Source organism: Mus caroli, unplaced genomic scaffold (assembly GCF_978045245.1).
Source record: "Mus caroli unplaced genomic scaffold, Mus_caroli_1 scaffold_2, whole genome shotgun sequence".
Taxonomy (NCBI): Eukaryota; Metazoa; Chordata; class Mammalia; order Rodentia; family Muridae; genus Mus; species Mus caroli.
The window spans coordinates 147,247,590-147,390,456 of record NW_028227257.1 but is presented as its reverse complement, the minus strand read 5'-3'; the positions used below and the strand labels follow the sequence as shown (position 1 = coordinate 147,390,456).

At 51.9% G+C, this 142,867-nt stretch overlaps 1 protein-coding gene across 3 annotated transcripts; it reads right to left on the bottom strand.

Annotated features, from left to right (window-relative positions):
- Window positions 1-64,720: 64,720 nt before the first annotated feature.
- On the bottom strand, window positions 64,721-140,701 carry Lmx1b (LIM homeobox transcription factor 1 beta). Of its 3 annotated transcripts, none has more exons than XM_085830870.1 (8): window positions 140,563-140,701; window positions 139,598-139,784; window positions 69,107-69,339; window positions 67,244-67,425; window positions 66,983-67,060; window positions 66,739-66,835; window positions 65,167-65,310; window positions 64,721-64,878 (listed from the first exon to the last, which is right to left on the bottom strand). In XM_085830870.1, exons 1-8 carry the CDS (start codon window positions 140,699-140,701, stop codon window positions 64,721-64,723), a joined length of 1,218 nt encoding a protein of 405 aa, XP_085686996.1. The 3 variants fall into 3 exon arrangements, with proteins under 3 accessions (XP_085686996.1, XP_021011733.1, XP_021011734.1); XM_021156074.1 differs by having other exon boundaries at window positions 65,146-65,310; window positions 66,769-66,835; XM_021156075.2 differs by having other exon boundaries at window positions 66,769-66,835.
- Window positions 140,702-142,867: the final 2,166 nt, after the last annotated feature.

The following is a 142,867-nucleotide window of genomic DNA, read 5'->3' as shown; positions in this document are numbered from 1 at the left end:
CAATGTCCTCTCTGGGCCTCCATGTAGGGATGCCCTTGCCACAGACTTGGCCTCAATGGCTTTCCTTAGTCAGGGAAGGAGATTCTACAACCCTTTTCTTATAGCTATAATGGGCATTCTGTGTCCACGCCAATTCTGAATAGAGACATAGAGACATATATATATATATATATATATATATATATATATATATATATATATAATAACTTTAGGCCTACTTTACTCTTGTTCCAAACTAGATCTTATAACTTAAATTAGCCCATATATACTAACTTACGTTCTGCTGCATGGCTTCTTCGTTACCCCTCCTTCAGTCCCGGCTCAGCTCTCCCTCCGAGTCTCCCTGGCAAATCCCCCAGAGTTTGTAACTGTTGTTGTCCCCAGTTGTGTAACTGTTTCCTAGAGTTTCTATTTCTCCCAGAAAGTTTTTCTATTCTCTCTTCCTTTGCTATAGACCATCAGATTTTTTTTATTGATCCAATCAGAAGGTGAAAGAGGGAGTGTTTAGAAAGTATGATGTAGCACATAAATAACAATGTGAATAACAGTATATAATAATAATGTACATATAATAACAAGCATATGAATAAGCATACTAAAGTCTTATCTCCACTTAACTCTCTGCCAGCACAGAAGTCAGAATTTGAATAATACAGACAATCTTTACACAGTGCCCAAAATGATCATCCCTATTTTCTTGTATCCTTGGCTCTAAATCGAGAACAGTGGGGCTGAAGCTGCCAGTTTCGCTGCTTGCTGAGGCTGGAACATGGTCCCTTGTCCAGTTACATCTTCACCAGCTTTCTGCCATTGATGGTTTCTTTCACAGCCTTAGTTTGGCTGACTTGGAACTCGCTGTGTAGAACAGGCTGGCTTTGGACTCAGGGATCCACCTGCCTTTGCCTCCTGAGTGCTGGGATTAAAGGTGTGCACCGCCACACCCAACTCTAAGACTTTCTTTAATTCCTTTCACAGGTTGGAAGCTTAGCTGGGTGACCTCTTGCCTGAGGTCACCGCCCCCTTTATATTTATTTTATGCTAAGCTCTGAAAGTTATTAAAACTTTGTGCCTCCTTGAGCACGGAGCTCCATTGCACTTCCTGACGCTCGTTTTCTCAAGCTGTACATTTTGTATTTTTCCTTGCTTCGCTTGCTCATTTTTATTATAAATCTGTATAAGAGTGGACACTAATAACCTTATGACACAGTCAATACTAGGCTGTTTTAAAATATCCTCTGCCAATGTCATTAATCCTACACTCTTCAGTTTAGCCTCAGGCAGACTTTTCAGACAAAGAAAGGCAAAACCCAGCCACACTCTTTGCCAAAATACCGTAAGAATGATCTCTAGGCTACATATGAATATTATTCTTCTCTGGAACTTCATGAGCTGGGCTGTCATAATCTACATTGCTTTCACCACCACTGTGTTCCCTGCTCCTACTAGGATGGGCCGTTCAGCTTCACCTCAAGCATTCAACTGCACCGTTCTCAACCCAAGCTCCCAAAGCCACATTCCACCAACAGGAAACATGGTCAGACTTATCACAGCAATACCAGGCTCCATGTCAGCTCTTATAAAAGAAAGAATTTTGATGGGGGTGGCTTATATTTAGAGATGTAGTCCATTGTGGTGGCAGAAAGCATGGTGATACCTAGGCAGATATGGTGCTGGAGAAACAGCTGAGAGTTATATATCTGGATCAGCAGGCAGCAGAAAGAGAGAGAGAGACTGGGCCTGGCTTGAGAACCTGAAACTCCAGAGCCCGCCCTCAGTGACACACCCACTCCAACAATGCCACATCCACTCCAACAAGGCCACACCCACTCCAACAGGTCACACCCACTCCAACAAGGCCACACCCACCCAACAAGGCCACGCCCACTCCAACAAGGCCATGCCTATGCCAACAAGGGCACACCTCTTAATAGTGCCCCTCCCTGGAGAGCAAGTATTCAAATCTGTGAGCCTATGGGGGCCGCTCTTATTCAAACCACCACGTTTAGCTTGCCTCCTTTTTTGAGGCAGGGTCTCCTGTGCTATCTATGCTGGTCTTGACCTTGCTGCTATGCACTCCACTCCCAAACTCTGTGCTTAAGATTCTTTCAAAGGTTTCCCAACAATCTGCTGTACCTTTATCATTGTACGCTGCAGACATCTTTTCTTTTTGGTTTTTGGTTTTTAGTTTGTTGGTTTTTTGTTTTTTTTTTTTTTTTTTTTTTTTTGGTTTTTCGAGACAGGGTTTCTCTGTATAGCCCTGGCTGTCCTGGAACTCACTTTGTAGACCAGGCTGGCCTCGAACTTAGAAATCCGCCTCCCAAGTGCTGGGATTAAAGGTGTGTGCCACCACGCCCGGCTTGGTTTTTAGTTTTTGAGACAGGATGTCTCTGTGTAGCCCTGGCTGTCCTGGAACTCACTCTGTAGGCCAGGCTAACCTTGAACTCACAGAGATTCACCTGCCCCGACCTCCCAGGTGCCGGGATTAAAGGCACGCACCATCGCTGCCCAACTCAGACATCATTTCAGAGTTAATCCTTGACTACCACTGGTTATCGCCAGCCACTAGATAGAGGATGTGTTTGGCTGTATGAGTAAAGAAAAACCCAGGAAAAATAGCTCAAGCAAACCGCTTACTTTTTCAAGTGAAATGACTAAGGGAAAGTGTTGCTCCACCCTACAGTACCTTTAAATACTTTCTGTGTGTCTCGTTCTTAGCTACCTTTCTCTCTATGTGGTTGTTCATTTATGGTCACAAAGTGACTTCTGTCACCACAGACAGCGTCTGTGCTCCAACCAGGAAGGAGAGGGAAATTAATGGCACTAGCTATTTCTTATCCAGATCCCACCATGAGTATCAACATTTCACCAGCGAAACTAGGTCACATGGTGTGATGGTTATAACCTTAGTTCACTGTCGGCTTGACTGAATTTAGACTCATCTGGGAGACGCATCTCTGTGTGGGTTTGGAAGGGTGAGGAGGGAAGACTGGCCATAGGTGTGAGCAATACCATCCCATGGTCTGGAGTTCTGAAGGGAATAAAGAGAGAAGAAAGAAAAAGCAAGCCCAGTGCTAGCTTTCACTTTGCTCTGCTCTTAGACTGAGGACAAAATGTGACCAGCCACCTCATTCTCCTGCTGCCACGCCTTCCCACCACGAAGGAACTGTATTCTCTCAAATCATGAGCCCAAGGAAACCAACCCTCCTTTTCTGAAGTTGCTTTTTAAGTTTTGTTTCATGAACTTAGTTACTTTGTGTGTGTGTGTGTGTCTGCATGTGCATACTCATGGGAATATGTGTGCCCACAGCACACGTGTGGAGCTCAAAGGTCAGAGGGAAACTTGTGGGAGTTGGTTCTCTCCCTTCATCATGTGAGTCCTGGCCATCAGTTTAGATCATCAGGCTTGGCGGCAGGTGTCTTTACCTACTGAGCCATCTCAGTGGCTCTTCAAGTTCCTTCTGCCACGTATTTTGTCACAGCAATGAACACGATTATCCCAGGTACAAAGGAGGCTGGGAAACAGGGCAACAACTTTTTGACCTACAGTAGAAGAGGACAAAGTAAAATGACATTGGTGATGGCCAAATGTCGTGGACTCAAGGTGACCCTAGGCTTTAATGCAGAGAATCACACTCTTGAACCCGGGATGCCTTTTTCTTGACTTGATCATCCTGCCTCTGGCTTCTCACATCAGCATGGCTTCTTTACGACAGCTTTCTTGTATTGTTCAGCTTTGTGCCACAGACCTTGGAGATTCTTCTGGGTCCTGATTGAGGCTGAATGAGACTTCTAGAAAGAATGTTTATAGTAGGCAAGCTCCCGACCTGGTACCCACCTCTACCTGAGTGTGGCTTGCTTCTAATGACTAAAATACAGCAAACGGAAGAGATGCTGCTCTGGGGACTCCGCTAGAACTAACTTACAAAGGAGTTGCGTGTCTCCTGCTAGGATTCTTTCTGCATGCCTCCCTCAGCTTTCGAACTTTGCTGAAGCTAGCTACCATGTCAGAGAGGCTTCAGTCAGTGAGGCCACAGTCCCACAAGTGTCGGAACCCTGTCTGGGACTACATGGAAGCAGATCCCTCTCTGGCTGACTCTTGTTCTGACCATCCCCGGTCTCCCAAGAGGAAGACTCACCTCATTAAGCTACACCTTAGAGGATCTAAAGCTGGGAGGAATGTGGGATGCCAGAATAAATCTTGCCGAATGACCTGCATTTTGGGATAATCTGCTACAGAGCAGTGGTAGCTCCTATCTCAGCACCACTTTTTTCCCCATTAATTAATTAATTTGTTTATTTTACATCCTGATCTCAGCCCCACATCTCCTCCCAGTTCCCCCTCACATAGGCCCTCCCCATACCCTCTCCCCTTTTCTGAGAAGGGGGAGCTCCCTGCCCTCCACCCCCAGGTATCAAGTTATTGAAGGACTAAGTACATCCTCTTCCACTGAGGCCAGGCAGGACAGCCTAGTTAGGGGAACAGGATCCACAGGCAGGCAGCAGAGTCAGGGGCAGGCCCTACTCTAGTTGTTGGGAAACACCTATGAAGACCAAGCTGTACATCTGCCACATATGTGCTGGGGGCCTAGGTCCAGTCCTTGTATCAGTACCATCTTTATACCCTCTAAACACCACCTCTTCACACGTCTAAAGGGAGAGACCCCTGTGAGTAAGAAGAGCATAAACGTCACCAGTCCTGGGTGGAACACACACACACACACACACACACTGCCTATGTCCCCCTTCCTTCCTCCTTCCTCCTTCTTCTTCACACCTGCTCTCCAGTGGTTACATCAGAGAGAAAACAACTCCCTCTCCTACAGCAAGGACTGCCATTGGCTCCTCAGGGAGGGGTGGTGCTTTGTTGACACATTCTTTTTTTCTTTTTTTTCTTTTTTTAGGTATTTTCCTCATTTACATTTCCAATGCTATCCAAAAAGTCCCCAATACACTCCCCCCCCACTCCCCTACCCACCCACCCCCACAAAGTGTGGACACTGTGACCCTTCTTAGAATTGGGAACAAAACATCCATGGAAAGAGTTACAGAGACAAAGTTTGGAGCTGTGACGAAAGGATGGACCATCTAAAGACTGCCATATCCAGGGATCCATCCCATAATCAGCTTCCAAACGCTGACACATTCTTTACTAATGATGTGATGCGGGTGGGGTGGGGGGAGTAGGAGGGGTCAACTTTGTGCAGGTCACCCATGGTTGCTGTGTGTTCATGGTTGCTGTGTGTTCATGGTTGCTGTGTGTTCATGGTTGCTGTGTGTCCATGGTTGCTGTGTGTCCATGGTTGCTGTGTGTCCATGGTTGCTGTGTGTCCATGGTTGCTGTGTGTCCATGGTTGCTGTGTGTCCATGGTTGCTGTGTGTCCATGGTTGCTGTGTGTCCATGGTTGCTGTGTGTCCATGGTTGCTGTGTGTCCATGGTTGCTGTGTGTCCATGGTTGCTGTGTGTCCATGGTTGCTGTGTGTCCATGGTTGCTGTGTGTTCATGGTTGCTGTGTGTTCATGGTTGCTGTGTGTTCATGGTTGCTGTGTGTTCATGGTTGCTGTGTGTTCATGGTTGCTGTGTGTTCATGGTTGCTGTGTGTTCATGGTTGCTGTGTGTTCATGGTTGCTGTGTGTTCATGGTTGCTGTGTGTTCATGGTTGCTGTGTGTTCATGGTTGCTGTGTGTTCATGGTTGCTGTGTGTTCATGGTTGCTGTGTGTTCATGGTTGCTGTGTGTCCATGGTTGCTGTGTGTTCATGGTTGCTGTGTGTTCATGGTTGCTGTGTGTCCATGGTTGCTGTGTGTTCATGGTTGCTGTGTGTTCATGGTTGCTGTGTGTCCATGGTTGCTGTGTGTCCATGGTTGCTGTGTGTCCATGGTTGCTGTGTGTCCATGGTTGCTGTGTGTCCATGGTTGCTGTGTGTCCATGGTTGCTGTGTGTCCATGGTTGCTGTGTGTCCATGGTTGCTGTGTGTTCATGGTTGCTGTGTGTTCATGGTTGCTGTGTGTTCATGGTTGCTGTGTGTTCATGGTTGCTGTGTGTTCATGGTTGCTGTGTGTTCATGGTTGCTGTGTGTTCATGGTTGCTGTGTGTTCATGGTTGCTGTGTGTTCATGGTTGCTGTGTGTTCATGGTTGCTGTGTGTCCATGGTTGCTGTGTGTTCATGGTTGCTGTGTGTTCATGGTTGCTGTGTGTTCATGGTTGCTGTGTGTTCATGGTTCTGACAGCAACTTTCCCTATCCCTAGTTCTTAGGTTCTCTGTTTTGTTTTTTTTTTTTTTGTTTTTCGAGACAGGGTTTCTCTGTGTAGCCCTGGCTGTCCTGGAACTCACTCTGTAGACCAGGCCGGCCTTGAACTCAGAAATCCGCCTGCCTCTGCCTTCCAAGTGCTGGGATTAAAGGCATGCGCCACCACTGCCCAGCTTTTTTTTTTTTTTTTCCTCTTAGGTTCTTTCCACCTGCTTTTCTGTGGGGTTTTCTGTAGCCCTCCCTCTTCATTTATACTTTAAAAAAGTGTGTGTGTGTGTGTGTGTGTGTGTGTGTGTGTGTGTGTGTTCATGGGGATGTACATGCACATGTGTGCACGTGGAGGCCAGAGGTCTACCTTGGGTGTCTTCCTCGATCACGCCATTTTATTCTTTGAGACAGGGTCTCTCCTGACCTTTGAGATCACTGCCTCAGTGGGACCAATGGCCAGTGGGCCCAAGGATCTCGCTCTGTCTTCTCAGTACTGGGATTACAAATCGACACCTCTACGCCCATCTTCCTGCATAGACTCCCGGGATGAAACTTGAGTCCTCCTGCTGTATAGCAAGTCACGGGCTGAGTCTCTATGGTTTCTTTTTCCATTGTCTGGTGTGCACTGGGGACTTTGTCTCAAGGGGAAAGGGGCACAAATAGGCCTTAGTTGCTACGAAGTTTGGTATGTCTATGATGAATGCCTCTCTCTGCGCTCCTGATGCTTCCTGAGTCCAGGAAACTGAAAACTTGCACAGAGCTTTAAGGGGAACTGAGCTTGCTTTCCACCCCTGATGCTCAAAGGAATGGTGCCTGATGGCTGCTCCTGCTGCAGGGGTTGGGGGGGGTCATATAGGTGTCCCCAGGAGACTCTGCCCTCAGGGAAAGGTCCTGGGTACTCAGCCTGATGGGCCACTCCAATGACTTGTGTCAAATAGATCTTGCTGTGCAGCCTATCCTAACACTTTCTCTATTTAGTATCTATAGATATATAGTTAATGTATGTATGTATTCATGTGCACATGCGTGTGTGTGCACACGCATGTGGAGGCCAGAGGTCAACATTGGCTGTCTCCCTCAACCGTTGTCCACTTTATTTTTTGAGACAGTCTCTCACTGATCCTGAACTCTGATCCAGCTAGCCCGGCTGGCCAGCTCGCCTCCACAGTCCTCACTCTGGCTTCCGGGCAGTGAACTGTTGCCTTACACTGCCTCGCCCAGCAGTTGGTAACGGCACTGGAGAGCTGAGCTCAGGTTCTCACGCCCGCACAGCAAGCACTGCAGAGTCTGAGCCATCCCTCCTGCCTCCTTCCGTGAAAGTTGGCTTGTCTCTCTGACTTCTTACTGCTGCTGAGTTTGGAGCCAAGGTTTTATTTGTTATCTCCCTCCCAAGCACCAACTCACGTTTCAAAAGGACCGAGCTTTGATTCATATTTGTGAAGATGCAAAGCAAATTTGATGGAAGTGAGAATTGGACCGGATGTGTGTTCCCCCGAGAGTGGTCTGAGGGGCTAGATGGGTGTGTAGTGCATCTGTCTCACTTCATGCCTCTGTGTTCCTCCTGGCATCCTCAGTAGTGGGCGTGCCTGCGAGCGAGTGGGTGGCCCTGCATATGGCTGCACCTACAGCCTTCTGTCCTTTCCATGAACCTAGGACCTCTAATCCTGAGTCTCCCTCCAGCTTCCTTCCTATGGGCCGGTCCCTCAGAGCCTGGGCAAGGTTTTAAGAGTCTATCAGGACCTTCCCTCAGAAGCGCAGAGAAAGACCCCGTTCCTTTCAAAGTCCTTGCTGACAGGGGCCTCACCTGGCAGTGCGCACACAGGGTGCTGAGCAGCACCCCCTAACCCCCCCGCCCCGAGCTGCTCCAACCCCTACTGCTTCCCAGCTTCCCCGATCTCTGTTCAATGCGTGATTTTTTACGATCGATCTTATATCCGGCACAATCCGATTTATGGCTCCTGCATCTTATGAAATTACACAGATGTTGCCGCTCTGCTCCTCTCCAGGACAGTAAAAGGCAATAACGTTCTTGCAGATTTCGACAGCAGGCAATTCAATAAAGGGCCATGTATATTTTATAAGTACAATAAAGACGGAGGCTGTGTGCCCGCATTGCGGCCCGCCAGGGCCCAGCGCTGCACCGGCCGGCAAGTGCCCTCCCCCTTCCTGTCTGCTTGTCGATCAGAACTCTTCCTCGTCACACAGGGGACCTGGGAGATTTATCCCTTTTCTGATCCATTATTTAAGTTCGGCTCCAGGGACCCTACAATGGGGGCTGTTTAAATTTTAAAGGTGTTTGTGGAACTTAACACTTCCCTCCTCCTGATTCACACTATAAAATTTTATCTATATTTTTGTTGCCCCATAAAATGTTTCTATCTTATCGGACGGCTTGTCCTTTTATGGGCAAAACCATAAATACCTGATGAGGTGAGGGTTGGAGGAAGGTCTCCCAGAGGGGTTCAGGGGAGATGGGAGAAGGAAGCCTCTGTTGCTCTGCAGTCCCTGGGTGGCCATGGGCCAGACTCCAATCCTCCCCTGACTCAGTTTCTTCATCTCCTAGTTGGAGAGGTCCCTGGTACTCACTGCTTGGGACGGCTTTCAGAACATAGAACCTGGCCCGGCATGTGCTAAGGTCCCAAGGTGGGGAGCACGGGGAAGCGGAGTTGGTGAAAATCCCTGCATGAGAGTTGTTTTCTCTTCAGGGTCAAGATGACATTCAGGGCCAGAATAGGCTGCAAGCAAAGCTCTGTAGAACCTGGCAGACACTCAGCTCAGTGTCCTCACTGAATGGAGATGTCATGGCTCCTATCCCATAACTGTGGTGGTATGAATTATGTGCTGGTCACATGACTGGTTTAGCACCCTGTACCATGGTATCCTCATCTTAAATGTCAGGTGTCCTTGTTACTAACTATATTGTATGTCATGATTATTAGGAAGCAGGGCTGGGGTCGGGGAGAGGGGAGCAAAGCATCTTCCACGCTGTCAGCCAGAAGAGCAGGCTGGGTGGCCACACGAGAGCTCCTCCTAATGCTGGCTATCCTGTATGCCCTGCAGCTATACCCTGGGCCTGGCTCAGCTCTCTGGGACTTTTCCAAGTTTGCCTGGTACATTGACATGCCTGGGCAGATGCAGCCTCTGGGTTTGGGCACTGGGAACAGCATCTAAATCCTAAGCTGAGCAGCACAGGAACAAGAGAGGACAGAGCCTTTGATGGTCCCAGGGTCAAACCAGCCTCATCCCTGCAGGTCACACACACTGATGCCTGCTCTGGGCCTGGCACTCACTGGGCATGGAGAACTGCACTTAATCTCTGGCACCCCATCTAGTTAGGTGGACAACACACACCGGCATGGAGAGAGTGCAGGGACTGCACTGAGAAGTACAGAGTGGGAGTGCAAAGGGGGATCAAACAGTGAACGGTATCAGGAAAGGCACCATTTAAGGGAAATCAGGAAAGACAAGTAGGGGGTCGCCAAGTGGGAAGGGTTCCTGTGGACCAGCATGCACCTGGGTACCAGTGGGCTGCTTTGCTACACCGAGACTACATGCATATCAGTCTCTACTGGAAGAGGTCAAGGGAGAGGTATGGGTTCTCTGCATGGCTAGAAGCAGTCAGTAGCTCCTGGAGACACTGGTGGGAGGGGTGTCCATTGAAATGAGAGGGTCTCCATGCAGAGTTCCAAGCCCAAAGTTATGCAGTTGGGCACCTCAGCTGTGTGCCAATGGCCCTTTCCTTCCTTCCACAAGTCAGATGGTATCACCCTAGCAAGCAGTGTGGGGTTTCTCAGACCCACCTTCAGGACAAGGAGTCTGAGGGTGTAGACATATGTCTTTATCTGGTTCTTCCTGCTCTTGTGGGCAGGAATGAGGAGTGAAGAATAGCAATCTTGTGATAACAGCATTGAGCTGAGATCATCTGAACTCTGGGGCTAAAGAGAAATGGGCCCCAGTGTAGCTTGGAGTAGAGGCAGAGACGCTAGGGCTGTTGCCTCTTCACCAGAAGAAGCAGAACCATGAGAAGCATATCCCTCTAGCCACAGGCAGTCCTGGGGGAGGAGGGAGGAGTTTTGCTGCAAGCTTTCAGTAGGGAACACTTCTGGCGGCGGAGTGAGTGGCTGCCTGTATCCTGAGAAAGGTCCTGACTCTTTACCCCAGCCTCTACTGCTGCTATGGCCTCACACCGGCTAAGGGATGGCTAGGTACACATCCCAGGACAATTCCAGACTTGCCACCTTACTCTCCGTAGGATGACTCCTTCCAAAAAGGAATAAACAGGCAAATAAACAAACTTGCCGAACGGGCCGGTATTGATGGATATTGAAGAAATTGTGGCAAGTAAGGACAACACAGGTTTTATCATCATCTACACATAAGTCATGCTTCCGTGGTATCAAGTGCGCAGGGTCACGGTGGGTGGGAATGTAAATGTTGTACTTGCCAGTCTCGCAAAAGGTTAGAAATAGTATTAGCAGATGATTTGGTAATCTTTCTTCTGGGTATACACTCCAGTGGACTAAAATAAGGACTCGAGGCAAGCTTGGTATATGTGTTTATAGTGGCATTAGCACAATAGCCAAGAGTTAGAAGCAACCCGCCTGCCTGTCACTAGATGGATGGATAAATACAAGGCGGTATGTACATACAGTAGAGTAGAGCAGGACACAGTAGCACGTGTCTGTAGTCCTGGTGCTGCTGTGAGACAGAAGACAGAAGAATCCCTGTGACAGTGAGCCCAACAGCAAGAGATCCCCTCTCAAAGGAAGTAGATGAGAATGGACACCCGAGGCTGTTCTCTGACCTCACACACATGCCTTGGCACACAAGTACCTGCATCCACACACATACATGCACCTGTGTCACACACTCATCAGAGACACTCATCATACACACAACATACATAAAAGGAAAGACATTGTGATACAAGCTGTATTGTGAATGAAACTTGAAGACACCATGTTAAGTGAAATAAGCCAAGCGTAAGCAGTCAGATGCTGTGGAGTCTGATACACAGGACCCTTAGAGAAAGAAGTCAAGTTTACAGAGAAAACAGCAAAGAGGTCCTGGCAGAGGAGGGACTAGAGAGTTAGTGTTTAACATCTGGAGAGCATGGGTGTTGTGAGGTGTCCTAGTTAGCTTTGACTGTCAACTTGACACAACCTAGACTCACCTGGGAGTCTCATTTGGGGGTCTGCTCAGATCAGCCTGGCCTGTGGGCATATTTGTGGGGAATTGTCTTGACTGTCAATTGATCTGAGAGGGCCTAGTCCACTGTGGGTAGTTCCATTCCCTGGGCAGATGGTCAGAGCTACATTAAGAAGCTAGATGAACATGAACCTGCAGGAGCCAGGGAGCCAGCAACATCCCTCTCTGATCTCGGCTTCATGTTCCTGTTTGGATTCCTGTTCAACTGTCCTCCATGATGGGCTGTGACCTAGAAGTGTAAGCCAAATAAATACTTTCCTCTCCTAGTTGTATTTCGTCAGAGTGGGTGATTAAGAGCAATAGATGAAAGTAGAACATATTGTGAAGGGTTCTCAAGAGGGATGGTGGTGGATGTATTTGCCACTTGCAATGTATTGCACAACAGTGTGAATGTCTTTAGCACAAGAACAACACACTCAGTGTTGGTTAGGATGGTATTTGTATGTGTATTTTTAATACACTCAAAGTAAAAATAATTAGAAAAAATTAAGATCTGTAAAGATGTCTGTGTCATCTCCACTGGACACAGGAGCAGCGGGTAAAGATGTCCCCAAGGTGCTCATTCATTGACAGCAAGAAAATAGGAAGGGTGCCATTGTGATAAGTAGCCAGCCGTCCATCACTGTCAGTTTCACTAGAGTTTGAATTACCATGGAAACTCAGCTGTGGGTGTGTCTATCAGGTGTTTCTGGGAAGGCTTAACTGGGGAAGTGTCACTCCAAATGTTGGTAGCATTTGCATTCAAGATACAGACAGAATGGGAGAACAAACAAAAACAAAATAAAACAAAACAAGCTGAGCACAGACATTTTCTTTCTGTTCCCTGACAGCTGACCTGTGACCCGCTGTCTCTGGCTCCTGCCCTGCCTGCTCTGCCATGACCTGCTGAACCTTCAGTTTGTTTCTTCTTTAATTTACTTCAGTCATTACAGTTACAGCAACAGAACAGTAACTAATACAGAAAATAGGTGCCAGCAAGTGGGGTTGTTGCTATGACAGGCCCGACTGTGAGGTTTTGCTGTGACTGACAGGGCCTCATCATGATTTGAAGGAGGGATGTGGGAGAGTTTGGAATTGTGGGCTACAGAAGCCCTAGACTGTTATAAATCAAGCTTAATAATATACCACCAGAGTGGGGGATCTGAAAGACCAAAATGTTAAGAGAAATACAAATGGTAGAGGCCCCACTCATGATGTTTCAGAGGGGACAAAGTCCTAGGAGGAGGACTGGGCTATAGGCTATTCATGTTCACAGAATATCTATATCTGTATGTGTATCTGCATCTGTATCTATATCATCTATTTATGTCTGTCTATCTATCTATCTATCTATCTATCTATCTATCTATCTATCTATCTATCTATCTGTCTCTCTAGTTTAAGCCTGGCTTCATGCTACTTGTGTCTTGAGAACTTGAGTAAGGCTGAATTTTAAAGCCTTTAAAGGTAGAAGAAATGTCAAGACTGGAGAGTTTTCAGGTTAGGATGTAGCTACACCTCACCAACTTCATCCAGGGCTACAGTGAGAGAGAAAAACCAGAGGAACAGATAGCTTTTTTAAAATGTGAAGGTTTAGCCTGTGGTGGTGGCGCACACCTTTAACCCCAGCACTCAGGAGGCAGAGGCAGGTGAATCTCTGAGTTTGAGGTCAGCCTGGTCTACAGAGTGAGTTCCAGGACAGCCAGGGCTACACAGAGAAACCTTGTCTCTAAACTGTGCCCCCACTCAAGAGAAAGAAAGAAAGAAAGAAAGAAAGAAAGAAAGAAAGAAAGAAAGAAAGAAAGAAAGGAAGGAAGGAAGGAAGAGAGAGAGAAAGGAAGAAAGGGAGAAAGAAAGAAAAGAGCATGAGAGTGTTTATTTAAAGCTGCAGAGGCAAGGAGGGTGCCCATGGCGATTGTGAACTGCTTGTGTCTTAATGCACCTCACGGAACACCTTGTGCTCAGCACTTAGATAATCGGGGAGAGGTGCCCTGAGGGCTGGCCCCACACACAGAAGACTCTAGCTTGTAACAACGGAAATTCAGCTGAGAGGAATGAGAACTGAGAATTCTACTCAAGGGTTTTCTGTTCCAAAACGGCTATCTTAGGAAGTGCTTCCCAAGGGGCCAGCTTCCAAAGGCACACAGAGGCCATCTCGGGTTGGGTGGAAGGTGGTGATGAGAAGTGGGTGAACTCACGGAATGGGGTTTGTCTGACTCCAAAGCTCTGTCCTCAAGCCAGGGTGGGGGGGGGCCTGTGGTGAACAGCTCTCTCCTTATGGCTGTTTCCTTCAAGTCTTCCTGGTCCCCCATGGAAAGAGAAACACATTCTCAGAGAGATGTCATCATGGCCTGAATTTCCAAATCAAATCTAGAAAAATCCCAACTTTGCTTTGGATTTACACTGAGGGTGAGGGAGCCTTAAGGGGTACAAGGGACGAGAGAAGCGGCAAGGTCAGGAGAGATGGAGACAGATGGGAAGATGAGCAGCAGAGAAGCCAAGATGGAGGAGGGCACCTTACTGTGACCAAACTCAGGGCAGAAGCACCTCACAAAAAAGAATTACTGATTTGGGCCTGTGATGGTTTGTATATTCTTGGACCAGGGAGTGGCAGCATTTGGAGGTGTGGCCTTATTGGAATAGATGTGACTTGGTTGGAATAAATGTCACTGTGGGTGTGGGCTTAAGACTCTCACCCCAGTTGCCTGGAAGTCAGTCTTCCACTAGCAGCCTTTGGATGAAGACGTAGAACACTCAGCTCTGCCTGTGCCATGACAGCCTGGATGCTGCCATGCTCCCACCTTGATGATAATGGACTGAACCTCTGAACCTGTAAGCTAGCCCAGTTAAATGTTGTTTTTTATAAGACTTGCCTTGGTCATGGTGTTTGTTCACAGCAGTAAAACCCTAACTAAGACAGGGCCCATTGTTGCAGAGACTCAATCCATCAAGGCCAGGAGTGTGTGGAGGGTCAAATGTGATGGACCAGGAAGCAAGAGGCACGCCAGTGTTCATGACTCCCCTCCCTGATACTGATGCAGTGTGAGCCCCCAGGACACTGTATCAGAGTTCTCTTCCTCAGTCAGTCCTCTCTGGAAAGTCCTCAGAACCCCCAGTGACATGTCAATATAGGTGATGTGAAATCTAGCCACGCTGGCCATGAAGACTAGTCACCACATGTGTACATGTGTGACATGTATAACACTCAACATATGAACACTCCAACACATACACAAATGTATGCACCAGACACATGCTCACACACCAGGCAGGGAGGTTGCTTAGCTAGAGACAGTGCGTGTGCTTGCCCTGGAGGAGTACACAGGCCAGTGACTACAGGGGTGAACACACCAAGCACACGGTGATGAACTTCTCCAGGAGGAATTTCTCAGATGGCATCCCATTGCTAAGCCACACATGACTGTACAAGTCTGGAGAGAGAGAGAGAGAGAGAGAGAGAGAGAGAGAGAGAGAGAGAGAGAGAGAGAGAGAGAGGGAGAGGGAGAGGGAGAGGGAGAGAGAGAGAGAGAGAGAGAGAGAGGGAGAGGGAGAGGGAGAGGGAGAGGGAGAGGGAGAGGGAGAGGGAGAGAGAGAGAGAGAGAGAGAGAGAAGCCCAGACACTCCAGAGGAGGCAGAGACCCAGAGGTAAAGGATGGAATGGCAAGGAGAAGACAGCAGCAAGGGGACAGAGATGAGGAAGGACAGTGGCCCACAGAGACACAGAGGTAGAGGTGGGGCTGGGAGGCTACAGGAGGGGCAAGGGAGACAGACAGACAGACAGACAGACAGACAGACAGAAGGACAGAAAGATAGAAAGAGGGGCTGGAGGATGGCTCAGCAGTTAAGAGCACTGACTACTCTTGCAGAGGTCCTGAGTTCAATCCCCAGCAACCACATGGTGGCTCACAACCATCTGTAATGGGATCTGATGTCCTCTTCTGGTGTGTCTGAAGATAGCCACAGTATACTCATATAAGTAAAAATAAATAAATCTTTTTAAAAAAGAAAGATAGAGAGAAACAGAGAGAGACAGTGAAAGACAGAGAGACAGATGGACACACACAGAAAGACAGACAGAGACAGACATAGATCTGACAAAGACAAGAGAGACAGAGACAAAGAGATAGAGACAGAGACAGAGAGACACACAGAAGAACAGAAAGATAGGGAGAAACAGTAGAAACAGTGAAAGACAGAGAGACAGACATGACACAGAGAAAGACAGACAGACAGACAGACAGTTATACACCAAGAGAGACAGAGATGGATAGAGAGATAGAGACAGACAGGGACACACAGAAAGAGACATACAAGAGGGCAGAGACACGGAAATAGAGACACACAGGTGACAGAGATATAGAGACAGGAAGAGACAGAGATGAAGACAGAGAGTGACAAAGCTACACAGAGAGAGGCAGAAACAGGGCTGTGCAGAGAGTGGAGTGAGGAGTGAACAGGAACAGAAGGCTAGCCTCAGAAGGAGAGGTGAGGAGGAGATGGGAGCTGAGGGCTAGGGAGGGAAGCTGGAGGGAAGGCAGCTGAGGCAGAGCTAGGGGCTCCTGACACCCCTAGGATGGCCATCTTCCTACTTAGAGGTGACCCCCCTGCTACCTCCATGGGCTAGAAGCTCATTCATCCGTCTTCACCCTGATACCCTGGCACTGGCCAGCCATCAGACATGAGGGAGGAACTGGGCCCACAGATTCCTCACTCAGAACAGAACCATTAATGTTCCCTAAAAAGCTTTTTAGCTGTGGCCTGCTCTGCATGTTATTAATTTCTTTATTACAGATCTTATTTTCAGAGGTCCCTGGGGACCCATTAACAATGGGTTTTTATGGGAAAGAAGTTGGTTAAAGGGGTGGGAATAACTGCTTCTCAGCCCTGAGTCAGTAATCCAAGTTGCACGGAGGATAATGTAGGCTGTTTTAATTTCCAAAATAGCAACAGTTCAGACACTTAATTGCAGTTTTATGCCCCCTTTTTCATGCTGCCGAGTGTAAAATATGTGGCCAGTAATATATAACAGCTAACCACTGAGCCACAGACTGGCCCAGCCATCGCATGGGGCTCCCCTGGAGCAGGGAGCAGGGAGCAGGGAGCAGGGAGCAGGGAGCAGGGAGCAGGGAGCAGGGAGCAGGGAGCAGGGAGCAGGGAGCAGGGAGCAGGGAGCAGGGAGCAGGGAGCAGGGAGCAGGGAGCAGGGAGCAGGGAGCAGGGAGCAGGGAGCAGGGAGCAGGGAGCAGGAAGCGCAGGGAGCACAGGGAGCAGGAAGCACAGGGAGCAGGGAGCATAGGGAGCAGGGAGCACAGGGAGCACAGGGAGCAGGGAGCACAGGGAGCACAGGGAGCAGGGAACAGGAAGCACAGGGAGCAGGGAGCACAGGGAGCAGGGAGCACAGGGAGCAGGGAGCTCAGGGAGCAGGGAGCACAGGGAGCAGGGAGCACAGGGAGCAGGGAGCACAGGGAGCAGGAAGCAGAGAGCACAGGGAGCAGGGAGCACAGGGAGCAGGAAGCACAGGGAGCAGGGAGCACAGGGAGCAGGGAGCACAGGGAGCAGGGAGCACAGGGAGCAGGACGCACAGGGAGCAGGGAGCAGGAAGCACAGGGAGCAGGGAGCAGGGAGCATAGGGAGTAGGGAGCACAGGGAGCACAGGGAGCACAGGGAGCACAGGGAGCAGGGAGCACAGGGAGCAGGGAGCACAGGGAGCAGGGAGCACAGGGAGCAGGAAGCACAGGGAGCAGGGAGCACAGGGAGCAGGAAGCACAGGGAGCAGGGAGCACAGGGAGCAGGAAGCACAGGGAGCAGGGAGCACAGGGAGCAGAAGGAGCACAGGGAGCACAGGGAGCAGGGAGCACAGGGAGCAAGAAGCACAGGGAGCAGGGAGCACAGGGAGCAGGAAGCACAGGGAGCAGGGAGCACAGGGAGCAGGAAGCACAGGGAGCAGAGAGCACAGGGAGCAGAAGGAGCACAGGGAGCACAGGGAGCAGGGAGCACAGGGAGCAGGGAGCACAGGGAGCAGGAAGCACAGGGAGCAGGGAGCACAGGGAGCAGGGAGCACAGGGAGCAGGACGCACAGGGAGCAGGGAGCAGGAAGCACAGGGAGCAGGGAGCATAGGGAGTAGGGAGCACAGGGAGCACAGGGAGCACAGGGAGCACAGGGAGCACAGGGAGCAGGGAGCACAGGGAGCAGGGAGCACAGGGAGCAGGGAGCACAGGGAGCAGGAAGCACAGGGAGCAGGGAGCACAGGGAGCAGGAAGCACAGGGAGCAGGGAGCACAGGGAGCAGAAGGAGCACAGGGAGCACAGGGAGCAGGGAGCACAGGGAGCAGGAAGCACAGGGAGCAGGGAGCACAGGGAGCAGGAAACACAGGGAGCAGGGAGCACAGGGAGCAGGAAGCACAGGGAGCAGAGAGCACAGGGAGCAGAAGGAGCACAGGGAGCACAGGGAGCAGGGAGCACAGGGAGCAGGGAGCACAGGGAGCAGGGAGCACAGGGAGCAGGAAGCACAGGGAGCAGAGAGCACAGGGAGCAGAAGGAGCACAGGGAGCACAGGGAGCAGGGAGCACAGGGAGCACAGGGAGCAGAAGGAGCACAGGGAGCACAGGGAGCAGGGAGGACAGGGAGCAGGAAGCACAGGGAGCAGGGAGCACAGGGAGCAGGAAGCACAGGGAGCAGGGAGCACAGGGAGCAGGAAGCACAGGGAGCAGAGAGCACAGGGAGCAGAAGGAGCACAGGGAGCACAGGGAGCAGGGAGCACAGGGAGCAGGGAGCACAGGAAGCAGGGAGCACAGGGAGCAGGAAGCACAGGGAGCAGAGAGCACAGGGAGCAGAAGGAGCACAGGGAGCACAGGGAGCAGGGAGCACAGGGAGCAGGGAGCAGGGAGCACAGGGAGCAGGGAGCACAGGGAGCAGGAAGCACAGGGAGCAGGGAGCACAGGGAGCAGGGAGCACAGGGAGCAGGACGCACAGGGAGCAGGGAGCAGGAAGCACAGGGAGCAGGGAACAGGGAGCATAGGGAGTAGGGAGCACAGGGAGCACAGGGAGCACAGGGAGCACAGGGAGCAGGGAGCACAGGGAGCAGGGAGCACAGGGAGCAGGGAGCACAGGGAGCAGGGAGCACAGGGAGCAGGGAGCACAGGGAGCAGGAAGCACAGGGAGCAGGGAGCACAGGGAGCAGGAAGCACAGGGAGCAGGAAGCACAGGGAGCAGGGAGCACAGGGAGCAGGAAGCACAGGGAGCAGGGAGCACAGGGAGCAGGAAGCACAGGGAGCAGGGAGCACAGGGAGCAGAAGGAGCACAGGGAGCACAGGGAGCAGGGAGCACAGGGAGCAAGAAGCACAGGGAGCAGGGAGCACAGGGAGCAGGAAGCACAGGGAGCAGGGAGCACAGGGAGCAGGAAGCACAGGGAGCAGAGAGCACAGGGAGCAGAAGGAGCACAGGGAGCACAGGGAGCAGGGAGCACAGGGAGCAGGGAGCACAGGGAGCAGGAAGCACAGGGAGCAGGGAGCACAGGGAGCAGGGAGCACAGGGAGCAGGACGCACAGGGAGCAGGGAGCAGGAAGCACAGGGAGCAGGGAGCATAGGGAGTAGGGAGCACAGGGAGCACAGGGAGCACAGGGAGCACAGGGAGCACAGGGAGCAGGGAGCACAGGGAGCAGGGAGCACAGGGAGCAGGGAGCACAGGGAGCAGGAAGCACAGGGAGCAGGGAGCACAGGGAGCAGGAAGCACAGGGAGCAGGGAGCACAGGGAGCAGAAGGAGCACAGGGAGCACAGGGAGCAGGGAGCACAGGGAGCAGGAAGCACAGGGAGCAGGGAGCACAGGGAGCAGGAAACACAGGGAGCAGGGAGCACAGGGAGCAGGAAGCACAGGGAGCAGAGAGCACAGGGAGCAGAAGGAGCACAGGGAGCACAGGGAGCAGGGAGCACAGGGAGCAGGGAGCACAGGGAGCAGGGAGCACAGGGAGCAGGAAGCACAGGGAGCAGAGAGCACAGGGAGCAGAAGGAGCACAGGGAGCACAGGGAGCAGGGAGCACAGGGAGCACAGGGAGCAGAAGGAGCACAGGGAGCACAGGGAGCAGGGAGCACAGGGAGCAGGAAGCACAGGGAGCAGGGAGCACAGGGAGCAGGAAGCACAGGGAGCAGGGAGCACAGGGAGCAGGAAGCACAGGGAGCAGAGAGCACAGGGAGCAGAAGGAGCACAGGGAGCACAGGGAGCAGGGAGCACAGGGAGCAGGGAGCACAGGGAGCAGGGAGCACAGGGAGCAGGAAGCACAGGGAGCAGAGAGCACAGGGAGCAGAAGGAGCACAGGGAGCACAGGGAGCAGGGAGCACAGGGAGCAGGGAGCAGGGAGCACAGGGAGCAGGGAGCACAGGGAGCAGGAAGCACAGGGAGCAGGGAGCACAGGGAGCAGGGAGCACAGGGAGCAGGACGCACAGGGAGCAGGGAGCAGGAAGCACAGGGAGCAGGGAACAGGGAGCATAGGGAGTAGGGAGCACAGGGAGCACAGGGAGCACAGGGAGCACAGGGAGCAGGGAGCACAGGGAGCAGGGAGCACAGGGAGCAGGGAGCACAGGGAGCAGGGAGCACAGGGAGCAGGGAGCACAGGGAGCAGGAAGCACAGGGAGCAGGGAGCACAGGGAGCAGGAAGCACAGGGAGCAGGGAGCACAGGGAGCAGAAGGAGCACAGGGAGCACAGGGAGCAGGGAGCACAGGGAGCAGGAAGCACAGGGAGCAGGGAGCACAGGGAGCAGGAAGCACAGGGAGCAGGGAGCACAGGGAGCAGGAAGCACAGGGAGCAGAGAGCACAGGGAGCAGAAGGAGCACAGGGAGCACAGGGAGCAGGGAGCACAGGGAGCAGGGAGCACAGGGAGCAGGAAGCACAGGGAGCAGGGAGCACAGGGAGCAGGAAGCACAGGGAGCAGAGAGCACAGGGAGCAGAAGGAGCACAGGGAGCACAGGGAGAAGGGAGCACAGGGAACAGGGAGCACAGGGAGCAGGGAGCACAGGGAGCAGGGAGCACAGGGAGCAGGACGCACAGGGAGCAGGGAGCACAGGGAGCAGGGAGCACAGGGAGCAGGGAGCACAGGGAGCAGGACGCACAGGGAGCAGGGAGCAGGAAGCACAGGGAGCAGGGAGCAGGGAGCATAGGGAGTAGGGAGCACAGGGAGCACAGGGAGCACAGGGAGCAGGGAGCACAGGGAGCAGGGAGCACAGGGAGCAGGGAGCACAGGGAGCAGGAAGTACAGGGAGCAGGGAGCACAGGGAGCAGGAAGCACAGGGAGCAGGGAGCACAGGGAGCAGGAAGCACAGGGAGCAGGGAGCACAGGGAGCAGAAGGAGCACAGGGAGCACAGGGAGCAGGGAGCACAGGGAGCAGGAAGCACAGGGAGCAGGGAGCACAGGGAGCAGGAAGCACAGGGAGCAGGGAGCACAGGGAGCAGGAAGCACAGGGAGCAGAGAGCACAGGGAGCAGAAGGAGCACAGGGAGCACAGGGAGCGGGGAGCACAGGGAGCAGGGAGCACAGGGAGCAGGGAGCACAGGGAGCAGGAAGCACAGGGAGCAGAGAGCACAGGGAGCAGAAGGAACACAGGGAGCACAGGGAGCAGGGAGCACAGGGAGCACAGGGAGCAGGGAGCACAGGGAGCACAGGGAGCAGAAGGAGCACAGGGAGCACAGGGAGCAGGGAGCACAGGGAGCAGGAAGCACAGGGAGCAGGGAGCACAGGGAGCAGGAAGCACAGGGAGCAGGGAGCACAGGGAGCAGGAAGCACAGGGAGCAGAGAGCACAGGGAGCAGAAGGAGCACAGGGAGCACAGGGAGCAGGGAGCACAGGGAGCAGGGAGCACAGGGAGCAGGGAGCACAGGGAGCAGGAAGCACAGGGAGCAGAGAGCACAGGGAGCAGAAGGAGCACAGGGAGCAGGGAGCACAGCGAGCAGGGAGCACAGGGAGCAGGGAGCACAGGGAGCAGGAAGCAGAGAGCACAGGGAGCAGGGAGCACAGGGAGCAGGAAGCACAGGGAGCAGGGAGCACAGGGAGCAGGGAGCACAGGGAGCAGGGAGCACAGGGAGCAGGACGCACAGGGAGCAGGGAGCAGGAAGCACAGGGAGCAGGGAGCAGGGAGCATAGGGAGTAGGGAGCACAGGGAGCACAGGGAGCACAGGGAGCACAGGGAGCAGGGAGCACAGGGAGCAGGGAGCACAGGGAGCAGGGAGCACAGGGAGCAGGGAGCACAGGGAGCAGGAAGCACAGGGAGCAGGGAGCACAGGGAGCAGGAAGCACAGGGAGCAGGGAGCACAGGGAGCAGGAAGCACAGGGAGCAGGGAGCACAGGGAGCAGAAGGAGCACAGGGAGCACAGGGAGCAGGGAGCACAGGGAGCAGGAAGCACAGGGAGCAGGGAGCACAGGGAGCAGGAAGCACAGGGAGCAGGGAGCACAGGGAGCAGGAAGCACAGGGAGCAGAGAGCACAGGGAGCAGAAGGAGCACAGGGAGCACAGGGAGCAGGGAGCACAGGGAGCAGGGAGCACAGGGAGCAGGAAGCACAGGGAGCAGGGAGCACAGGGAGCAGGGAGCACAGGGAGCAGGACGCACAGGGAGCAGGGAGCAGGAAGCACAGGGAGCAGGGAGCATAGGGAGTAGGGAGCACAGGGAGCACAGGGAGCACAGGGAGCACAGGGAGCAGGGAGCACAGGGAGCAGGGAGCACAGGGAGCAGGGAGCACAGGGAGCAGGAAGCACAGGGAGCAGGGAGCACAGGGAGCAGGAAGCACAGGGAGCAGGGAGCACAGGGAGCAGGAAGCACAGGGAGCAGGGAGCACAGGGAGCAGAAGGAGCACAGGGAGCACAGGGAGCAGGGAGCACAGGGAGCAGGAAGCACAGGGAGCAGGGAGCACAGGGAGCAGGAAGCACAGGGAGCAGGGAGCACAGGGAGCAGGAAGCACAGGGAGCAGAGAGCACAGGGAGCAGAAGGAGCACAGGGAGCACAGGGAGCAGGGAGCACAAGGAGCAGGGAGCACAGGGAGCAGGGAGCACAGGGAGCAGGAAGCACAGGGAGCAGAGAGCACAGGGAGCAGAAGGAGCACAGGGAGCACAGGGAGCAGGGAGCACAGGGAGCACAGGGAGCAGGGAGCACAGGGAGCACAGGGAGCAGAAGGAGCACAGGGAGCACAGGGAGCAGGGAGCACAGGGAGCAGGAAGCACAGGGAGCAGGGAGCACAGGGAGCAGGAAGCACAGTGAGCAGGGAGCACAGGGAGCAGGAAGCACAGGGAGCAGAGAGCACAGGGAGCAGAAGGAGCACAGGGAGCACAGGGAGCAGGGAGCACAGGGAGCAGGGAGCACAGGGAGCAGGGAGCACAGGGAGCAGGAAGCACAGGGAGCAGAGAGCACAGGGAGCAGAAGGAGCACAGGGAGCACAGGGAGCAGGGAGCACAGGGAGCAGGGAGCACAGGGAGCAGGGAGCACAGGGAGCAGGAAGCACAGGGAGCAGGGAGCACAGGGAGCAGGGAGCACAGGGAGCAGGACGCACAGGGAGCAGGGAGCAGGAAGCACAGGGAGCAGGGAACAGGGAGCATAGGGAGTAGGGAGCACAGGGAGCACAGGGAGCACAGGGAGCACAGGGAGCAGGGAGCACAGGGAGCAGGGAGCACAGCGAGCAGGGAGCACAGGGAGCAGGGAGCACAGGGAGCAGGGAGCACAGGGAGCAGGAAGCACAGGGAGCAGGGAGCACAGGGAGCAGGAAGCACAGGGAGCAGGGAGCACAGGGAGCAGAAGGAGCACAGGGAGCACAGGGAGCAGGGAGCACAGGGAGCAGGAAGCACAGGGAGCAGGGAGCACAGGGAGCAGGAAGCACAGGGAGCAGGGAGCACAGGGAGCAGGAAGCACAGGGAGCAGAGAGCACAGGGAGCAGAAGGAGCACAGGGAGCACAGGGAGCAGGGAGCACAGGGAGCAGGGAGCACAGGGAGCAGGAAGCACAGGGAGCAGGGAGCACAGGGAGCAGGAAGCACAGGGAGCAGAGAGCACAGGGAGCAGAAGGAGCACAGGGAGCACAGGGAGCAGGGAGCACAGGGAGCAGGGAGCACAGGGAGCAGGGAGCACAGGGAGCAGGGAGCACAGGGAGCAGGGAGCACAGGGAGCAGGGAGCACAGGGAGCAGGACGCACAGGGAGCAGGGAGCAGGAAGCACAGGGAGCAGGGAGCAGGGAGCATAGGGAGTAGGGAGCACAGGGAGCACAGGGAGCACAGGGAGCACAGGGAGCAGGGAGCACAGGGAGCAGGGAGCACAGGGAGCAGGGAGCACAGGGAGCAGGAAGCACAGGGAGCAGGGAGCACAGGGAGCAGGAAGCACAGGGAGCAGGGAGCACAGGGAGCAGGAAGCACAGGGAGCAGGGAGCACAGGGAGCAGAAGGAGCACAGGGAGCACAGGGAGCAGGGAGCACAGGGAGCAGGAAGCACAGGGAGCAGGGAGCACAGGGAGCAGGAAGCACAGGGAGCAGGGAGCACAGGGAGCAGGAAACACAGGGAGCAGAGAGCACAGGGAGCAGAAGGAGCACAGGGAGCACAGGGAGCAGGGAGCACAGGGAGCAGGGAGCACAGGGAGCAGGGAGCACAGGGAGCAGGAAGCACAGGGAGCAGAGAGCACAGGGAGCAGAAGGAGCACAGGGAGCACAGGGAGCAGGGAGCACAGGGAGCACAGGGAGCAGGGAGCACAGGGAGCACAGGGAGCAGAAGGAGCACAGGGAGCACAGGGAGCAGGGAGCACAGGGAGCAGGAAGCACAGGGAGCAGGGAGCACAGGGAGCAGGAAGCACAGGGAGCAGGGAGCACAGGGAGCAGGAAGCACAGGGAGCAGAGAGCACAGGGAGCAGAAGGAGCACAGGGAGCACAGGGAGCAGGGAGCACAGGGAGCAGGGAGCACAGGGAGCAGGGAGCACAGGGAGCAGGAAGCACAGGGAGCAGAGAGCACAGGGAGCAGAAGGAGCACAGGGAGCACAGGGAGCAGGGAGCACAGGGAGCAGGGAGCACAGAGAGCAGAGAGCACAGGGAGCAGGGAGCACAGGGAGCAGAGAGCACGGGGAGCAGAGAGCACGGGGAGCAGGGAGCAGAAGGAGCACAGGGAGCACAGGGAGCACAGGAAGCAGGGAGCACAGGGAGCAGGAAGCACAGGGAGCAGGGAGTACAGGGAGCAGGGAGCACAGAGAGCAGAGAGCACAGGGAGCAGCGAGCAGGGAGGCAAGAAGTAAGGGGAGAGAAAAGTAATATGTGTGTGTGTGTGAGAGAGGGGGGGGGAGTAATGTGTGTGTGAGTAAGTTCCAGGACAGCCAAGGCTATACAAAGAAACCCTGTCTATAACAACAAGAAGAACAAGAACAGAATGAGACTTGTTTTCTTTTCCTCTCATCCCTCAGCTTACCCTACAGACTGTGAGCACTCTGCCAGGGAGCCAGACATGTTCCATGGTACAACAGCCATTGCCACAAGTTCCCTCCCCATCCTCCCCTGACTGACCAGTCCTTTGGAACGTTTCTTGAGAATTCCCCTTGACTCTTGTAAAGGTGCTCACCCACCATCCTTGGTGTGGTCCCTGTGAGCAACGCCAATTTTGCACTGCATCCATCTGGCACCTTTGCTTGCCCAGGCCTCTCCTCTTGTCTTCATCATCTTAAAGAATGTGGAAGGGTCTTGTGGCAACAGGTTCCATTTAAAAAGTCTTTTCTGAATGGACATTGGGGTCCATTCACAGGCAACACGACCCCTTGGGGATCAGGGACAGGGCAGGTGTCAAGGTCACCCCAGTGGTGAGTGCATGAAGGTCAATATTGAACCTCATAAGGTAAAGATGACTTATGCTTTGGCACCGGCAGACCCTGTGTCATGTGTGTATGTGTGAATGTGTGTGTGTGTGTGTGGTATGCATACAAGTGCATATCTGTGTGTCGTGTGTACATGTGTGTCTGGTATTATGTGTGTCTGTGTGTCTGTGTCTGTTGTGTGTGTGATGTGTATGTGTTCTGTGTGTGTACAAGTGTGTGTGTGCCTGTGTGTAATGTGTATGTGTGGTATGTGCATGTATGTATGTGTATGTATGTATGTATGCATGTGTGGTGTATGTATGTATGTATGTATATGTATGTATGTGTATGTATGTGTGTGTGTGGTGTGTGTATGTGTATGGTGTATGTGTGTATATATGTGTGTGTGGTACATGTGTATATGTATGTGCATGTGTGTGGTATGTATGTATGTATGTGCATGTGTTGTGGTGTTTATGTTTTGCATGTGTGTATATGTATGTAAAGGCTACAGGTTGACAGATGGTGTTTAACACTTTCCATGTACTTTTTAAAGGCAGAATCTCTTATTGAACATGGAGGTCACCAATTTGGCTAGCCTGCTTGGGCAGTGGTCCCTAAGGCTCTTTCTGTCTCAGCTTCCCTTCTTGGGATTGTGGGCACACCTGGCTTTTTCCCCCAGTGGGTGCTGAGGATCTGAACCCAGGTCCTCATGCTCACACAGCAAACACTCTACTGAGCAAAACATCTCCTCACCCCACTGCCACTATTCCTCAATGCTGAGGTCTTGAGTGATCATGTATGAACCTGAAACTGAGGCTCTGAGTGGGCCCCAGTCTGTACTGCTTCTATGCTCCACAAGCAGCCATCTGCCTTCTGACCAGGAGCATCCCAGACCCATTGCAAGATGCTTAGCAAAGGACACCCAGAGGAGGAGGCCACCAAGAGGCAGCAGCATCCTATGGTCCTTTCCACAAGGCTCTATGTTCTCCCACTTCAGCAGCTTCCAGTGCTGGCCTTCTAGACACTATTTGAGCCAAAGCACTAGTAGGCTTACTTAACGACTTTGCTTCTTGTATGCATGTGCACAAATACACACAAACACACATACACACACAATATGATGATAAGAATAAGTAGAATTTTCAAGAAAGAAAGAAAGAAAGAAAGAAAGAAAGAAAGAAAGAAAGAAAGAAAGAAAGAAAGAAAGAAAGAAAAAAGTAATGGATGAAGATCCAAGAAAAATGGGATTTGTGGGTTTCCTGAGCATGCCTCCCCCCAACAACTCTATGTTGTCTTGGGTCTGAAGGTTGAGAGTTCTGAAAATCAAATCCAAAATCTGATTCTGTAGTTAGTTAAATAGCAATGCTAGTTCAATTCCCAGCCTTGAGGGACTCATGTTAAAATTAAGTTCAGGCTGAGAAGGAGTGGGGCTCAGAAATTTGGAATAGGGGTACCTGGGAAGACTGATGGAGGATACAACGTTGAGCCCCAAATCCCATCAATCCATTTGTCTGTCAAAATATCCCTTCTACATTCTGAGATTACTTGCCTTCTGCCTGAAGAATCTATAATGGCTTTTTCCTGAAGTGTGTGCATGTGAGTGTGCATGTGCATGTGTGCATATGTGTCTGGAAGCCAGAGGTTGGACATTATGTGTTTTTAGTTGCTCTCCACCTTATTTTTTGGTGACATCTCTTGTTGAACCTGGAGTCAATCAATGGGGCTAGACTTGCCCACCATAAACTCCAGTGATCCTTCTAACCTTGTTTCCCCAGCACCGAGATTAAAGGAGTGTACTAGCTCAGCTTTTTACAGGTTCTGGGGTTCCAAAGTCAGGTCCTTACACTTGCACATCAAGAACTTCAACAACTGCAGGGCAGTGGTGGTACATGCCTTTAATCCCAACACTTGGGAGGCAGAGGCAGGCAGATATCTGAGTTTGAGGCCAGCCTGATCTACAGAGTGAGTTTCAGGACAGCCAGGGCTATACAGAGAAACCCTGTCTCAAAAAACAAAACAAAACAACAACAACAAAAGAACTTCAGCAACTGAGCCTTCTTCCTAGCCCTTACTCTTGCAAGGAAAAGGCTAACATCTTGCAAAGTTCCCATCCACACCCCTCATTGTTTCTAGATTTATAACCAGACTCAAGGCACAGCAAGCTTCAGAGAACCAACTACAAAGGAGGCATTGCACAGAGAAAAAGGAAATGCAAGATGTCTCAGACTTACACTGACTTGGGAGCATATTCTAAGGGGTCAGATCACAGCAGAAGAATGCAGCCTTGGAGTTAGCTAACTTGATTATATGAATGTATCCTAGTTTGCTTCTTTGTTGCTGTGATAAAGCACTGACCAAACCAACTTGGGGAGGAAGGGGCTTATTTGGCTTACAGGTTGCAGTCATCTTTGAGGGAAGCTCAGGCAGGGACTGATGCAGAAACCCCAGAAGAACTGCTGCTGACTGCCTTGCCTCTAAATTTGCTGTCTGCTACCTTTCTTATGCAGGCCTCCTGCTTAGAGATGACACCACCCACATCAATCAGAAATCAAGAAAAAATTGCTCCATAGACCACTCTGATGCAAGCAATTCCTTAACTGGGGAGGGGTCCTTTTCCCAGATGTGACAAGTTGACATCTGACACTGACTGTGACAGAGAGTGGAAGCAAAGATTCCGGATTTATTACAAAAGTTTCAGTAGCTGGCACACTCAGTACTCGGTATGGCTCACATGGAACAAGGTCCTGGTTTCATGACATCCTTCATATTCTATGGGCAGAAGAAGTGGAGTTGGGTATGATATCCAAGAAAAGAGACATGGGAGTCTCTAATGAACGTATTAAAGTTCATTCCTTTTCTCTCTTGCTCTGTCTCCCAGGAGGCTCCAGATGGCAAACTAACTGAGGCTTCAGGAAATACATTGGTAAGACAGATGTGGTCAGACACGAAGTTCCAGCTACTTGGGAATCTAAGGAGGAGGATTGCTTGAACCCAGGGTATGAGGCCAGTCTGGGAAACTAACAGAACATGTCCAGGGCTGGAGAGATGATTCTGCTGGTACAGTACTGACCTTGCAAGCATGAGGATCTGAGTACAATCCCCAGAACCCATTTAAAAATCCTAGCTGGTGTGGCGGCGTGTGTTTGCACTTCTAGCACTGGAGAGGAGACGGGGGATTCCTGGGGCTTACTGGCCAGCCAACCCAGCCAGCCCAGCCAGCCCAGCCTTATTGATGAACTCTAGGCCAGTGAGAGACTTTGTCCCAGAAAGGAAGGTGGATTGCTCCTGAGGAACACCTAAGGCTGACCCCTAAGACACACACACACACACACACACACACACACACACACACACACACACCCCACATAAAAACCAAACCAAACCAAACAAAACTGAAAGACACACCTCGATGAGGGCATGCCAGCAATACTGAGGAGCGCCACAGTGCATCGTCTCTGTAAGACAGACATAGAGATGTTAAAGCGATGTTTTGAGAATTTCTTCTTGGGGTGGGGGCAGGGTTAGATGGCATATGCCAGCTTCCTTCTGTGGTCTCAGCAACAAACCAACATTTGATCCTGTGAAAGCCTCCTCTGGGGAGCCAGTGAGTACTGGGTTACTCCCAGAGAGCATGGGTGACCCCAAAGCAGCCACGGTGGAATGCTGCCTCCTCCTTAGTTGCATTGATGGAGCCCCTTTCTCGAAGCCTTCCCCAGCCCAGATACTCTAGACCCATATACCCCTAGCCCTCTGAGTCCTCATGCAGTCACGACAGAGTTGCTCACGGCTGGCTGGGAGGAGTGGCTGGATACTCAGGTGAGGGCTCAGTGACCCTGTTACCTCTCTTTCTAGAAGTGAAGATCAATGGTCTACAAACCATTGGTGATCTGCAAGCAGACACAGCTGGTCTCATGGAGATGAGAAGACCTCAGAGGGCAGTCCTCAGAGGACAGTGCTATAGAGTAACTGGGAAGTCATTGCACTGGGCACACAGGATCCCAGGGTGGCAGGGACCAAGAGTGGTACTTTGCAGAGAGAAACAAGGTGAATATCTGTCCTTTAGGCAAACCAAAGCAGTGTTCAGAGTGGCCTTTAGCATCGGCTGAGTGACTATGCTCCTGGGAAGCCTATTAAAAATCTTTCTTGGTTCACTCTCATTGGCACGACACTCGTCATGATGTGGGGGTCACTGTTTCAAGTCACAGCCCTACTGGTGCTCCACACGGCATTGCTTCTGACCAGAGCACTCACTTCGTGGCAAACTGACTCAGTGTGCAGAAAGCTGTGTCGTGGGACCCACCGATCCTGACACACTCAGGTATATCTTATAACAGTGGCATCTTTTGTTCTCTTAATATGATGTTTTACATCGATTGGTTGCCATATTTATTCTACAAACATCATCCAAAGCTCTGGAATTAAAGGGTGGTAGGGACATGAAAATGGCTGTTTCTCACTACTGCCCCAGTGGTCTATGAAAAACAATGTTATTTGCTAAGTAGTTAGTGTCCCTGACAGTTTGGACTCTGCTGGTTTAAAAGTCTTGGATCCAAAGGGCGCCCACTGGTGGCCATGATTGTGATATGCCATTGATCTGGGAGCTGATCCTGCCTCCCGGTTGACTGTGAACCAACATACAAGGGAGTGTTTACCATGCTGGGTAGATGGATGGACCTTAGAACCAATCAGGAGTCTGGGCTCTCACTAGGTGGTCAGGGCAGAGAATATTTGGGATACAGACATCTTGCCTGCTCTCATATCCTAAAATTAAAGTTAATGAAAAGAGGAAAACATCTCCTCAAACTTCTCTGGCCTGTAAATGTACAGTTGTGCCCCTGAAGGACCCGCGGTGTTTGGAGGTTTGGTGTTGGGAGGTAAATCCTTCAATAACTGGAGCCTAGAGGAAGATCTTAGGTCACTGGAGAATCAGGCTCAGAAAGCAAGTGTCTATAGCCCAGAGGGCAAACTCCGGGGTCATTTCTCATTGTCTTTTATTGGCCTAGTACACACAAGTAAGATAGGGCCACCAGCCAAAAAGACTGGGGTCTCCCCATCTCTGTGCCCCAAGTGCTGGGATCGTAATCGTGCACTAACAAACTAGCTTAAAGCAAATCAAAACAAAACAACACCAACTTGGTCCTGGGCACCAAACTCAGGTCCCCACGCTTGCAAAGCAAGCGCTTTACCAATGAGCTCCCTCGCCACACTTTAGTGTTCTATCTGTTCAGATATAAAATTTAAATTTAAATTCACTTCCAGTCATTTGTGTCTTTCTAGAAATGGATCCATTCCCCACTGGTTACTTTGTTCATCGTGTTCCCTTAAAAGCCTTTTAATTTCTGGAAAGCCAGCCGTACCCTCTTTCATTTCTGAGTTTAGGAATTTGAGTTTCTCTAGACTCCTGGTCAAGCTCTGTGACTCGTTAGTTCTGTCAACTCTCCTGAAGCCCTGGGGTTTGTCTTTGGGTTTTCTCTTTTGTCCTGCTGGCTATTGAGTTGATTTCCATCTTAGCGGTTATTTCCCCTTTACTACTTGGGGTTTGGCTTTTATTTGCCCCCTATTTTCCCAAGATCAAAGATCAAATCATTGACCAGGGCTCTTTCTTTCTGTCTATATGTGCATCGATAGCTATGGCTTTCCCTCTTAGCATCTCTTTTATCTAAGTTTGCTTAGTTAGGGCTTTACTGCTGTGAACAGATGCCATGACCAAGGCAGAAGACTGGCTTCCAGGCAGTTAGGAAGAGGGTCTTAAAGCCACCGCCCCCCCGCCCCCCCAGTGACACACTTCCTCCAACAAGGCCACACCTCCAAATAGTGCCACTCCCTGGGTCAAGCATATTCAAACCACTACATTTGCCATAATAAATTTTTTTCTCTCCTTCCTTCTACCTCCTCTTTCTCCCTTCCTCCCTCCCCACCCGACTCCTGTCTCTGGGCATGGTCTTACTATATACCCTTGGCTAGTTTCAAAATTATCAAGGAGCTTAGGCTAGCCTCAAATTCACAGCAATCCTCCTACTTCAGTCTCCTGAGTACACAACTGTGCCTAACTCCCTCTTGAAGTGTTTTCTAACCCCCCCATTATGATTTTTTTCTCTGATCCATTAGTTAACTATGTAAAACCATGTTGTTGAATTTCCACACGTTTGTGAGTCCCAAATTTCCTTCTGCTGTTGATCATGAATTTTTGCCTTGTGACTAGAGACAATACTTTGACCCAAATAGTTTTAATTTGTTGAGACTTGTTAGCTGGCCTAACAGATGATCTCTCTGGGCAATGCTGTGTGGTCACCTGACAGGAATGTTCACCAGCTCCTTGGAGGGAGGACATAGACCCATGTCCATGCTTATACCTCATTTCTTTGTTGAATTTTGTAGATGTTCTAGCCATATTAAGACAGTGTGGTTGTTGGATTGTCTGATTTTCCCTTTAATTGTTAGGTTTTGCTTGTTTTAGGGGGGAATCTTGTGATTAAGTTTGCACAAGTTTATAGCTCTTATATTTCTTTTAAGGATTGCCACTTTTATTATTATGGTCTTTTTTTAAAAAAAAAGATGCATTTATTTTATGTATATGTGCTTCAGTGTATGTGTGTGTATCACACATGTGCAGATATCTGCAGAGCCTAGAAGAGGCTGTTGCATCCTCCGGAACTGAAATTACAAATGGTTTTAACTCCCACCTAATGTGGGAGCCAGCACTGAACTCAGGTTCTCTGCAAGACTATACTCCAGTCCTGACTGCTGAGCCATCTCTCTAGCCCTGAAATAGCCTTCTTCGAGTGGCCATGTGGCCCTCACCTGTAATCTCAGCCCTGGGACTAAAGATGGGAGACTCGTGAAGGCCATCCTCAACTACACCATGAGTTTGAAGTCAGTTTCATCTACACAAGACCCTGTCTCAAACAAATAAACAAACAAACACCACTTCTTCTTTTTCTTGTCTCTTGTAACAGTTTTTGTCTTAAAGGCTGTTTTATGTCATCTTAGGACAGTCACTTCAAGGCCTCTTTTCTTTACTAATTTGTATCATATAATGTATATCAGTGTAGAGCTTAAGGAAAGTTTGGCTTTCATAGATGGTATATAGTTAGATCTATCTATCTATCTATCTATCTATCTATCTATCTATCTATCTATCTATCATCTATCTATCTATCATCTATCTATCTATCTATCTATCTATCTATCTATCTATCTATCTATCATCTATCATCTATCTATCTATCTATCTATCTATCTATCTATCTATCTATCTATCTATCTATCATCTATCTATCTATCTATCTATCTATCTATCTATCTACCTATTGTGTTCTGCTTGCATGTATGTTTGTGCACCATGTGCATACAATACCCTTGGGGGGCCAGAAGTGTGTGTTGGATCCTTTGAGACTGGAATAGTGAACAGTTGTGAGCCATCATGTGGGTGCTGGGAACTGAACCCAAGCAAGAACAGCCAGAGGTAACTGCTGAGCCAACAGGAACCCTAGATCCTGTTTCCATCTTTTAACTTTCAACTTACTCTTATGTGTGAATCTGAAGTTTGGCTTTCATAGGTGGTATATAGTTAGATCATGTTGTCTTTAAAATAATTACACACACACACATATATAGTCTATCTATCTACCTACCTACCTACCTACTATCTATCTATCATCTATCTATCTATCTATCTATCTATCTATCTATCTATCTATCTATCTATCTATCTACTATCTATCTATCATCGATCATCTATCATATATCTATCTATCTATCTATCTATCTTGTGTGTGTTAGTAATGAGTGTGCCTGTGCCATGATGTAGGTATGCAGGTCAGAGGACACTTTCAAGTGTTGTTTCTCTCCTTCCATTGTGTGGGTCTCTGGAATAGAACTCAGGTCCTCAGGCTTGGCAGCAAGCACCTTTACTTGCTGAGCCATATCTCTGGCCCTAATCATGTGATTTTTTTCATCCTTCCAGCTCCTGCTTTTGATGGGAACACTCTATCCACTTTCATTTACCGAGGCTACTGACATGGCGATGCTACACTGTAAGAGCTACTGCTTATTGGCTGTGTGTCCTGTGACACCTTTGGAGCATCCATCCCTCTCTTGCTGCTTCCTCCCTCTTAAATATGCTTTTCTAGTGTGCATTTGTGTCTGCTTGTCATCCTTCTCACTTATTTGTTGGAGTCATTTCATCTGTGGTCACCCTGGGGATTAGAACAAACAACTTATCATAATATAGTTCATTTTATTATCCGTTTAATTACAATAGTATGAAATTTTCAGCCTTCAATGCACCCTCCCCTCCCTCTTGTTCTTGGTATGACTGCCCTACAAATGGTATTTCTTCTCCACTCGCTGGCCGTCAGCACAGACTCCATTGTTGCTTTACTCTGTTATGATTTAAAATAGGAGAAAAGTGTTATTTTAAAATCGCATACTTTTGTTATGTTTACATACATTGTGATCTTTCTTTTATATTTGATCTGTCTTTCTATCTATATAATTATCATCTATCATCTATTTATATTTGGAGTTTTGAGACAAGAGTTTCTCTGTGTAGCCCTGGCAGTTCTGTAACTCGCTATGTACACAGGTTGGTCTTGAACTCACAGAAGTCTCCCTGCCTCTGGTTCTTGAATGCTGGAATTAAAGGTGTGTGCTCTACAATGTCTGGCCTGATCTCTTTTTTTATTATTATTTATTTACTCACTCTGTGTGTGTGTGTGTGTAGTGTGTGTAGTATGTGTATATGTGTGTGGTGTGTGCATGTGTGTGCTATGTGTGTGGTGTATGTGTGAGTGTGTCCAAAATGTGTGTGTGTACTCACACACATGGGTGTCTGCATGTATATATGTGCATGTGTGCATGTATGTGTGCACATGTGTATGTGTGTGGTGTATGGGTGTGTGTGTGTGTGTGTGTGTGTGTGTGGTGTATGGGTGCATATGTGTGTGTATATATGTGTGTGCATCAGAGAATGACTCTTGGGAGTTAGTTCTCTCTTGTCACCTTGTCGGGTCAAGCCCAGATGGGCAGGCCTGTGAAGCACCTCTACCCCCTAAGCCTTTTTGCCAACCCCAGTGTTTATTTCCACACATGAACTGGACTCACCACTGGGAGCCTTCGTTTCACTGCCTACTGCTCTCCATTGTGGCTGACAAGAGGTCAGCCGTCCGTCATGCTTAGGCTCCCTGTGTGTGGTGAGTTGATGCCTTCGTATTCCTTACCTTTACCTTCCAACAGTTGATGATGAATCTTGGCATGGATGTCTTTGACACTAGGTAATTTGAGGATCACTGATTTCCTCTGATGTGTAGATTATGTTTGCCATCAAACGTGGGTGGTTTAAGGCCATTGCTTTTCCAAGTCTCAGTCTCTCAGCCTCTCATTTCCTCCCTCCCTTCCTCCCCTCCTCCCTCCCCACCTCCTTCTAGAATCCCCACTTGTGTATATAACACACGTAGTGATGTCTCAGAGGTCTAGACTCTGTTTTCCTCCATTCTTCCTCTCTGTGCTCCCCCATAGAAAATCTCCAAGGACTCTGCTACAGGTTTATTTCTTCTGTCCTCCCTCATTCAGATCAACGTCTCCAGGGAATTCTTTAATACAGTTCTTTGACTTTTTTGACTCCAGCATTCCTTCTTGGGTATTTCCTATACTCTCTATCTCTATTGGTTTTCTCTATTTGGCATTATTCTCATGTTCCCTCCAGTTTTTAGATGTGGTTTCTCTTAGTCCTTTGAACATATTTGAAATAGCTGATGTGCAGCCTTTCCCCATAAGCCCGACATCTGTGTTTTCATAGGAATGGCTTCAGTGGACTGAATGCTTCCTGTTTACAGCCATATTTTCTTATTTCTTCACATGTCTCAATTTTGTCATAGGAACTGGATATTTCCAATAATTTAATGTGACAACTCAGGAAATTCAGTCCCTCCTTCCTTTCCCGGTTGAGTATATCGTGATTGTTTTTGGTCATTGACTGTTTAGAGTTTTGTGAGCTAACTCTGTGAAGTCTATACTCTTCATCACGTGTGACCACTGATATCTCTTATGGTTAGCTTAGTGATCAACTCATAAGTGAACAAAAGTATTTTGAGATGCCTTGGAGCCATTAAAAGTCTCCAAGTCATTTCTAAACATTTATTGATTGACTGATTGAATGTGTGTACGTGCATGTGGTGGCATGTATGTACATGTACAAGCACACCACAGAACACATGTAGAAGTTTGGAAGACAGTTTTCAGGAGTTGGTTTTCCCCTTCCACCGTGCATGTCCCAGGGACCAAACTCAGGCTGTCTGACTTGGAAGCAAGCACCTTTAGCTGCTGAGCCATTGTACCAGCCCCAAGGTCTCTGAGTCTTTCAGAGGTGTTACATCTGTATGCACATTGACTATGCCGTCAATTCTCAGATGGTCAATTACAACTCTACCTCACTGCAACATTCTGGTTGCAAAGAACTTCCATGGTAACTGGAGGCGAGAGCCTAAGCCCTTCGTGCATCTCTTTAGATCATGAGTACTTCGTGCATGTAGCCATCTTTACTTCCTGGGACATGCCAGAGCCTTTTCATGCTCCCTTGAGTGACAAGAAACAAACACCAGTAAGTGGGGTTATCTGTGGAAAACCCCAACAGGTTCAATAGGACTACTCTCAGGGAAGAGGACTTCGAAGATGCTCAGATTGCATCTTCCCTTCCTAACGGCTACCGGGCTATGGGTCTGCTCTCCAATCGCAGCAGAGAGGCTGCTGAGGAGCTGAGGGACACAGATGGGAGCAGAGAAGGTGAAAACTCAAATAAAGCTTGCTGTTCTTGCCGAGAACTGGCTATTGCAACTCTTTCCCTTCTTAAACAAACATACCGTAGATTGCTACAATCCTTTGGTTAATTTCCAGACATCTGAAAAGGTTGTGTTTTTTTTTTTTTCTGACCTTCCCTCCTCATCCCCAACCCAATGCTTTTCATTGCTTTTATAGAAGAAGGAATTTTCTTTGCCATTTTTGGTGATATAATCTCTTTTTTCTTAGGGGTACATAAAATAATAGGTTTGTTTGTGTAAATGTTGATGACATCTTAGACTAGATGAAATATGGTAAACTTCATTTGTATACATAGCTAACGGGAAAGTCAACAATAAGATATGCAAAATGGTAAAAGAAATATATTATATTTATATACAATATAAATTAATATTTCCACCTTTGTGTTTATTATAGGAAAACGTTAGAGGTATTGATTAGCTCTTGACTTTGCTGTGCCAATCATTTACGTCAAAATTTATGGAGAGCTACTCAAAGCAGTATCACCAGAATGTATAACTTTAAAAAGAGTTGTTGCCTGTGTGGGAGCACAGGTGCATATGTGCAGGACACAGCATGAGGGCAGAAGTTAGGGGACAATTCCCAGAGTCAGTGCCCTCCCTCCACCATGGGATCTTGGGTGCCTGTGTTCTCACAGATAGCGCTTTTACCTGGTGAGGCTCCTTCAGAATAGTGAAGGTAAAAATGAGTGATCAGCTCAGTAGAAAGCAGGGAAAATGTCAGGGGTGTGGCGCATGCCTTTCATCCCAGAAGTTGGGACAGGACAGTAAGAAGGCTAGTAAGAAGGCCTTCCTTGGCTATGTAGCAAGCTTGAGAGCCTAGCTAAAAAATCAAATAAAGCCTGGATGTCGGTAACACTTTCATAAGATACAGCCCAGCATGGTGCAACATCTTTAATGCCAGCACTCAGGAGGCTGAGGCAGGAGGACATCTGTGAATTCAAGGCCAGTTTGATCTAGTGAGGTCCAGGTGGGCCAGGGCTATATAGAGAGACTCTGTTTCCAAACAAACAAACTTCGTAAGACTACACAAACTAATGCAAAATTCTGGTAGACAATGTAGAATACATGCTTTCCATATAATGTTAAAATGTAACATAAATAGAGATTGGGGAAACTGATAAGTTAATTGCACTAAAGAGGGGGCTGTGCATGAACCAGAGATCCTACTTCAGACAGCCAAGTTCTTCTGAGACACACCAGAGAGTCTCCACCACCTCAGATATTAGAATGCAACAGACTTCAAATGCCATTTTTAGAATAACCAGAGTGACTGAAAATAATGAGACAGAGGGCAGAGAATGAGCCAGGAAACCAGAAGGAAGGAGCTAAGTTACAAGTTACAAGTAAGTTACAAGTTAGTTCAGTTAAAATAGCCCCTCACAGAGCTGTGACTTTTAATATTTTGAAAGGTTACAAGTTTAAGTTCAGAGACAGTAGACATGAAAGGAGCTTGAGAGATCCTTTGAGAGATTCTCTGAAGTTAGCTTATGAACTTGTATGGAATAGACACCTCCTTCAGAAATCTAAAAAGAATTATCTTTGGGAAGAAATCAAAAAGTCCATGCAAAACAAAAGCCACTGATGTATTTGACCCAGGTAAAGGTAGAAAGAGAGAACTGATTCCACAGTGGGTGTCCTGTGACCTGCGTTGTGGTCTGTGGCACTGTAACCCTCTACACCACACATATACATTAATAATAGGTGGGAGATTTAAGATTTCATTTACAGTGGAGATGAAACCAACTGAATGTTCACAGAAGATAAACAAGACCTATCTATAAAGCAAATTCTTTTGTTGATTTAATGAGATCTAATAAAAATAATCTCTAATAAAATCTAATAATAGTGTCTAAATAAGTGGGACATGGATATGATTGGAGAGGCACATTATTGCAGACAGTGAGGCTGCAGATGTGAATAGTGAAATCAGATGGAATTCCAACCAAAGACACAGCAACGGCTTTTGCAGGAATTCGGACTAGGATGACAATACCTGCAGGATAAAAACCAAGAGGCTAGGCAATGTTTCATCGGGTGAAGTGATTGGCACATGGGTAAGGGCCAGACTTTGATCTCTAGCACCCACATGCTGGTGCATGCCTGTAATTCTAGTATTCAGAAGATGAAGATGGGCAGATCCCTGGGGTTCTCTAGCTAGCTAGCAAATCTAAATCAGCAAGCTCTAGGTTCAGGGAGAAACATCATCTTAAAAGAAAACCAAAGAAGGGTGGGAGAGATGGCTCAGGTTAAGAGCACTGGCTACTCTTCCAGGGATCCTGAGTTCAATTCTCAGCAACCACATGTGGGCTCACAACCATCTGTAATGGGAGCTGATGCCCTCTTCTGGTGTGTCTGAAGACAGCGACAGTGTACTCATATACATAAAATAAACAAATCTTTAAAAAACAAAACAAAGCAAAAGAAACCATAAGATGTATGGTTGACCTTTATCTGTCACACGCACATCCTGACACTTAAAAAGCAAGAAGAGTCATAACAATGCCATCTTCTTATGGATTTTTGTGATGCTGGAAGTTGAACCCAGAGTCTGGCATATGCTAGGCAAGTCTTTGCTCCTGAACTACTTCCCCAGTGCCAAGCAGCCATGACAGTCTCAAGGAGCAGCGAGGAAGAAGGGAGCATCATGTTCACTATGCAAACCTCAAGGCATTTAGGAGACAGTGCGATCCTAGGTCATTGCTGCCAGCCCACAACCAGAAAGAGAACCCTCCGACCAGTGGGTAGCTGTTCTTGCAGGAGTCAGTGGAAGCTCCCCGTGGAGCAGCTATTTGTAGACCTGGCTTGTTTGCAGTGAGGTGATGGAAGAAAGAAGAGGATGAAGGTTCAGGGCAGGCGGCTTTAGAATTGAGTGCTGGTGGTCTCCATCTACTTTGCTGGTCACAACCCACTTCCATGGCTACACTTGCTTACAATGGAGATAGGGAGAAAGTGTCAAGCTGAGACCCAGAGATAAAAGTCCACAGGCGGGATGAAGAGCTCTTCATCTGCGGATGTGGAGATCTGTGGAATGTGCTCACACGCTCTCTTCCTAGCCTCTCATCCCCCTCTCTCCCTCTCCTTCTCCCTCTCCCCCTCCCCCTGCCTTCTCTCCCCTCCCCATGTGGGTTAGAGGACTTCTGATCCTTCCCCAGTTGTGGTATCCTTGGGTGGGACACTAGATGACACTAAAGGCAGCTGAACTGTTATGTGTGTTTATGTGCACGATCCTTCTCTGTTAGCACTGAGCAATCGTGAGATGGTTTGTCCATGTGGATGGGTGTAGCCCTGGTTCATTCATTTCATCTGGAGAACAGCAGCCCACGTTGGAAGCAACAAGCCCTCAGGCCATGCATGGACTCTGACTGATAGACACAGATTTCTGATTTGTGGGAACTGCAAATGATCCTGGTATGAACAACTGTGTGCATAACAGCAGACTATCTCAGGTGTATCTACCAAGGAGGGAAATCACTGGGCCCTGAGTGGCCCAGTGGCCATGTGGTCCTCTTTCCAAATCTCTGACTTACTCTCCTATCAGCAAGAATCCCCATTTCCCCCCCATCCTCACTAACACTTGGTACCACTGGATGTCAGATGCCACATTTGTGGGATGTAAGAAGGGACATTTTTGCTTGTCTATTTTTTTTTCTTTCCCACTTATTAGTGAAGCTGAGCATGTTTTCATTTTCTTATGGGAAATTCTCATTTTCTCCTCTTCATATTAGCTGTTCATATCTTATGCTCACTTTTCTATTAGTTGTTTGCCTTTGATATTACTGTGCTGAATATCTTTATGTAATCTGAATATTAACCTGTTTTTATGCTCCAAAAATGCCTTCTGCCACTGTGACTTTTAAAACTGAAGTAATAATAGTTCAAAGTTTATTTTAAAGTATATGTTATGTGCTATGAATTTATAGGATACTATGTAGTGTTTTAATTAAATTAATTAATTGATTTATTGTGTGAGTGTGTGTGTGAACACAGACATGCCTGTCATGATGAGAGTGTGAAGGTTAGAGGACAACAGGCAGAAGTTGGTTTTGAGGCAGGGTCGCTCTTTTTTCTGATGCTGTGCTGTGTACTGCTGCTAAAGCTTCTAGCAGACTCTCCTGTCTCATAGGGGTCTAATCCACAGTTTAAACTGCTGGTCACAATCTGTTTTAGTTACCTTTTCTGTTGTGATAAAGACGAAACAAAGAAACAAACCAAAGCCTGACGGGAGGGTGAAGAGATGGCTAGCTGGTTGTGTGTACTGCTCTTGCAGAGAACCCAGCTGACAACTGCCTGGAACTCTGTTTCCAGATGACCTGGTGCCCTCTTCTTGTTCATGGGCACTTGCACATACAGTGCATACAAACTCTTGTAGGCAGGCACAAACACACATGCACCCACACACCCACACACGCAGGGCCAAAGAACAAATCTTTAACATTTGAGAAGGCTCCCAGATCAAGGTTACAGCCCAACATTTCGTGGAGGCCACAGGGAGCTGAGAAAGTTGGTAACACTGTATCGACAGCCAGGAGAGAGAGCAAAGAACTTCAGCTCAGTTTGCTTTCTTGTTTGTATACAGCCCAGGATGCTAGCCCAGGGACTGGTGCTGCCCACACTGACTTAACCTAATCAAGACAATCATCTCGGTAAACCCAATCAACGCAACCCTCCAGCAGCTTCTCTCTTAGCTAAGTCTAGACCTCATTAATTTGACAGTTGTGGTTAACCACACACAACCCAAGTTGGTGTTCTTAAAGATATGGTGTTCATGAAAGACTGGGTAACAGTAAGGAGTTTCTGAACTTGCAATAACCAGAAATTAACACAGCATCGAATGTGGAACAGGGGCAATGCCATCTGTGTGCATGCATCAGGAGATGTCACTGCAGCCTGCGTTCTGAACACACAACCTGTAACTGGTAATGGGGGTCAAGGCACACAAAGCCAGCAGCCGCTGCCCAACCAGCTCCACTCAGCCTTCAGAGCACTGCATGTTATAAACTGCAATGGATACTTACTGTATATTTAAATTTTTCTGCTCATAGAAACACTATGGCTTGATTGTAGAAAACAAACAAACAAACAAAACCCCTAATATTTTTCCACTGTCCCACCTCAGCTCATATCAACTTGGTGTGTTCTGTTGGAATATTTGATTTTAAAATGTGCTGTTCAACTTGCCGATGAGTTTTATAAAGGAATTGTTCGATTGGCTGGGATTAGGACGGAACTTCTAGCACTATTTCAAGTGGCCCTAATGATACAACTGTCATTATTCAATTCATATTTATGTGAAGTGCTGGTCATTATTATAAAATCTAAATATCAACCGACTCTGAAAAACTTTATTCTTCTATGCCCTGTGATATCAATATTCAGCCAAGATCGCATTCTTATGTAAAAATAATCAAACAAATCCAACTCATTAAGTATGCAAATCGGCTCATTTAAAATGGCATATGTAACTTTAGAAATGTTTTTAAATGAATTTCTTCATGACTTATTATGAGGAAATGTCTGATTTGTAGGTGTGTTTTATATACTGACATATCTGGGGTCATGAGAAAAGTTTCATTAGTGGAAACTTTTTTGAACAAACCTAATTCCTCCCTGGTGTTAAGTTACCAGGTGGGTTAGGGAGAGGAACGCGAGCGGCCTCTATAGGCCAAAACAGTTAATGCAGCTGACTCTTCAAAGCTTCATTAATACTAGCAAGAAAAACCAGGGCTTCCAGAGGCTTCATAAAGGCAGACAATGTGCAGAAATGATACGTTCAAAGTCCACAGGATTGGCAAATCCAGGTCTGTCCACTCTCCGCTCTCAACCATATGCCAGGGGGAAATTTTGGGTCATTAGAAATCCTTCAAAGTGACTCAAACTGGACTTCTCTTTTTACTGCACTCTCCCCCCCGACCCCCCCACAAGTCCATGACACTCTGAGAAGTGACCTTTCATCAAGCACACAAAGCTATGGTGACCAAGGGATGGCGCCAGGCCTTTCTGCTGCCTTCCCTGGTATTTTTCATGGTGTATCCTTTCTGTCAAAGCGTCCATGTTTCTAAGATTCAACAGTTTTTCAGGGCTCTGCAGCAGCCGTAGCGCTGTTGTTTGCTTGCCCGTCTCGAGGCTTCAGAGATGCGCTCATAGAGACGGGCCCTGACTTGACCAACTTGCTCTCCCCAGCTGGTGAATAAATTGAGGGGTGAGCACATACAGGGAGTGAATGAATGAATGGTAATGGAGTCAGAGATAGGAAAGCAGGCTATGAAGTCGGGAAGGATGCGGCGCCTGTAACCATAGCAACGGTGATGCTGCTGAGTGATAGAGCTACGAAGATGGTAGCCATGGTAACCCTGGTGTTGAGGTGTTGTTTAGACCGACAGGCCCTCAGCTGCCCTTGTCCACGCCAAATCTGACCTGTTTACTCTCCTGACAAGATAATGACCGCAATTAGTAGCCACTGTTCCAACACACTGGGATTGTGTGGCCCATGAGACTCAGTAATTCCTGCAGCTGGGAGGGCACAGAACCTGCTTGGATGTGAGTGCGTGTGGTGGGAAGAGAAACAGGGTGGAGAGCAAATGGGTATAGGGTGTGGCTTTCACAAAGGTTGAAGATTGCAAGAGAGGGTGTGCAGTAGGTGCCTGGGTACGTTACACTCAGTAGAACAGTCCCATACGTGTGCAAACCTCACGGTCAGACATATAGGAAACAGGGTGTGTGTAATGCGGGGTGCGGCGGCTTGTGTGGTCGCAGTGCCGGCTCTCTCTCTCTCTCCTTCCCCCCCCCCTCGTGCGCGCTCGCTCCCACCCCCGGCTGTCGGTACAGGGGGCCGGGGGGGGGGGTGCTCCGTCCCATCCATCACCCGGAGCGCATAGAGCCGGGCGGATATGGCGGTGTCACGGGCGCCCCGGCTCGCAGATCTTATCCTCTTCATTTCCGCCCGAGCCGAGCCCGCCCGCGCCGGCTCCCTGAAGGCTCCATCCATCACTGGGGGAGGGGGTACGGGGGGGCGCGGGGAGAGGGACGGCGGGATGCGGAGCCGCAGGGCGGACACCCGAGAAAGGCATGGGACGATAAGTCGGGCGCTGGAGACAGGGCCCTAGAGACGCGTGCGGAGCTCAGTGCCCGCAGCCGGGCCCCGCGGGGTGACCTTGTCCGTTGCCCCGGAGGGAGGCCTTATTTCATTTCCCCGCGCTGCTGAGGTTTCTGCGAAGTGTCTCTCTCACCTCTTTAAATTTTATGGCGCTTGGCCCGTGGCCGCCGGGCTCCGCCCCGGGGAGGAAGCGGGTGCCTGGGCGGAGAGGCTCCGCAGGCCGAGGGGTGGCCCCGCCAGGCAGGGCGCGGGTCAGGCGCGGGTCCCAGGGCCTCCCGGTTGTCTGGACCCTAAGGCGGGGCTTCCCTGAGCTCCTTGGCCAGGACACGCCCCTTTCTCCGGGCTTCTTCCCCACCGCACCCCTTCCTCCTGCTCGGGGAGTGTTGGGATGTGCGGTGGGACCCGGATCGTGGAAAAGGGAGCAGGTGGGGTCAAGGGGAAGCCAGTCTTAGAGTCCCAGGGGACACTAGCCTCCTGGAGGCTTCTGCTGGTAGCGTGGTGTCCCAAGGTCTGAATCACCGTCAGCGGCACCGGGCCCGCCAGGCAACACAGAGAGGCTGTGGGTGTTCAGGGTGGTACCTGATTGGAGACCAGGAAACTCTAGAAAGAGTGAGTCTCTAGGTAGGCCTCAGCTATTCTCTGAAAAGTCTGTGGTGACTGCTGCCCAAGATAGACAGGAGGCTATGTAGCCTTAGAGGGGCTCTGAAGTCGGAGGTGGTGGTGGTGGTAGTGGTGAGCTAGGGAAGCTAGAGAAAACAGAAGACACGTGTGAACAGCGGAGCGGTTTGAAGGGGGAAAGTGTGAACAGAAGACAGGGATTGACGGGAGGGGTGTGGAGTGCAGAGGGGACGGGGGTGGGTGGATGGGATAGGGTGGGGTGGGAGAGAAAAGTGTGAATAGCTGAGGGGACTTGAGGGGGGGAGTGTAAAGAGTAGAGGGAGGATGGGGGAGGGGTATGAACGGAGGGGACTGAAGAGCAGAGGGGACAAGAGGGGCCAGAGTAGGAGGAAAAGAAAGGCCCGAGGGGAGGGGTGGAGAGCGGAGAGGGCCTGAAGATGAAGGGTGTGGGTAGTAAAGGGGGTTGGGGCACAGGTAAGTGAAGCAGAGAAGAGGGTGTATGAGGGTTCGGGTGCCCTTAGCTGAGTGTCTCCAGGGACTGGACTGTCACATTTGTTCACCCGGGGGACCTGGGGAAGTGCGGTCCCAGGATTGCCCCCCCATTCCAGGGGAGTTGGGACCAGCACACAGTTCTTAGATCTGTGGCCACCGACTTGATCCTTCCACAGTTTGTACCAGCTCATCCGGAACAGGCTCACACAGCCGAGCAGTCACCTTCACAGCTTGTGACATGCATGGAACCAGAACCAGGAAACCAGACCCTCAGCCCAGGGGATGAGGGGATGAGAGTGGCTGAGATGTGTTCTGCAGAGGCTGTGAGACACAGGGTGTGGAGGTGTGGGGTGGGGGTGGTGTAGAGGCAGGCCACAGCTGGTAATGGCCACTTGGTTGGAGGTTGCTGGAAACCTCAAGGGTGGAATGAGGCTCTGGGACATCTCTCTCTCTCTCTCTCTCTCTCTCTCTCTCTCTCTCTCTCTCTCTCTCTCTCTCTCGGGAGCTCAAACATTGGTCACATCCTTGTGACCCAGCAAGTGTCAGCCTCTATGGCACAGCCTCATGTTCCACTTCTCACCCTGGCTTTTGGAGTCCCGTTGGGCTGATGCCGCAGTCTTTATCACAGGAGACTATCTTTCGCCACGTCCTATCTATCCACCCTTGTACATGTCCTTTGCATCTGTCACCTCCTCTTTTCTGTCCTCCTGGATCCTGTGGTCCTTCCTTTGTATTACTGCGTCGTACTCCCTCCTGGGGTCTCTAACTTCATGTTCTGATGACAATAGAGCCTGGTCAGCTCCCTAGAATATTTTAAATGTTGTCCACTGTGCCTAGGCTAAAGCTGAAACTCGCAGCTTATTCAAGGCTGTCGTCTGCTTGCCTGCCTTACTACAGAGAATAGGCTAGCTAGTTCATGCCTTCTGAGACTACCTCACTGTGGTTCCCTCTCCCTCAAGGGCTCTTCCTCCCTCTCTGACAGGCTAACTTCTCATTGCCCACTCTTCTCGGTCCTGCTCAAATGCCCCTGATTGCTGGTGGCACCAGTTCTACTGTGCTCTGTGGCCTCAGTGGTCCCTTATCTCTGTTAGGTTTTTTTCTTGTGCTTGTTTCCCAATGGCTGGAGACAGGAAAATGCCCCTAACAGGAACCTTAGGATGTGGATAGAGGGGTGAGAAGACTTACTGAATGAAAAGGGAACCTGGTTGCCCAGCAGCCCAGCACCAGGGAGACTGCAGCCTGCTTCTGGCCTCTCCTGCGTCTTTGTCTCTAGATGAGTGAAAAGCGGCTAGTGATGGGTGTGGGGGCTATGTTCTTCTGAGTGCCCTGATACTGGCTTCAAGGTCTGTGGGACAGCCACCTGGAAATGAGGACTCAAGATTCAGGAATGTTCCACTTACTGCTTGTGGCTTTTGCATCTCATCTCAGAGGAGGACTGGTTGTCATGGAAACCGGGGTGCAAGAAGTGCCAGCTGGCTTCTTCCCAGGGTGGGAGGCTCACGCAGAGCAGGCTGCACAGCGGACTGGCTGAGCCCGTGTGGAGGGCACCTGGTGCTCAATGACTTTTGGCTGAGCTGAGACTCCTCATTCCATCCCCACAGGAATGTGAGGGCCCATCTCTGACCAAGCTGCAGCCCCCCCCCCAGCCCCCACCTCCCCGCTCTGAACCTCTCAGACTCTGCAGAGCCTGGGCTCCAGTGCTCACCAGGCTTCCGGTTGGCCTGCTCAGCAGAAGCTTTGATCAGTTTGCTTCTTTCTAAAATGGGGTTAACAGATGCAGCCTCAATATCAATTTTTGAGGAGATGATAGCTCTACAACCAAAATACAACGGTATGGTGCATGAATGACCAAGGCAGAGCGAGATGAGACGCTCTCAATAACCTCTGGAGCCTGCTAGAAAGGAAGGGGAGTCTTTAAAGACTAAATGACCCCAGCCAAACCAACCCACCAACCAACCAAAACAACGCTACAAACCTCAGTGTGATGGTTGGTTTTTTACTCTCAACTGGCTATGACCTAGGATCAACTGAGAAGAGATCCTCACTTGAGGAATTGTCTAAATCACTTGGCCTGGGGATATGACTCTGGGAGATTTGTCTTAAGTTAATTGACATAGGAAGACCAAGCCCATTATGGGCGGCACTATTCCCTACTCAGGTGGTCCTGAACTCTATGAGGCTGAAGGCCAGATGAGAGCAGATAGTGAGGGTCCATGTGTGGTTAATGTTGTTATTCTTTCTCTGCTCCTGACTGTGGGTGTGACACCCTGAGTTCCTACCTGATTTACTCTCAACAATGGAATGTAACCTGGAATTATAAGCCCAGTTAATCCTTACCTCCTTTAAGCTGATTTTTGTCACTGAATTTTATCATAGCAACAGAAACCAAACTAAGACACATGGCAAGAATTGGAATTTAAGCATGGAGCAGTAGCAGACTGTAATCAGGAAAGTCAAACCAAAGGTTACAATGAGCTCTGAGATGGCCAATTTGATTATCGTCCAGAGGCTGAGTGAGGGGGTGGACTTGAGACTGAGACAGCCTGAGTCTCTAAAGGTGGCTTAAGGCATCCAGGTCGGGAGCAGTTCCAGCCCCACAGTAGCAGCTAGAAATGCCTCAGAGTGTGCTTCCAGTATAAACCTTCAAAATGTCCACAGCCTGACCTCCCACAAAGGAAAGGTACACAGTCAGTGGTTGCCAAACTACAAAGAAAGGAGCCACGGAGAGGGGCAGCAAGGCAGCAATAGCCTTAGGCACTCTTTACTACTTAGGCAGCAGGAATGACCAAATCTAAAATATAAGACCAAGTATAAAATGCTTGAAACACACTCCTGCAAACACACACAAATTAAGAAAATGCACCCAAGTACGAGTATGTGAGAATACTGGAAAGTACCTTGCATATAACTTATGCAAATGAACACCGTCACTGACCGAGTAAGCATCTCTTCAGGGCTGAGGGGACAGCTCCATGGATAAAAAACGCTCGGGACACAAGCCCGACCTCCTGAGTCCAGAATCTCAGAACCCACATGAAAGCTGGACTCAGTGCCTCGGAGGTGAAGGAATTGCCACAAAAGCATGAGGACCGGGGTTCAGTTCCCTAGGACCTAGTTAACTACTGTGTGGGTGTGGCAATCCCCCTGCAATTCTAACCAGAAAACAGTGATGGGACCCTCTGCAGTTAGGGTTTTGGTTTGTTTATTTTCAAATTCGATAAGAGCTAGGGAAGAGGAAATTTCAGTTGAAAAAAAACAAAAAACAAAAAAACACCTCCATCACTTTGGCCTGGAGGCAAATCTGAGGGCTGTCTTTTGATGATTGATGTGGGCGGGCTCAGCCTATTGTGGGGAGGAACCACCCTGGGCAGGTGGATTGTATAAGAAAGCTGGCTGAGAAAGCCATGAAGCATAAGCCAGTAAGCAGCCATCTTTCATGGTTTCTGCTTCAGTTCCTGCCTTCAGCGTCCTGCTCTGACTTCCCTTCGTGATGTAAGCTGTAAGATCAAATGAAACTGAAGAGGTGACTCAGCTGTTAAGAGTACTGGCTACTTTTCCAGAGGACCCAAGTTCAATTCCCAGCACCTATGTGGCAGCTCATAGCTATCCGTAACTCCTGTTCCAAGGAATCCAGTACCCTCATATAGACATAAATTCAGGCAAAACACCAATGCACATGAAGTAAAAATAAATAAAATTTAAAAATAAAAAGAATAGAAATCAAATAAAAAAGAAAAAAATCAAATAAACCCGTTCCTCCTCAAATTGCTTTTGGTCATGATGTTTATTGCAGCAACAGAAAACAAACTTACGACAGACCCCTATCCCCACCCCCAGCAAGCTCCTAGGGAGACAAGCCATATGGTCAGCATGCTTTATTGAATAGAAGACGAATGATCAAGGTTGATTTTGATACCAATTTTGCACCTCCCACATGCCCTGCAAATCCAGAAACATGTGCCCACACACATGTAAACATGTATGCACGTGAAGACACATTGCACACGTGAAACTGGAAAAATAAGACAGAAGTTGGACACAGCAGCACAAGCATTTTGTGCTAGTACCATATTCCCAGGGAAACTCACTGACCAGTTAGCCTGACTTACACAGTGACAAAGAGACCCTGTCTCGGACAAGGTGGAAAAAGTTAGTACCAACACCTGAACGTGAACATGGTCCTCAGCCTCCACACAGAGAGCAGTATATGCACATTTGCACCCCAAATAGGAACAAGTGTACACACACACACACACACACACACACATAGAGAGAGAATCTAATTAGATAGGTTCAGTAGATTGTATACAGCTGAAGATACAGTCATGAACTGGAAAGTAGATATGTAAAAATTACCCAGAACACAAAACAGACAGCTAAGGGGATGGACGGAAGGTGTCGGCTGACGTAGCAGGATGAGAAGAGAATGAACGGTTATCCAACAAGACCCATCAGGAAAAGGTCAGAGTGACGGATGTGAAATCTGCTGGCTCGTGAAACATTTCACAACATAAGAGATTTGAATTCACATCTGGATGCACTGTAATCAGCTTACAGAGCACCAAAAATAAGTAGACCATTAGAGCTGGGCCTGTAGGTACGCACTGTAGTCTTTTCATTTTGGGGTTAAAGACAGAAGGATCAGGAGTTCAAGGCTCCCCTTGGCTATATAACAAGTTTAAGGCCAGCATCGGATACATGAAGCTATGAAATCTGTCTCTCCCCTCCCCACCCCGAGACCCAAAAACAATCAGCCAGAGAAAAGAAAAAAGTTGAGGACAAAACAATGACATTGGAATGACAGATGAGGCATCCACAGCTACCACAGGATTCTGCAGGGAAGCCCAGTCCAGAGAGATGCCTTAGTGCTTAAGAGCTCTTGCTGCTCAAGAGGACCAGAGCTCAGTTCCCAGCGTACACAGGCAGCTCACCACCACCTGTAACTCCAGCTCAGGGGATCCGAAGGTCTTTTCTGGCCTCTACAGGCACTGCACTCACATATACACACCCAAACATAGGGATGTATGCATAGCTACATAATATATGATAAAAATAAAGTATTTTAAAAAAGAAATCAGAAGTTACCTCTAAAGGCATCTCAACTATCAAAATAATGTGAATGAGACAAGACATTCAGCAATGATTATTTATTTATTTATTTATTTTGTTTTTCAAGACAGGGTTTTTCTTTGTAGCCCTGGCTGTCCTGGAACTCACTCTGTAGACCAACTTGACTTCGAACTCAGAAATTCGCCTGCCTCTGCCTCCCAAGTGCTGGGATTAAAGGCGTGCGCCACCACTGCCTGGCTCAGCAAGGATTATTAATGGAGACATTTGTACTTGACACAAAACTTTCAAGGATGAGAACAAAATAGTGTCTTCAGGGGCTGGAGAGATGGCTCAGAGGGTAAGAGCACTGGCTGCCCTTCCAGAGGACCTGAGTGCAATTCCTAGCAAGCACATGGTGGCTCACAACCATCTGTAATGGGGTCTGATGCTTTCTTCTGGTGTGCATGAAGACGGCTACAATGTAATCATGAACATAAAATAAGTAATTCTTAAAACAAACAAACAGACAAACAAGTAAACAAACAACAACAAAAACCCAGCCAAACCAAAAACCAAAACCAAACCAAAACAAGAAACCCAGTGTCTTCACGGGGACTGAAACTGGAACTTTCGCGTATGAGAATGAATGTTCACCTAGATAGTTCAGGAGGTGTTGAGTCTGTTCCTCCTCCCTCTGTACAGCAGAAAGGTCAGTTACATTTAAAAAGAAAAGGAAACAGTTATTAATTTAAACATTATTATAAAAGTAAAGAAGTTCTAACTATAAAAGTTGTTTTTTTTTTCTTGGTTTTTCGAGACAGGGTTTCTCTGTGTAGCCCTGGCTGTCCTCACTCTGTAGACCAGGCTGGCCTCGAACTCAGAAATCTGCCTGCCTCTGCCTCCCAAGTGCTGGGATTAAAGGGGTGCGCCACCACGCCCAGTTTATAAAAGTTTTAGTATCAGGAGGATGCAACAATGTAGCCAATAAAGTAACCTCAAAACATGCAGAGCGCTGATGGGCAGGAGTAGTGAGACGGGGAGAACCATGACCATCACAGGCCTCAGTCTATCTCTTCAGATTGGTGCTACTCCAAGCAGAGGAGAAATGGAAACATTGAAGTTTTAAATTACACAATAAACTTCCACTTGCTAAGGCAAATTGCTAGGGGATCTAAAGGCTTAAATGCAACAGTTGGGAAAGTAAGTCTTTGCAGGCACAAGTGGGATCAGTGTAAGCACACAAGAACACAGTGGACTTGTGTTTTACATATCAAAATGTAATATGGGCCCAGTGAAGCAACTGAGCGGGTGGAAACACTTGCTGCCAAATGCCATGGCCTGGTCTCACCTTCTCCTCTGATCTCCACAGTCCCACCAGGACGTCACCCATCCATGCACTCACAAACCGGCAAATGCATAAATGTAAAAAAAAATTCTAATTCATATGTTTGCACATGAGAAGAGTATCATCATGGAAACTGTCAATGTACTTGGAACGGAGTGAACACCCTGTGTGTGAGAACTGAGAGCCTTCGCTGCTGGTGCTTGGGCTGATGAACCGTAATTTGACAAGCTACCCGTGGAGCGTGAGACATTGCTAAATGAAAGACCCAGTAGGAACAAAACCTACAGCAGTAGAAGGCCTCAGAAATCAATTTAAAAAATAAAGATAGAAAAAGGAGCCAAGGGTGGTGGTGTAGGACCTCAGCGCCTGGGAGTCATGAGCAACAGGTCTCTCTGTAGCGTAAGACCAGCCTGGCCTATATAGCATGCTTCAGGTTGCCAGGACTAAATAGCGATACCTTGCATCAAAAAAAAAAAATCCTTAAATCGAAACATTTTGTATTTTAAAAGTTGACTAAAATACATTAGCATCTGGCAGAGAGTATATAGAATGTCCAGGAACAAAGAATAAGCAATATAATTCTAAGTATAAATATTAGTAAATATAACAAGAAAATATCCAGCATAGCTTTGTATTAATGGCTCTGTGAACAGGTAAAATGGACAAATTCCTTGAAATATACAACTTTTTCAAGAAACAAACACTTAAAGGGCTGGATGAAGAGGAAACAAATCCTGCTGCCCATAGCTTTTCTCAAAACGTCTCACAGAGAACAGGCTGAGCTTAGATGATCGGAAATGTCTGTGCCCTACAACTACAAAATAATAGCAACAGCGCTGTTAATCATCACACATTTTTCAAAGTCCTCATCTTGCTAAGAGTAAAAGAAAAATTTAACTTGCAAATTTTACTACTTAGCCAGTAATCAGTAAAAAGCATTCTTTCTCCTTACCAGAACCAGACCGGTGTCCCGGCCAGTGGTCTCCGTGTCAGCACCCTCACTGCAACTTCTGACCAGAGTGTTTAAGAACAGAAGAAAAGAAAGAGAAAAAACTCCAGGCTGCAGAATTGCCTACATATAAAAATCCAAAATAATTGAACAGGCTGACCGATCTGAATTAATTAGGTTATCAAGGTGGCAGGCTATCAGATCACTATTCAGACTTAAAAAAAAGATTATTTCATGTCTATGCAAGGAGCATGTGTATGTGCACCGCATGTGCATGCAGGTACCTGAAGAGACTAGAAGAGGGCGTCGGATCTCCCAGAACTAGAGCTACAAGCGAGTGGGCGTCATCTGATAGGAATGCTGGGGACCAAATGGGTCCTCTGCAAGAGCAGCAGACAGCAAAGTTCTTAAACACCGAGCCATCTCTCCAGCACCCAGCATTCAAACTTCAATTGCTTTTCTCCATAGTTGCCTACAAAAAGGTAAAATTGAGAGGAAATCTAAATATACGTCCAGTTGGAGAAGTGTAGAAAATGATTCAACCTTACTGAAAATTAGCAAGGAAGACGCAGGGATATCCATTATGATTTATCAACTCTTCGCAGAGTACATAAAATAGTCACAATCCCAACCAAAACTTTAAAATTATTTTTTAATGAATTATAAAACCCATATAGAAAATCTGAAGACCAGATGAGTGGTGCTCCCCCTGGATGAGGGGGAGGACCCGCTCTGGATGTGCTCCAGACGTGCTCTGTACATTAGGGACTGGCAGTGGTTAAGGCTGCAGTGCCACTCACTGGCCTAGAGTGAGCAAGTCCCTGGTTCCGTCCCCGCAGAGCACACAAACAAAGAAAGCAGCATGTTGTTGTCATAAGGTCAGAGACGCAGGACACTGTGACCACAATACACCGCAGGCGTGGAAACCTGGCATAGGATGGTCTGAGATTTCAGATCAGTGTGGTGGGATAATTGTATCCATAAGAAAAAAAATGAAGCCGGGCGTGGTGGCACACGCCTTTAATCCCAGCACTCGGGAGGCAGAGGCAGGCGGATTTCTGAGTTCAAGGCCAGCCTGGTCTACAAAGTGAGTTCCAAGACAGCCAGGGCTATACAGAGAAGCCCTGTCTCGAACCCTCCCCCTTTCTCCCCAAAAAAAGAAGAAAAAAAATGAAAATTAGCTCTATACTTCGTCTGTGTGTAAATAATCATGAGTGGCCTTGAAAACAATCTATTTTAAAGTTTTTCTTTTTCCAAAATAGGGTTTCTCTATGCAGAAACTGTCCTGGAACTCTGTAGACCAGCTTGCCTTGAACTCCAAGAACTGCCTGCCTCTGTCTCCCCCAAGTGCTGGGATTAAAGGTGTGTGCCACCACCACCTGGTCTAGCTCAAGAATTTTATATTTATTTATGTACTTATTGATTGGTTGATTGTGGATGTATGTGTGGTGGTGGTGATGTGTGTGTGTGTGTGTGAATAGTCTGTGCATGTGTGTCTGTGTGTGGTATGTGTGTGGTGTGTGTGTATGTGTGTGGTATGGTGTGTATCTGTGTCTGTGTGTATGATGTATGTGTGTATGATGTATGTGTGGTATGTGTGTCTCTGTGTGTATGTGATATGTGTATCAGTGTGTGTGTGAGTGTGTGTCTGTGTGTGTGATATGGGTGGTGTTAATGGTGTGGGTGTGTGGTGTGTATGATCTCTGTGTGTGTCTGTATGTGTTTGTGTGATGTGTTAGAATAAATGGGAAAAGACAAATGGAAGAAAATTTAACAAGATCCATGAACAATCCACAGGAAAGGACACTGGTGTAGAACACAGGTGTGCAAAGCTGCTCAAACTCAGGTGTATAAGCCTCTCACATTATTTAGGTCAAGTCAAATTCAAAATGTCAAGGGTCATGGCGGCTCAGTTTTGACAGCACTTGTTGCTCTTGGAGGACCTGACTACCATTGCCAGCATCCACATTGGCACCTCACCACCTCTTGTAACTCTATGTCCAGGGATCTGACACGTTCTGAACTCTGTGGGCACCTGCACTCACAAGTGCACACGATTTATACAATTAAAAACAAAAATAAGTCTGAGAAAAAGAAAAAACAAACCCTACCTCATCAAGGCTGCCAACACAGGGAGGAGTGTGTGCTGCTGATGGGAAGCTTTGGTTTCGTCTCATAAACTTGACTCTGAGCCTTGTCCTGGCACTGCGGTGGCACCCTCCCGGGTGGCGTACTGGAAGGCTCTGCCACTCACCTGAGGACCTGTGCAGACAGGGAGACTCACTGCAGCACAGCTCCTTCCAGTGAGGAACTGCAAACAGCTCAGATGTGCTCATCAGGAGGGTAAAGGCACCAATGTCACACAGCCAATGAATACCCAGCCAGGGCACTGCCATTGCTGGTGGGTCTTGGAAGCCATAAGGGTGGAGTATGACCAAGCATGACCTTGATCCCTCATTGACCCCTCTTCTGCCCCCTGAGATCTAGGGTTGTAGGCATCTATTGCCATGCCCTGATAAAAACAGATTTCTTCTTTAACGTCCATTGAGGGCCAGTGACCTGGCTCACTGGGTAAAGGGTGGCTGCCAAGCCTGGTGACTTGAGTTTGATCCCTGGACTTCAGGTGGTAGAAGGAGAGCCAACTCCTTCACCTCCTGAAAGTTATCCCCTGACCTCCATAGCTGTACTGTGGCACACCCCGGCACAAACACAGGTGCCTACAAAGTAAACATGATCATGAAATATACACATGAAGAAACTGAGTGCTGACATACTGGTTCATGTCTGACCGCAGCACTCCAGAGACAGGCCTTAAGGCCAGCCTGGACTACACTGTTCAAATCTGTCTTAAACAAACAAACAAGCCGGGCGTGGTGGCGCACACCTTTAATCCCAGCACTTGGGAGGCAGAGACAGGCGGATTTCTGAGTTCGAGGCCAGCCTGGTCTACAAAGTGAGTTCCAGGACAGCCAGGGCTACACAGAGAAACCCTGTCTCGAAAAAACAAAAACAAAACCAAAAAACAAACAAACAAACAAAAAAAACCCCAAAATAAAAAAACAACAAACAAACAAACCAAACCAAAGAGACATCTTGAGTCCGTGTAGTATAACATCATCTATACAAAACTCAAAACCAACGACGACTGAGCCACACATCAGTTTAAGTGACCAGGAAGTCGGTTCCCCCACCACCCCCAATAGCTTTAAAGAAAACTTTAATGGATTCTTTGTGGATTTCCCATCATGCACCCCAGTCCCACTCATCCCCCTGTCCCCCTCATCTCCACCCTTCGCCCTGCAGCCTCCCTCCAAAACAACACACTCACACACACACACACACACACACACACACACACACTCACACACACACACACACACACACTCACACACACACACACACACACCACCAACACCACCACCACCACCACCACCAACAACAACAACAAAGAAAGCATAAAAAAAAAATCTCATTATGGAAGCTGTGGTGTGTCTCAGTGTGTCCCACAGTGTATCTCTGTCCACACATCTTCACTTGCAAATGTTCGCTGCAGTGAGTCATTGGTCGTGTTCGAGATCTCTGGCATCTGTCACGCCATCCATGCTGGATCCTCATCAGGACTCCTCCCAGTTATCCTGTCTGTCGTTGCCCTGTGCCATGGAGATCCTGCAGCTTTGGATCCGCAGAACCGGCCCTTTCAGGCATTCCAAACGCTCACAGATGATATAGATTTTGAGGTGGGCCAACTCAGAGCCATGGAGCCAGGCCTGGGTGGTGGCTGGGCTGGCCAGCTCACTGGCTCTCCTGTGTCTGCACCACCAGGTGAGCTCTCCAGCACTGCTCTGGCCAGGCCACCCAATGCTGTCGTGGGCAGGGTCAGCTTCCCTGCTCTCATGGCCTCCAGGGCAGCTCACTTCAGCTCCAGCTTCACTCTGCTGCCCAGTCAAGGTGCTGGGCCTGTGAGGGGCAAGGCCCACTCTCCCACTCCGACACCCTCAAGGCTGGCTCTCCAATGCCTTCGCCATCAGGGCCAGCTCCACTGTGCTGCTCAGGCTAGGTGCAGGGCCCGCTCTCCTGGTCTCATGACCCCAGAGCCAGCTCTCCCTGTTACTACAGGTGACAAGGGGGTGAAGGTGAGGGCATCACCCCCTCACTCACACCATCTCACACCAAAAGAGCCGTGGGGCTGGTTTTCCCGTGCTCCCCCTGTCAGGGCTGGTTCACCTGCACCCTCACCATCAAAGTCTGCTCTGCTGTGCTGTCCAAGTGAGGTCCAGGGCCTGTTGTTTCCAGTGCTGCAGCCGGGGAGGGTCAGGGCTAGCTCTCCTAATGGCCAGCGGTGACAATGGGTGGGTGGGAAGCATCACCTTTGCGCCTGTGCCACTCCGTGGCAGGTGAGTGGTGGAGTCAGTTCTCTCACATTCTCAGGGCTGGCTCACCCACATCCCTCCCCAGCAAGGCAACCTCCACTGTGCTGCCCGGGTGAGGCACAGAGCCCACTCTGCCTAGTGTCGCCAGCTGTGGGAGATGGCACCAGCTCTTCACAGTGCCACACCCAGTGAGGGATGCACAGCCCCTGAACATCCAGGGGCTGCCATGACCAGGGACACTAGTGGTAATGTGAGCCATGCACATCGACACTGACCACTGCCTCTGTATAGCCATGCACTCAGACGTGGCCCTCAGAGGCAGCTTGGGCTGGGCTTCACCATGGCCCCAGATGGCGGGGCTGGTCATTCACAGCAGGCTCCTCCTGTCTACCCTCGAGTCTCCAGTTCCACCTCTCTCCATAATGCCCAAGCTGCTCCACTCCTTTCCCCCGCCCATCTGAGCACCACATACGTGCACACTGCGGTGGCTTCTGTTGCAGGATGGCCACATGGCTAGCTGGTGAGGCCCTGCATGTCATCCTTCATTGGTGCTGTGTGGCATAGCAGCAAGTGGGTGCCTATGTTCCACCTTTGCTATGCACTAGAGGGGAGGTCTGTGGGTGGCATGGTGGTCCATAGGTCTCTGTCTGTCTTCCTCCTCCTGCACTGTGTTACCTGTATTTATGAGTCTGGGCTACAGAAGCTGCCCTGCTCCTCAGGAATGCCAAGTTGTAGAAACTATGGGGCACTGTCTGTCTTCCATTCTTGGAACTGCTTGATCACACAGGTGCCCCAGGAATTGTCACTCTAGCTCTGTGACCTTGAAGAGGCTCCTCTGCCTCACAGAACGGCAGTATGTTCATCTATACAATGGGGGTCTCAAGGCTACTCTGAATGGGAGTTAAATGAGATAATACCCAGAGGCTGACTCATGAGCAGAGGGGCCGTCACTACTGTGATTGCCACGGTCATAGGTGTTATTGTTCGTCAGAGTTTGGTCAGGCATATTATAAAGCAAAGCAGCCAGCCCACATTCTCCACTAATGTTGGCTGCATAAGAAGCAGCCTTCCATAGATGCAGGAACAAGGACCCTGTTCCGTGCAGATGCTCACGGCCGTGAGAGCCGACATGGCAGAAACCTCTTGTAGGAATGCTGTCTTTTGTCTGCTGTACATGCCCACCACCCACGCCCACCACCCATTTCCTTTTGGCTGTCTTTGGATTTTTGAGCGGGCTCGTGTGTGAGTGTGTGTGTGTGTCTCATTATGTAGTTCAGGATGGCTTTGAACTTACTACGCAGTACAGGTTCGTTTCAGACTCACAGTCTTCCTGCCTCAGCTTTCTGAGTTCTGGGATTACAGGAGTGTGGCATTCAGCTTTAGAGTACACCAGGGCTCCTAGCTGAGGTTGGGGAGAGGTGGCTCCATTGGTAAAGTTGTGCATAGGTGTGAAGACCTGGGGTTGATCCCCGGAACCTATACAAAGTTGGGTGTGGTGGTGTGTGCTGTGAACCCAGCCTTGGAGAGGCAGAGACAGCCCTGGGAGTCTCTCTCCAGCCAGCCTAGCCTAATCAGGCAAGCCCCAGGGCAAAAAGAGACCCAGTCTCAAAAAACAAGATAGTGGCACACACCTTAAATCCCAGCACTCAGGAGGCAGAGGCAGGTGGATCTCTGAGTTGAAGGGCCAGTAATGACTATGTAATGAGACCCAGTCACAAACAAACAAAACAAAAACTCACAACAAAACAAATTGGATGTGGGGGTGTGTGTGGCGTGCACTGAAAAAATGGCTCTGCAGTTAAGAGCATCAGTTGCTCTTCCAGGGTTCAATTCCCAGCAACCACTTGGTGGCTCACAACCATCTGTCATGGGACCCGATGCCTTTGGAAGAGGGCAACAGTGTACTCATATACATAAAATAATTTTTTAAAAAGTTGAAATAATAGTTGAGGAATGTCCACTGAGGTTGTCCTGTGATCCTTACACACACATGCACACACAAATGTATGCACACACCAGCATTGTGTGTGAGCATGGTGTGTATGCATGCGGTATGTTTTGTTTAAGGATGCAATTCAGGACCTCTGTGTGCTTGACCGGTGCTGTCTGTTACCAAGCCACGCCCCCACTTCACATTTTTTTCATTTTATTTGCTCTCTAGGAATGTCTGACAAAGAAAACACCTCCAACTTCTCTTCTTAAACACCAGTTCAAAATCTGTCCTGTACAGAATAGGATGGCACTGGAAATTTGGGGGCTTTATATACTAGACGGAGTGTGTTTCCTAAGGATGCTCTAGCTGGCGTTCGGTTCCCCTGTGGTAGTGCTGGGTAGTGCTGGAACCTTTAGGAAGTGTGATCTTGGGAGAAGTACCGAGGTCTTAGGAGCACTGCCTTCAGGGCCTCTGCAAGCTTGACCGGTGCTGTCTATAAGTTCTCAAGGGGCCCTGATTGGGAAGGGGGTCTTTGTAAGGCCAGTCTGATTATCCAGATACTGTGTACGGCGTTCTTACAGTTGCTTCTTCATGGTATGGCACAGGAAACTGCCAGTATCACGAATATCATGGGCCTCTACTGCCCAACACTTATTCTCCCCACTGGCCATCCTCAGGACCCTTAGCAATCCCTTCTGCAAGCATTGGGAGCCCAGCTGGCTAGTCTGTGGACGATGGCCTGCCTGACTCCCGAGTGCCACCTTGTGGCCTGATATGTGACTGCAGGTTTCATGTACAAATTCTGGCTGGTCAGTCTTGGGGATTTAGAAGCTAAATAGAGGGAAATAGAGGAAGAAGAGAGTGGGATGGTGTCCACAGAGAGCCACGTGGGTGCTCTGTCACATGGGCACTCTGCTCATGCCAGATCAAGGCATGGACAATACATATTCTTCATCTAGAGAATGGGCACGGGCTTCGTTTCTTCTCTGTTCCATTTGAGAAAGTAAACATTTCTTGGTTCTATATAGTAGTTCACAGCTGACCTAATTTACTCTGCTGGTTTGGAGAAAAGGACATCCAAGTTTTCCTTCCTTTCCTGTCTGACCCTGGCATCACTCAGAGTCTCCATTTTTGACTCTCAAACTCTAAGGTCATTGGGGTTTGCCCCACTGCCATGCCTCCTGTGGCTCCTGCTTCTGAACCTCAACTTACTCTTCCGTCTTCCTGGATAGCCTCGTCGGTCTCTGTCTTGTCCATCCCACTACGACCACTCTGGGATGCTCAACCCAAGTGTTTTCTCTTCCAGGAGGGTTTCCCTGGAGTCCCAAGCCCTGAGGCGATCCCTCCCCACTTTGAGTCACTTATGTCTTTTGAGTAACTGCTCATGCCTGACCCAGGAGACCTGGGTCACAGAAGAAAGAAGATGGAGATGAAGGCTCAGCCCCTCTCCCTCCAGCTCCAGCCAATTTCACAAGATCTCAAAGCAGTGAGTGGGGTCAAGGTCTGCTTGAGGACGCTGAGAAGCCATCAGCCTGCAGGACAGGGACCTTTGAGGAGAACACTTCCCCTCCCCCTCTTACTCCCCAGTCCATGTCTTCATCAGGACGGGGTGGGGGTGGGGGTCAGGGGATGCAGGTGACAATGAGGCAGTGGATTAGCTCAGCCCCCACCCCCACATTTTTTAGTGACAGGATTTTAGACATTGCTCTAGGCTACAGGGTTGGCAGCCCACTGTTCTTGAAGAATAGAACATGGACGCCCCTCACCCCTCCCTCCATCGTCCCTCCTCCAGTTCCAGCTTGGAGCCCAGCCACCAAGGCTCTGTTTAGTCCTGCCTCCGGAGCTGTGCAGTTTGGACCATGTGACTTAGGTTCCCCCGAGTCTTGTGAGGCACGCTGAAGGTAGGAGATTCCCTACCTCCAGGTGTCTGGACTGACCTTGGAGGATCTTGTCCTAGGACCAGAAACAGTGGGCCTGGAAGAGCAGCTGAGTTGTCGGGGTGGGGGTGGGGTGGGATTGGCAAGGCTGAAATGTTGTGGTTCAAGCTGCTTTCCTGTCTAGATTGTGTCCTCCCGTTTGCTTCATCATACTGAGCTATCACCTCCTCCCCTGGGCCTCGGTGTCCCTTCTGAAGCCCGGGACCCTGCCTTTCAGGTTACATACGAACGAGGAAAAGGAATCTCCGAAGTTGCTTAGCAGCCAGTTACCCAGCAGAGGTTGTGGAGAGGCAGTCCCCTAGGGGGCGCTGGTGCTCACCGGCAGAGTGAGAGGTCTCATGGTGGCTCTCAGGTGGTCCCGACACCCACAGTTGTGGCTCTGTTGGGTTTTGTTCCCTGGCTGACCTGCCCATCAGTGCTCCAGGCAGGAGACCCCATGCTTGGCTTCTGGATCCTCAGGGGCCCAGCTGTGGTCTGTGTCACCTCATTTGGGGTCATCTCTGGTATGCTCAGCTTACATGCCTCAAACTAAAGACTGCCCCATCCCATCTTCGCCCTTTGTACACACAATGACCAGGGGCCTAGATATTTCCTGAACACCTTGAGAGTCTGGACTTCTCTTGCTCACCACAGGTACCACCCTGGTCAAAGCTGCTGTCACCTCTCACCTCAGAGACCCAGCTGACCTCCCTGACTCCATTCAGTTCACCTAAGTTAATCATATATTTCTGCTCAGCAGCGTCCTTCTCCTGGCCCCGCCTTAGCTACCTTTCTGGTCACATTCTGCCTCCTCTGAGGTTTATAAGCCTGGACCATCCTCAGACATCCTTCTCACCCCCCAGCTCTCTCCCCAGCTAGGTAACTTCAGATCTCAGCTGAATGGCTTCTTCTAGGAAGTCTTCCCTGATTCCCACCCCCATGAGACCAGCTGCCCCAGGACCAAGGCTCTATTACATGTCACCTGAACTACGTCAGATTTTCTACACTCTCGGAGGTGACCATCTCTTCCTTCATTCTTAGCCTGGTTGACACTGAAAGACGCCCCCATGGCAATGGCTGCCTCAATGAAGGGATGGGTGTTTTGGGTGATTGGACAGAGGGCACTGGACATGATGACTGTTTGGACTCAAGGCTGAGATGGCCAGGGCTGAGGCAAGGAGGGAAGGAGAGGGGGATTGATTATGAGGTAGAGTTGGGCAAGACCCAAACCCTGTGTCCATGACTTATCGCCCTGTCAGTCACAGGGCAGTCCAGTAGTGTCACAGGCAGCTCCCGCTTAGACCCAAGCCCCATCCCCAAGGAGGGGCCACACAGGAGTGTACAGGTTGTTTATTTACAAATATACCAACATCTCGTCTTTTTTTCTCGCTGTTTCCATTTTCTGCTTTTGTGGGAAGAGGCAGAAGGTGAGTGGAAGGCGGGGGTGGTGATGTGGAAACGCTAATAAATAATTTAACAATGACAAGTTATTAAATAAAATGTGTGTGGGGATGGCAGGCGGGCAGTCTGTACAAGGTAAACGGAAAGAATACGATGGGTGGCCTGGAACCAGCCCAGCTGCAACAAACGCCCTCCAAGCGGGACCCCAGGGCAGGGCAGGGCAGGGCAGCAGCCCAGAGACCATTGGCAATTGCCCCTGAGAAGGGCCACATGTTGAAGGGTCCTTCCTGTCTCCCTGCTCCCAGGCCACGTGTGAGCCTCCTTGTTTCGGGTGTGAGTGTGTGCGCACGTGTGTGAGTGTGCTGGCCCCTTCCACGCATCGGTCAGCCCTGGGCTGCAGCGTCCCCCTGGTCCTAGGGGTGCCCAGAGCTCTGAGTCCATCTTCCCCTGCTGAGCAGGGGGGGGGACAATCAGACAGACAGGGAGGTGGTCTCACTTCAAAGGGATGTCCCTAAATGAGGAGGGCTGCCCCTGAGCTGGGTCTCTCATGTAAGGGCAGTTTCTCAATGTCCACCTGCCACCAAGGAAGCCTCCATAACAGCAGGCTGTCTGTGCCACCCCTTGGTCTGACTCTCACACCTGGTACAGTGTCTGTGTGTGGGGCCTCTTCTGAATCTCTGAGGACAGCAGAGCGAAGGGAAGCCTCATGGAATGAATCTACAGATAGGACCCTAGCTGGGACAAAGCTCAGGTTCTTGTCACTCCTGTGTGACACCTGGACAGGCTCCTTCCTCTCTGCCTGAGCCTCAACATGCCACACCCCCAGCCAGGAGGTGGAACTTGGATTTTCTCTGAACCCCCTACCCATCTCTCAATTTCTACCTCATTCTCCCATATTCCTCTGCCCCTTCAGGCTGCAGGCTAGCCCCACACCCCCACCTCCAACCCTCCACCACTGCCTTCTTCCAGCCTCAGCTCCAGAAACCTGAATGTGCTATCTAACAAGGTCTGGGCAGGATCAAAGGCTGTCTCTTCTCACAGGACAGAAGCCCTTGTCCCTGCAGCAGCCCAGGGCTGCCATATTGTCTCAGCAGGGCAGCAGGCCACAGCTATGGTGAAAGAATCCTGAGAGTGGCTGCCAGGGCATCTCCGGTGTGGTGGCTGGGGGACTCTCCTCTGGCAACTTAGAAGTGATAACATCTTCTGGCTTGGGGACACCAGCATGGCAACAGCAGAGGCCAGGGCTGGACTCGGTTTGGAGGACCCTTGGGGTCAGCAGGTGTGGTGAGAATGCATTGGTCCCTGGTGGTGGTGGTGGGTGCATATGTGAGACAGAGATAGGACCAGACCTAATGTCCTCTCCTCATCTGTGGCTCTGTCACTACGTTGCTGTGAAGCCTTGAGCACATCCCAGCTCTTCTCCTGTCTCAGGTTTCTCAGCAGCGACACAGTCTACTGGATTGCATCTCCCAACTTAAAAAGTGGATGAGAGTAGGCCTGGGCTCCTGGAGCTCCTATCTACCCTGGGTCTGCCCGGAGTATGCACTGTACCATTCAGCCAGGGGCCTGTGCCAGAGGAGGCAAGGGCAAGCCACTCAAGCAGCTGGCTCAGGACCACACCTTCAGCATGGAGGATAGTGATAAAATGGGGGACACGGGAGGGCAGTGCTGGCTGCTCTTCCCTGCTGACTCCATATTGTGACATCTGGGTGGGGTTAGGGGGGTCTGAGGTCTCCCCAGAGACAGGAAATTAACCCACACAGCTTAACTAACCAGGCACAGGAGCCCAAAGTGGCGGGCGACAGAGAGATACTCATCCTGCCGTGCTCATAGCTAGAGCTCGGCAGACATCAGGATGGGTGGGTTGGTGGGTGAGGGGTGGCTAGGAGTCTGCGTTAAATGAATGGCAGCCTTCTCCTGGGCTTCTGGCCTGGAACACAGTGCCTGCCAGAGGTTGGGGGGTGGGGGGGTGTGACAAGGAAAGACCCACGGCTGCTTCAGCTTCAGGCAGGAAGAGTCCAGGAGACTGGGGGCTGGGGGTGACTCAGGAGGCTGAAATGCTGGTGGCCTATAACTGTGCAAGGATGCTGTGGTGAGCCCCACAGGGCTGACTTGATGCAGCTGAGACAGAGGGAACGGATACAGTATCTTCAGAGTAACGCCCCAAGCTGACTGAGCCAACAAAAGAAAAGGCAACCAGGTACAAGCGGTGGTCTTCCATGGGCTCTAGGCAGTCAGCATCCCAATCACACATATTGAAGGAGTTGTGGCTTGTCACTGTGCCTGTGTGAGGCCCCGGGGAGGGGGGTCATTATGGAACAAGGATGGGGCTCCAAAGTCATGAGACCTAAGCCGCATCAGCAGAGCTAAGGTGCCAAGAGCAGAGAAGGTGCTGGCCTTGTTGAGTGCGAGCTGGCTAAGGTCAGGAGCCCTGCCAGCGGACAGCCTCAGCTGACAGGCAAGAGGAGATTGAGGGTCAGGGGAGCCCACAAGGAGGGCAGCTGGCCATGGCTGGCCCTGGGTAAGAAGAAGGACCGAGGGAGTTAAGTATCGGATGGTACCAAGGGTCACACTCTTGAGGTCCTCTCCGTCTGGAGTGTCTGCTGTGGTCTGTGTATACTGGGTTCTCTGGACTCCAGCTCTGCCCTGGGACCTGTAGGTTTGTGACTACCCTCCTGCCCTGGCAGTCATGACCTGTACAGAGCCTGGGATCCACCCAGGTCTGTCTGCTCACACCTCAGGCCTACGTCCTTCCTCCCTCTCCAATTGCTCTTAGAGGCAGGCCGGCCCTGCTCGCTGACCTCGCCGCTGCTTCTGAAAAGGAATGGCAGCTCTTCCATCTCTGTGTGCGTGTGCACCAGGTGTATATATGCATGCTTGCACGGGTGTGCCTACAGATGTGTGTGGCTTTACGTGCGCATCTCTGTCCCTTTGGATCTCTCTGGGCTTTGTCCACATCCCTCCTCTCCTGTGCTCCGGCCTAGGGCTGGGAACAGTGACCCTGGGCCTCCCAGGACCCAGAAACCATCCCCTGCGCTAACCAGAAGGGGAAGTGGTCTCCAGCGCAGGACACCCGTATAACTGTTTCTCGGGTACCAGGCACTGTCCCAGGGCTGGCCTTGCAGGGACAATGGAGGTTGGCTGGAAACAGAATGTTTAAAAAAAAAAAGAAAGAAAAGAACGAACGAACAAATTTAAGCTTCCCCAAAAAAGAGGCGGGGACGGGGAAGGTAGTGATGAAGTCAAAGGACTGGGAGGCAAGTGACTGTCCAAGAGCTCTGGGTCCCCAGGGGGCACAAGGTCTCTGTGGGCAGGACACAGTCCCTGCCCATGCTGCACCCATCTGCCTTGCCTGGCTGTGCCCGGTGGGCACTTGAGCCAGGTCTGGCTGGCCGAGGGGAGGGCACCGTATGGCTGTCTGTAGTCTGAGCGGGTGGTGGGCTGGGGGGCCGGCTGGCTGCAGAGGCCTGTGGCTCCACCCTAGGCCCAGGCCCAAGCGTCCATGCGGCCCGGCTGGCTCTCAGGAGGCAAAGTAGGAGCTCTGCATGGAGTAGAGCCGGTCAATGGGGTTCCCCACGCGGGCCTGCAGGGAGCCCACGTCGGAAGAGCCGAGGAAGCAGTCGCTGAGGCTGGTGAGGGAGGTATCACTATCGATATCGTGGAAGATGGAGTCGTTCCCTGTGGGATATAGAAGGGACATCAGGAGCTGGGTGTGACTCAGGGCTCCAGGGGGGTCCTGGCAGCCCTACAGGCTCCATGGCCAGGGGTTGTGGGCAGGCCAACTGGCTAGGGCTAGCTTCCCGTCAGGGGGAGGCAGGCTGGCAGTGCTGGGTGAGCTGCCCTGGGCCTTGGCTCTGGACAGCAAGGACTGTCATAGCCTCTGTCTGCCTGGCTAGGCAGGGACAGAGGGCAGTGCTGGGGCGGATGGGGGGTGGGGCAGCTTACCATAGGGGTTCATGTGGTCACCTGGCATTTGGGGCGGCGTGAGGCCCTGTTGGAAGGGGTCGCTGCTTCCGTAGGGGCTCTGCTCCATGGCCACGATCTGCTGCTGCGGAGGGGCCAGCGGCGTGTAGGAGGCCATCATGCCCTCCATGCGGCTTGACAGAACCTCTGAGGACAGTGAATGCCTTCACCAACAGGTCCTGTCCTACCCTGTTCTGGGAGTCCCTGCAGAAATCCCCCTGGTCCCTAGGACACCCCTCCCATCTAGCTCCAGGTTTTCCTGTGCTCTGCCCTGCTCCCGACATTTCTTCCCCAGAGACTTCCCATTTACCCTTTCTTCCACCTGCTTCATCTGCCAGAGCTGTGCTAGCTAGAGAGATGGCAGGCCATGCTGGCAGTAGCCATGCACCTCAGCTCACCACGTGGGAGCACTAAGGCAGACCCCAAGTCCAGGAGGGCTTCCTGGAGGAGAAGCCCCTTATCCCAGCAGGACCCAAAGAACCGGCAGGAAGGGTTACAACAGGTAGGGAGAGGATGGCCTTCCAGGTGAGACTGGAAAGTCCAGCAGCTGCCTCCAGACCATCGCGGAGTGAGGCAGCCAGAAAGGGCAAACAGTGATAGGATGGATAGGCAGCAATGGGCTGTGTTTGGGGGAAGAAGAAATGGGGGAGGTTCTGGGGACCCTGTCAAGGTCTCTGCAGGGAAGGCAGAATGGGTAAGGGACAACCACTCCCCAGATGGTGAAGTGGGGGTCAGAGGGGTCATGGGTAGTGTGGTAGCACCAAATGGGCTCTGGTGAGCAGGGAGGGTTCCTGGTGGCATCTAGGAGGGAGCCGGGGACACTAGAGAATGAGGCATGTTTTTCTCCAAGAACAAATACAGGCTGCCTGGTGACTGGAGGCAGAAGACTGTGGCCCCAGGAGGGCCTTTAAGGGAAAACAAGAAATACGGGGCTTTGGAACACTGTCAGTAGATCTCTAAGTCCAGGCTGGGATGCTGGCCTGGCTCCAACCCTAAGTGGCAGAGCTGCCTGTAGGTGCCTGGCGCCTTCCCAGGGACCTCCCACTACCTCTTCACTAGCAGTCTCTGGAGTCTCTGCACCCCCTCTCTCCATAACTTCAAAGCCTCCACGGCCCTGTGCAGCCCTGGTCCAAGATGTTGGTGCTGAAACAAATTTCTGTGAAGTCCAGCTCTGGGGGCCCCATGATGCTCAATGGATCAGCCCTTATTCCTAGTGGCAGCCCCACCCCCACCCCCCGGGGGGGGAGGCTTCCCCCTCCATCCCAGCTTCTCTGAGGTGCTTTTACAGGATGAGTGAGCAGCCAGTACATGACACTGCTAACAGTGCAGGTTGGAGCCCTATCCATAGGGCAGCTTTGCCCCGTGGTAGTGTGGTGTTCCCAGAGGTGGTTAATGTCCCCAGCCCTCAGTTTTCTCATGAGGCATGCCTGACTGTCCTGTTCTGGTGGGAGTCCATGAACTGAGGGAGACAGGGGGTTAGGAGGTGGGGGAAGAGCCTGGCCACACCGAACAGTGACTTTATACACCCTGACATCTCTTCCACTATGGCCTTTGTGTCCCCCCCCATCTCCCCGCCCCCCCCCCCCCCGTGTCCCTGAGGCTCACCTTGGCCCAGCCGCTGGGAGTTCTGCTGCTCCTGTTGTTGCTGGTGTCTCCGGGCCAGCTTCTTCATCTGCAGAGGAACAGTCCAGACGCCCACTCAGTCCCCGTCCCAACGCAAGGCTCTGCCTCCTTCCCACATCTGGACCCTTCCCTGTCTCCTGCCCATCCCCGTCTCCCAGGTCTGCCCTGGAGCACTGGATTAGTCGTGACCTCTCACCTTTGCTCTTTGGTTCTGAAACCAGACCTGGACCACACGCACGCTGAGGCCTGTCTCTGCTGCCAGTGTCTCTCGGACCTGACCCGGAGAGAGGGAGACAAGTCAGGTCTGTGTAGATGGCAGTGGAAGGTGGCAGTTGGGGTGAGGGGTGGGAGGAACATTCCTGCCCCTGGTGATAGCAGTGGGTCAGGGGGGAGGAACAGACCCACAATAAGCAAAAGGGGGTGTTGGCCCCAGACTGCCCCACTCAGAACCCCTCACCTTCCGACAGGGCTTGGAGGAGACCTCAAAGGATGCCTTGAAAGCTCTTCGCTGCTGTGTGGTGAGGATGGTTCGGGGCCGTTTGGGCCTTCTCGGGTCTTTGCCGTCATCTCCACTGCCCTTACTCTGGCTGCCCTGCCCCTTGGCCGGCTTCATGTCTCCATCTTCATCCTCACTCTTCACTGTGGAGGACACAAGCGAGCCTGTCAGTTGGAGCTTACCTGACAATTATGGCTCCTAATGTCCTCAGGAGAATGGAGAGCCTTCCCTAGGCCCATAGATCCTTCTTCACCATGTCCCATGACCCCAACATATAATGACTTCCTCATTCGGGGGTCCCAGGCTGGTCTAACCCTGCTGATCCACAAGTTCCTTGATAGCATTCACAGGCACACACACACACACACACACACACACACACACACACACACACACTCAGGAAGACCATGACCTAGTACCCTGGTGCACATGCATGGCTGTGCACAAGGCTTGGGGTGAGGGCTGGGAGAGACACTTCTGCCCCCTGGTGATAGCAGTGGGTTGAGGAGGAGGAACAGAGCCACAATAAGCAAGAGGCACACACTAGAGCACTTGCAGCGTTCTGGAGCCCACACACATGGGCAGATCTGCTCTTGTGTGACTCTGAAGGCCAGCAGCCTCCTGCAATAGACAGATGGCAACTATGGCCCAGGCTGGCCCTGGGCTTCCCCACCTCAGCCTGTTTGAAAGCCACCTTCTCCTGCTGGCCTCTGAGTGTCATGCTAGCTGGGGACAGGGTGAAAGAGAGGAATGGATGGAGCCTTCTTTCTTGAGGCTTCCAGGGACACAGGGACCAGGCATCCTCACAGGAGGTACTTAGGACCAGGACATGCAGGCATGTGTACACACACACAGTGGATTCGCTGATGGGTGCACACACCTTTACTGTTACTTAGAGATGTTTACTATTGCAGGCTCACAGAGGCCTATACCCACAGGCAGGAACACTTCCATACCAAGACACATGTGGCATGAAGTAGCATGTGCATCCAGCCATGCACACAACACCACTAAGATGACCCCAGGAGTTTGGGCCTTAGAGACCTAGGAACATAGCCAAGCCTCCTAACAACCATGACTTCTGACACCCAACACTGGAACTTGTCCCCTCCCTAGCCTCACTTTCTTTGGAGGTTAGCCCCATGGAGGACTGTGGCCTTACAATGTCTGTAAGCTGGGCCAGTGGCCTTCCCTTCCATGGGAGTGCAGGTGCCCACAGGGATGCTATCACAGGGACTAGCCTAGGGCTGGCCAGCAGCAGATACACAAGGACTCTGTCACACTGAAGCCCAAACATTGGAGCCCTGGCAACTTCAGACACTCCCCACGTGGACAGAGGACATGCCTGTGGGCCTAGGGTACCTCCAGAGACAGGCCAGCCATCTTGACATGTTCCCTGTCCAAGTCTCAGGAGTGACAAGTCTTCAGGCTCTTGCTAGAGAGCAAGCATATGCATGGGTATAGCACATGTGCGTGTGTATGTAGTCATGCATGTGTGTCCCATGAGTGTGCTGGTCAGGTGCAGAGGCATGTGTGTGTGCACAGGAGGGGCTTTGCGTGTTTGGATGTGTAAGTACATGACCTTAAGTACAGGCACACGAGGTAGTGTCTTTATGACCCTGGGTATGTGTGTGATACACAGTTGTGTGTACCTCGGGGCTGGCACCCAGATAAGTGATAGGGTGGATGTGACATTGGATGTGACACCTTGATGCTGGCTGGCCATTGCACGGACATACAGGTCTGTGGATCTCAGAAGCCCCGCCCCCTGCGCTCCAGCACCCCACTGTGCCACGTCCTGCAGCCATCCCAGCCTCGGCTCACCAGAGTCAGACTCATCCGGGCTCACGGAGCTGAGCAGGTCTTTCTCCTTCTCATAGTCACCCTTGCACAGCAGCTGGCCCTCCTTGAGCACGAACTCGTCCCCCTTGCGCAGTTGCCTCTCGCACACACAGCAGCAGAAACAGCCCAAGTGGTACACACACTCGAGCGCCCGCATGACGAACTCGGTAGGGGCGATCTTCTCCATGCAGCCGCTGCACTTTGCCGCGAAGAGCCTGCGGGGCACAGAGGAGGCACGGGCTGGGCATCTCCCTCTGCCACCCTGACAGACGGGGTTGGGGACAGGGATGCACCCTCTTCTTCTGCCGGTCCCAAGGGGAGCCAAGGTGGGCATGAGGTGCCCCTCTTTGGTGGGTCTTCCTGCTCAGGCATGGAAGCCACTAGGGGGCAGTGTGCAGGGTCAGCCTCTGACTACTAGCCTCCCTCACCCCCATAGCCAAACATCCTAATTTTGCTCTGCCCTCTAGCCTAGGCCCTTTTCCCTTCCCTGGGTCCCCAGATTCTCAAACCCTTCAACCCTCTCGCACCTGTGCTTCAACACAGGACACAGACGACTCTTTCTAAAATGCTCGTTTATCTTGTTCTTTCCTGCTCCACACTCAACCTTAGTTCCTCAGTGCCCATAAAACATCCTATTCCACCGCCTCCTCCTTCCCAGCTGTAATCTCTGAAACAGCCATGACGTCTCCAGGGTACTCTCACAGTGGCCTCCAGACGCATGGCCTGGTGCCACCTTCTTGTCCCTTTATTTCAGCATGGACACAGCTTGCTGGAACACGGGTAGCTGCTGTACTCAGCAAGCACGTTACACGTGCATGTCACCTGATCTGGCTATGTCCCATGAGACCAGAGAGACCTGGCCCCATTTTAGGGATGAGGAAGTGGACGTGCAATAGGAGTTCGTACTCAGAGTGTGTTCGATGTAGCAAACATTTCCCAGTGTGGGCTGACTCTGTCTGATCCAAGAAGCCAGCCAGGATAGGGTCTCTGTGCCCCTGGCTGCCTTACCCTTCAGGGTCCTGCTGTTCTGCTGACCGCTCCTGCCCACACCCCACACCCTGTCACATGCCTGCTCTGTGGGAACTCAGCTTCAACAACACTTTGATGGAAAAATTTATGAAGAATCAAATTATTGCTGCTGGGAGGGAATTAAAACCATTTTTCATTCCCTGCATCCCCGGGCCACGTCTGCGGGCGCCACCTTGGGAGCACCGCGCATCCCATCCCTCTTTATGGCCCGCCATCACGGGCACAGATTACAGCTGCAATTCTCTGCTAATCGGTTCTGGAGCAGGGACAGCTGTAAAAGCCAGGCTCACACCCTGCCTCCTTTCCTGGGGCTGCTATCAGCACTGCCCACAACAAAATGCTGTTTCACAGTGGACAGCGATTCCTTGGGTTCTGATTACTGCCCTGGCACTGCCCAGAGCACTGAGTGTGGGGGCAAGCCCAGTACCCACCTCTATTCAGTCTGGCAGACTCCTATTCAACCTGCAACACCCAAGTCCAACACCACCTCCTCTGGGAAGCCTTCCCAGAGGCTTCCTTGATGATGCTGAGGTGTAAGGGAAGTGTCTTCTCTACCTACCTCTGAGTTTCCTTATTGCCTCAGGTTGCTCTGTTGCAAAATGAGGAAGCCAGAGGACCTTCCTGAGGATTTGATGACATTGAACATGTGAATCAGCAAGAAGTCACCACGTAGTTCTCCGAGGGGTCCCAACTCTACTGGGGATACCTCAAGGCAGGTTATGGCTCCTTCTAGTTCTCAGGGGAACTCTGCATTTTGTCGTGCAAAGTCTTGGTATGGGACTGAAGGTCAACCCAGGTGCTTGAGGCAAGTGAGTATCCTCTAGGTCCACACCAGCTTGTGGTGTTGCAAGAAAGGTACAGGCTGAGTGGTTTTAATTCATGGGGTGGAGGTGGGGGTCTAACCTCCCCCATTGGCAACCTTAGGTAGGCAGAGGCTCCTGGGAACTTGTCTGGCCGTGGATTTCTATTTAGAGGCGGATGCCTGCCCCTTACTACCACTCCATATTGACCAAGGTGCCCAGTAAGGGCTGCAGGGGTCTAAATGGATGGGCACTGGCCAGGTCCCAGGCCAGAGTCAGCACATCTTGCGGGGCTCCAAGAAGCAAGAGCTCCCTAGGCTGCAGGAGGTAGCAAGCCAGGCGTGCGCTGGGGGGCGGGGGGGGGGGTGACCTGCATTCAGTGACTGTGCCACAAAGCTGGTGCTCCTGCATTCAACAGCCGCACTAATGCCTTGGCAGCAGGGGGTGGATTGCGACTTTCTCCATGCTCATCAACACAATCTATTATTAATACCCCTCCAAAGGCTCCAGCAGCCATTTCCAAGCAGCACAGCCACTCGGGGTGTCATCTGTTATCTAGATTGCAAGAGCCCGGGAAATAAAACAAACGGCGTGCACTTTATAAACGGAATGTGTCTTCCGTTCGGTCTCCAAGCATCTCTCCGCCCAATAAAACATCGGGGGGCACGTATGAAATACTCACTCCCAATTATGGGGCAGGCTTTGTCTACCATGCAGGGATGGAGTGAGAGCTACTCACGGGTGCGTGTGCCTGTGTAGTAAGTGGGGGTTCCCTCCTCTCAATCCTCCTCTCTCTCTCTCTCTCTCTCTCTCTCTCTCTCTCTCTCTCTCTCTCTCATCATGGGCACAAGGCTGGAAACAGAAGCCACAGAGAGCCAAGGAGAAGCAGGCCAACCACAGGCAGGGCATTGCCATCATGCAGGCTCAGAAGCTTCATAAAGCAATTCCCCTCTCCGAGCCTCAGCTTGCTTTGTGTGTAATGGGCTCAGCGCTGAAGCCTGCATCTCAGCATGGAAGGCAGAAGCTATCAGCTTAAAGCTGCAAGCAGACAGGGCTGGGGCACACCTTGGCTCCACAACTTCAAGATACAGACCTAGGTCTTCACTCGTCCTGGTTGAATGCCCTATCCTCTAGCTCCACATCCACCTCACTATGTGGCTTTGGACAGGATGTTTAGCCTCCAACCTCCAGTTCTCCTTCAACTACATAGGAACACTCAGGCTGGCCGAATGGAGCTCAGCGGGTAGAGTGCTTGCCTAGCACGCATGAAGACCTGGGTTCCATCTCCCACACCATGTTAAACCTGGCACTGAAGCAAACACTTGTTATCTCAGCACTGTGGAGGTAGAGGCAGGAGGATCAAAGGTTCAAAGTCGGGGCCAGTGATATGGCTCACTGGGGCTTGCTGCACAAGTCTGAACCCCTGTTCAATTCCCCATGTATGCCCTCCCATGATACACATACAGTAACTTAAAAAAATGTAGAAGTCAAAGGTCATCTCTGGTTATGCAGAGTTCAGGGCCAGCCACCCTGGGCTATATGAGACCCTGTATCAAACAAAACAAAACAAAACAAAAAAGCCAGGCAGCTGCAAAAGCACATGCCTTTGATCCCATCCCAGGACTTGAGAGGCAGATGCAGGCAGATCTCTGAGTTCAAGGATAGCCTGGTCTAAAGATCTAGTTCCAGGACAGCCAGGGCTACACAGAAGAACTCCGTTTTGAAAAGGGGGACGAGGAGCCTGTTCCCAGCTAATTGCAGAGGAACAGGGAGGGTTAGGCCCCTGTGTTGCTGGTTACTATGCTGGTCCAGGGGCCTCCCACTTCCACATGCCCTCTCTGCCCTGCACTGTCTGCTCTGCTCACCATGCCTTTGTGGTCCATGTTTATTGGAGCCTCCATGACTTCTGGGAGCAGGTTCCTGACACTAGCTGTGTGCACAAGTGCCAGCATGCCTTGCAGAACGCCCAGGCTCTGGTCAGACCCTCTTGCTCTCACGTGCCCCAAAGGGCCCTGCTCTCTTGACTCAGAGACCATCTATCTCAGGGCAGCTCTGAACACTAAGAAGGCTTGGTGGACGCCCACCTGCACCATCTCTCTAAATCCTCACAGACCTGAGGGGCAGAGGCAGACACTTGTCTTGCTCTGACTCTGTACATTCAGCCAGCCTTGTCTCTGGTTGCTGAGCCTGTGTCTCTGCCCGCAAGGTTATGAGTTTCCAGGAGGCCCAGTCCACATCACACCCCATGATTCTTCCTGTTCTCGATGGGTCTGGGTTCTTTACAAACCAAACTGAGGGCTAAGCATGCAGGAAGCTGGGTTTGATTCCCAGCATCACATAAAATCAGATGTGGTGACCTACATGTGTAATCTCAACACCCAGGAGACAGATCAGTAAAGCCATCCCTGACCATACAGTGACTTAGAGGCCAGCTCAGGATACATGAGACCCATTCTAAAAATAAGAATAAAATAAATAAAAACCAAATAGAACACCACTCTATCTGCACGTCCGTCTTCCAACAATCACCGTGTAGAACAGTCTTTTGTGAGGTCTTCCCTCTCTGAAGGGTCTCCCCAGGCTGTGAGAACCTGTCTTCAGCAGCAATTCATTTGGTTTGTCTGAAGCACAATTTATTAAACTCATAAGAGACTAATTTAAATAAAAAGTCTGAAAATGCAGTATTTTGCAGAGGATTTGAATATGGGTCACAAGACTGACTAACTTCCTAGCCAGTGAGCACTGAGGAGCAGACATGGAGCATGGTTCTTCAGCAGCACACACACTTGACTTCCCTGAGATGTCCTCACCCCAGCTGGCCCTGGCATCCTGCACTTAGCCATTTGCCTCAGTGACTTCATGTGTTTTAAGGGGACACTGACAGATGGAACAGGCTGGGGCAAGACTCCTGGGGTTGGATGGGTAAATGGGGACCGTGCTTGCTGCTATTGTCCCCCCAAGATTCCCAGCCCTGATGTAGCATTCTCATTGGGTGGAAGCTCCCTTCCTCCCCCTCGCTGTACAGCCTATGCATGCCCCACCAGTGAGCTTTACGGTTTGTGGGGCCCTTCATTGGGCTCTGATGATAACTTCTATGCCACATGTGTGGCTCTGAGTGGGACCTCCCTCAGCCCCTAGACAAGGCAGCTCCAATGGTGAGTCTGAGCCTCTTGGGCCTTGTAACCACCACACTCCTCCCCTTTGGACATGGCATTTCTCAACAGATTTGGAATCAAGGTTTAGGACACTCAAGACCTTAGTTTTACTTCCTACTGTAGTTGGAAGAGAAAATGTCTCACGAAGACATTTGCATATGTGGTTCGCCTGAGGCACGATTAGCAGGTGGTGTTTCTTTGGAAGGTGGGGCCTGGGGAAAGGTTAGGTCCTTGGGCTGTAGCCTTGAAAAGGATACTGGGGAGCTGATGAGATGGCTTAGCGGGTAATAGCACTGACTGCTCTTCTGAAGGTCCTGAGTTCAAATCCCAGCAACCACATGGTGGCTCACAACCATCCGTAATGAGATCTGACGTCCTCTTCTGGTATGTCTGAAGTCAGCTACAGTGTACTTATGTATGATAATAAACAAATCTTTGGGCTAGAGCGAGCAGGGACTGAGTGAGCGGGGCCAACCGGAGCGAGCGGGGTTGACCAAAGTGAGCAGAGGTCCTAAAAAATTCCGTTCCCAGCAACCACATGAAGTAGAACAACCATCTGTAATGGGATCTGATGCCCTCTTCTGGTGTGTCTGAAGACAGCTACAGTGTACTCACATACATTAAATAAATAAATAAATAAATAAATAAATAAATAAATCTTAAAAACAAAAGAAGTTGATACCTTGGGGATTTTGTGACAGTGATAAAAAACTGACGCACTGTCAGTCAAATCAGACTTCAGTTTGGTTTAGAACACTTGAGAGCACATGATAATCTCAAAAGTTCAAGACCAAATCGTGGCCCTAAAGCCGTACCCGGGCCTATCACTAGCTGCCATGTTTACTGCTGTTTCTGAAACAGCAATTCCCATCTGCTTCCAAGGCTTGTTGTCTCTCACTCTTCCTTCTGCTTCTAGAGTGCCCATCTTTCAAGATCTCCTTCTCCAGGAAGGCTTCCCTGATGCAGAATCTCAGCCACTATCTACGTGTCCAAGGTCTCTACTGATTAGGGATTGACTCAGGTCTAACTCAGCCCCACCCCCCTTCTGACAGTGAGATTATTAGTGTTTGCCGAATGGATGAACAACCTTGTGAAAAATGAAATTGCATCCAGATTGAGTGAAAAAAAAATTATGTTTCTTTTTTTTTTTTTTTTTTGGTTTTTCGAGACAGGGTTTCTCCATGTAGCCCTGGCTGTCCTGGAACTCACTTTGTAGACCAGGCTGGCCTCGAACTCAGAAATCTGCCTGCCTCTGCCTCCCAAGTGCTGGGATTAAAGGCGTGCACCACCACGCCCGACTTAAAATTATGTTTCTTTAAGAGGCTCTAGCAATATGGCTAAGTGCCAGGCATGGTGGCACACGCCTTTATTCCCAGCACTCGGGAGGCAATTGGTCAGATCTCTGTGAGTTCAAGACTAGTCTGGTCTACAAAGTGAGTTCCAGGACAGCCAGGGCTACACAGAGGAATCCTGTCTCAATAAATTAATTAATTAATTAAAAAATAAAAATAAAAAAATGAAAAACCCGCCTAACTAACAAAATAAACAGAATTGTTCTCTCTGGCCCCCTCCACGACTTACGAGTCTATTTGCCTGTCTCTCTTTGTCTAGAGGTCTGCCAGAATGTCACTCTAGCTGGACCAGGGTAGCTGAGGCAGATGCTTCCTATAAACCCACCCATAGGTAAACCCCAGAGCTCCTGGACACCACTGCTGGACTCGTCGCCCAATGGAGACCACATGAATGGGTGCCACTGGCCTGGTGGCTCTCTGTGCTCACCGCTCGACCTCCTTGGCTTCATCCATCATTGTCCTGGAAGCCAGCTCTGAGGATGTCTGCGCATAGAGCCAGGCTGCTTGGTCCCATAGAGATGGCCACAGTGTGGCAGGTGATCTGCCAGGTTGTGTTCACCACAGGAAGGTGGGATGGCCAAATGTGGGGAACAATGTCAGGAGGCTCCTAGGGGTGGGGACACAGCACAGGCTTAGGAAGTTGGTGAATCCCAGCTTTGCCCTGCTAGCTTCCTGATTTAGGGACCTGAGGCCCTGGTTCCCTGTTAGAAAATGGAGGCTGGATGCCCATGTAGTAGGTGTGGTAGCCTCTTCTCCGACGACACCCAGGTGGTAGTAGGACCCCAGGTTCCATTGATGGGATCAGAATAATAAGAGCTCCTTGTGGTGTGGTGTGGTGTGGTGTGGTGTGGTGTGGTGTGGTGTGGTGTGAGCTTCTTACAGTAGAGGCTGTGGTACCCTATGAGGTAGGTATCCCAAGCCTGAGGACAGGGCCCTGGACAGTAGGGGTGGCAGGGATTGTAGATTCAGCCCATCACTGCGACTTACTGACATCTCCCCCATGTGTCTGTGCATCCTTATCATTCCTGGCTTAGCTGTTTTTTATTTGGAGACAAAAAGGGGCCTGTTGATGGGATCCAACTCAAACCAGCTGCAAACATCTGCTTTGATGCGGCAGGAGCCGCAGGCAGGCCCGGAGTGCGCGTCAATCAGGCGGCTGGAATGTGCTGCGTGGCTGGCCATGCTTGCTGGCTGCCGGTTGTGGTACCTCCTGGCCTGCCAGGGCTTGGCAGGGCCTTGCTGACCCGCCGCCTGCCCAGCCTGCATGAGGGCGGCCCCGGGGGCTTCTCTTAGCTCTTTGATCCACCTCCGGGGCACAGTGGGGAGGCCCTAGCCAGGGCTGGAGGTCACACGCCACAGGCAGGCAGGGACCAGTCTAGCTTGGAGCCTGAGGTACTGTCTGCACACATTCAGAGATCCCACGGACTCTGGTACCTTTTCCACGTCAGGCACTGAATGGGGACGGATCTGGGAGCAGAAGGGACAGCCCACCCAGATCCCACCTCAACATCCATTCTCACATCAGAGGGGACATTTTAAGGTGAGAACAGTGTGTCTATCTGAGCAAACAGACCATCACACACACAAGGTACAAAAGGAGAAAATAAGGTGACACAGGCGGTGACGGAGAGTCCAGAGGGCTGCAGTTTTAGAGGAGCAGTCAGAGGCGGGCTGCTCTATACATCATGGCATCTAGGGAAGGGGATCCAGCTGTGGGAACAGCACTGTAAAGGCCCTGAGGTCAGAGAGCACATGGTGTGCCAGGAAGTGACACAGGGCACTGTGGCTGGAGCAGGTGAGTGGGGGGGGGGGGACCCGGGTGTAGGCAGAACTTGGGGAGGGCTGATTATGTGTCCTGGGAAGGCTTTGAAGTAATGAGTAGCAATTAAAGGGTTTTTTGGTTGTTTTGGTATTTTGAGACAGGGTTTCTCTGTGTAGCCCGGGCTGTCCTGGAACTCACTCTGTAGACCAGGCTGGTCTCAAATGCAGAAATCCACCTGCCTCTGCCTCTGCCTCTACCTCCCAAGTGCTGGGATTAAAGGGGGGGTTGGGGGGTTGGGAGGGAGGAGCGACAACTGTCTGAGTCAATTCTCTCCTTCTACCATGTGGGCTCTGGGAACTGAACTCAGATCACTATCTTGGTAGAAACCACCTTTACCCATTAAGCCATCTCGTTGGCCCCCTGGGCTGGTATCTTAACTGGCTCTCTCTGGCAGCCATGTATGATGGATGAGAGGCAGACAGGCTTGGGGGCATCAGCCAAGTAACCTCGGCAAAGGTGAGGCTAGCTCCTGCTAGGTTCGATCAGGGAAGACATCCTGAAGTAGGAACCTTCTGAAGGGGAGGATGCCAGAGAACAGGCAGGGTCTGAGCCTCTCAACAGTGGTGGGGAGAAGCCATTAGAAAGGAAAGCTGAGATGCAGGAGAGACTGGGGCCTTGGCTCTGGACAGGATGTGCCCAGGGCAGTCAGCACCTGCCACCTGAAGCTCTGGGGAAGCTTAGACAGACAGAGTTATGGGCCTGAGCACAAACATACATTCACACACATGGGCACTGTATGTAGCCCTACAGAATGAGCTTGTACTATGTGGCCTCCCACCTGCCAGTTTGCTTTCCATCTTCAGAGGAACACATCATGGAGTGGGGTGGACACTGCTCTGAAACCACACCTTCCTGGGCAATAGTCAGGGACAGACAAAGTCCAGGACAGAGGGAAAGTGGGTCAGTGCCTGCCCCTCTCCATCTGAGCACCTTCCCTCGAAGCCCTGTGGTCCATCTCAGGATGCTGGTCCAGGCAGAAGAGCCTTAGGATGTGAGGAACCAGGCTAAGGGCTTTGTCATTGTTTGAAAAGCATGGCTATAGGTTCTTGTCTGGGTCCCCAGGACTAGTGTAACTTGGGTGATAGAGAGTCTGCCTTCTAACATACAAGAAGCCCTGGGTTTGATCCCCAGCACCATATAAAGGCAGGCATAGTAGCACACGATCACAATCCCATCTCTTGGGAGGTAGCGGCAGGGAGATCAATAGTTTATCCTAAACTACATAGACAGGCTTGCCTTCACTCACCACATTGATGAGTGCCTGTGAGACAGGCTTTGGACTGCCCCTTCCTTTCCTCCTGCTGTGCACCCCAGCCCTAGGAGCAGAGCCAGGTCCCTTCCCCTCCCCCACCTTCACTAAGGTCACCAGCTCCTGTCTCTGGATCCAACAGACCTTAGTACTCTTACTACTACACTCTAAGATTTATTGAGTGTTTCCTACAGACCAGGCCCCAAGCATTCTTTGCACATGGATTGTTCCTCTAACTAGAGGCATGTCCAGCCTTGTTACAGAAGAAGGAAATGGTTAGAGAAGACGTCAGGCTGATGCTCTCCTGGCCTTACTGTGGGGTCCTTGTTCTAGAAGCCCTTGGTGTCTTTCCTCTTGTCCATCTAGTGATAACTTTGTCTCACTCTAAGTTCAGAGTAGCCAGGTCCATAGACCTAGACTGCAGGTGCTAAGGACATGAAGGGCTGTGTGGTCCCCATAGCCCAGGTAGAAGAGGAGATGTAGAGCCACCAGCTTTGTCTTGGGGTCCTCCATGGCCAAAGTGGGCTGGGTCCAGAGCCATGTGTCCAGGAAGGGCTGTGGGATTATGGCAGAACCCGAGGAGGTATATACACAGTCAGGTAGAAGGCAGCGTTGGCTGGCAGCAGGGAACACCTGTTTGTGGCTTCAAAGACCTTGGGAGAGCTGGGGATGGTGACCCTCGTCTGTAATTGAGGACAAGTTCAAAGCCAGCCTAGCTACATAGTGGGTTCCAGGTTAGCCAGTGCCATACAGTGAGTTCCTGTCTCAGATATTTAAAGAAATATTTCAGAAGAGGAAAGGCAAGATGGTGTAATGGGTACAGGTGCTTGCTGCACAATCTGAGGACCTGAGTTCAATCCCTGGAACTGACATAAAGATGGGAGGAGGGGACCAACTCCATAGAGTTGTCTGCTGGCCTCTACAGGTGTAGAGGGGCTGACTTGAGAGTTGCAGTCTATGTAGAGACAGACAAGCAGAGAGGTCATACCAGGAGGGAGCAGCTGGAGAAGCAAAGGCATGAATGAGGAATATGCAGGCTATTTGTAAGGCTGAGGGGACAGTGCAGTAGATTGGAGCAGGTTGGTAAGAACGAATGTCAGAGAGCAAGGCCCCAGGCCCAGTGCGCAATAGCTGAAGGTGAAGCGCATCCTTTTGTCCCATACAAGGACACATGCAGCCACTCAAACAGTTACCTCACAAGCTATGCATCCATCCTCTCTCCCATTCACCTACCCACCTTCCCACCCATCCACCTTTATTCATAATATTCATCCATCTACCTATGCATTCACCCACCCATCATTTATCCACCCATTAACCTATCAATCTGTCCATCCATCTACCATCTATCCACACATCCATCCATCCATCCATCCATCCAGTTTACTCCATACCTGCCCATCACCCCAGCCATCCACTCACCCATGCAGACTGCCTATTCATTCAACCCAACCTTTCACCGCAATGTGAGGTGTTAACATTTACCAATGGCCAATTGCTGTGCCTGGTGACAAGGACCAAATGGGAATAGAATCCACAGGCTGTCCTAAGTAGAAGGAACAGCAGCAAGGCATTCAAAGGGATGGGTCCAGACACTACTGTGGGGTAGAGCACTGCCCCAAACTGGTATTGTGATCCACCATTCTCACCCCCCAAAGATTTTGCCTTCTTTGTATGTAAACTATAGCAGGGTTTATTTTTTATTTATTTATTTATTTATTTATTTTTGGTTTTTTCGAGACAGGGTTTCTCTGTATAGCACTGGCTGTCCTGGAACTCACTTTGTAGACCAGGCTGGCCTCGAACTCAGAAATCCGCCTGCCTCTGCCTCCCGAGTGCTGGGACTAAAGGCGTGCGCCACCACACCCGGCTGTAGCAGGGTTTAATTAGGGTTCTATCAACATTGAGAAACTTCCTTTGAGCAAGCGTGTCCTAGAAGAAACTCCATTAAGGCAATTTAAGTTTTTGATCAATTTTCTTTCTAGTATAGTTAAATAATTTATAACTTTTCCCCCTTTCATTGTTTTGCTTTACTAAAATAATTTTTATTGAGATAAATGATTTTTTTTTCACCGACGTTTTTAAAGAGTGCTAGCTCTGCTGCAGGGTTTGTGCCCACCTCCAGCCTTGCTGACGGCCAGTGGCAACACATTAAACCTGCTCAGCCTCCCTGCCGGCAGCTGTACTTCATACTGACTTTTTTTTATTTACCAAGGTAAATCTCCCCTAGGCTCAGGAGGGTGTTTCTCAATGCTGCCAACTAAATCACTGACGTTTGTTTTCACAGATCTTACCAGGCAGCCAATGAAAACACCCACCCAGGGACCAAGACGCGGGCGGGGTTATCTTATGTAGACTGCAAGTGTCCCCAGAACCTACGTGAGTTACTTCTTGTCCTTTGGGAACCCAGCACTACCTCCTCTTCTTGGTCCACGCCCCAGGTTCCTGTGACTTGTTTCTGAGTCTGGTCCCTTACTGAGTAGGTCTGAGGCCCTCCAAAGGGCCCTGAAGGCATAGAGTTGAACAGCTCTTTTCTCCACAGGCGAGTCTGGTTGCTTCTCTTCGCTTACTTTCTGCCCCAGACTTCTCTTGTGTAGCCATAGACACAGCACAAGCTTTCTTAGCCCAGGCATCCCAGCTACCATGAGATCTGGCCCAAGGCTCTTCCCCACCACACATTTTTTTGTGCACATTGTCTCTGACCCTGCTCTGGCACATTGGGAAGCATTTATCAAGATCCTACCAAATGCCACAGTGATGAAACCTGTCCAGCCTGGAGCGCTCAGCCACACAGGAAATCTTTCAAAGGTCCCAGGATCACCTCTAGAAAGGTAGGGTGCCTTACTCCTTACAAAGCCAGGGCCTGACCCAGGCTAGCCTAGAGACTGGCACCACACTGTTCTCTGGGCTGAGAAGGTGGTAAGGGAGGGATGGGAAAGAAAGAGGTGCCAGAGATATGGGAGCCTGAGGGTAGCTCTTGGTATGCCTTTTTGGGGTGACACAGTTACCCACAGTTAGGTGGGTAGAACAAGTCTCCAAGATGACCCCCTCAACAGGATTCTGAGACGTGGGCACAGGAGTGGGTGGGCTGAGAGTGATTCTACAGGCTTGTAGGCATGAGGGTTAGACCTCTCAAAAGCCGGTGGGCTCTCTCTCCTGAAGGCTGGGGGTGGCTATCGAAGGTTAAGCCTGATACCCCTGCTGGGCAGGGCAAACAAGGCCACTCCTGGGGACACCCCTCTCCGGTTGGCCCGTTTAGTGGGTAACTGATCGCCCCACGCCCCGCCCCAGCCGCCCGCTGCCCGCTAGAGCCGCTTAATCACCGCCCGCCCGGCTGCATTAGCATAGTAATGGCCTTTAAATTGAGCCTCTTTGTTTTTTAATTAAGCTCCCAGCAGGTACAGAGAAGAGCGATTATTGAGGAAGCTGCCAGCGCTAATCGCCCGCAGTCATTTGACAATTAAAAAGCGCCTAGCTTTAACCCTTTCCCTGCGCCCGCAGCAGTGCCCCCCTAACGTTTAGCACCGAATGTGCGTGTGTACGCTTTCGATTGGGATCCGGGGCTCGGTCCCCTAGCAACTCAGAGAGGTCCTTGCCAATACCCCCATTTTGATGAGGGGCAAACTGAGGCATAGAGGAGGGAGGTAACTTGCCCAAGGCACGCAGTTTGGGCGTGGGAGACAAGAGTTTGGCAGACAGGTTACTATGGAGATCCAGCGCCCAGCCTTGACGCTTTGCAGCGCCCTCTGAGAACACCTTCCCTTTTAACGAGTCTGGCGAAAAATTTCTCGCCCTTCTAAGCCCTTGTGGACATCTCCCAACGCCTGTGGGAAGAAATTCTCAGGCCTCCTCTCTCTCCCCTCACCCATCCCTTATTGTGTGCAGGCACGAGGTTGGTGCTCCAGGATCCCTGAGAACAGCTGTGTAAAAAGAGACAGGCGTGTGCTCTGCCCAGGTGGGTGGCCCCCCAAGAAATGGAACAGGCAAATTCAAAGTCAGGCACCACAGGTCCAGGTCCAGCCCCTCCAGGGAGAGGCGGTCAGAGAAGCTCTCCACCCCCTGCCGAGTTTGGAGGAGAGGGTCTGAGGGAAGGCTGCAGTGTGTGCAAAGACCCAGAGGCACAACCGACCGGCTTGACCTAGAAAGAAAAGCTGAAGGGGAGGGACAACTGGAACCTGAGGAGCGTGGCAGAGCAGGAGCCAGCCGAGGGGTGGGTCTTACAGACTTCACAAACAACTGCACTTATGTTTGGGTAATGCCTGCCATGATTTACTACCGAAATGTCCAAAAGGCAGCCACCTCTTCCATTCTATCCCAAGTTTTCTGGTACCCTTCCCAGAGGCAACTTGTGCCTTGGCTGGGGTCTCCTTCCTGAAAATGAAATAGGTGACCCTCCCCCACCCCCACAAGCTTGGCCTTTCCTAATGAGGGCTGGTTGGCACTCTCTCTCTCTCTCTCTCTCTCTCTCTCTCTTTCTCTCTCTCTCTCTCTCTCCCTATTTCTCTCTCTCACACACACACACACACAACCACTGCTCCCCAGAGCACCTGACTTCCAGCTGCCAGGCCCTTCAGGGTAGGCTCAAACCCTGATTTACTTAACCCGCACCCCGTGGATGGCCTTGCGGGCCATTTAAAGGATTTTGTCTTAATCTCAAGAACCATAGGAAGCCATTGAAGGGTTTTAAATGGGGAGTGGCTTGAGTGATTTACATTTTTAAAAGATCACGTTGGCTCTTAGCTGGAGTCCTCTAAGAGTTGCCTTGGGAGTCCTGAGGGAGGTGGAGGGCGGGAGGCAGGAGGCGGAGCAGCTTCAGGCTGGGGGGTACTGGAGTGGGAGGTGGTGGTTTAGGAGAGAGCAATGGAGAGTGGGTGAGCCCTGGGCTCGGGAATGGATGTAGGGCGCCCCGCCCCCACCCCATCGCTAAGAAAGGGGCACAGGGTATCGGGTATAGCATTCATCTCATTTCAGGGCACACAGGCTCCACAGGAGGAGGTGGGGTGAGCCTGTTCCCCCCACAGTGTCCCAAGCTCTACTGCTGACCCTCATCTCTATTACAGGCTGAGCTGAGGGAGTCTGGCAATGGCTGTCTTTCTTGCTCAGAGTTCTCTATCCCCCCTGGGGGGGGGGCAAGAGGGGAATTTGGATTGACAGAGGAGCACTTGGCCCTGGTCGATATTTTTTTTTCTGTCCCTGGCTCAGGGGTGGACTGGGATAGGCTGTCAGCACCCTGTAGCCCCCCTCCCTCTGCCTATGACTCAGAGCTGAGTGGGGGCTGCGTGAGAGGAGCTGGGATAGGGGCAGTCAGGGCCACCCAGCAGCTGCCTTGTCCTCTGGACAGAGGCAGGAAGCATGAAGGCCTTGCAGGCAGCCAGGGGTTAACAGCCAGCCCACCCCCATCTATCAGCTAACATCTCCCAAACAGACAGACAGACAAGGCAGCTGTCCAAACAGGCCTGTGTACCTGGCCACAGCCACAGAGGGGACAGGGCAGTGCTATTTACTCAGCTCCTGCCCCCACCACACGCGCGCGCGCGCGCGCACACACACACACACACACACACACACACACACACACACACGGGCATTTCCATGCAGTCTCCCTGGGGTTTGTGCTGAAGGTTTGGTGGTTCATAATGCTGAGTGTCTTTGCTCTGAACTGGAGGTCCTGGCTATTAGGGCTAGTACTGACTGGTCTAGCTCAGGCGTCCTCACTGTCACCCGGGAGCCAAGAAACAACACTAAACTGTGCTCTCAGAGCAGAAACTTGGGGAAGCATCTCAGACACCCAAGAGGCATCCCAGCTCCCCCTCCCTTTCCCCGTATGGCTCTCTGACCAGCTCCCATTGAAGTAAATGGCACTGGCTACCATTCACTTCTGTTGAGGACTCAGGAAGCCCCCTCCCATCACACCTTTCCATCACCTCCTTCTCGCAGGGCTCCCAGGACTGATCCTCCTCCTTAGTGTGAGCTGCTCCCCACCTCTCCAAGTTCCCAGGCCTGCAGTGTCAGGTGCCCCGTCTCCCTCTGCTGGTGGCTCCCCAGTGCACTCTGTGAGTTCTCCCAGGCATTGGCGGTGAGGATCCTAATAAACCATGGCTCCACACCTGCTCAGCTCCGCTCCTACCTCCTGCCCAGAGCCTGGGTATCTCACTCCCACTGCAGAAGGCAAGGGACTAACCAAGGCTCAGAGAGGCAGTATGTCTGTGCCAAACCCCAAGAGCTACAGCACAGTGCCCCACAGAAGCGGCGAGGCAGGCTGGAGGGGGGCGATGCTGAGGACTGGAATTTGGTTCCTGACACCCGTGTTAAGTGACTCACAATTGCCTTGACCTCCAGCTCCAGGCGAGCTAGCACCCTCTTTTGGCATTCATAGGCACACCACAAGCACAGGCACATACATGCACGAATGTACACACTCACACTAGGAGGAGGAGGGAGAGGAAGAGGAGGAGGAGCAGCAAGGTGGGCACATTGTGGGGGAAGAACAAAGAGCCCCTGACTCATGCATGTGTCAGGTCCCAGCACCAGGCAGCACAGGCCAGCAGCTAGAGATGCCTCGTTTCACCAAGTTGCATTGGGTCTGTGAACCTCAGAACAACTGGGCCATGGGGAGGGATGCCCCCACTTACCAGGGCTCTCATGAGCTCCGGTTAAGACATCCTTAGCAGGGACATGTGCAGCCTAGGGAACACATCCTCTCCCCAAGGCCAGGCTCCGATGGCTCCTCAGTGCCCCTACCCAGTGTGACATCTTTACAGCACATGCAGTGCCTGCTAAGGCCTGGGTTGGGTGAGGGGGAGGCAGGACACCTCTCAAGTAACGGATTGTAAATTCTTGGGCCCCTGGCTTTCCATCCCTAACAACCTCCTCCCCTGGCCACAGCGCCTGTCCCTTCGCAGCCAATTTAAATGAGGGGTCCCAGACCTTGGGCGGAAAGCATTCCAGACTCCAGAGAGGGGGCAACTATTGTTTCTTTGGGAAAAAAAATAAAATAAAATAAAATAAACCGGATCTCTGCAGCGTCTAATCACTCGCATATGTGCAGTGGGGTTCCCAGCATGGACAGCCCTTTACAGTGTGAGAGCCCCAGGGGCACAAACCTGGTTTCCCCTCAAGAGCCCATGAAGGAGGTCAATATGGGAGAGACTGAGGCAGAGGGCAGAGTCCCTAGGCCCCATCTAATTATTCTACTCCATTACCTCACAATGGCTGATGGTCCCATTTCATAGAAGGTACAACTGATTCTCTCAGTCAAGGTCAACAGCCAGTACCTGGTCCTGCTAGGATCTTCCTAGAGGCACAGGCCCCCGGGGAGCTGCCCTGTACTGAGTGGTCTCCCTGTGTGAGGGCCATGCACTGCCCTTTTAAGGGGTCTGGTCTCCCTAGTCCTGGCCCAGGCAGGCTCTGCCATAACCACAGCTGGGGCCTGGAATCATCAAAGCTGGTTTTTAATAAGGAGGATGAATCTTCTAGGAAGCTGTAGTCCAGGAGGGAGGGGTGGCCAGGCAGCCGGACCTCAGTACTCCTGCCTTTCTGCAGGCAGGGAGGGGAGACCTGGCCCGGTGGCCTGTCGCTGGCCGCTGGGGGCCTGGGCGGTGGGGGGTGGCTGCCCCAGGCCTGGAGGGAGCTGGCTCTTCTACCGGAGTAAGCTCACAGGATATTACACAGCCTTTGTGTGCCTGGTGACCCAGCTGCTGGTTATTGAAAAATTCCACCGCTCTGCTCAGGGCAGGCTGCTGACCCCTCATCCCAGGACGCGCCTATCTTTCAAAAGATACAGGATTAGAGCAGCGGGCCCGACCCTGAGCAAAGCCCGTCTGGGGTGTCTGTGTTTTCGTGGCCTCACGGGATTCTGCTGGAGTGGGTTCTTGGCACAGGATTTAATTAGTTGGAATCAGGCTGCGATTACTGTGGCGACTATTTACCCAGGCACTCAGCAGTCTGAGCCCTACTCAGAACAAAGATGGGCCCCTCGGCCCTGGGCTGGCCAGGCCAGGGGCCCCAGCTGAGCTTGGGCCCAGCTGCTGGGCGGGCAAGGGAGAGCTGCAGGCCCAGCCAGGCCTTCTGCCGGCACACCTCATTTACTCGATATTTGTGGGTTTTCGCAATGCAAAGCATCTACATGGGGCTTTTAAAAAATTAAAGCATCTCAAGAAATTTATGGCCAACTTCCGAGTGTCCCCTCCCCCAGCCTGTGGCTCTGTGGCCATGGTCAGGCAGAACTAGTTTGCTGATGTGGGACTGAATTCCTGCAGGAGGATGGTAGGGAGCCTATGCCCAGAGGCTGCTCTGGCCCCCAGTCTGCCTCCTCAGGTGCCCCAAACTCATGAGCGTGTGCATGTCTGTGTCCACACATGTCTGACAAGCCCTTTGCCTAGTGTGGTCAGTCGGTGCACACAACATCTCATTTCTCTGGCTTACACCCATTCCCACACCATGGGAGCGTACCCAATGCCGACACTGCTACTGGAACACCAGTACCATGTGTGTACATATATGTAGTCTCTGTGCCCTCTCCTCCTGCATACATCTGCGTGCCAAAGCACACATGCATGCACACTAGGCTCATGTCTGTCTATAGCTTTTCGGCTTCTGGTATGTAGCCACTGTTTAGATGTGTCTGCATCTACACATGCCTGCAAATCTCAGGGTACCCCACCCTATGCACACATGCTGTGCACATGGACCCCCACACGTTGACACAGGCCACTGAACCAAGAAGTGCTGCACGTGTGAACAGCCAGTGACAGAACAGCTCCAAGCATGTTCACACATTCATAGACAGTGTCTGTACACACATGTATACATGTGTGTCAGCCATCTGGGAGGCTTCAGGGGTAGTTTGTAGCCCAGAGTCAGGTGTGGCTTAGAGATACTTTGAGTTCTATTTTGTTTATTCATTTACCTATTGACAGGGTCTCACTATGTAGCCCTTGGTGGATTGGAACTCCCTATATAGCCTAATTGGACCTGAACTCATAGAGATCTTCCTGCCTCTGCCTCCAGAGTGCTGGGATTACAGGTATGAGTCACCCATGCCTTGCTAAGATAGTTCTAGTAGGGGTTAGGACCTGCCTGGTCAGGAAAACTGCCAGGTCAGACCACAAGGTAGATCTGGGGGTCTGGCCACCATTTAGGCAGGCCCTGTTCCAGCTATCACAGATCTCTGCACAGCCTGTCCTTAGCTTCCTCTGAAGACGTTTTAGCTCTCACCTGACCTCTCACCTTTACCATGGCCACTAAGGCCTCTGTCCCGCTGTGTCTTGGGACACTTGAGGGTCACCTGGAGATCAGGAACAGAGAAGCAAACTGCTGGACACAGAAAGACTTTAGGTATAATGGTACAGGGCAGCCCTTTCTTCCCTGCTATAGAAATAAATAGCTGTGGCCCTATCCCAGAGCCTCATGGCCTCACAGGAACCTCCCCATAGCATCAGTCTGACTGTGAACACTCCCACACGCAGAGGCACACCTACATGAATGAAGCCACTAGAATACCATCTACTTGCACTAAGAGACACAGGCACATATAGAGGGACACAAAAAACCCTGGTCAGAGACACATCTGAGTGGTTGGTAAACGAGGACACAGTGGACATTAGCCTACACAGAAGCCTCCGCAAGTAGTAGGCACATGTGCACTAACATACATACATGCACACACATGTACACACACACACACACACACACACACCCCACAGTCCTGAAGGAAACTGATCTCAACAGAATGAGTCTTGGGTGTTCCAGTCATGACCAGACATGGCTACTGGCTCATCACTGTTGAGCCACTCATACCCAAGACCAGGCAGGACCCCCGACTTGCTGCTGACCCCATCCCCAGTTCTTACATCATCCCCCTCTGCTTTGGAACTCATGGGTCCTCCTTCAGGCTTCTCCAAGTCTGCTCCCCTCACAGACACCATGAGGACCCCTCAGCTGATGTCCTCCTCTGTCCCCTGAGCTCCCCCCACCATGGTCCTGCACTTCCACTGGGCTGGCTTCCTGGCATGCCTTACACTTGTCCAGCTTCACAAGCCACACCCTCCCTGTCTTCATTCCACCTCGCTTCCTCACACCCCAGGTAGCCTAGCCCAGGCTAGACCTCACCCCTGCTGCAGTCTTCTAGTGCATTTCTCAATGGTCCACAAGGTTGACAGACCCCTGTGTCTTATAAAACCTCCAGATGGCTTCACCAAAGAGGGTTGTGCAGGACATGTTCTCAGCCCCGAGCAAGGGAGGATGCCCCCTGGTGGTTATCTTATCCCCAGCCTAGTTCAGCACCACGGGGTGGGGGTGGGGGCGACTCCCCAAGGTATAAAAGCGGGGGACAGCAGGATGAGGTGGTAGCCTTTCTGGGATCTGGAAGGTATGCATTCCAACCCTGCTGCTATTTAGCTTTGTGGCCTGGGCCTCTAGTACTCATCCAGGGCCTCAGTTTCCCCTTTATTTCTCAGAGGTTTGAACCTGCTTTTATGGCACTAGATGGCAAACTTGCAGTGAGGCTGTGGGGTGCTGAATGCTCAACACAGACTCAGAGGGGGACTCCAGCATCCCCTCCAAATCCGCCTCGGTTGCCATCACCGCCCACAGAGACCCTTGCCAAGGTCCTTGCAGGTCTCAGGGACCTCCACTGTCCCAGGAAAAGTCTCTGTCCCAAGCCACGGTCATTATGGGACTTCCTGGTATCTCTTCTTCCATCTTTCCCTGGCCTGGGAGTTCTCAGCTCCCTTCCCAACCCACCTCTAAGAACCCAGACAGTATGTTGACAAAACTGTCCAGATCCACGGGCGATGTATCCTCACCTGCACCTCCTTGCCCAAGGACCCAGTTTCAGCCTCTCACTTTGCCACAAACCAGGACCCAAATGGAAATATCCCTCGTGTTCCCAAGGCAGGGCCTACTCAGACACAGCTGCTGTGAAACAGGCAGGGAGCCGGGCGTGGTGGCACACGCCTTTAATCCCAGCAGAGGCAGGAGGATTTCTGAGTTCGAGGCCAGCCTGGTCTACAAAGTGAGCTCCAGGACAGCCAGAGCTATAAAGAGAAACTCTGTCTCGAAAAACCAAAAAAAAAAAAAAAAAAAAAAAAGAAAAGAAACAGGCAGGGGACAAGGGACAGGACAAAGCTCACACCTTCTCAGCCATTGACCACTTTCAGCTTGTTTCCTTTCTTTCATTTAAAATGTGACACACAGGGGCCGGGCGTGGTGACGCACACCTTTAATCCCAGCACTCAGGAGGCAGAGGCAGGTGGATTTCTGAGTTCGAGGCCAGCCTGGTCTACAAAGTGAGTTCCAGGACAGCCAGGGCTAAACAGAGAAACCCTGTCTCAAACAAAACAAAACAAAATGTGACACACAGACACACACACACACACACACACACACACACACACACGCACAGAGAGACAGAGACAGACAGGGACAGAGACAGAGAGACAGAGACAGAGAGACAGAGAGGAGGGCATGCCATGTGGTGGTCAGAGGACAACTTTGTGGAGTCAGTCCTCTCCATTCCCCTTTATACTGGGATCCAGGGATTGAACTCAGGCCTCCAGCCTTGCATGACGAGTGCCTTTTCCCTCTGGCCATCTCACTGGCCCCATGAGCCATCCCTTTCTACTGGGAACTGGAAACTGCAAAGCCTGTCCCTCCCTGATTGCAGGTTCCTAGCCTGTGCCTCCTGAGGTGCCAGAAGCACAGTCCCCTCTTCCTAAATGCCAAGAGCCTCAGTCAGGCCTCAGCCCTCTTGTGGTTTCTGTTGTCACTTCAATTCCCAAAGCCCCTAAAGCTCTGCTTTCATTTCTACAGCACTGGCAGCTCCTCCAGTCAACTCCATGACCATGACACTATCTCACAGAGGGTACAACTGAGCCTCTTGCTCAAAGTCATGTGACCCAGCTAGGCTGTTCTCAGGTGCACAGGCTCCTGAAGGCTGTCCTGCAGTTGCTCACTGCCCCACCTCCTCTGCTTCTCTGCGGGTGCCTCAGGGCAGCACAGCCCGGGTGTTCACACCCCAGCTCCTGTCAGTTAGCATATGTGCACAATGACAGATGCACCAGGATGCCCGCTGATGTGTGTGTGTGGGGGGTGACAGCAAGGCCCTGGTAGGGAAATGGTTAATAAATCAAGGCCTACCCATTCCCTGGAGGGTTGTCCCTGCCAATACAGGTTAATCTGTGTGCAGTGACATGAGCAACAGTCCTCCACATTTTACTGAACAGGACAGGCAAGAGGATGGCAAAGATACAGGCCCCACGAAATGGACAGTTCACTGGATACACTCAGCATGCTTTGAATACGCTCCAAGAAACGTGTTCGTGGAGCTCAGTGGATAAAGAATTTGTTTCACAAGTGTAAGGCCTGAAGAACCCATGAAAACATGACAGCCATCTTTAATCCCAGCACTCTGGAGGCAGACACGGGATTCTCCGGGCAAGCCAGCTAGCCAGTCAAGCTCAAAGCATCAAGTTCTGGTTTTTGTATGAGACTCTGTCTCAGTACATTAACGTGGAGAGTGATTGAGAAAACCTGGTTTCAGTCTCTGGCCCCACATGTGGGCACACACAGGCATGTGCACCTGTACCTGTGTTTGCCTACACATGAGAACACACATGCTCACACCCATGCCACACATGAAAGAAGGAAATAAATAAATAAAGGGATATAAGAAGGAATTTTAAAGGAGGTATAAAGGAGGATATGGCCACTGTGTCCTTTCCACTGTAAAGTCCCAGGTCCTCCCCTGCCTCCTCAAGCTCAGCTCTTCCTCATCTCCAGTTCTTTCGGAGTGAGATCCAGCTGGAGGCTGGGGAGATGGCTCTGGAGGAGCAGTGCCTAAAAGCCTAAGCTGGGCTGTGTGTGGCAGCATACACCTTTAACCCCAGCACAGGCAGGTGGTTCTCAGAGTTCAAGCCTGGTCTACATTGTGATTTTCATGACAGGCAGAGCTAAGCAGAGAAACCCTGCTCTCTCTCTCTCTTTCTCTCTCTCTGTGTGTGTGTGTGTGTGTGTGTGTGTGTGTGAGAGAGAGAGAGAGAGAGAGAGGGAGGGAGAGAGAGAGAGAGAGAGAGAGAGAGAGAGAGAGAGAGAGAGAGAGAGAGAGAGAGAGCCTAAGCTGGGGTCCCTGTGCCTGTGTAAACACTGGGCATGGTTGTATGCACCTGTCATGGTAAACACAGAGGTCACACGACAGCTTTGTAGAGTTCTTTCTCTTCATCCACCTTCATGTGGGGTTCTGGGGATCAAACTCAGGCTGTCGGGCTTGGGAGGCAGAGATGGGGATTCCCAGGGTCCATTGGCCTATCAGCCTAGCCTACTCTGCTGATTCCAAATTTCATGAGACACTGTCTCAAAATGTAAGTTGGAGAGTGTTATAGGCAGACAGCTGATGTCAACCTCTGGCCTCTACATGCACTCACATACATGTGCATATGTACCTGTTCACATACATATACACAACACACACACACAGATACACACACAAAGATGCACACACACACACACAAAGAAAATCCAACTCTCATTCATAGCAAACAAGGTAGAGAACCTCAACTTCTCAGCACAGCCTCCAGAGGCTGGCTTCAGCTTGCCTTCTTTTTAATTAATTAATTAATTTTTATGTATAAAGTATTTTGACTGGCACTGAGACAAAGGGCATAGGTCCCTGCCGGTCCTGCCGCTCTTGCCAGGACTCTGACTCCTGCTGTTGACATTTCCTCTGCCTGTTCTCTTTGCCTCTCCTCTTACCCTTAGCCTTCCCTGCCCCTTCCTGGAAAGGCTGTAGGATGGATGGCTCTAGTCACACAAAGGCAGGCTCCCACTGTCCCTGACCGGCCCTGTTCCCCACCTTCTCCACCCCCACCCCACCTCTGCTCTTCACTCTTACCGTCCCCTCTCCCTGGCCCACTCACTCACTGTCCTCCAAGGCTCTCCTTAAATGCTTTCCTTTCAACAGCGCTACATTCTGAAAATGTTTCCTCTGGGAGGTTGTTGGGCTCTAGCTGGGCCTCTAGGAGAGGAGCCATGTTTCTGATAGATCTGAGTTCAAGACCAGTCTCTGTCTCCCATCAAGTATTTCCAATATGTGAGACAGGATAAAGACCACAACCAACCAGCAGAGCTTCCTGAGGACGGCCAAGGTATGGGTGTGGGTCTTAGGCAACCGCTACGTGGTAGGTAGCCTGGACATCAGCATCCTTTCTCCTCCCTCTATCTCCTGGCAGGTGTGTGTGCGTTCACATGGCCTCCTGCACACTGCCTTCTGTGTTTGGGTCTCCATTTGCATTTGCCCTGGAGACAATGGTGCAGTCTGTAGGGAGTGCCCAAGCCCCCCTTGCTCATCAGGGGGACACAGCTGAGATGCTCCAGGCTGGCATGGGCTGGCCCCACCAATGAGGAGGCAAACGACCCAGGGGCTGCTGGGAGGGGGGGGGGCAGCTGGTGCCTGCTCTACTCAAAGGCCAACAATTCTCCACGGCTGGTGAGAGGCCAGAGGGGGTGCCCCACAGGCTCCTTTCTTGCTGTATACATGCCACCCAGGGGAAAGTGTGTTTAGATCAGAGATTTGGCCACCCATCTCAGAAGCCCAGAACCATAGGTGGGGGCCTTTGTTTTCCTAGCAAGAGGCTGCCCCTTCCTCAGGTCCCACCACTTATGATGGCAGGCACTGAGCTCCCCCCAACACACACAAGGTGAGTATTCCCTCCAACACTCTGTGACAACTCAGTACTGCATTAGTGCAATAAATACTAATTTAAAGAAAACTGAGACTCAATTTAGCCACCAGAGTCAGGAGCAGCATTTAGCAGGGCTGTAGAATGTCACTGTGTGGCTGGCAGCCCTGCCCCCACCAACCCAGCCCTAGCAGGGACAGATGAGGAACCATCATAGGCCATGCCAGGGTGCACCACCAATTCAGACTATGAGTGTGTGTGTGTGTGTGTGTGTGTATGTGTGTGTGTGTGTATGTGTGTGTGTGTGTGTGTGTGTTTGTGTGTGTGTGTGTGTGTGTGTGTGTGTGTGTGTGTGTGTGTGCAGGCCAGCAGCTAGGCTAGCAGCTCCAGGGAGCCATGGTGGAGACCATGTAGCCTCAACATGAGCAGGAAGAAGGCAGTGCCCACCTCGTGGACTCTGCTGGTACCAAGCTCAGTGCAGGTGTCAGTTATTCAGTGCATCACCCCTTCTGGTGAGGTAGATCCCTTTATCCCTGCTGAGGCCAAGGAAGGTAAATTACTTTGGTGAAAGCCTTGTACAGCCTTTTTTTTTTTTTTTGTCTTTTATTAACCATGGAGTAGAGCCACGTGCTGTCTCCATGTTATGACCCTTCTGTCCTTTAGACAAGGGAGCAAAGACTCTGCGTGAGGTCACACTTCTTACTCCTGCCTCTTGGCCTCAGCGGGGATAAAGGGCCTCTTCAGGAAAGGGATATATTGCCCACCAGCTCCAAAAAAAATCATGGGGTTGTCCATCTGATCTCTAGGTCATTGGGTTAGACCGGATAGGGGACTTGAGGGAGCATGGGGCTGTAACTTGGCCTCCAATGTTATGCAGGCAAAACAAACAAGGCCCCTCTGTGAAGGGCTGGGGATTTGTGCTCATTGCCATGGAAACGACACAGAGCATGGGGGAGGGGACCAGGGCTTGCCGCTGCCTTTACAGATGTGAGACCCCTGCAGCCTCTGACAGGCTAGGCCACGGGTGGCCCGCAGGCTGCTGCGGGAGCCAGGGGTAACCAGAGAGGCATCCTATCTCCCTGGTGTTCCTCCAGGGCTGGGCGTGGGCGGTAAGGTCCTGGTACAGACCTCAGGCCTGGGCTCGGTAGGTGTGGTGGCTGGTGCAATGAGGGCAGAGGATTCTTCTGAGTCACATGTGCCAAAAATATATGACAGAGATAAGAACAGCAACTCCTACCCGCCTGGCTAAAAATACCCACACTCAGAAGGCTGAAAGGGGTGGGGGTTCCCTGACGATGCAGGCCTGGTTTACTGTGCCTGCCCTGTGGGTGGCCAGCTCTAGGGAGAACCGATTTCTTGGGGAAGACCACCAAGGCCAAGGCCAGGGCCTGCTCTCTAGTGTGCACCCTGGGGGGTGGGGGTGGTGCTCCTGCCAGGTGCTGCCCAGTGAGAGAGCAACTTGTAAGCAAGGTTCCATGCAAACAAAGAGGACAGCCATGGTGGCTCAAGCTTACGGTTCCCTCCTGTCCTATAGGCCTGACACTACTGTGCACACTCTGTGCCTCACCTCATTTTGGTAAGAAAGGAAGAATTTGTACTGAAATTCAGACCGACAGAGTTCATGTTCTCAGTCAAAGTCACCCAAAGTTAAGAATGACTGAGTTAGAACGAGATCCCACGGCTGGTAACGTTCAGAGTGGGTCATCCATTTGCCTCCGATTACCCAGCAAGGACCAGGATTGGAGAGGGTTTTCTAGCTCCCAAGTTCAATACCCCTTCAAGTCCTGTGTCTGCCACAGCTTTCTCTTCTGTCTGTCTGTGGGGTCCCATCTGAGCTTTGGGCACAAGCCTCCCGACTGCTGGTGTGATGCAGCCCGGGACAGGGCCTGGGGCTGCCTCATCTTCGATGCTTGTGAAACTCAGCAAGGGTTAGCCATTCTCAAGGATACCTAGCTAGGCTGGGCTCAGCAACAATGAGCCCTCTGTGCCCAGGTTGGAGACTGCTCCAACAGGCCGCCCACCAGCTCCCAACCCAGTCTCCCAAACTTCCTCAGGCCCCCATGCCCACCCTAGGAGCAGACACCCCTCTTCCCAAGATCAGGGCGTGGGAGCTCACCAGGCCAGCCAGGGAACTGGTTCTGCAGAGTCTCTGGGCTGCCAGTGCTTAGACTGGGCGGAGGCCAAGAGGACTTAGGGCAGGAGCCAGTCCCTGGCACTGCCCTCTAGCAACAAGACTCCTACCTCTCCAGCTAAGGAAACTGAGGTTTGCAAGGAATTTGCATGAGTATTTCCTGGGCCAGTACAATAATGATAATAATGGCCTAGTTATTCGGTCAGTATCTATTGGTCAGGCACGTGCTAAGAGCTACACATGAGTCTCCTTCAGATGTGAGGCCTGAAGCCCAGAGAGGTTAAGTTATTTGTACAAGCACCACACAGCAGTCAAGTGACAGCATGAGTTGAAGGAGTGTCCAGGTTGCCCTGACTCCTTTTTTTTTTTTTTTTTTTTTTTTTTTGCCTCTGTGGGATAAAGCCCTGCCTGGGGGGTGGGGGTCAGGGCTCTAGTGTCCTGCAGGTGTTGCACCCTGTGGGCCTAGTACTGGGAACGAGGCCCCTCCCCTTGCTGCTGGGCTTCCACAATCCCTGCATTGTTGATTCATTAGGTAATTTCCCTGGAAGCACCAGCTGTTTGGAGGGTGGGGAGATGACGGATGGAGGTGGCTGGGGTAGTAGGGACCACTGGCCCAGAGGTGCTCTGGTGTGCTCTAGTGGGGCAGAGGTCACACTGGGCCAGGTGTCCCCCACCCTGTTACAGTTGCTGTGACCATACCCCGAGGGAACCCCTGGGCCTTCAAGGACTGTGAGGGGAAGGTCTGGCCCTGCCCACCAGGGCCTTGCATTCCCAGGTGCCTGCTCAATGGGAGGCCACAGCCTGCACACAGGCTGGCTGTGGGGAGGGAAGGAATAGACAGAGCCCCAGGCTCCGCAGGCCCAGCTGAGCAGAAGCAGTTGGGGAAGGAGGGACCGCCCTCATCCATGGCTCTTCTGAGGCTGCCACAGGGCTGGCCCATTAAACCTGCTCCACTGCCCAATAAATAGACAGCAACCATGTGCTTCAGGTCAGATTCAATGCTCCCCATGACAGCTTCTACCAGCCACACTGGAGCAGCTGTGGGAGGCATCAGCCTGCCTCGTCCCAGTCCCAGCTCCTGCTCTGGATTGGTGCACTGAAGAACCCGGCCCAGACAGAGTTCTTTATCACCCTGTGGGGAAGGAGCAGGGTGTGTAGAGGCTCCCAGGTCACCCAGGCTCAGAGGCTGCCCACATGGAGTACGAATAGCTGGGTATGAAGCTTCCCATACAGCCAAAGAGGCTGTCCGGGGTGTGCTAATTTTTCAGTCCTTTCCTTGGGGACTTGGTGTCTCTTGCTAATGTCAACATTGCTGTTGCAGGGACACCTTCTGCGTATCTTTGCCTATTTGGTACTCCTGCTCTGACTTTCTGTGATCTGCCTGTGTGTCCCCAGAGTTCACTGTCACTATTTGTGATGATGCTTGAGAACTTAGCATACCCCACGGCTTAGCAGGAGCCGAACTGGCTCGGTTATGGTTGCAGTCCTACCTCCCTGAACTGCCCTGGGAAGGAGGATTGAAAGATGGAGAAAGCCAGGGCGGTGGGAAAAGCACTGTGCAAGTATGAGGAAGCTGTGTTCAGATCCCCAGTGCAGGCATAGTGGTTCATGCCAGGATCCCTGGGGCTGGGAGACAGGCGGGAGGGTCCCTGGGGCTTGCTGGCCAGTCGGTCCAGGTCAAATGGCAAGCTCCAGGTTCAGTGAGAGACCCTGTCCTGAAATACAAGTGTTTAAAGAAGATCTCTGATGCTGGCCCCTGGCCTCCACATGTGCCTGTACGTGCAAGTGTGTGTACACACACATTCACACACATGACACACAGAGAGATAAAAGAAAGGATTGACTAGCAAAGCACTCGCATGAAGTAAACCTTGGGTGTTCATGCCAGCCTCTGTAGCACCCTGACCAGTGTGTGACATGTGTGGCTCTGGCACAGCGCTTGCCATGGCTTGCTTGGAGTCAACGTTTTGCAAATGCCATCCCTCAGAGAAGCTTGGAGGTAGGTATTGTTGCCACCCTAGTTTATAGAAGGAAAAATGGAGAATAAGAGAGAGGCAGTTTACCCAGTTTCACAGTTGTCAGCCTAGGATGGGATTCTAAGCTGCCTGACTTCAAGCATCTAAAATAACCATACTGCTATCTATGCTATCTATAGATGCTTTGTCTCTGTATGTGCACAGGAGTGTATGTGTGTGCAGATATGTGTGAGTGTGTGTGTATGTGCTGACATGTATGTGTGCAGAGCCATGTGTATGTATGTACTTGTATGCAAGTATATGTGTGTGCAGGTGTGTGAGTGTGTGTAGGGACATGTTTATGTGTGTGTTTATGTGTGCAGTGTTTATGTGTCCAGATGTGTATGTATATGTACAGAGACATATGAATAACTATGCCTGTGTACACACGTGTTGTGTGTGTGTGTGTGTGTGTGTGTGTGTGTGTAGGTAGGTAGGTAGGTAGAAGCCAGAGGATAGCCTTGCAACTTTGGATGCTATTCCTCAGGCCCCTCATACCTTGACTTTTTAAAAAGAGTCTCTCTCACTGGCCTGAGACTTCCCAATTAGACTAAGGCTAGTCGGCCACTGATTCTCAGGGATCCGCCAGCCTTGGCTTTCCTGGGGCTGGGACTACAAGCTTGTATTGCCACACTTGGGTTTTGGGGATCAAAGTCAGGTCCTTGTGCTTGTGTGGCAAGCACTTTACCAACTAGGCCACATCCTCTGCCCTCATGATTTTTATGCTGGTGTCAGAAGTTACAGCTACACTGAATCCTAGAGCAACCTCAAAGGCTAGTATAGATACCCTGCCCCAACACACACACACACACACACACACACACACACACACACACAGGATAATGGTTAGACCAGTGTAGACACCTCTGATCCTCTCAAGGCAATGGCCGAAGCTTTCATAAACACCTTCCCTTAGAACCATCTGGGAAGCTGAGCTTGTGTCTGCATCTAGAGGAGCTGACTGGGCCATACCCTGCCCTGTGTGAAGGCGGGCTGGGGTGAGTCCCCACGGAGCCAGCCCAGCTCTGGCCCAGCTGGGGCTCAGAAGGACCTCCAGGGGACAGCGTGAAATTGCCATTCTCCACTAGAGGCTGCTGCTAGAGGGAGCCTTCTGGGCTCAGCTGGGAGGGGGTCAGCGGGTGCCCCTGGACATGTTCCACCCAAGCCTGGGACGTTCCTCACCACCTGCCCTATGCTGGTGGCAGAAGAGGAACCAGACAGGCCTGGGGCAGGAGCTACTTGAAGCTGTCGTGCTCAGTAGGGGTAGGGGTTCCATTCAGAGCTGTGACAGAGCCCTTCTGGGGCCTGACAAAAGGCCTTGGCTCTGGTTGCAGTAGACAGGGGAGGGAGAGAGAGAGAGAGAGAGAGAGAGAGAGAGAGAGAGAGAGAGAGAGAGAGAGAGAGAGAGGCAGAGACAGAAGCAGAGACAGAGACAGAGACAGAGACAGAGGAAAGGAAATATGAATGACATTTGTGTTTGTGTGTGTGTGTGTGTGTGTGTGTGTGCATGTGTGTGAAGTCAAGGACCCTTTACAGACCTGCTCTCAAATGCTCAGCCCCAGGCCCAGGTCCAGATGCCTTGAATCCCCAGCCAGGTCCTCCCAGGCTGTATCTCAACCCTGAGCGGCCCACTTACACCACGCAGTGCCCCAGGTTGCCTCACGCTTCCAGGATGCCCCCCTGCTCTCAGTAAGTAGCCCTCCTTTCCTCCGTGCCCCAAACTGTGGCCTTTATAGGGGCAGGGCCTTTCCAGATTTGGCTCTCTTGGTTGCAACTTATGCAAATGACTTAGGGAGGTTTTGGCTTGATAATTCGATTATTTGTTCAACATTTATCTTAAGCAAACTGGGTGACAAAGGACTGCGAACTAATGTGATAAAAACCATTTATAAAGCTGCCTTGTTCGGGGGCCTTCCCCTAAATATTTGTGACAAGGTAATAACGCTCCTGCGAACGTCCGCCTGACTTTAAATTGGTTACTTAGCTGCGTGATGGATGAGGGGCGAGGCCACCTTCTTCTGAGGAGAGCTCCTGATTTCTGATCTCATTTTTTGAGGATAATGAATTATATCTAATTAGTTCTTCCCAATCTAATCAGGGGGTAGGGATTTGGTACCCGGAGGAAGGGGGCTGGCAGGTGGCAGGGAGGGCAGAGGGGTCAGCAGGCTGGGTGCCCCAGGCCCTGAGGGAGGGGGCTGGGCAGCTGTTTGCCCACTACCACACCTGGCTGCAGAAGCCAGGGCTTTGACCCTGCCCAACTCCCTTCCCTGAGACTTCCATTCTGTACTCTCTGCGGGCTGGCCCCTCCCATCTCAATGTCTCCCTGGCTCTACCTTGCTCTTCCATGGCTTCCAGACCTAGGTCTCCATGGGCATGTTTGCTTTTACACCTAGTGACTGCCATCTTGGCTGGCTGGCCTCAGGCCCCTCAGGTCATCTTTTGTGTCTTCTCCAATTCCACTGTTACTCTCCCTCCCATACTCCAAGTGAAGACTGAGGCTCCTGGTTAGTTCTTCTATGGAACCTCTTGCTTGCTAGACTACCAGCCCCATCTGAAAAGCAAAGGAACACACCCCTTCTGCACAGACACGGGGCTGTGCCAGGTGAGCATGGTGGACATCGGTCTTCATCTTGCTCTTCAGACCAGGCAGAGATCTGCCTCCTGCGTGCTGGGATTAAAGGTGTGCTCCACCACGCCCAGCTTTGATGACCTCCTACTTAACTTTCTGTAGTCCACTCCTGGTGTGCCCATGCCAACCCATGGCACGTCCTCTTTGCTGTTTGTCAGTTGCCTGCAAGATTAATAATCAAGACCCTTCCAAAACTGTGGCCCAGGAGCTACAGAACTGGGGCATCCACACCCTTGTTGAGACAAGGGCTCTACAGTTAGGACACACTCCCATCCTCCCTTATGAGACTAATGGGTTCTAAAACCCACAGGTATCCCTCTGATCTAACCCTGTACCCGTGGTTGGCAGTTTCTCCTATATATAAATCAGATGACCCTGATTAGGAGCCACACTGCATCACTGTCGTGGAAAGCAAGGCAGAGTTCCTGAGTTCTATTTGCTGAGGACAGAGAGCAGCCATGCTCCCTCCTTTTCTTGTGCTCTGTGCCTGCCCGGTCACTGGATTCACCCACTTCTCAGTTAAACACTCTCTAGCACTTCATGTGTGGCCAAAGTTTTTCTCTTCACAACTGGAAGGTCCGGTGGCTTCTGATTCACACTACCCACCTTTCTTTTGCCCACCTCCTGCATAAGTGTATGGCATGTGTGAGCTTGCAGGTGTGACTGAGGCCAGATGGCAGTGCAGGTGCTGTCTATCTTGTTTGTTGAGATGGATCTCTCATCTGGACTAGAATGTACCAGTAAGTCCAGGCTGGCCAGTGAGTCCTGGGAGTCTATGTTCACCTGTACCGGATTACCGGTACCACATCCACCTTTCTTTCTTTCTTTCTTTCTTTCTTTCTTTCTTTCTTTCTTTCTTTCTTTCTTTCTTTCTTTCTTTCTTTCTTCCTTCCTTCCTTCCTTCCTTCCTTCCTTCCTTCCTTCCTTCCTCCCTCCCTCCCTCCCTCCCTCCCTCCCTCTCTCTCTCTCTCTCTCTCTCTCTTTCTTTGGTTTTTCGAGACAGGGTTTCTCTGTATAGCCCTGGCTGTCCTGGAACTCACTTTGTAGACCAGGCTGGCCTTGAACTCAGAAATCCGCCTGCCTCTGCCTCCCTAGTGCTGGGATTAAAGGCGTGTGCCACCACGCCTGGCCCACCTTTCTTTTTAAACGTGGGTTTTGGGGGTTGCCCACACATCTATCTCCTCAGCCCATGTTACATTTTCAAAGCCCCAGGATGCCACATGAAATATTCAAGCCTCACACCATACAGTTGGACTAAGAGGTGCAGGAGCCACCCATTGCTCACACCCGAGTGGGTCTCCGCCTCCCAGCAGCTGAAGGCAGACAGCTGATCTGGATGGGGGCTCTTTGTGGACACATGAGAGAGCAAGGTCAGAGGGCTAGGTGTTCGCCATGGTGTCCACAGGGGATACATAGCAACTTCTGGAATCATCTTTGATGGTTATCATAGGGAGAGGTATCAGTGACATGGAAAATGGAGCTCACTCCATAGGTAGAACCACCCAAGACAGCACCCCCTTGTGGTGATCAGCCGCTGCAACTGAGCAGCCCTGAAGTCTAACTGTGCTGGTGTCATCTGAGGAGACAGCAAGAGACTGAGGAGGGAGGACAGACAAGCTGCCATCCTCTCTGGGCCTTCTTAGCTCATCACAGCGTTCTCTCTCAGCACCAGCCCCACCAGCATCTCTCCAGGGGATTCCTGCCTTGCCTGTCTGAAACCATGAGCTACGGGAGAGGCCTCTGAGGATCCTGATCACTAGTTTGCTTTATCCAAGTCTTAACCAGAGTCTCCACTGAACCGGGACCAGGCAAGGGCAGGGAATCTGATACCAGCCTACTTTCCTTTCTTACAGCATGCACACTTGTAGGGGGTGGGTGGGAATGGGGCGTGGGGGTAGGGGTGGGGGTGGGGTGGGAGTTGGGGGTAGGGGTGGGAGTGGGGGTAGGGGTGGGAGTGGGGTGGGAGTTGGTGGTTAGGGGTGGGGGTGGGGGTGGGGTGGGAGTGAGAAGTATGGGTGGGGGAAATTTCAGTTTGCTAACAGGAAAATGGAAAGTTTCCCAGGGCACTCATCAGCCTTCTATGGTCTCCAGACCCCATCCTGCTTCCCTTTCTGCTTTGTCCTGGGTCTTCATGAAAGCCTGTCTGCCTCTGCAGCCTCCCACCTACCCCTGTGGGGAGGAGCATCCTAAAGAGGGTGCGGCATAGAGGAAGTGCACTGTAAAGCAGGAAAGAACCTCGCATCCACAGAGAGCCAGGCTCCTGTGCACTTCCCATCCAGGCCACATTCATTGTCGAGATAGCAGCATCCAACCCGTGACCTCGTGACCTCGCTAGAGCCCACTGAACTGTGCACTTTAAAACAGTGAGCCAGGGCGTGAGGAGCTCAGTGGGAGAAGGCATGCCCAGCTTGTGCAAAACCCTAGGCTCCAGCTTCGGGGGGGGGGGACCTTTAAAAGTTAAATTATGGCCAGTGAGCTTCCTCTGTGGGTAAAGAAGCTTGCAGCTAGGTCAGCAAATCATGAGTTTGATCCTAGGGACCCACACAGTGTAAGGAGAGGACTGATCCCTCTCACCTCTATCCATGTACCATGGCGTGCAGGTGCTCACATACACAAATTAAGAGAAATAACTAAAGGGTGACTTGTTATTATATGAATGAAATGGAAAAAAAAAACCAACAAAACCCCCCAGACAGTATTCATCCATTTGGCAAATTTTCCTTTGTTTAGATTTTTGAGACAGGGTCTCACTCTGCATCCCACAGAGTTTCATACGATTGCCATGGTGGGCTCCAAGGGGTTTTTGAATTGCCTCCTGTGTGCCCAGCACAGTTCTGGGTTCTAGGTGAGCAAAAGAGCAGATGTCACTGCCTTGCTGTTGTCTTGTGGGGGACTTGGCTGGGTTGAGGGGAGGGGGAGCAAAGACAGGAGTTCAGTCAGTGGGCTAAGCATCCTGTCTAACCTGTCTGTCCTCCTGGGACAGAATTACCCTTGCCAGCAGGTGCTCCTACTCAGTTCCCTCAGGCCCTCTCAGGATTCTCTGCCTGGGGTAACATGGTTGCCATCTCAGGACAGAGGTATGGAGCTAGATGGGACAGACTGCGGCCTCAGGCTAGGGCATCTATGGAAGCCTTCCCAAAGCCCTCTATGCTGTGAGAAATGGCTCTTTGTGGGTTCCTGTCCCCTCTAGAGCCTTGGACACATTAGTATTGCTGCCTGCTATGTAGCTAAGGAGCCCACCCAGGCTGACAGCTGAACTCAGGACTGGTGCCACAACCCTCTCTCCTTCCTCTTCCTCAGCCAGTCCTGATCCTTGTGGCCTGGCATCTAACAGCAGTTTTACCTGTTTCCTTCCAGGTAACTTATGGGCATTTATGTCTTGTCTATTCTTGTGATGAAAAGAATAGGTCATGGAATAGCCCCACCCCCCAACTTGGGACAAGAGCTTACTATCTGTACCAGAGACTAGCAAGCAGTCCCTCCCTCTTGCCTGATCTGTCCTCATTCTGTGCTGGCACAAAAGGCTGACCTGCCTACCTACTACCTACTTTCTGCCTGCCCTCCCATCACAATCTAGATGGGGTGCCTGTTACCCCAACACTCCAAGACACAATTTTTGCAGACAAGATCTGTGCTTTTTGAGTTATTCCTGTCTATAGGAAAAGCTCAAGTAGACAGAGGCTAAGAATCAGTGGAATCAGTCTGAGACGAAGGCGACCAGGGGCTGTGAGAGTCAGGATGGGTAGGCAGGCACTGTATGGCAGGACCACACAGCATTGCCAGAGCTGAGCCACTAGGAACATGCAGCCACTATGGAGGCATCAGGCCCAGCTAGTGGTTCTGATCTTTAGACAGTGGGGTTTGGGAGATGGGGCAAGGCAAGGTTGTGACTCTTGCTGCATCTGAACAAGCTTTGGGCATGCACAGAGGCTGAACTGATGGGGCCAACCCCAAGGCAGAGAGCCCAGGTACAAAGGAGAAGTAACAGAAAGACAGAGATAGAGAGACAGAGAAAAGGAGAGTTCCTGAATGGCCAGGCCTGGATAGGTGGGAGGATGGGATGCAGGAAGCCTGGAAGATGGAAGAGAACCATGGTCACAAAACAAACAGCACAGAAAGGCCTGAGGTCAGGAAAGGGGGAGGGGGAGGGGAGAGAGAGGGAGAGGGATGGGGAGGGAGGAGAAGGGGGTGCTTAGAACTCAGTGCAGGATCCTTGTGTTTATGGACTGGCTCTGTGCTTTGTGCAGAGGTGGACATGATAACCTCCCTGTGTAATCAATTGCATAGGGACACCCTCACCCACACATGCCCTGCGCACCCGTGTGAGTATGTGCATGCTCACACACACACACACACACACACACACACACACACACAATCACATAACTAAGTAAAACTGGAGCATTAGGCTGGTGTCACACCCAAAGTGACACTGACATATGTCAGCAGTCAGAGAAGTAGAGTATAGAGTACATTCTGACAACTGTGTATAAATTCACAATTACCTAGAAAGGTTAAGTTTAAAATGTTTCCAAAAATGTAACAGAGAGCAGGGGTTTGGGTTGGATGTAGGGATGAATCTGAAAAGGACGCCCCTACCCCAGCTCTACCCAGGCTCTGTGTGTCTGTCGCTTTCCCACCTTGCCTGGCACTGGCCCTGGCTGTGGCCCAGCCACTTCCACAGGTTTCTCCAGCAGCCCAGGCCACTGCAGAGCGTCACCCTCTCCACTCCTTTCCCATAGGCTCTGAGGGAGAGGACAAGGAACAAATATCAGGACAGAAGGCAGGTAGTCCCTGCCCCACCTCAGGCCCAAGTCTGAACTCTCTCCTACTGGCTGCCCAGAGTCAGTCTGTCCTGTACCTGCCGTACACACAGGTGGTTGCACAGACTGACCTGGAGGCATGTAGAGAGAAGACTGCAGGCATGCATTTGCGTGTGTCACGGCCACATTCCCCTGGACACACACCCTAGAATGTAGGCTCAGGCTGCCCCCACTGGATTCCCTGCCTTATCCCTGTAGGAAAGCAGCTCTGCCAGGTGTGGGCCCTCCACGGCACCCCAAACAAATCCCTGGCTGATATGGAGCCTTTGAACAGAAAGCCCTCCTCCTCTGCCATCAGATACACAAGGAAGAAAGAGAAAACCCCCTCTTCCTCCTCCTTCAGCTCCTGAAACTCCACACAATGGCTGCCCCAGGCCTGAGCCCCCTCCCCACCGCACCCCTTCTCAATCATGTGGATCACAGGCACCCTGACAGGCAGCTCCTCCGGTTTGGGTTTCAATCCAGGGAGCCGCAGCCTCGGGCAGTCCAGTGAGGACTTTACACCCTAGTCTGATTGACTACAGAGCCTCTGTTGTTGGGGATGCTTCTCAAGGGTCCTGGCTGTAAGGATACCTGAGCCTCGATGGGTGTCCCACCTCTGCAACCTCAACCCTTGCACCTCAGGTCCCCTGGCTTGAAGTTTTGTTTGGTTTTTATTTTGTCTTAATGGCTCTAACTTGGGGGAGTCCCTTCTCTCTCAAATTAGATCATGAGACACTTCACTTGAGCCTGGAGGTTACCCCTTCCTGAGTCCTAGTCTGTGATGAGACACCAGCTGGGGGCCTTGATCTGTGGGGGTCCTCACCTCCTAAACCTTGTGTCTCAGATTCTGTTGTCAGAGACACTAATTTCTAAGCTCCCAGATTTCTGAACCCAAGTCTAGTACTTGGGGAGGTCTCAGGAGGTGACAGGACCTGGGGGAGAGGGGTCAGGCAGGCAGGTGAAAGAACGGCATTCCCAAGGTCCTGCCTTGGGGCAAAGGCATAATTACAAGGCATAAGGTCTCAGGTGTGTGTGTGCTCAGGGGCAGGCTGACAAGCAAGGCCTGCGTTCTGTTTATCCTTCACAAAGACCCCCTGTAGGGGCCACTATCTCCCTGAGGCCTCTGTTCTATGCTGACCCCAGCCCCTTGCACCTGCCAGCTGCCTGGTGAGAAGGCCTGAAGCACTTGGGGTGGGGGCGGGGCTGTCCCTGGACCACATGGGGACCACAGGCCAGGCTGGGGCCCTTCTCTTACTCTTTCTTCCAGGTGCCTCCCCCGCCCAGCTGACTCAACAGAAAACCCTATGATTTATTTATGCCCAGGAGCAGCCTCTGCCCAGGCTGCAGGAAGGAGGAGGGTCCATTCAGTCAGAGAGGGAGGAGAGGGGGAGAGACGGGAGGGAAGGAGAGAAACAGGGAGGGGGGAGGGAGAGGCAGCCTGTCTCCTCCACCAAGGAGCCCCATCTAGGCCCCTGTCTTCAGGTCGCCATATCCTAAGGAACCTTTCTCTTCACTGCTTCGTCTGGGCCGTGGAGGACCCAATTACTTATAATAAACAATTCCGTTTATCTTTATCAGAATCATTATCTAAATTGGCTACATGACACATACTGTTCTCTAAGTGTGCCCCGGGGAGGAGGGGCCATAAAAGCCGGGTTCTGCACTCCGTAATTATCCCTCTATGGGCCATAAACCATTACACTGGTGTTTAAAATAGGTATGGTGAGCAGTTTCCCTGGCCATGAGCGCTGCCCAGGGCACCCACAGAAAGGATGCAACGGGAAGTTTTGCTGTGACCGACAACTTCCAGCTGCTCCAACGTGGCTCCTGTGGGGACCCGGCTTTGCTGTCCTCAGAATGATGAGGGGGCCTGGCCGGAGAAGTGGGTAACACGGAGAAGCCACGGAGGGAGGCAGCCATCCGTTCTCTTGGGGCTCTCCCGTGCCCTCCTGACATCATGAATGGCCTCTGTCCAGGACTGCTGTCCCTCCCACCCCAGTGAGGCTGACCTGAGTTCCCTTGGTGTTTGCAGAGGTGCCTCCACCGCTGGCCCTCCCCTCACTGTCCCCAGGGAGGGACACATCAGCATCTCAACCCTGATTAAAACAAAACACAGGCTGCGCCTTAGAGCTGCCCCATCCCTGTCACCTGTCAGCTGACTGGTCAGAGCTGTAGCTGGCTCTGGCCTTGGCTCCCTCTAGCTACTCTCTGAGGGTTGGTCAGGGGCTGTACCCCTAAAACTGTTCTTCTCCCAGCACCCACGTCCTTTGCTTAAGATTCTGGGAGCAGGAGCCAATTTGGCAGAGCAGGATTGCATTTTCTGAAGTCATCTGTATCTAACTCCTCCCCAGGGGACTCAGTCTTAGGGAATGACAGGTACAAAGGGATGGATGGTCTCAGAGAGGCTTTCTCTGGGGATGTGGGAAAGGATGGTAGGAGCTCCCCTGGCTGGGATAGGGCAGAGGACCGCTTTGAGCATGGCTTTCAGCAGGTGCAAAAAGAAAAAAAATGCCCAGCATAGTCTGAGACTAGCACCAAGCTCTGTGTGTTGGGAACGAGATGGTACCAGGGAGTTTCCCTGGCTCGAGCATCTCTAGAGACCTTGGAGAACTGCGGATTCTCAGCCCCCAGCCTGGACTAGCTGGCTGGAGAGCCTGGGCACTAGCAGTAGCAGATACAATGGCTGCTCAAGTTTGAGAACCTAATCCTGGTGTGGTAGTGAGAACCACGCCAGAGGGAGGGTGTGCTGGAGCAGGGAGAAATCACAGGAGGGGCGACTAGGACAGTCCCAGAGGTGTTGAATCCCTCTGGAGGGTAGCTGGAGCTCACGGAAGACTAATCTAAAATCAGATCCTAGGGAGGAGGAGCTGTGTGAGGAGGGGTCTGGGAGGAAGGTGAGCTTATACTGGGATATGAAGTGAATAGATAAATTAATTGAAAATTAATTAATGAAAAAATGAGATCCTAAAAACCTTACTGGAACTTTAGGATGGAGATGGGGCACAAAGCAGGGTTATGGGGATGCCAAGGGGATAGAGAAAGGCCAGTATGAGGGGCAGTAAAAGGGTCAAGTGGAAGTGTAGAAGTGGTGAGGGACAGAGGGTGCTGGAAGACACTCGTGGTTCTGGCCTAAGGACCTGGAAGGAGGGGCTCAGTGGTTAAGAGCACTGGTTGCTCTTACAGAGGACCCGAGTTCAGGTCTCAGCACTTATACGGAGGTTTACAAACATTTGTAACTCTAGTTTTAGGAGATCCAACATCCTCTTCTTACCTCTGTGGGCACAAGGTATGCAGACAAATGCTGATGTACATAAAATGGGGGAAAGGCCCGGGTCCTGGATGAGCGGGGTTGGGGACTGAGACTTCAGATCTGACTGAACGACCAACCAGTACGCTCCTGATTCAGGCCATCCTCAGCTGCTCAGGCAGTCACCTATGCACCTACCCCTCCTTGCTCCAACTGGCACACTGATTAGTGCCAGTCTGTGTACTCCTTGCTGAGGGATCTCCCCTCCTCCCTCTCCAGGGCCTCCCTTGAAGGCAGGGGCAAGTTGTCCATTTTACAATGAAGACATCAGAGAGGCCAAGTCCCTTTCCCAAGGTAACAGAGCACCCAGGAAGTTGTGTGAAGATGTGAAGCTGAGCTTGCCCCTGCCTTTCCCTCGTGTAGGGCCTGGGCCTCTTCGGCTGCAGAACCTGCACTGGCTCTCCCAGGGCAGGAAGGAGGCGGTTACCCAGGGCGGGCAGACCCACAGGCTGGAACCTGCCTTCAAGGGAGGCCCTGGAGGCTCGAGGCCTCCTTAATGTGTCTATAACTCATTCTCTGGGCTCACTAATGCTCCTGGCTATTAGTGCCGAGCACAGCTAAGCAAACTACAAAATATTCCTCCGCCTCAACAATCAATTTCCATATTGTTACAAATGGAGTCCATGCCTGCTGTGGTTCATTTTTCTTCCAGGTTTTTCCCCCCTTCCCTTTACCCGGGACTGTGAGGAAGTCATTATGGGGTGTTATGAATTTCACAATGTGCTAAAAAAAAATAAAAATAAAATAAAAATGCAAACCGCGTGGAGTCCACGTGCTGGAGGGCAGCCCTTCCCATCACCCAGGGAGTTGCTGGGGTCAGCAGAGCATGAGGGGCTGGCAGTGATGGCTGCTCCCTGGGGACAGGAGGACTGGAGGCAGGGCAAATGCCAAGTCTCCGGGGAAGAAAGTCTGTGCCCCTGTGAACTGCTTTGTCATTTTGCTAAAGTTTTTTGAGTCAGGGTCTTGCTATGTAGCCCAGGCTGGTCTCAGACAGATGGTTATGTCTCAGCCTTGCAGCGGTGTGTGTACCATCACGGCTGTCTTGTTTGGCTGCTCTTGAGCTAAAAATTCTCCAAAGGACAAAAGGGCACAGTGTGGTCTCACACATGGGCCAAGGCACTATTCAGCCTGGACGGAAGGGGCAAAGGCCACCATGGCCTCCCAGAAGAGTTTCCTGAAGGGAGGGAGTGATGGGGCACACCCAGTACTTCAGCGACCCTGAGCCATCATCCACTCCCCAAAGTGGGCTGATCTGAGTGTCAGGCAAAGGGCCAAGGAGTCAGGTTGTGAGCACTACTCCCATGAGGGGACTGGTTAAATATGGGGGGCAGCAGAGACTAAGAGTGGGGTGCAGGCCTGCAGAAGGACATACAGTCACCCACCCACCCATCTCCCACAGTGCTTTGTGGGGAGAAAAGCATGGGATGAGGGAGTGGGGTGTAGAGCTGATGTCTGGGCATTGGTCTCCTGTGGGGGAGGGCGCTTTTACTTTGCTAATAATTTATATTTACAGTAAGCTTGTTTGTTTACTGTATTATTATTGTAGATGAGTTTGGACATGCACAGCTTGAATGTAGTAGTCAGAGGCGAGCCTTGGGGAGGGGTCAGTTCTCCTTCCGCTAGAGGTTTCTGGGATTGAACTCAGATCGTCAGACTCTGGCAGTAGGCACTCTTAATCGCTGAGCCCCCCTGCCAGTCCATGCTTTGCTGCTGCTGAGTTTTTAAAGGCCGTTTGTCCAAAAGAGTTAGCACACATACATTTTCTTACAGAAAACCTTCCCTGATCCAATAAAGCAAAATGCGTTCACTTGGACTGAGTGCCTTCAAAGCTCTGCGATGTATACATTACACCATGTCCCCATCAGACTGTGGCCTCAAATTTAGGAACTGGTTGCTTAGCTTACCTTGCATCTATGGAGTCTGAGCTGGGCAGGACTTGTCTGCTATGTCCTAGCAGATGGGAGGAGTTGGGCACAGGAGAGCTCAAGAAAGATTTGTTGACTGAACTCAGAGTTTATTTCAAGCAAACCCTGTTTCTAAGTGCCAGACCCTGCTCATCTGCCAGAAGATGAACCCTAGGGCCAAGGTACTTGTCTCACAGATGTGCCAAGCAGCCTTGACAGCACAGGAGATAGCATACCTTACCAACCACTGGGGCCATGGGCCTTACATTGGTAGGTTTTGCTTGTGAGGTTTTTTTTTGCTCGTTGTGTTGTCTTCATTTGCTTAACACATCTGTATGCCATGGGAGTTCAGTAAACACTGTGTAGGTGGATGGATGGCTAAGAAGATGGATGGATGGATAGATAGATGGATGGATGGATGAGTGGTAGATGAAAGGATGGATGGGTGAATGGGAAGATGGATGGGTGGGCAGATGATGGATGCATGGATAGATGGATTGATGGTTGGGTAGGTGTATGGGCAGATAATGGAAGGTGGATGGATGGGCAGATGATGGATTGATGGGTGGGTGGATAGGCAGATGATGGGTCGATGGATGAGAGGGTAGATGAAAGGATAGCTGGATGGATGGATGGGAAGATGGATGGACAGGTGGATGATGGATGATGAAAGCTGGCTGAGAGGATGAACAGACAGAACAAATGGATGGGTAGACTACGGAGGGATGAGTGCATGGTTAGATGAATGGGAGTTGGATGTGAAGATGGGCAGATGGACGGACAAGTAGATGACTGAAGATGGGAGGGATCAGCACACCTTTCTGCCTTTCTTCACCCTGATATCCCTCCTATCATTCACGATGCCCTGGAAGGGTATGTTCTATCACAGTGGGGCGATTGGCTGGATTCTGAGCAGTGGGGCTGTCATTCCTAAGTCTCCTTCCCATCAGTGTCCCTCACAATGTGTCCTCCAGGATGCCTGGGGACATCCATCGTTACCTCCTTCATTATAGCCTCTGCAGCACACCCTTTGGACTCTACAGACAGCTCAACCGTGAGGGCAGGTGCCAGTCCGAGGTCTCCTGGGAATGGCTTCCACAGCAGCACCATACCCTCCTCGATCCTGTGTCGTCAAGGATTGCGGAGGGAGGGTAGGTCTGCTGTCCTTCCCATCATCAGCACCGTCCCACTTGAAGGATCTATGCTACTGTCTTCTACTTCATGAATCCCACCCCCTTTGGGTCATCCTATATGTTAGTGGATGCTGGTCACAGAATCAAATTCTCAGAAGCATACATGGCTTAAAGTTTTGAGCTCAGTTAACCGTGTTTCCCTGCTGGGGCTGTGTTAGAGATGGTCCTGAACCCTGCTGGACTCTAGAACATCCCTCACAAAGCAGGTAATGTTAATATAATACCAGCTGGATCTGGTAATATTGATATCCCTGCTGTCTCCCTTATTTGTCTAAGTGTTCCCTGACAACGTGGTCCAGGTGTGAGTCTCTCCACAGTGCAGAACAGGCCCAGAGGGGATACTGAGGAATATGTTGGTGGCGCTGTACAATTTGGAGAAGCTGTCTACTTGCATTGGGGAGGTTAACTCCCTGTTCTGAGGGTCTTCACAGGGCTCTCCGGTGGGACATGCATAGCCAGCCAGAGGAGCATATACCCCCCGGGGGGTGCTGCTGGGCCAGGTGGGAGCTGAGAGCAGACAGCCATTTTGCAGGGAGACTGATGGCAGGAAGAGCCCCAGGCCCGCTGTCCCTGTCAGCGCTTGGCAGGGGTTCTGAGGAACTCCACATTGGTGCTGAAAGGACCTGTCTTGTTTGAGAGAAACTCCAGTGAAACATACTGGCCTCCAGCCGTACCTCACACCTGACTCAGGCAGATCCAACCCGGGACAAAGTTGGCATCCACCCAGCCTCCCACTCTGCAAAGAAGAGGAATGAATGGATCCTGGTTCCTAGGGCGGGAAGCTGAAGGTCAGGGGTGGGCAGCCCAAGTTCCACAACTAGGAAGTGGCTAAAAGGGGTCCTCCCTTAGGTCAGTTGGAGGGAATGGCCATTCTCCATGTGGCCTTAGTGATGAGCCCCTCTCAACATTCACATGGGTCACCCCACCATTCTGGGGTGCAGGCTTGTGCGGGGAGGGGGTATGGGAGGGAGATCAGGAGCATTTCCAGGAACAGCCTATCCTCAAAGACAGCCACCAGAGGCTTTGGTGGTGAGTGTGACTTCCCAAGGGGTGGGAGCACCTCCTAGGGGAGGGTGTTAAGACAAGGGAACTCACCTTTCCTCTCCCACCATCTCTAGTGTGAAGCTGAAGGGTATGGGGATCTGAGAGGCGCCTTCCCAGGGGATTGATCAATAGCCAGCAAACAGGTTTTTCAGACCTGGCTTATGGATTTCTCTCCCTGTCTCATTCTTTAAGCCTGACAGCTGTGGAGCTGATGGGAGAGACTCTCCAGCCTGGGAGAACACTGGCCGTGTGGAGGAAACATGCGGGCTTGGTTACCTGGCAGGATGAGATGACTCCCACCTGGCCTCCAGATGGCCCTTTGTCAGCTGCTGGGACACAGAAGGGGTAATAGCTTACAGTGGTTAAGTCTGCAGCCCTGACTCTGCCATGGTTTCAGCCTTCCTGGGCACTTTCACTTGACCCACTTAAAGTCCCAGTTTCTAGAGGACTAGAGTCCACTTCCAAGGGACACTGTGACATTCCAATGACAACACAGTACTTGACACAGAATAAGTGCTCCATAAGGGCCCCAAATATCATCTCCAAGGGACTCCCTCCCCTCCCCGCACCAAGAGCCATTTCCATAGCGAGTCAGAAGCGAAGGAAGAGGCATTCATGACACTCCTTGATCTACCGTGTCTGTGGATGGCAGAGGAACCCTTAACTGAGAGGGAGCTAGGACCCACAATGCCAGGGACCATCCTAGTGTACAGGTGTGCTCTGCACATGTGAATTAACAACATCTTCTTTGGCTCTGCAAGTGTCTCTGCTTGAATAATGAAGAGAAATGAAGTCACTGGTGTACTGAACTGCTCGGTTCTGCCAGGGATAGATAGGTTACCTCTAAGTCTTGTCAACAATCCAAGAGTAGGGATGTGTTCCCCAGTCGCAGAAGCAAGTGGTGTTCAGAAAGGGTATCTGGCTTGTCTAGGAACACACAGCTGAAAGTGGCAACGTTGGGGGTCACATGGGTCCTGGCCTTACTGCACTGTCCCCATACCCCCATCCAGCTCACATAGGTGGTTCTGGCCTCTCCCAGGCAGACAGAGCCAAGAGGTTCCTGTTTCTTCTGCAACTGTCTCCATAAACCTACATCCTTTCACTGAACTTGTAGGTCAGTGAGAGCAGACCAGCTACCTGCAAATCACCCCCTCCCCAGCTGTGCATACCAGAGGTCAAGACCCAGGAAAACAAGCTGAGATTTTTATCAGAGGCTTGGAGGCTGGAGGCTGCCTCTGTGCACTGTAGGCAGCTGGGGGAATACTGTTTTCTTTCCTAAGTGGAACATCAGATACTCATCTCTGATTTCACTCTGGTTTGGGGGTGGGGTGGGGATAGAGCAGCCACTTAACACCTAGACCCAGGGTGAGAAGGGGGAGGGTTGCCTGCCTGTCACCAGCTGCCATTGCTGCCCCAGGCAGGTGGGGTCAGCCTGACTCAACCAGAAGATGGAAGTCATCTTTTTGGTATAAGATTGTCACAGAGGTGTGAGGAGTGGCAGGTCCAGGGGAAGGGGCCTTGAGGGAGTACTGCCTGCTGGTGGTGGGTTCCTGGGGCAGGTGGAAGAAAGAAAACTACCATTCATGATTAGCTGGTGTCCAGACAGCACCCCTTTTCAAGGGAGTGGCTGAGGGCAAAGAAACTCTGGCTCCCAAGCCTGTGTCACATCTCGCTGCTTCTCTGGCTCTTACACACTCTCTCCGCACAGTGTTCAAGAATCTTCCTGGGGTCTAAGGTTGTTTACCCCTGTTATGTGAGAGACTGTGTGTGGACAGACCCGACTTCCATCCTGTCTGGCCTCCTTGGCCAGCTGGGGACACATGAACCGCACTCATGTGTCAATGCCATGATACAGAGAACTATGGGGTGAGACAGCTGTACTGAGAATGTGATCAGCCTCAGTGGCCCGGTCTCCTTCCTCACAGGGATATGTCATGTCCTCTCTGCACCTCAGTTTCTTATCTGAGATGGGGCACAATCAAGAATATGTAAACTGGGGGCTCACAGAGACTGAACCACCAACTAAAGAGCATGCAGGGGCTGATCCCACAAACACAGTAGTAGCAGATGTGCAGCTTGGTCTTCATGTGGGCCTCCTAACAATTGGAGCAGAGGCCACTTCTGACTCTGTTCCTTGCCAATGAATTTCCTTCCCCTACCTGGACTGCCTGGTTAGGTCTCAGTGGGAGAGGAGATGTTTAGTCCTGCTGGGACTAGATGTCCCTGGGTGAGGTGGCACCCAAGGAGGGACTTCCTCTTCTCTGAGGAGAAGAGGGAGAGGTAATGGGGGAAGGGTTTGTAAGGGCAGGACTGGGAGGACAGGAAAGAGGGGGTTGCAATTGAGATGTAATGGGAATAAAAAATAATGGAAAAAATATGTATAGAGTGCTTGCCCAGGGTCTGTTCTGAAGCAGGGTTAGCATCCTGATGTCATCATACTCAAGTGTAAGATGGTAGTAGACTAGTTGGGGCTAGCATGTGGGCAGCAACATGGGGAAATCAGACCACATTCTGGGTGGGCACAGGAGAAACCTGGGAGGGTTGGTGACATGTCACTCCTCAAAGATGGAGAGATTGGTCCTGTGAGTACAGAATTCCATCCCCACACCCACCTCCCGCTACACACACACAAACACACACACACACACACACACACACACACACACACACAGCGTTAGTGTATGGTGTGGGTCTGACCCCAGGACAGAAACTCTGGCTAGGATATTGAAGATCAGAGGAGGAAGAGAAGGAGGAAGGAAGAAGAAAAGGAGGAGGGGAAAGAGGAGGAAGAGGAAGAGAGGAAGAAGAATGGAAGGTAGAGGCACTACTATCATTCCTTGCATAGGCATGCCCTTGGAAGACCATATCATACCTGGGCCCAGACAGTTATAAATGCCTGTCCTGCCACTTAGCTGTGATTTCAGACAGGTGACAGAACTCTCAGAGCCTCACTTTGTCTCTGTAAATGGGAACAGCGATGTGGCTGGCTCTTCTTGACAATGTGGTGAGATGTGCACAGATCTGAAAGCACAGAGCTCAAGATGCAGTGGATGTGCCACACAGGGGCTTTCCGTGCTCTAGGAAAAACTTCCCGGATCACAGGAGCTTACACAGACCCTGGAGGCCTGACTGTGCCCACCAGAGCTCTCTCATCAGACCCCAGGCCTCGTGGCCTGCGCTGCTCTGTGGAGACCTAGTACCTTGGGTGGACAGATACAGTGCACCTGTCTCTTGCCATTCCCCTGGTTCATTTCCAGGCAGGCCACTTGGTGAGCCTCCTGAGCGTCTCCTTCCCTAAGAAGATGTTCTGTGGTTCCCCAACAATGACTGGCAATCTCCTCCTCCAAGGAGTGGCTCTCAGAGAATCACCCATGCTCCCAGCTTGCTAACCAAGGACAGAGCCACCTCTGGCCACCTGTCCCCAGAGCAGGTGGCTCAGCTTGGAGTTGTCCCAAGAAGGTACAGGGCACCTTCTTTGCTCCCATACTACCCCAAAGGGACAGTGGTCTGGCCTCCAGGAAGTTAGGCATGGGGGCTAACTGATCAGCTCTGATCTGTCTGTTATTTACCCCTCAGAGAGGCCAAGGGGGGAAAAGGAGATGCAGGCAACTGCAGAGAGGATGCTTTGACCTGGACCTCAGGAGATCACATTTAGTGAGTGTGGTGAGGCCACAAGGGACCTGTCACAGAGGACAAGCACCCACTATTGCTGTTCTTACAATGAGATTCACCTCACAACATTTGGTGGCAATGAGAAAGTTGGCCTCCTTGCCTCAGATCTTGGCAGGGCAATGACCTGGAGCCTCTGGAAGAGGTCCTGTGATGAGGTCTACAGACCTCAGGATAGCTGGAGCACAAGGCCACCAGTAGGCTTTTGCCTAAGCCCTAGCCACTAGCAGCCAGAAGGGAGTTCTCCAATGGACACATCTTTAAGTATATCAAAGCATGTGCTCCCCCCTCCCATCTTCTTTCTATACATTGGACTCTAAAATCTGGGCCATCCCGCCACTCACATTAACTGTGTTAAGGAGGAATTATAAAAAGAAATCAAATTTCCCATAGCATTTGAACGCCATTAAAATGCCAAACAATAAACTACCAGGCTGCAAATTAGATCAGTGGAAATATCAAACACATTGAGGTATAAAATCCATAATTGCATTTAGTGGCAGCCGTCCCTGGAGAGGCGCTGCTAAAGATCACCACAGCCCCACATATGAGGAGCTATTGACAGAAGAATAAAAATCGACAGGCCAACCAAATAAACCAGCAGGCCTCATTAAATATTCAGCTATGGAAATTTGACTATCCAGGCTTCCTCCCCTTGGCCCCAGCTGGGGGCTCAGTCCCTGCGCTCCCCTAACTCTTGTCCCCATAGCTTGCACAGGCAGGGTGAGGGGAGGCGGTTCGGGGAGGGTGGTGGGAGAGGGAGAGGAGGCAGCAATAACAGGGGCTCCACTGGGGTTATTACTGCTGGGCGGGTGTTATTAGCTCTCACCCAGGAGTGCGTGGCCCTCCGAAGTCTTTAATTAGGTCATTACAGGGTAATTTCCAGGGAGGCTTTAACTCTTTAGCGGCCAAAGAGCATCCAGCTCAGTCTCAGATTCCCGAAGGGCCCTGGGGTCAGCCCATGGGCTGGAAATGAGCGGGACGGCCCAAGAGAAGGGGTTGGGCTTGGCTCCAAGTCCCCAGAGACTGGATTCACCTGCTTCAGGATAGATGGATGCCCGGCTGGCTGGAACCGTTGCTCAGCCCTGGAGGCGGTCCGGGTTTTGCAGGGCGCTGGTCACCCAGGTGGGACCCCAGCCCCCACTGGGCCCCAACCTACACGAGCCCCTTCCCTAGGAATGGATTTTCATCTACACGGCCCTCCCCGGCGCCTCCTCTTCCTCTTCTTCCCGTTCCTGTCTCCCTACCTCTCCTCCCAGGCCTCACCCAGTCTCCTTCCCAGCTCTCCACCCATTTCCTCCTCTCTCCTCCCCTTCTCTCTCCTCTCCCAGTCTCCTTCCCAATTACGCCCTCCCCTCCATGCTCACCTAGGAGCTGCGGCCATGTATAATGCATGCGGTGGAAGCACCAATAGGATTAGGCGCCTCCGCCCGCCTTGGCGGAGTAAAGTTTATGTAAATGACTGATGACAGCGCTATTGTGTGAGGAATATCAATGGAGTAATTACAGTTACATCGGGCGCCCGCGCCGCCGGCCCGTGTTAATTTTTCACCGGCTCCCCCGGGAGAGATCGCAGCGCGCTCCGAAGAGCACAGCTAATAATGGGAGCTCGGAGCCGCCGCTGCGCCATGCGCCCCGAGGTCTTTCTGAGCAGACTGCTAAGCACTGGCTGTCTCCCCGGAGAGCCGAGAACAGAGATAAAATGATTAAAAACTGCCAAGCGGGCCTGGCAATCACTCGCTCCGCTGTCAGCCCGACACAAGACAAATCTCCGCGATTTTTTCTCTTCCCTCCCCTCTCTTTGTGAGCCCCTCGAGCTGGGACGTGGGGGGCCGGCCGGGGTCAGGGTCAGCTCTCCAGGGTGGCAAGGCCGTGGGCGGGACAGGCAGCGGTGGAGAGGAGGGCACTGGCCTCTTGAGTTGGGGATGGGCGCACAGGCTGCAGGGAGCCAGGGGGGAGCTAGAGACCCAGCTTCTCCCAGAGAAACTCCTGTCAGGGCACACCTGTCAGGGCACACCTGTTGGGGGACACGGTGGGCACACCTGTGCGAACATACCAGCCAGGGCACACCCTACTAGAGCACACCTGTCATGACCCACCTGCCAGGATCACCAGCAAGGAGGCGGGGTCATTTGGGTTGGGAACTCCTTAGGGTTCCAAGAACTTGTTCCTGGGCCTCCGCTCCTCCAGCTTCAATATGGCCACCATCTGGCCTCCTTTCTCAAGATTCCAAGGCCAGCCTGCCACCTTCAGACCCTGAGACCCCAGCCTGGGCAGATTCTGGTTAGGGTGTCTACCCCCTCCTTCTTCACAGGACTTGGGCTGGACCTGGCCATCCATCCCTGTGACCCAGAAACTTTAGTCTGGTCCCAGAACCAGAGAAGGGAGTGAGAAGGTCGAACACAAGTAAGTAAGGTCCCCACCCCTTAGAACTTGCCATCCACCTGTCATGCCCACCTGTGTCTGTCCACCCATCACATCTGCAGGGCCCACATGGACACAAGTCTTCTCTGTCCTGACAGAACCTTCCATGGACAACACCAGGCGCTTACATCAAGACTCAGTGTCTCCAGTACAGACACATAGGCCACACACCATGGGAAACATCAATCCATCTACCAAGGAGTAATGCTCACAGACGTTTGCCTGCACCGACATCCTGAGTCTGTGCCAGCTCATGACAGGCACCGCCCCTCTGTGCTGCTTGCCTGGCTGCGTGCACTGGCATGCGCAGCATAAGCCAGGGTCCCCACAGAGGCACAGACAGCCTCTCCAGATGCTGTGTGTGCTGAAGTAGTGTGTGGCAGGGCCTATCAATGGCTGGGAAGGTACTGCAGCCTAAACTGGGACAATGACAGTGTGTGTGTGGGGAGCCAGCTTGGTGGCTCTAAAATTAGGCAGAGCTTGCAGTGGTGGCCTCTGGCTGGATGCTGGGTGTCAAGACGAGGTGGCTGCTCCAGACAGACCACCAGCTGTCTGCCCTCTCACCCAAGGATCCCTGGCTTGGTTCCAGGTTTGAACAGTAATAATGGAGGAGTTACAATTTCTCCCTTCACTGGGATCTCACTACCAAGAATACCCATTTTACAGGTGAAGAGACCGAGTTTAAAGGCAAAGAGTGTAGGCACCAAGGTCAAGGTCAGCCTCTGAAGCACACAATCCTACAAATTCTAAGCCACATACTAAGTGCGCTCGCTTCTGCAGAGATGCACAGGTCACACCCCTGCCAACACTGGGCTTGCTCGGGAGCACTCCAGCATACAACTCACATTTGATCACCTGGGCTCACTAATATCTGCCCACACATATCCACTGAGTCTCCACCGTAGGCTAGGTCCTGCACTAGGTGTTAAGTAGGAGGCCTGAACCAGAATGCAAGGTCAAGGTCAGGCTCCCAGAGAGCCCCAGTCAGCTGACATCCTGGACATGAGAGGGTACAGCTGTGAATACTACCTTGCAGGACCCTCCTCCCATGCTCACTGTGCTTCCAGGGCCCCAGGAGAGGCCTCTGCTCTGTGACCCTCCACTCCCCCAATCTTCTCTGCAACTCACACAGCAGCCAGTGCCTTTTCTAATTTCAAATCTGACATGCTACCCCCAATTTAGAATCATGCCACGGGTATCTGGCCCCAGTAGTAAGGTTCTGCCTTGGTAGCAGTGTCTTCTAGATTGCCCTGTGTGAGCTCTCTCTGCATCTGCGTGTTCCCTGCATCTCTCTGCATCTGCACTTTGCTTGCCCCAAACCCATCCTGCTATCTTCCCTGGATAATCTGCATTGGCTTGGACACTTCCTCCAGGAAGCCCTCTTCCCTGCCTCTTGGCTGTGTGAAGAACCCTTGGACAACAATGTCTCCTGCTACCTCTACCAGAGCTCTAGCTATGCTCTCTATCCCAGGCCTGTTCTCCTCACTCACTCCCATGAGTAGCCTGTGTCTGGAGAATTGGGGAGGGGGGATGCGGGGGGAGGGGAGGAAGTCCTCAGGACCTTGACAAACACTTGGAAGGTGGGGTCAGAAGCTTCTAAACAGGTCCTAGCCAGTTCAGGCCTAAAGAGGGGTTGACGGAAAGGTCATTGCAAGAGGGCAGGAAGGACACAGGCAGCTATGGGGCTATCAAGCTGCCCTTAGACAGGAGAAAGCTGCCTCTCTTGTCAGTCATTGTCCCCAGTGCCTCTTCCTGAGCCCGGGGAGTGGGGTGCTTCCCGTGTCCTCACTGAAGGGCTGACAGGCCACAGGGCAGCCCTGACTCAGACCATGTGACCTCGACCTGTACTTTTTCTCTCTTCTGCTAAAGACAGATAGATGACCCTCAGGGCTTCTCACAGGCCCAACCCAAGCCACACACTTTACCCGGGAGCCTCAACCTGAGCTCTTTCCTAAGCAGCAATCTGTGAGACTTGAACGAGGGTAACACAGCATCTGTTAGTTCTTTATTTGCTGAAATCCTGATGGTTTTTTTGAATCCCCATTTAGAAACCCAGGGGCTCACTTGATAGACTGAATATTCAGTGTGCATGAAGCCCTGAGTTTAGTTCCCAACACTGCATAAATCGATCACCGTGGCATATACCTGTAATCCCAGCATTTAGGAGATGGAGGTAGGAACCAGAGGTTCCAAGTCATCCCGGCTACATAGTGAGTTCAAAGCCAGACTGGGATACATAAGATCCTGAATATACACACACACATGTACACACACACACACACACGCACACAGACACACACACACACACGCACACAGACACACACACAAGCACATATACACGTACTTGCATACACATACCACACACTTGTACATGCACACATAGACATGTACACACATGTATGCATGCAGGCACACACACACTTACACTTGTATAAGAGCTAAGGCTGGAGGCTGCGGCAAGTGACAGAACCAAGAAGTATACTAGCCTCTGAAGTACACTCTCATTTCTTGGAGCCACTAAGGTCCTACCTGTGACTGTGGCCAGCCCAGACCCTGGCCATAGTGTCTCCTGCTGGCCATATGTTTTCCCAAGCTTTCAGTTGGCCTCTTCTGCATGCTGGTTCCAGTACCTCAGTTTGCCTGCCTTAGTGAGAGACTCCAGAAGTCCTGCTTGCTCTTACTTAGGGCATCATGGTCTCGGGGTGGGGGTGGGGCTTCCTGAAGCTGTCCAAGCCAAGGAAAAGCAGGGAAGGGGGCAGCTTCCAGGCAGAGACCAACACAAAGGAGCCTAGAGAGATCAGATGCTGGAGTCTTGAGGGCAGTGCTGGGGAGGTGATGCTGGGGAGGGGGTGGGGACAGAGAAGGGCAGTGACCTAGTGAAGACAAGCAGTGGGCTGGGCAGTGGAGGTCAGGGGCTGACACTACCATGCTGTGTAGCCCTGTCTCAGTCACCTCAACTTATCATGGAGGCGTGCAGAGGTGTCAAGTAGTGTGTGTGTGCCTGGCACTCAGCAGGACTTGCTGTCCTTGGTTCTATGGGGAAGGGAGAGTGCTGCTGTGTTATGCCCTGACAATCCACCTCTTCATTCTCACTGGCACTGTCCGGGGTCACCTGCTGGTAAAGGTCTTTCTGTTCCTCTGGCGGCATTCATAGCCCTTCCTCTAGGTGTCTATCACCAAAGACCCTCACTGGGGTCACAGCTGCCACCTGAGACCATCTTCATCATCCCCGCTCTCCGTGGTTGTGTGTCCTATGAACCTCTGAAATTAGCATGGTTGGGACCAGTTAAATCACCACTGTCTCTCGCTTCCTGTTGTGGGGGAGCTGACCCAGAGAACAAAGGGGTGAGTGAGTCTGTGGCAAAGACTGGTATGGCTTTTTTGAGTATTCATTGATAACAAAAAGGCTGGGATGGGGCTCAGAATGAAACACTTACCTAGCATTGGACTCTAACCCTAGCACTGACTGGACACACACACACACACACACACACACACAAACATATACATATACATACACATACACAAAACTCACAGGAACATACACACACAAACACACATACATACAAACACACATAAACATATACATACACAAGCATATACATACAAACACACAGGAACATACACAAATCACACACATAAACACACATACACAAAGACATACATACACACAGACACAGAGACATATTCAGACAGAAACACAGACATACAAAGAGTGGCATCCACAAGCTGCCACTCCCCACCCCATTTTTGTAGTAATGAGCACTGTGTTAGGAGACTTAAAGGTCTTCTTGTTATCCCTACAATTTGTATCCATTTCACGATAAGGAGTTGGGACTGAGGGAGGTCAAAGTCCAGCTTACAGACTGGGTGAAAGCCCAGCAGTCAGGGGATAATAGGGCTGCTGTAGGGGGACATGCTCTGAGTATCTACTATGTGCCAGGTCAGGCCTACTCTTGGTATCTGCTGTCCCTTGCCTGGAGCTATGCCACTTAGCATCAAGGATCTACCTATCTTAGGGTAGGCTCTTCATGGCTCTAGCTCCCCTATGCCTCCTCAGCAGGGCCTGGCATGGGTGGGGAGAGGCAGTGTCGGGCCACTCATGTGAAATGGGATGTGGTGTTTAAAGACTGGCCCAGCCATGGCCCTGTGGTGGCTCTCTTGCTGCTTCTGGGCTCCAGGCCCTTCCATGGCGCTCTCGGATGCTCCCCATCTCACCCTGTTAGATCACTATTCTGCCTCTCTTTGCTCCCAGGTTGTCTGGCTGGGCTGCTCCTGTTCTCCCGGGTGTCTTTGTGTAGCAGGGATTCTCCTTGAGGAGTTTAAACTTCCTTCTTGTCTCCTCTCTTCCCTCAAACACTGTCTGGGCATCTACTATGTACCTGGAGCACCCCGGGCACCAAAGGCGGTGGGAGATGGACAAGCTTTGTTGTCTAGGAGACTGTTCCTCAGTTTGCACATCTCTGAAATGGAGGAATCACACAGATGCCACCTCGCAGGTCCTAAGGATTTGTTTTTTATATTTATTTATATTATTATTTTTTAAAATCAAGACAGGGATTTCTCTGTGTAGCCCTGGCTGTCCTGGAACTCACTCTGTAGACCAGGCTTCCTTGATCTCAAAGATCTGTCTACCTCTGCCTCCTGAGTGCCTGGGTTAAAGGCACCTGCCACCATCCAGCTACACTACCACAGCCCCGGTGACCTTGAGGTTTAATGAGGTACCATGAGACAGTATCTGCATGATGCGAAGATTCTAGAAATACAAAGCACAGCTCTTCACTATGCACAGGGAGAGCAAGGTTGGGAGGACCCAGCCCTTTTAGAGGTGAAGAGCCCAGAGAGATGATATTCAGGAGGACTCCATGGCTTGTGCCTCTTCCTTCTTCCCAGAGGATGCTAGTTTTCTCCTGCCCTCCCTTAGCTTGCTTCCTTTTCTAGCCATTGCCTTTCCACTCCTCTCTCTACCCACATCGGTATGTCCCATGTCATTGTTTTCAGGCTAAGAAAAGGACCAGGCCCTAGGAGAAGGGCACACTAACATAGCCAGTCAGCCACATCTTGTATGCATTTGAAATGACATTGTACCCAGATGCTGATGCCAAGCTGGGTTTCCCACGTGTCTATGTGCGGAAGCATCCCTCGGGCAAGCGAGGATGTTCGTACTAGAGCTTTCTCCTAAAAGCTTGAGTCTCTCCAAAGGCCTGTGAATCTGCAGGTTTAACAAGCACCTCAGGATGTACCCAGGCTGACTGTGGGTCAGAACGCAGCCAGGGAGACTCCCCCATGAAACTGTGACATATGTATTAGGCTCTCAGAGGTGGATGCCATTTCCAGAAGCCAGAGGACGTAGCTAAGAGACTCTCACATGTGGGCTGGCCTACAGGCCCAGCAGGAAAGCAAATGTCTGGTCAAAGCTCAAATGCTTACCAATGGGGAAGCTGAACAGTAACTCAACCACACACACACACACACACACACACACACACACACACACACGAGGCCTGGTGACGGGTCATATGCTCATGGAACCAAAAAGCCTTTCAGAGACATGATCAAGTCAGTCAGCCTTGCTTGGAGCAGGCCAGAGAACCTAGGCCCCAGGTGCCAACCAGGCAGCTGGGACCTGAGGTTCCAGCCCCAGACTTCTGTGACATTTCCTCTGCCTACACTCAGAACCATAACTTGATGTTGGCTTCCACTCATACCCTCTACTGTTTACTTCATGACCTCCCTTCCCAGGGCCAGCATCCTCCTTTGCCAGTCTCTAATCCTGTTCTCAGGCCGCTGGCTCATCTTCATAAAGGGACCCCTGGTTCCCGTCACTCCCCTGTCCAATAACCTTCAATGGCTCCCTCCTGCCCACAGGATCAAATCTAAGCCCTGTAGCACAGCTTCTGGCTCCTGTCTTCTTTGCAGTCTCCTGTCCCAGTGTCCCGAGGCAGCCTCTCCAGCCAGACTTACTGCCCCAGACCATCCTTCCAGTTCCAGATTTAACTCCAAATAGCTCTGTTTGCGAGCTTCGTTGCAACACTGTCCTCAGTTTGCCCAGCTTCAGTCTCCCAGGAACCTGCTCACAGACTATGACACACAGAGCCCTTGTGTACTAGACCTTGTATACTTCTTACCCTCATGCTCTTCCCAGGCAATCTCAGGCAAGTCTCACTGCAGCCCATTTATTCAGAGCTGGGATCAAACCCAGGACCTCTCACATGCCAGGCAACACTGTTCTGGTGAAGCTACAGCCTCTGTCTCTTGCATAGATTCTTTTAAAATGTTTTATTATTATGGGGGCAGGGGATATGCATGTGTGTGGAGGTCAGAACCCAGCTTACATTAGCCCAACTTAGTTGGTTGAATTCTAAGGATTCAACCCATGTGATCAGGGCTGGCAACACCTTTACCTGCTGATCCATCTCACACAGCCCTAAGCCTCCAGCCACACAGATTCTTAATGTTCTATCACAGCACTAGATAGAGGTCCTTCCTATGACAAAAGTCACCCACAATGACTAATGTCACTCTTCATACACATCAATACATTTCACATCTCTGGGCCACCCTGAGGGCTGGGTAGGTTTTTTGATCCCTAATATTTTTAGTGAAGCAACAAGAGAGGCAGAAAGAGAAACCTGCTGAGGGTCACACAGCTACAGAGAATTCATGCCAGGATCCCAGACCATAAAAGTTTAGCTCCTGCCCCATACTGACTAAGCATCTACTGCTGCAGCTGAGGTCTAACACATAGAAGAAAGCCATCAGGGAATCTTCAAGAGCCTGGCTCCTACCCAGAGGCCTGTTCTTTGAAGGGCACTATTGCCCGTGGCGAGCATTTAGGTGTCAGCAGACTTTGCCAGAACTGAGATGCAGAGACAAGGTCTAGCCCAAGGTCACAGCCAGAAAGCAGCAGAGCTTTCTGCAGGACTCTGCAAAGTCCTACTGAAAAATCTGGCCAATGAAGATGAGCAGCCATGGTCTTCAGCTGGGCTGGTGAGGACCAGCCATCTAGGTGCCCCAGGCTCACCTAGCTCTCCCTGCTGAGACTCCCTCCAGGATGCTTGCCAGGCTGAGCATGTACTAGGTCCCTGGTCCCTAAGACAAATGTTTCCTTTTACTATTTATCTCCATCATGATTTACTGCTATTTACATTTGAATGTGAGTTGTGTCTCTGAGTCCAAGAGAGCAAGTCTGTGGGTGGGTGGCACCTAAGTGACCTTCCTGAACTCTTGCCATGTAGGCCAGCCAGACCAGTGTGAGACCAGCTCTGTCTTTCTCCGTTGGTCTGTCACTGTTCACTTATCTCTGATGTCCCTCAGGGGGCAGCTGCCCTGCCTGCCTGCTGGAACCAAACCTGGAGGGGTGGGCAGACAGGGGCACGTGGGAGGGGGCTGAGCTTCACCACAGGCCCCTTTGCAGTTCAAAGTGACAAGCTCAGGCGGCTGTCCCTTCAAAGGGCAGACACAGCCTGCCTCCAGTTGCTGTAGCAGCAGTCCGGAGCCAGGAAGGCGAAGCAGGGGTAAAGATGGCCCTGGGAGGCCTAACTGCGCCCCTGTCCATGCTTGCCAGGCCTCCACTACCCCGGCTACAGACATCTTGCCATGTAATCCTGGGAAATCACTTTCCTGCTCTGAGTCTGCCTGCTCTTGCTCATTTGCAAAGCATACAGAGGGTACTCGGATGCCCAAGGATGCTAAGGAGAAAGCCTACCTCACACCCTAGGACACTTGAGTGTGTCTCCCATCAGCTGCTTCCCATCCGTATGACTGGCGTGAGTCACTCTCCAAGTTCCTTAAGCTTGTTTCTCAAGAGTCATATAAGGCTAAGATGGAATGATGTCATGCCCAATGGAAGTAGTTAGGTCACAGGTAAACTCCATTAGTGCTGAAGTATGCCCTGCCTACTGCTATAGCCGCCCCAGCAGGACTTAAGGAGGGGCTTGGTCCAGGAGCCCAATAGCTCAAATGCACCCAAATGGAAAGGCCTGGTAAGATTATCACTCTCTAAGTCACAACCCTAGCATCACAGAAGAAACACAGGACATATATCAGGAGCCACCTAGACATTGAACCAGTATGCCAGGCTGCTACCAGGGCACCAAACCCAGCAAGGAGCCAGGAAATCCACCTTCCCAAAGGATCTCAGAAAAATTCTCTAGTGACACAATGTCAGGGTTCCACAGGCACAGTATTCAACCTCTCTGTGTCTTCTGTCTTATCTGAAAATGAAAACAAGCTAGCACCCATGTCAGAATGTCACTGAAGAATGAAAATGGCTCAGAGTCTGTGCCTCTGGGGCTACCAGCTCTAAGCAAGCATACAATTGTGGCTGTGGCTGTTGCTGCTGCTGTTGCAGCTGTAGGCTCTCTGGGTCCTGCCCCGTGGTCACTGCTGCTGCTCTCCGGGTCCTGGCCCGCCTGCTCGAAGCCTGTGCAGCTGTCGCCTTTCTGCCTCTCAGACTTGTGAAGTATCAGCTACTGAGCAGCATCCTGAGCGCCCCTGCAGATCCAAGCTGCCGGGAGCTTCCCTCAGCTCTGTTTCTCTACCAGCTGGAAAGTGTAGAAAAAGCGCCCAGCCCTGCTGGGCTTGTCAAAGCAGGGCTGGCTTGACTCGAACCAGGCTTGGATGGTAATTTTGCGGTCATGACAACTATTTTCTTTACATACTGCTATGGAAGGGGGAACCCCCTGCCTTTTTTTTTTTAACCTAATTGAAGACACTATCAAGCGTAAATATGCTGGCATTCTTAATAAAAACATGATGGAGGGAAATATTCAAAAGCTCAATAATCAGAAGCAATTTGTGTTGTGCAGAGAGATGTGTCATGCGCCAGCTCCCCTCCCTGACTGAGCTCCCTGCTGCAAGACTGGCTTTCAGGCTGGCAACTTTAGACCTATGGCAGAAAATCACCAACAACAGTGGGGCTCGGAGGTAGCCTGAAAAATATCCTCGAAAGGAAAAACACATGCGGGAGAGCGTGGTGCAGAAGTCATGTTTCATGCCTGACTTTAGAGACTGTTAATAAGGATTAGAAACACTCCAGCAGCCAACTATCAGTCAGGGCGGGGTAATTAATGCCGCTTCAGATCTCTGCGTGGGGAAATGGAAAAGGCAAGTGTCCCTCCCTCATCTCACAGCAGAGAGGGATCATCCCGTGGAACTGCCTAGAGGACTTCCGGACTTGTGTCCGGAGCTCAGCTGAAACCCGGCTGTTGCTGCCTGTCTCTCCTGATCTGTTGTTGGGCAGATTGGGGGGATCCCTTTTAAATTGTAACAATATCAAACTCTCTCTCTCTCTCTCTTTTTCAGGATTGGCTAGTAAATATGATTAAGATAACACGTCTGAAACCACATGTCCTCAGCTCAGTGTCCAACATGTGGAGGACAGATGTATTTTCCATGCACAGATGACCTAGTCGGCTGTTCCCTTGAGGCAGGGACCCTGGAAGATGGGACTTAGAGAGGTCTGGGCAGTGTACTGGCCCAGTCTCCTAGCCAGGCTGTTGGCCTTTCCATGACCCACTGTGGGAATAAAGGGCCAAGTACGGGTGTCTGGGAGTCGCACACAAGAGTGGCAGAAAGAGGCACCATGCTCAACCGTCTCTCCACATCCCAGAACTCCACAGCTCAGAAAACTCTTAAAACCATTCTACTGTCCAGGCCACTGTCACCAGTTCCCTCTCATGAGCCAGGAGAACTAAGACATCAGCTAAGTATTAATGCTAGAGCCTGTTCTGCAGAGGACTGTGGAGTGCTAGCTCCTATCTAGGCATGTGCAGGCCTGGCTCTTGCTTCCTCTCAGGCACTACAAATGTAGGAAAGTTAGCCAGGCTCTGGCTGCACCTGGACTCAGCTCTCCCCTTGCTTCAAGGATTGTTTTTTTTTTTGGGGGGGTGGTGGTGGTCTGGGTGTTGAGACAGAGTTTGTTTATTTATGTAGCCCTGCCTATCCTGGAACTCTGTAGACCAGGCTGGCTTCAAACTTAAAGACCCACCTGCCTCTGCCTCCCAAGCGCTGATATTAAAGGTGTGCACCACTACTTGGCTTTTCTTAAAGAGATATCAGCTGGAACTTTATGCAGCAGTCCAAAGACCCCAAAGATATGGTCAGGCGCTGTGCTATATAAGCAGGGTCTTCAGATCCTAGGTCTGCTGAGGTGGAGCCCAAGCTAGAATACACTGCAAGAGGTGGGAATGAAGGCTCAGAGCTCCCATCCTGACTACACGACTGGCTGAAAACCAATGCCCTGGTAGACCAAGCAGGCAGGGACAGCAGACTGTCCAGCCCCAGGAAAGAGTGAATAAATGAGCCAGGCAGTAGTGGAGGACGCACGCCTTTGATCCCAGCACTTGGGAAGCAGAGGCAGGCAGATCACTGAGCTTGAGGCCAGCCTGGTCCATAGACCGAGTTCTAGGACAGCCAGGGCTACACAGAGAAACCCTGTCTAAAGGAGGAGGAGGAGGAGGAGGAGGAGGAGGAGGAGGAGGAGGAGGAGGAAGAGGAGGAGGAGGAGGAGGAAGAGGAAGAAAAGGAGGAAAAGACCCATATCTGGGAGGGGCGTTGCACCTGAATTGACCTGCTAATAGTGGGGTAACTCAGCCCTCTGGTAAGGCTCCAGAGGATTGGTTTCCCTCCCTGAATAGTCCCTGGGCCACTTAGTGCAAGCAGCAAGCCCAGACTTCTTCCTGAGCCAGTCTGGCTTGGTAGATTGACACTGTTCTAGGCCTGTGGCTGATGACCACTACTTTCTGACCCCTTATTAGAGCTCTTGCAGTGGCCTTCCTCAATACCCAAGGCCTCTTGTCCCTTCCCAATGGAGACATCCCGGGCCAGGGGGCAGACACTGTGAGCACAGGGTGCGGCTGGCAGGCTGGCTGATAGGAACCATCTGCGTTGTCTTAGGCTGCCCCTCTGCCCACTGTCCCTCTGAACTCGGCCGGTTCCCGCGGGCCGTTTGATGCTCGCAGGGTCACAGACCCCCGCACACAAATCACCACCGAAGGGCTGGGGGTGGGGCGGAGGCTCTGAAACCTAATCCACAAAGTTTGCCGTGCCGCAGGCTCACTCCTTCCCTCTGTGCCTAACGCCCCCTCCCTTCCCAAACAAGCCTTAGTTTTTTTTCTTGCCAAAACAACAAAAGTTGGTATCAAGTGTTTCGAGGGAGAAAGTCTCCCCTGCAGCCCCCACCCCTTACCAAGAAGAAGAAGGGCCTGCCACTCCACTGAACCAGGGACTGCAGAGGGGCTCGGGAAAGGATATTTAAGTTATCATTGGGTCCATTCGTCCTTGGCCCCAATTGCCACATATACACTGGTCAGACTTCGTGCTCCTGTGGTCCCCTTCCTCTGGGACCCAGCTCCCTTCTCCATTGAATCTCTGGGTCCCAGTGCAGCCAGAGATAGGAACATTACTCCTGCCCTCCTCCCACTCCACGAAACAGTCCTAGTTTGTCCTCTGTCCGTTCTGGTGTGTGTAGTTTGTGTGTGTGTGATATCTTATGCTCAGCCTGTTCCTTTCAGTGACCCGAGGCTGGACTCTGGCAGAAGAGGAGAAGGAACTGGGAGTACCCCCGCCCTGCTAGGATGCGTGGGTTCCTGGCACAGCCAAAGACCTTAGGAAAGAGGCCAGGCAGCCTGGTATGAGACACAAAATTCCTCTTCCAGCTCTTATGACTCTGGGGCCTTGGGGCTGAAACCCTGGGGGTTGTGAAGTGGTTCCTAGAGGGGAGCAGAGCAGACTTTGGGGAACACAGGAGCACAGGCATTTTTACTTGCTAGGTACAGCTTTACTTTTTGTTGTTGTTTTGTTGTGTTGTGTTGTTTTTGTTTTCTTTTGTTTTCCAGTAGATGCATGGCCCCGGAATCACGCTTGCCCGGATGGCTGCTTCTCCGCGGCTCCGCTCCGGGCTCCCTACTGTGCCCAGAACTCCTTGCCTTCTGGCTGGCCTGGGAGCGGTGTGAGTCTACTAGTCCACGCAGGCCTCTGGGGCTCCTACACGGTGGTCACAGGCCGGGCTGAGTCTGCACAGGACCGGTTGAAGGATGAGATGAAGGAGCAGTTGCTGCAGAGGGGGGATAAAAGGCGCCAGTGGCCTGGCTGCGAAGCGGGTTTCTGCGGGGGTCGAACAAAGGAATTTGGCCTCTGAAGAAAGGGGCTGAGCTCACAGCTGGGAATGGCCGCCCCAGACCTGCAGGAGTCTCAGGACTACGGCACACTCCCTAGAACCTAACGAAATCTGCCCCTCAGAGGACCCTGGTCTCCACTGCAACCCTATTTTGGCTCTTACCAGACTTGCCTTGACCAGGGTGTTAGTTGCACGAGCTTCCTCACTGGAAGCCCCAAATACCCGACTCTAAGATACCCTCTGCTTGTGGGGCTATGTCCCCATTTACCAGATGCTGCCACGGAGGCTCCCTTTTTTTTTTTTTTTCTTTCCTCTGCTGGCCCTCTTAGCGGGCTCAAGAGACCCTATCCACTCCCAAAGGAAAAGCTAGTACTGGGGACCCTGGGGCCCTCCGAGGCCCCCCTCCTCCGGTTGCCCTCGGAAGGGGTGGAGGGGACACGGTTGTAAGGTGTTCAGCCTCTTTTCTCTGCTTGACATGAATAAGGGGATTAGGGCGGCAGGTTTCCGTCGGTCACTCGGTGGGACAAAGGGCCCCGCGGTTTGAGCGGTCAGCTCCTGATTAAACGCCAGAGCCTGTCACTCAGCACTAGGCTAGGTACTTGTGTTCCTGACATAATCTTATTAGAAGATAAAACCAGAGAAATCCTTTTTCATAATGAAAAGTTACATTTAACGGCTGCACTCGTCCCCCACACCCTCCCAGACCCTTCCCGCCTTTCCCGTTGCTGTTGGATATGGCTCGCCTGTAATTGGCATTTAAAGTACCAAGTCCGGGAGAAAAACGGGGTTTAGGGTTTTTGTAATCCCCCTAAACTGTCTTTGTTCGAAATCTCCACAGATACAAGTCTGTTAAGGGTAAATATTTGTGGATTGATACAACCACACCCCCACATCCCTGCAAACCAAATCTGGAAAGGGGAAAAAAACCGTTCGGCTGGTACGGTGCTGGTACGCGGGGAGGGGGTGGGGGGTAATTCTGCTTGCGCACGCAGCCGTGCTGAGGACTCTGTTGCGGGCCCCTTCGTCAGCTTCAGGAGCAGAGGCACTTGGGACATTTCTCAGGCGGGAAAAAGATCTTACAGGCTTTCCTTCAACGTTCTACTCCCTAGATCAACAACTCTCCCCGACTTGCTCCCGTGCTTGCCCAAAGGAGTGGGCTGGGGGGCTGGGGCGAGAATCTTAAAGCCTGTTCTCGCCATCAGCCTGCTCCCTCCAGTTGGCCCCTTTAATGGTTCTTAGGGGTGCCGCTCCCCGACTCCGTGTGGGCGCTCCATCCCACCGGGCACCCGGCCTCCAGTCCCGAAGAGCCTCCAAGCTTCGGAAGATTCCTTAACTGCGAAGGAACCCAAGAGCTGTGGCGAGGCCCTGGGTTCCGGGCTCCAGCCCAGCCCGTCCTGGATCGGATCGAATTCCTTCATAAATCAGCGGCCGGGTGAAAGGGGTGCGCGTTAGAAAGGGCAGGACCGTGTGCGCGTATTAGAGCGCGCGGTTCCCAAATCCGGGCTAAACCCCTGGTGACACCGAAATTCATCAACCACCGCCAATGCCCCTGCTCCATCTACCGAGGAGCCCGGGAGCCTGCATACCCTAGCTGCTCCACTCCCGGGAAAAGAGAATCCCGGGAGGCAGGACCGGCTGAGACGAGCTCCTGGAACACTGCGCAGACCCGGGCTGCGGTGAGCCACATTGCCAGTCCCGCTGGCAAAGGGGGCTCTCCCCTCTGGGAAGGGGTTATTCTAACCTTTCTGTCCTTCGGTCAGGGCTGGCCTCTCGGGAGCACTCGCCGCTCTCCCCCTCTCCCCCCCTCCCCAACCTTCTAGGCCGGTGCTCTGAAGAGAGGTATCTAGCATCTAGGGCTTCAGCAAGTCAGGACAAGGCGATCTAGGGATCTCAGGAAGGGAGGGAGGCCCTCTGGAGCCCGTTCCCTCACCCACAGGTCCCGCTGGGGGCATAAAGTCAGCGTACTCCACAGGCACTCTACAAATAACGTTCCTTTTTGGAAGCAATGCTACCTCAGGCCCATCGGGCTCAGCCCCGCTCTGCTCTTGCAAGTTCACGTGCGTTGGTCAAGCCCCAGAGTGCTAGAGAAAATGGTCCCTGAGCTTGCCCGTCGTGGCGGCCCGTGCCGTGCTGCCTGGGGTGGGAAGCCTGCATATTTCCTTCCCAGGGGATCCAGCAGAAGAGCGGTCACACTCCTTGAGCCTCCCACGCAGGGTAGATAGACAGCTTGTTCCTGCCTCCGGCTTACTTCCCAGCAGGAGGGGAAAAATACACACTGACACTGAGTGCCCCATCCAGGCTGGTACCTCTGAGCTTGCTTCACTTTGTCACAACCTAAGATGGGACCTGTCATCCCCATTTCAAGGAGGAGGAAGTCTCTGGCCTCAGTCTGTAAGAGATAGTTAGGGTCTGTATCTCAAAGTTGCACTTGCCAGCAACTCCCTTTTGATCCTTTTCTCTTATGCTTAAAATCACAATACTCAGAGCTTAGGTTACCCTTCAGCATCCTGTTTCCCTGATTTCTACCCTGGCCTGAGCTAGGATTCACATTGGATGGCCCAAGTAACTGCAGCACTTTCAGCGCAACTCAATAGGACTCTCCTCTCCCATTGACAGGTGGGGGAAGAGGGAGGACACACAGTCACAGCCACCCAGCCACATTCCAGGTTGACACTGCCCTTCCTTTCTGGGCCAAAACTTTGGAAGCACCTATGGGCAACAGAGAGCTGGAGGCCCAGTGTTGGGGGTCACCTCATCGTCCCAGCATATTTGTTAATTTAAATGGCTTGCACCTACCACCCTAGTGGGACAGCCCTGAGAACTACCCTCCTCAGCCAGCAATCTCACTCTGTGTGTGTGTGTGTGTGTGTGTGTGTGTGTGTGTGTGTGACACCTCTTTTTTAGCACAGGCTGCTTCTTATAGAAGCAGATTCTAGGAATGGGTCGTCCTCCCTCCTCTGCCCCCCCCCCCAGGTGCCAGGCCAGCCAGGTGCCCTGGCATCATCCACCACTGAAGCCTCTGGGCCAGTCTAGGGTCACTTGGGGCCAGGCACTCCTTGAGGCCCTGTTCCCTTCATAAGTCCACACAACTTGAGTCCTCCTTCAGGGCCCCCAGGGTCAGCAGGCAGACCCAGGGGGCTGCCAGTCATGGAACTGAGGTGCAGATACTATTGAGCATAACAAAGGAAGGGCTCACGTGAGAATTTATTTGTACTGATCTGGGCCAAGAAAAAGGTAAAGGGCATTGAGGAAGTGCTGTCAGCCGGGCCTGAAACCCAGGAAAGAGACCACTAGGTGCACAGCAGCCCGTGTCCCCCAGCACTCCGTGAGTGCCACAGCGGTAGTTAGAGCAAACACAGACCCTTCACTGCCCGTCACTTACACCTTCCCCCCAAATTACACAAACTTTGAAACATTTTTCTAGAAGAAGATGGATGCTCCAGGAGACTTGAGGTCAAGGCTGGGCTGTTTAAAGTATATTATTAACAAATAAACATTTACTGCAGGGGGAAAAGAAGAGGAGGAGGAGAAAAACCCTATAGGCCACCAGGGAACCAAATCATGTTGCTTTTGGCATCAAATGACAGGAGACATTTATGATATGAATGGAGAACACCAGAGGCTGATGGAAAGGCAGACGTCTGCCACCTCACTTCCCCTGCCTTCGGAATCAACTTTTTCAGCCCTCCCCCCCTCAGCCCTCCCCTATTACCATCACCTCTCCACTTCTGACCGCAGCGGTAATAAATATATATAATTTGGATTTTTCTCTTTGCTGCCATCAACACAGAATCTGGGAACTGTAGAGCGCTAAAGATCTTCTGGCTGGGTCAGTCAGACAGCCAAGGACCTAGGGTCCTGGTCACCTCAGGGCTGGTTAAAAGTTCACAGAGCTCTGGGCATGGGATGTGTGGATCATCTGCCCTGCTCCCATACCCCAATCCAAGGACTGACTGTGGTGTCCAACAAATTGAGTATCCTCTTTCCTAAGTGATATGATTTCCCAAGTGTTAGTTTATATCCCCCCCCCCACTCTGTCTCTTTAAAAATCCTGCATAGTCACAAGGCTGGGAAGTTATGTTATACCACCACAGACAGAAACCTCACAGGGTCACAGAGTCTGAGCTGGTGGGAGTGTGTGTGCATGTATGTTCTAATCTTCTGGAATGTTCTTCCACCTTTAAATCTGTCTTTCCTTTTAAGTCCCTGGATCTCACACCCTCTAGATCAGTCTTGCACATGGAGGCTGAGCGTTTTGCCTGACGTTTGAGTCACAAAAACAGTAAGCTAGGACAGTTCTCCAACTATGAGATGACAGTATTGAGCATGCTCTTCCAAGCAATATGCAGGCACTGGGGGTGACCATTGTTTCCTCAGTGGAAATATTGCTTCTCTGGGCCAACACACGATCCCAGGCGGAACAGAGCCACACACCAACCCAAGATGCTAACAGTCACCCGCTCTTACAATCAGAAGTTTCTCCAACACTGGACCAGGGAATAAAGGATGCCTTCAGAAGGAAACATCAACTAAAGCCCCAGCAGGTGTCCTTGGGAATCCTGGAAGCTACTGTGTGTGGTGATCTCACCAAGCTCAGGAGAGCCCAGGACTGGTGGTGAGCTGCCACTTAGATGGGTGCTGGTGCCAGGAGGTGAACCTGGCTCTGACCTAGTGTCTAAAGCTCTTTTTGTGGCAGAGGGAGGTAGTGAAGGCACAGTGCCCTCCTGTCAGGCAAAAGGGGGATGCTGTCCTAGAGGAAGATACTGATGTGTTTAGAGAGAGACTTATGGTCAGCCTGGCTTGGCCAAGAAACCTGTCTGCAGTCTGGAGGGTATCTTTGGAGACACACATTCCCTGCAACTGCAGCCCCGAGGACAATAATAACTTACAAAATGTAACAACACACCAGGGAAGACACCAGATCCCTTGGGCACCTAATGTAGATTCTGTAAGAATACTTTCACAGGTAGGCAGAAGGTCAGGTAGGTGCCTGGTGGCTGTTGTATTCCTAAGCATGGCAGGAAGGCAGGAAGGGATGAACCCTCCAATCACACACAGATCCTAGCTGACACTTTTCTCCACTTGAGAAAAATACTGCAAGCAAATAAGGCCACAGCAGCCCAGAGCCTTGGGAATAGAGGGTGAGCCGGAGTCGGCCCTAAATAATGCTTTCCTTCAGCCCCAGATGACTGCACGTCAGGAAGGCATTCCCTCATCTCCATCCCACAGAGAAGGTACTGGGGTTAAATATACAGGCTTCCACCAAGGAACCAGCACTGGCACTGGCAGTGGGAGCCCTTCAGCTCTTGGGGGTCCAGAGAATACCCCCAGGCCCTTTCATAAGGCAAAGTATTGGCTTCGTTTTCTAAGCAAGTTCCTGCCCAATACCCCGGGCAGTGGGCTACAGTGTCTATAACCCGGAACTAGTTTGATACAGGAGTGATACTTGCAGGCTGGGGCTTTCACCATTAAGCAAGTGCTAATAGTGAGTAGGATACCAGAACATTCAAGGAAAAAGGCCTTCCAAGCCGGGAAACGAAACCCAGAAGCCAAAAAGGGCAGGGAGCCTGTGTTTGTCCCTCCGATGATGCTACACTGACGGAAGCAGTCGCTGTTCCCGAGGCCAAGGTGAGCCCCCTGATCCAGGAAAGCCTTTTCCCGGGCAAACACTTCCGAGGAAAAGAATGTGCTGGGAAGAACCCGGCTGAGCCACTTGCAGAGAAATGTTTTAAAACCTAGCCCAGGACTCAGAAGGCTTTTTGTCAGTCATAGCCTGGATGCCCCCTTCTGCCGCGGAGGATTCCCCTACTTGGGGCAGCGGCGTGGGTAGGGGGGGCAGGTCCAAGGTATTCCCAGTGTTCTCAGCAGAGCCAGGGAGGTCGTAGCATCCGAGGCTTTTGGAGTCTGGGCAGGCTCCTTACAAGCGGGTGGAAGAGCTCCGGGCAGGAGCCCCGCACCCTGAGAGCACAAAGGCTCCCGTGCGCACACCTACTGCTCCCCAGACCCCTCCATGAGCTGCTCGACAGCCGTCAGACTCTATTGTGTGACAGATTTTTGGACTCTCCCACCGACCCTCTCCACTTCCGGAGCCTCCTCCAGGAATCCGCCACCTCCTTAAGACAGAAACCTTTTCCAGACAAGCAATCGGGGCGAGTGAGCGACAGCCAGCAAGAAAAGGGAGTTACATAATTCGATTTCACTAAACTGCCAAGAAAAACAACATATATTGGAGAGGGAGGTTGTCAGTTTTTTTCTCAATGTTTCTCCGGGGGGAGACACGGAGCGGTGTTCGCGTTTTTGCGGAGGCCGGCGATTTCCAGGTTTCTAATTCGGTTTTCTATTTGAAAGAGGGCCGAGGTCTTGGGTTTTCCCTCCCCGTTCTTTGAAAGAGTCCCCGAAATGCACACAAGGACGGGGTCGGGGGTAGGAGAGTTTTCAGGATACAAATAAAAACGTCTCAGTTCCAGGGCCCGAATTTTCTTTGCTCTGCCAGGCCTGCGAGTGGATTTTATCAATTGTCCTATATGTGCCCACTAGCCAATTAATCACCCCCGTGGTGCGTAAAACAACTCCGCGCTTCTGGGTGCCTGCAATCGTTGGGAACAAACCGAAAGGAAGAAGACACAGCAAGAAGCACAGCACCTCTGTAAAAGGACCTACTCTGCCGTTCTGCGCAGGCGGGTGAAGAGTGCTTTTTACAAAAAGTACTTTAAAAAAAAAGTGTGTGTGTGTGTGTGTGTGTGTGTGTGTGTGTGTGTATGGGGAGGGGGTGCTGCAAATTTCCCAGTGCTGTGGAGACACACACTTAAAATCAAGAAAGCACGTCTCTGTCCCCGATCGCCTTAATTCTCGTCTGAAAAGCATTTGTGCACACATGATATAAATATGCATCTGGGATTCTCAAAGAAAAAAATCATGAATAAAAATATATTTTTTATTGTGTAAAAGAACATTGTTTCCGTGTGAGTTCTTGCCGGCCTGGTTGATCTCCTGCTCCCTGCAAATGCTGCCAGGAGACCCTGGGGATTTGTCCCCAAGATTGTCTTGATAACCACTACTCCGCCCAAGCACACCAGGAGGCCCGCCTATAGCAGATACTTAATTGTCGTTATTGTTAGAAAGGAGAGATGGGGGAGGAAAGGGGAAACAGAGAGGATAAAGCCGGGGTCCTTTCCCTAGGAAACTCGGGGACGAAAGTCCGGGACTAAATTCCTTCCCAGCACCTGGAGTTTGCACCTTGGTAGAAGCCAGCTCTTTGGTGATGTTTTTCTTTTCTTTCAAAAACAAATATCAGTGGGACAAAGCAGTTGCAAATGTTTAATTGTTTTGTAAACTGGGGAGGTTGGTCACTCACCTAGCTCCTGTTACTATTTTAGGGCTGAGCCAGAAGGACCAGGGAGGTGTCTTTGCCTTGCTCCATAATGACAGCAACTATGTACAAAAGGTTGCAAAGTCTTTGCAGTGTTAATTTAAAAAAACACCCCAAAGTTTCAGAGGCTCATTTCTACTTTCCCAGGCCTCTTAGAAGACCCATGGGCGGGGGCTGTGAGGTTAGTGACTAAGCTGGGTATAAGAGGTACTGCTGGTGCCTAGCCACAGTACTTCCCAGAGAGGGGCTTCCTGAGTCACCCCAAGTCCCCAACCAGTGCTACCTCGTTTTATTCCTGCTGCTGTATGCACAGCTGTGGGCAAACTGCCTGGTGACCTTTTTCTCCCCAGGAACTAGAGTTCCATGGCACAGACACAGGACAGATATCAATGATATGCCTAAACCTGGGGAACACCGACCATAGAGAGGGACAGGCCTACATCATGTTATAGAACCAACAAAAGAAGAATCCTCGAAACCTACCCCAAATCTTGCCCATAGAAAACCCCACCCTACCCCAGCCACCAAAAAGAGCAAGGTGCAAAAAGCAGTCCCTGATCAGTTCCTAGTTCCTGGGGATACAACAGCAGCCGGCCACCAAGGCCCTCTGCAGGGCTCTGGCCTGTAGCCCCAGTTGTCAGGCCCTAGTCAAAGAGTTTAGCTGCCCCTTTCCAAGCTAGACCCTGGATTTGGAGACCAATACTTTGGCTGCATTTACTGCGTGGCACACATAACCCTGCCTTTTTTCTCCAAGGGCTTTGGCACCTAGAGACCACTCCAGCCCAGAGCACCTGAGGAGCCCCATCCAAGAAGCCTTTCTGAGCGCCACTTAGAACTTCCCACAGGCTCACGCTTGTCTCTGCAACTTCGCTCCCAAGATTCCCACACCCCTCTTCCCACCAAGGCTCCTCATTGCACCCCAACTCAACCTCCCCCATTGCACTTCCAGGTAGGTCACCAGAAAAGCTCTGCATCTTCTGCGGTCTGTCCCCAGCCTTCAGCCACACAAGTCCACAGTGCCACCCTGCTTACCATAGAAGCCAGCAGGTAAGGCTCAAACCACACCTCTAGTATCAACCACCCTTTTCCAGCACGCTGCAAGAAAGTAGGCTGTCTGGGCCTGACTCCTTCAGTCAGCCACTTCAACGAAGAGCTGTCTAGGAAGCTGTAGCTTCCTAGACAGATTGATTCTCCAGCTAAGAAAAACTGTAAGGGCAAAATTCCCGTATGGAACGGTTTAGGAAGAAGGACACCCATTTCTCTTTACCAGAGAAGAAAAGTGGCGCAATGAGCCAGCCAGGGTGGGGATCTCCCGCCTGCATCGCAGCCAGGGTCCAGCACCCACCTCCCTGCTCCAGGAATCCCAGACGCTCTTGAACTGGGGAAACACAGTCAGGCTTGGCTCTCTAAAGCAATGCCTTTCTTGGAAAATATATTCTTGGTCCCCACTTCAGGCTTTAGAGGGGCCAAGCCCTCTCCCAGGACAAGCATTGTATCGACCGACCAGTCCGCCCCGGGCTTTGTCTTGTACCCCAATTCAGTCACTCTGCGCAGGTTTCCGGGACAACAGATGGCACCTAGGGGCACCCCACCACTGTTGGCTGGAAGGAGATGATTCGCCCCAGCCCGGAGACACGCAGCCCTTTGAGCCATCGGAGCTGCCGGGCCCAGTGGAGCGCAGAGCCGGCCGCAGGGCGGCGCGGGCCCTTCCCGGCAGGGACCGGCCGGGCTGGAGTGCTGGTCCGTGGCGGGGAAAGAGAGGAGGGCGAGAGGCGCTTACTGTTGGTAGTCTTGTTTGCAGTACAGTTTCCGATCCCGGAAGTAGCAGCTGGTGGTGAGGGCTTGCTGACATGCGGCGCACTGCAAACACTCCTCGTGCCAGGACGACTCGTTGACTCGCATCAGGAAGCGGTCGGAGATGGGCCGCTGGCAGCCCTCGCAGACGGCGGGATGCGGGCAGTCGGAGCCTGCAGCGCACAGGGCGAGAGCCGGGCCGTCAGCGCCGCCTGGCCCAGCCCCGGAGCGCCACCCGTCGCCTGAGAACCCCAGCCGGCGAGCCAGAGACCCGGCAGCCCTAGACAGCACGCTCCTTTTCGTAAGCTGGAGCGCCGAGAGGCCGAGGGCCTGCAGCCTTGGCTGGGCTCTGCGCTCTCCCCGCTCGCGGAGATCCAGCGGATGGTGTTATTACCAACGAGAAGGAGCTCTGTGCGGGGTGGCCGGCTGGAACCCAACCAGCGAGGTGAGGCCAGGACACTCGCTGGCTGACACGCCCCACGATGCTGATGGAACCTTCTACCCCAAGAACCGCGGTTGGGATAGACCCGGGGGATAGTTTTCTCTTCTAAAAGCTCCCCTTCCCCAGGTGACCTGGCCTCTCTCCCGGGCTCTAAGGAGACAACTTCGTTCTCCAGCATCCCTGCCACCCGCTTCCCACCCCAGCGCAGTCCAGTGTACCAGCACTAGAACCCAGACCCGGAGAGGACGGTGTGAGTGACGGCTGAGGCTGTTCAGTCCTCTGTCTAGGAGACGTCCCTGAACGTTTTCCCCTCAGGGAGCTCTGTCTAGGTGTGCTTGTTAACACTCCGGTGGTCATTCCAGGGGTCCGGACCACCTCCCCAAGTCCTGAAAACCTATTTTCTTTATTCTTTGCCCATCACGCCGAGGGGCACAGAATATCCACAGCGGCACGACGGACAACCCTACCCCCTGACCCGCACTATTCGAGCGTTGCGACCCAGCACTCACCCAGCAGCACCCCCAGGGTGGCGGGCCCGGGGCGAAGGGCGTGCTCCTCCATCTTGATGCCATCCAACATCTTGGCGCAGTCCGTCTGCCCGCGAGGGAAGCACCTCTCCAGCGACTCGGGACCTGTTGCTATATCCATGGGACGCCCGGCGCGCTGCGGACCCCGCCGGCTGGGCCGCTCACGCTCCGGCCCGTCCGCCCGCTCCGCTGCAGCCGGGGAGGCGCGGCGACCGCGGGGTCGGGGCCGCCCGCTGCCCCGGGGCGAGCGTGGAGCGGCGGCGCGCTGGCCCCGGGCCCCGGCGTCGTGCGGGAGGGCCCGGGCGGCTGGCAGCCCCGCGCGCCGCTCTCTACCGGCTACTCGCAGCCACGCGCACCCGCTGCTCGCCTGTCACCTGCTTGTCAGCCCCGGGTCCCGGCTGCGGCGGCGGGCGGCACGCGGAGCCGCCGGGAGGAGTAGGAGGAGGCGGCGGCGGCGGCGGCGGGCGGGGGAGGGGGCGGGGGTGCAGGGGCGGCCCCGCGGGCTGGGGGGGCGCGGGCGTCGCAGCAGGGTCCCGGGCGGGGCGCAGCAGGCCGCGGGGCTCCAGGCGCGCTCCCCGCACTACTCCAGTGCCATGGTGCGCCCGAGAAGCCGCTCGGTTTAGAGCTGGGGCTGGAGGCGGAGGGATACTCCGGCCCCGAGCCGCCTCACCCCTCCTCAAACTTCCTGACATTTGAACTCATTGGTGCGCCTCGTATCACTGCGCCGGGATGAGCCGGCTGCTCCACGTCAAATAGTGCCGTCGCCTCCCCCCTCCCTGCGGGAGGGCTCCCTTAGCCCCCGGCCTGCACCCCGTGCCGCGCCCTGAATTCAGGCGACCATCCTGTCCACCACTGGCAGAAGTTTGGTTAGCCATCGAAACAAATCCTGTGCCCCACCCCTCTTGAAAAACTGATTTGGGAGTTGGGGAAATCAGGCTTTCTTTTTTTTTTTTCTTTCTTGCCTTTTTTATTATTAATATTTTTGTTTTTGTTTTTTTAAGCTCCAGCGCTCAGAGGAGTGGCCCCAAGCGAGGCCAGACTGTGCGGACGGCGGGGAACTCAGCGACTTCTCCAGGGGACGGCGCCAGGCGGGAGCGGCTGCTCCAAACCCGGACTTGTAGTCTAAGGTAGGTCGCAGGATCTGAGTTGGTGTCCCCTCGGGAGGCGGGGCCTGCACCGGACAGCCTGGTGTGCAGAGAGAGCTCTTAGGGTCGAGGGATGGGGAACATCAAATGTAAGCAAGGACCGCTGGCCCCGGACTCGCCAAAGGGAACCCTGACCTGGGGAGGGGGTGTAAGGGCTGTAGTTTGAGTAAGTAGTCCCAAAAAGCCCAGGCCTGGCAGAAATAGGGCGGGGGAGTGAGTTGAGGGGGCTCTCATAGCCAGAATGGGAGATCTTGGGTGAAAGAGGACGGTCAGGCCCGGGTTGAGACCAAGAGAGTGTTAAGAGGGTCAACAGGGCTCGGAACGGGATCTTGTTCCCGGCCGGGGTCAGTGGGAGAAGGCTGGGCCTCCCAGGGCTTGGAGTATGAGGGGCAGGTAAGAAGTGGTGGCCTCAAGATCTAGGGGTGGAGGCCTGGAACGGCATGGGTACGGTCATTCTAAGGAAATCCGTGTGACCTCTGAAATCGGTGCCCTTTCATTGTGGCTAAGGGGCCTGGCCAGGGTTAGAGACTGAGCGCTGGCCACCCTTGGCAAAGTGGACCTCGACAGCGGGCAACGCAAGGCCAGCGGCCCGCAGCTGGAGACTCCTGGGTGCATCTGGCCAGACATCCGCGAGAAAACTAGAAGGCGCCGCGTCGGGACACAGGGTACCTTTGGCCCCACCACTCCCGCGCGGGTTTCGTCCTGGAATAGCAGGAGGGATGGTGCGGTCCCAGGGCAGGAGTTAGCAGCCCCTGCGAGCTGCTGCTGGGCTGCTCTGGCCCCTCCGGCTGTGGAGCAGCGGCGCGGAGCCGGGCGGGGATGGAGGGCTCGGAGGGCGGGTCCCCTGACCCCGCTAGAGGCGAGAGGGCGGATCAGATTTGGAGCCTGAGGGAGGCTTGGTCAGAAGTGGCCCCCTGTGCTGGGGGGCCCCCCGGAGGGGCCCGGCTTTGTGGAGGATTAGCGGTCACCGCCCCACCCCAGTACCTGCGTGTGTGTCGGTGGGTATCGGAGTGTGTCTGTGTGTGTCCGCGCTCCCGCCTCGCGGAAGCTATTGAGTACGTGTGCACCCGTGTTCCTGTGCACATACATTTTGTGTGTGCGTGTCCTTACGTCTTTCCAGGCAACGAGTGTGTGTGTTTTCG

Bases quoted from the DNA above. Each gene is read 5' to 3' on its own strand.
- Lmx1b (XM_085830870.1), bottom strand. From the start codon at position 140,701: ATGGATATAGCAACAGGTCCCGAGTCGCTGGAGAGGTGCTTCCCTCGC. The intron at 67,426-69,106 runs GTGAGCCGAGGC...TGTCCTCCACAG, and splicing joins CCCGGATGAGTCTGACTCTG to TGAAGAGTGAGGATGAAGAT. The intron at 64,879-65,166 runs GTGACCACATGA...TATATCCCACAG, and splicing joins CACGCCGCCCCAAATGCCAG to GGAACGACTCCATCTTCCAC.